The sequence below is a fragment of the Emys orbicularis genome, chromosome 18, assembly GCF_028017835.1.
Source record: "Emys orbicularis isolate rEmyOrb1 chromosome 18, rEmyOrb1.hap1, whole genome shotgun sequence".
NCBI lineage: Eukaryota > Metazoa > Chordata > Testudines > Emydidae > Emys > Emys orbicularis.
The window spans coordinates 2,539,953-2,684,131 of NC_088700.1; the positions used below are offsets into that span (position 1 = coordinate 2,539,953).

Consider the following 144,179-nt stretch of genomic DNA (forward strand, 5'->3'; position numbering starts at 1 on the left):
GGTCCAGCCCTTGTAAGCCCAGGTTTCCAATGCAGCTCGGAGCTGGAAATACCAAGTCTACCAGGCTGGGTCCCACAGACTCGGGTGCGGTGTGCAGTGCAGAGATGCCTGTAGAGGAAAGAGGCCTGGCTATATGGACCCAGCCCAGGGTAGCTCCCTGCAGCCTTTTCCCCAAGCTCTGCCCCAACCCAGTGCTAAGTGGCTGGAGCAGTTTGGTGCTGCCGCCTCTTCCCCCCCTGGAATGAGTCCGCCAGGGCACGTCCCTCAGGCTCAGTCCAGGAGCCCGGCTGCATCACACAGTGTGTTTGGAAGCACAGATTGCAGCCCCCAGGGCTCTGCCAGATGAGGGATAGAGGACGCACGGCAGGGCCGGCCAGCCACCCCTCTACCGGCCCGGCACACAGCTAGTCGCGTTACAACCGCACTGTGACTTTACCTTGGCCAGTTCAGCACGCGGGAGCTGGCGCCATCTAACCTGCCGATCCCAGCCCAGCTGGACCCTGAGCGGAGGCCGGGCCTGGAGCCCAGCGCCTCTCTGGTAGCTCATACGTAACAGACACACTAGACATGATCGACGGGGCCGTTATGGCCCAGTGTGTCGAGACCTTCACTCCCAGGGACTCCCCTGTTCACGGACCATTGACTCAACAGACCATAATGGCTCCATCTATCGGGGTCAATATGGGCGCCTTTGACACATGACAGACAATAATTGCTCCTGCTTAGAGACTTTTTAGTTCATGGATCATTGACCTGATGGGCCGTAACAGCTCTGAAGGAGGCTGCAAACGCGCTGTACACCCCTGTGCTTAAACACCCTTAGGAAAGAACGGCTGGGTCGAGTCCCGGCATGCGCACACCCCAACACACGTCCAGGCCTGGTCACCCTCTGACAGGAGAATCACCAGGAACAGCTTCTGTTTCTCGGCCTCTTTGGAAGCGAGGTTATTAGAGCAAAAAGTGCCAACGCTGAGGAGCCGACCCTTCCTCCTCCCCCCCCCCGCCCCAGCCCCCAGAGCCGCTCGCCGGTAAAGATCCTCAGAGATGTCCCTCCTTGGCAGCCGCGTGGAGGGCGTTGCTGTAGCACAGACAAGGCCAGCATCTCTCTCCAATGGCAACTAATGTGCCACGGCTTTAGCCACTCAGGCCCACAGCTCCCTACAGCCCCAGGCTTCCGCCTCTGGGCCCCACCCTCCATCCAGACAGCTGCTGTAGGGCACAGGAGTCAGGCCCTGCTCCTCTCACCTGCCATGGAGCTGGGAGCTCTGGGCTGAGGCCAGCTACCTTGAAGCAGCCTGTCTAGAGCCTGGCGGGGCTGGACGATGGGGCTCGGGTGAAGCCACGCAGGGCAGCTGGATAGTTTCACTCCACAGTCAGAGACGCCCAAGTTCCACCCAGAGGAGGAGACATTGGAGGGTAGAACCACAGGAGCAGGAAGTGCTCCCATCAGGGGAAGACCACAAGCCCCTGTGACCCAGGCTGGAGGTGGGAGCAGGACACCAAAGCAGGGCCAGAGGCCTGGGGCTCCATGGGAAACTGAGGGACTGAGTGTGGAAGTTACATCGTTAAACGGGGACACAACTTTCCTCAGCACCATGGGGAAGGCAGAAGATAGATGCATCGGGATGCACCAAGGGCCTGCCACTGCTTGTCGGGGGCTTATTCTTCAGTGTCTTTAACCCTAAGAAAAGCTTTTTCTTGTCCTCTATGTGCAGGGACTGAGGTGAGCTGAGCTGGCCTGTCAGCGGCAACACGTCAACCCAGGTGGGGCCATGACAGGGTAACAAGCCTTGTGGATGGGGGGGAAGCGGTAGACGTGGTATATCTTGACTTTAGTAAAGCTTTTGATACTGTCTCGCATGACCTGCTCATAAACAAACTAGGGAAATGCAACTTAGATGGAGCTACTATAAGGTGGGTGCAAAAGTGATTGGAAAACCGTTCCCAGAGAGTAGTTATCAGTGGTTCACAGTCAAGCTGGAAGGACATAACGAGTGGGATCCCGCAGGGATTGGTTCTGGGTCCGGTTCTGTTCAATATCTTCATCAATGATTTAGACAATGGCATAGAGAGTACACTTATAAAGTTTGTAGACAATACCAAGCTGGGAGGGGTTGCAAGTGCTCTGGAGGACAGGATTAAAATTCAAAATGATCTGGACAAACTGGAGAAATGGTCTGAAGTAAATAGGATGAAATTCAATAAGGATAAATGCAAAGTTCTCCACTTAGGAAGGATCAATCAGTTGCACACATACAAATTGGGAAATGACTGCCTAGGAAGGAGTACTGCGGAAAGGGATCTGGGGTTCATAGTGGACCACAAGCTAAATATGAGTCAACAGTGTAACATTGTTGCAAAAAAAGCAAACATCATTCTGGGAAGTATTAGCAAGAATGTTGTAAGCAAGACACGAGAAGTCATTCTTCCACTCTACTCTGCGCTGATTAGGCCTCAACTGGAGTATAGTGTCCAGGTCTGGGCACCACATTTCAGGAAAGATGTGGACAAATTGGAGAAAGGCCAGAGAAGAGCAACAAAAAAGATTAAAGGTCTAGAAAACATGACCTATGAGGGAAGATTAAAAAAATTAGGTTTGTTTAATCTGCAGAAGAGAAGACTGAGAGGGGACATGATAACAGTTTTCAAGTATGTAAAAGGTTGTTACAAGGAGGAGGGAGAAGAATTGTTATTCTTAACCTCTGAGAATAGGAGAAGCAGCAATGGGCTTAAATTGCAGCAAGGGCGGTTTAGGTTGGCCATTAGGAAAAACTGTCAGGGTGGTTAAGCACTGGAATAAATTGCCCAGGGAGGTTGTGGAATCGCCATCATTGGAGATTTTTAGGAGCAGGTTGGACAAACACCTGTCAGGGATGGTCTAGATAACACTTAATCCTGCCAGGAGTGCAGAGGACTGAACTAGACACCTCTCGAGGTCCCTTCCAGTCCTACCATTCTGTGAGCTCTGCCCACGGGGAAATCACTGCTCCCGAGATGGTGCGGAGCTGAGCAATGTCCCAGCCAGCAGCATGGGCCCCGAGAACAGAGAGGGGAGAGAGGAGAGGATGGGCACAGTCGTGAAAGAGAAGGGGAAGGAAAGAAAGACGATGGGATCAAGAGGAAGAAGAGGTGAGTGTCAGAGCAGAGACATCCCTTTGTGTGAGGAGACTTGTCCCAAGCGGGCAGTGCTGGGACAGTGGGGAGCCGGGCTGCAGGGAGCAGTGTGCTTGGAGCCACAGCCAATCACCCCAGCAGAGTGAGGCTCACCAGTGAAATGAGTCTGTTAGCCCCAACCTCATGACTATTTATCAACGTTGCAAAGGGTGGGCTTTGCAGGTCTAGCTCAGGAGCAGGGGCAGAACTGCCTGGGATACCCCGGGCTGGAATTGCAGGGGATGGGGGCTACAGGTTGGGCCTGAGGGGCACCAGCAGGGCTGTGTGTGAGGGAGCCCAGGGCTGTAGGTTGGGACAGAGCTGTGGAGTGTGGGGAGCCCAGGGCCCAGAGTAGCAGGGGGGTTTTGCTTCAGGATGGAGGGGCAAAGGTGGGGAGTGGGGACCATGATTCGGATAGCAGGGAGGCTGCAGGTCAGGACTGAGGGACTGCTGGTTACGCAGAGCTAACTCTGCCCAGGAGAGGAATTAAACAGAACGTTATTGCCTGTCCCGGAGAGCGCAGACAAAGGGGCCGCCTGCGCTCAGACTGGGGCCATGCAGTTCAGCGGGGGCAGAGTTTCTGGGACTCTTGCTTGAGCGTGACACCTCTGAGCAGATTCGCTCCCAACTCCGTTTCACGCCCGCCGCCTGTTTAATGCTGCTGTTCTGGAAGCCGTACAGGGGTCAAGCAGCCCTGTTCCCAGCCTGGCAGATACAGTAGACTGCCCAGCATGCGCTCTGCCGCTGCAGCTGCATAAGCCATAGGGAACAAGTCATTAATGACAGAGCTCATTATTAGGCCAGCAGGTAACATTCCACAGGGCCAGGGTGAAAAATAGTGATCTCCAAACCGCCTCCTCTTTCCGCCAGCTGAAAAGCCACGATTAATATTAGCATCTGTTGAGCCCCACACGGCACAAACTTTAGCCAAGGAGGGGGAACAAGGGGGACTCGAGAACAAAGCCTCAAAGATCCAGCCCACTCTATACCCCGCCCCAGCACTTGGACTCCCGACAAGCTGCATTCATGAGGCCTCCTCAGTAATTCCCTGCCTGTGGACCGGTGCCTGCACTGGTGCCAGGCAGTGACAGCCCTAGTGAGCAAGGAGAGACAGAGACTCCAGCAGTTTGCTTTTGTGCAGTTCCTGACTCTGAAGTGCAAACCTGGGAACAGGCTGTTTTCTGATGTTCTAAGAGCCTCAGGGGTTCAAAGGGCAACAGGACTGGGTGACCCAGTGAATGGGGCACTGGGCTGATCCCTCTGGAAACCCAAGCTCCTCTCTGGGGTGAGGATGTGCTGAGCAGTAAGTTCAGTGTGTACTCCGCTGAGTTCAGTGGAGATTTCTGCCAGTCACAGAACCACCACAGATTTGACCGTCTCTGCCCAAGCAGGGGCAGGTGCTGCAGTCAGGCCTGAGGTGTACTGGCAGAGCTATGGGGGGAACCATATTGGGGGCTGTGGGGGAGACCCCCCCGTCTCTGGCTGGGTCTGATGCCAGGTAGTCTCTCTTCCAACAGCACCAGCTTCACACACAATTTAAACTATACACTATGAAAAATCCAAGGGAATAGCCTCCCCAGCAGAAACCACCAGCTGGCCCAGCACGTCCTGCTCGCCCCTCGGGAAAGGAAGCCGGCTGCAGAATAAACTGCTCCTGACCCCGTGGCCAGAACGAAGGGCCTGGCTATTTCCCAGACACATGCTGGGGAGGGGCAGACTCAGCCCTCCGAGCAGCCAGGACTCTTCTCTGGGTGTGTCGGCTCCTGCTGCCCCGGTTGTCAGGGAATCTTCAGAGGCTTAGCTGCCATTGCTCAGAGTGTCCATGAAAGGGGAGCCGGTGAGTGAAACACAGAGAGACGCTCTCAGGAAACAGGCAGGTCTGAGCTCCAGTGCATGCAACCTGCTGTCTGCACTGGGCTCTGTCTAACCGAGTGAGGACCCGGTTTCTGCTGCACCCAGGACTGTGCTGAGGGTGAGGCTGGGCTCCATGTGGAATGAGAACTAAGCTGGTCTGAAGTGACGTCTGCAGGCACACGAGGGCCTCTCCTCGGCCTTTCGTTCTAGCTCTAGGCGGGATCACAAACCTTCTAACCAAAGGCCTCCCAGCAGCTTTTTCTTTAACCTTCCTTTTCTTTTTAACCTGATGCATTCAACTCTCATTCAAATGAGCTCCTCCCGGGCCTGGCAGTCAGGTGAACCGAATGCGGTGTAACCCTGGCAGTCTGCTCAGAATCACAGGCAATGGGAGAATGGAGGCAAGGAAGGGCAAGCCCAGCCTTTGCGCAGGACTCTGATAGAAGCACTATGGGAGCCATCGATAACCAGCATTCCCTGGCTACAGGCCTCTTGGATCAGGACACCCTGCACGCAGGACTGTCCCGTGAAATTCCTCGCACGTGCTGGATGCAGCACTCTCGGGAAAGGCACTCAACTCCCACGGTCTGGAGGCTGAAAATCTCTCTGATGCGAACTTCCAGGTATATGATTTAATGAAAGGCACAATAAGAAGTGAAACAATTAGAATTTCTGCCTCATTATCATGGTAATCTTATCAGTCGGATAATGAGGTATTAATGGAGATTTAATGTGCCTCTCATAACAGAATCCCTTGGAGAAAACACATAAGGAAATTGCTGTAAATCCACTTAATGATGGAAAGGTCCCCAAACACCATATTCCAAAGGATGAAAAATGCTGGATGCAAATGAGCGAGAATCAAGGTCAATAACACTGCAGGGACTGAGCTAATGGTGGGCCTGGATACAGATAATAAAAATTGCATGTTGCTTTTTAAACCTCAGCCTTTGTTGTTTTCAAGTGTGCATTTCAGCTAATGAACTAACAGAACTGAACGGGGTGAATTGTGTGTTTTAGAAATGACTGAAAAACCCTGCCTGAGCTGGTCTGTCCAGGCGGGACGGACTCTCACCCTCCCACCGTCTGATGGGAGTCAGGAATCGCTGGTCCAGGCAGCTAGTGAGGAAAGAGGCCTTTGCAGCCAACATGACACCAAAGGGCAGGTGCAGCCCAAGGAAGAGCAAGGCAGGGTCATCCACCAGCCAGGGGAGGGCGAGCGGGAGACTCAGCGGCCCAAGGTGGTGTCTAAAGGCCCAGGGTCACTCCAAGCATGGCTTCCTCTCCAGTCAGAAATGGTGCAGGGCAAGGAGCTTCTCCGGCCAGCAGCACCCTGGCAGCAGACGTGGAGGAGCTGAGTCCACTCCTGCAGGCTGGGGTCTTTGTGCCAATGCAGCAGAGGAAGCCGCAGGCCTTGATGCTCTAATGACTCTGAGCCTCCCCTTTGCACCGACTATCTGGGGTCTGCAGGTGCTTTGCACCTATCAGTTACTCGCAGGAATCTGAGCCCCAGTCCTCTGCTCTAGCTGCTACTGATGCAGCTCTGCCGGAATGGCTCTGCACTGCGCCATGCCGGGGGTGCCCCCTTGGTCCCGACACACCTTCCACTTTGGGACCCACTGGGCCTTCAGTGACCACAATCAGCCCCTGAGCTACACTCCCTGGGCATGGGCAGCCCACAGGTGCCTCCCTTTCCCTGCTCTTTCCAGGCCTCAGCGAGTGTCACTCAACGCACAGCAGAGCAGGGGCCCAGGAGCTGGCCACGAGGTTTGCAGCCCGGCAGGTGTCAGTGAAATATGGCTGCCCCGCCACAAGGCATGGGTTGGGTTTCTTGTTAATGGAAATGGCTGGGAATAGAAACCCCTCCCCCCCCCCCACAACTCCAACTTCTTACCTTGCCAAGGGGGGCAGGGCTCAGGCTCCCAGGTTCCTGCAGGTGGGCTCCTTAGCGCCTCTGACCAAGACCCAGGTGCTGCTTGGGACAGAGGAGGTTTTCCTGTGGTGGAAATGCCCAGCATGGGGCCCAACAGACAGACTCAGGGTGATCAGGGCCGTCTTGCTTGCACCTGGGGGCTAGCAACACAGCAGAGGGAGGGGAGGACAGGTGGAGGACACCACAGGCCAGGCAGCCTCCCCACACCGTTAGAAGCTGCTAGACTCAACCTCTTGACAGTACAGGCCTGGACAAAGGTCAGTGACCATCACTAACAGCCTGGCAGCTGACCCAGTGCTGGTGCTTTAGATCCCACAGCTGCTGCCTCTCCCTCCTCGTCCCCTTGTCTGAGATGGGGGATCGAGTGACCCCCCTCATAGGAGAGGGGCTTCAGGCCCAGGGGTGGGGGCTGATGTTGCCTCTCCCTGGGGCAGTAGCTGGAGCTGGCACGTCCCACCATAACGTTTCTGCAGCTGCAGATTGCAGCATCTGTTGGGCCGGTGCCTGGCTTTATCAGTCACAGATTTTCAAGGAATCGTCTCCCCATTTATCTTCATCATGGCTCCAACCTGCAGCGTGTGGTGGCCATGGGCTGCCAGCACGCCACCCACCACGGGCCCCTGGCCTCTCGCTTATCTGTTCTCTCCTGTTTACAGCAACATTCACATGCCGGTGGAGGAGCTGCCTATCCTCACAGCCTGTCACAGGCCCCGTCTCCACAGCCCCCTTCTGCTGGCAGCGTGCGCTACCCCCCCGCCCTCAGGTGCTCCGGCTGTGCTGGGATGGTCCCTCGGGTTGCTGCACGTGCCCGGGTTGTCTATCTCCTGAGGCTCTCCTCAGGCCAGGCCCTCTCGGCCACACCGTCTAGGATGTGCTTGGCTCTGGCCCAGCCCCGTGCAAGTGTGTACGTGGGAGTAACGAAGGTCCTGTTCCCTGAATGCCTGCAGAGCTCTCCTGGGGTGTCTGAGGAAGGTGCAGAGCTGTCACTGCATGAACTTGGACCAGCCCCACGCCGCCCAAGGGCCAGGCAGGAAGGGTGGCCGCAGGGTGCCTGTCGCATGCTGCAGGCTGCTGTCTGACCGGTGCCCCCAGTGGCACTTCCCTGGGCCCCTCCTGGCCCGACCGAGGACCTCGCGCTCTGTCCAGGCTCCCAGGGGACCCTCCCTAGCATAGTGTCAGTGCAGGTGGCATCTGGCCAGAGAGCTGGGCTCCCGTGCAGCCCCTCCCATGGGGAGCATGGGGGCATTCGCCCACTGGTGGCAGAACAGCCTCCTTGGGGAACTCTGCCCTAGCCGTCTTTGGAAAGTATCGTCAGACCTTCCGGAGCCTCTTGGATACAGTTAGCAGCTGGACAGAAGAGTGGGAAGCCAGCCCCCTGCGTCCAGCCAGCTCTCCCTAGGGCACCAGCAACTGCTCTGCAATCAGGCATTGCACGCCTCACGCTGCTGGGGTGGGCATCCTGGAACCTCGCGGGCTGCAGGAGGAGGGGGAGCGGGCGGGTTTTCATTGCACCGTTCCTGCATTCTCAGCTCTCCGATAAGTCATGGCGACAGCTAGAAGCTTTGAGCCTTGCAGGGGGACGGGGGGGCAGTCAGAGATTGTGGGACAAATGCATTCGCCGGATGCTTCTGCTAGAACGGTCTCTGGAGGGAGCTGGGTGGGTGATGCTCCTCTGCGGACCAGGAGGCTAGTGGCTCAGCTGTTATCAGCCAGGCAGGGGCTCGGGCTAGTGCCTAGTGGGAGCTGCCAGGGGCCCTAGGGGGCGGAAGGGCCTTGGGGGATGTGCATGGGGCTCTCAGCCACTAGGTGTCACCCTTGGAAAGGGAACGAGAGAAGCCGGGCTTGGGCCTGGGCCTGGGCCTGCAGCCATGTGCTGCCTGCCAGCATCTCCCCTCCCCCGCCCAGTCAGGCAGGTGTAACCTCTGCAAACGATGCTCTCGATGCTCTCGTGGTGGGTGCAGGGCGCCCCTCTCTGCTCCAGTCCCCTCCTCGCCTGGGGCCAGGGGCTGTGCGGCAGGGCAGTGCCAGGCAGCACGGCGCTGAATGGGCCAGTGCCTGGCAGGCCAGGCCTTGTCTCACTGCACTGCCTGGCGTGGCGCTGGCCGGGCTCTGGAGCCGGGGGACAGAGGCAGGGCTGGTGCAAGTCACTTACCGGCAGTTGTCCAGCCACCCGAGGGGTGAAAAGGTCGGCGGCAGCTCCCCTTCCGGCTGGGAGTCACACATACCCACAGGCTGCAGCGTCACCGGGCCGGAGAGGCCAGCTCACATGGAGAACATGGCGCGGCTCTGCCAGCAATATGGGTAAGTGCCCCCTGCCTCCTCCAGGGCTCTAGGGGGGGCTCGGCCCCTTGGTCTGCAAGGCAGGTGGTAGCTCAGTGCCATGGGGACACCCACAGGGAGGGCTGGCATCACAGTGCCCTTTCCATGCCCACCCAGCTTCCCTCGCTCTCCAGAGCATGCTGAGGTGAAGGACCCTGCCCTGGACCAAGACAGGAGCTTCTGTGGCAAACTCCTGCCTGAAGCTAATGCCAGTGGCAGCGGGGGGGGGGGGGGATGCTCACATGCACCCCCTCGTAAGCACACACAAAGCCAGGAAACATGCCTGTATTTTTCCTCCCACCCACGTGGCTCCTCTCGCTGCTCCGTCAGCCTGTTACTTGGCTGTAAAGGTTTGTTTCCAGGTTAGGGAGGAAACCCAGATATGCTGTGCATATAGCAGAAGCCAGTGGAACACTATTCAGGGGCCAGAGAAACCAGCTAAGAACTGGAGCTGGGAGGGGAGCGTTGTTTAAGGGATCCGAGCAGTGGGGACTGGGCGTCAGGGCTCCTGGACTGCATTCTTGGCTTTGGGAGGAGGGTGGGGTCTAGTGGATTAAAGCAGGGATGACTGGATTCCTGCAGCTTGGTCACAAGCCTCAGTTTTCTGCCCTGTAAAATGTCTATAAGAATCCTTCTCTACTGCTCTGGTGTCTGGGAGGGTGAGTTCATGCTTGGGGGTCCTCAGCGGAAAAGCAAGAGGGCAACAAAGCTATGTCCAGCGACAGCTGTGTCGTAGGCCCGGGTGCCAGTCTCTGCTGGTCTCAGGAGCTGTCTATTGCAGGATCCCCCTCTGGGTGGCACCTGTCCTGGAGCAAGCAGCAACAATGAAGTGTGATAAGAGCAGGAGGCACAAGGCATACAGACTCATCCGCAGGCGGCTGGTGAGAGCAAAGGAGGTGGTGAAGGAGCCCAGCCTTTCGCTTCAGGCTCCCCTCAAAGAGAGGGGCCTTGGGAGCGAAGGGGAGGCTAATGGGTAAACCTGGCTCTAGTGTTACATTGAGTCCATGGGATGTGTGGGGCGCAAGGGACTTCCAGGGAGCTGCGAAGCACTGCAGAGCTGCATGGACAGCGGGGTTGCAGTAACGTCAAGGCAGCTTGCACTAGATCTTAATCCACAGCCCCGGTGCTAGAGGAGCCGTGAACCTCTTCCCCGGGGACGCTCTGCAGCCTTACGCTGCAGTGATTTCCATGACCTACATGTGGTGCCAGAGTTCATGGCAAAGAGGCATGTGATGGGCCCTTTTCACATCTGCTCTGGGGAGGAAATGGTTGTGTACAATGTGCCCATTTTGTAGCATTGTCCAGTGTAACCTGTCTGCTTGGATTTAAAGTGGGAAGGAAGAATAGGCCTGGAGAAAACAAAGTATCCAACTTACATTTACCCAAAGGAGCTGAAGAACTTAATGAGATCTGCCTTCCCAGCAGGGGTCTGCGACTATCCCGACCCAGACCACGGCAAGGTACTTGACAGGAGAGCCCTTGGCAGCCTCTCTGAGGTCACAGCATTAGAGAGGGTTAATGATCACAGAAACGGAAGTGTCATCTCACATTTCTGTGCTTGGGGCAGGAGGCAGAGAGCTAATAGACCAGGGATGGAGAGTAAAAAAACCCTGCTTCTCATGCCTGCATCGGTCCCAGCTCCCAAATCAGGCAGGGAGGGACATCATCCTGTACCTGTACTAATAATTTTCTGCCTGCACAGCCAATTATTGCAGATGCCTGTGATGAGAAAGCACAGTGGCCACTCAGAGCAGGGGCTGAGGACGAATCTGTCTCGCAGTTTCTTGCAACAATCCAGGCCTGGCTCTCCTTAGAGTGGAATTAACACCCTGGCAATTCTAGGCTGTCCATCCTGGCAGTCCGCGTGCCTCTGCTCTGCAGCTGCAACAGGCAGGACCAGGCCTGTCAATTGCTTGGGGCGGGACTTGGCTCCCCACAGCAACCAGTGGGCTCCTAGTCCCTTGCTTTCCCTGAGCGACAGAGCTCAGGCCATCCATAGAATCCCAGTTTGGCTCCAGAGTGAATCTCTTTCTCCTCTTCTTCGGGGTAAGGGGACTTTGCACCCCAGGCAGAAGCAAACATGCCCCTCCCTTGCAGCCGAGGTAGGCAAGGCAGCTGCCTTTTCAGTATCTCTGAGAAGCCTTTCCTCCAGAGCACGTGGGCTCTGCTCAGGATCCTCCCTCTCCTCCAGAGGGGCATGCCAGCCACGGCTCTGGGCAGTTCAGCTCCATGAGGCCTGATCCTGGCTCCTAAAGCTGCAGAGCAGAAAGCTCCATTCTGGGAACCGTGAGCCTGGCTGCAAGAGACCAGCATCCCAGCACGAAGACTCCCCGCCGGCCTGGCTCCCATCCTTTGCTCTGTGGTAGCATTGAGGGCCCCTGCTCGTGCTTACACGGGACAAGGGGGCTTTGTGATTCTCCCCACTGCCCTGCCCAGCTAAACCATCAGCGTCTAAGGGCCAGAGTCTCACTAGTGTAAGGCGGTGCAGTTCACCCAGTCCCATGGAGCCATGCAGCGTTGGTGTGGTTGTCGGTCCCCGGATATTAGAGAGACAGGGTGGAGATGGTGTAGTATCTTTCGAGCTATACCGAGCTCTTCCTGAAGCTTTATCTTCCTGAAGAAGAGTTCGGGGTAGCTCGAGAGCTTGTCTCTCTCCCCAAGAGACGTTGGTGCAGTAGAAGAGGTTACACCTCCCCCACCTTGTCTCTCTCCCCCAGAGCCGTGAATTACAGCAGCTGGGGATCTGGCCCGGACCAAGGGCACCCTTTGGTGTGTCAGAACCATGGTGTGGGACTTGTCCGCAGGGGGGGGTGTGCGTGTGTGTGGGGGGGGATGGGTCTACCGCTCACGCAGTGGGCTGTAACTATGTGCATCATCCTGTTTGAAGGTGGTACATGTGACGCTCGAAGACCTGCACCTGCTCGACCACCCCGAGGCAGGGAGCGCGCAGCCCTGTCTGCAATAGAACCACCTCAGGCAGCAGAGCATTTACCGGAACAGGATGGAATGAGGCAGCGGCGAGAGACACAGTTAATCTCACCCTGCCCGGGAGTGACGTACATAGAGCTCCAGCTACGCCCCTCCCCCAAAACAGTCCTCCCAGCTCACCCCAGTACAGCCAAGTCTCACTGGCAGGTCTCGAGCTCTCGCCCCACGAGCCCACCCTATGAGCAAACACACCTTTGTACCCACCTGCAGCCACCCCACTTTCCCCAAAGGGCAAACTGCTGAGTTAGTTCCCATTTCTCTTACCTGTCACTATGGCCCGGGCTTGATCTTCCACCCAGCTGCTATTCCCCTAGCGAGATCTCCTGCCAGAGGAAACCAGCACAACTTGGGTCTTTCACTCCACCCTGGAAAGAGAGGTTCTTGACTGTGCCCAAAAGGTTTTGCAGATAAGTGACAAGAGAAGAGCTGCGTGGAGGTGGAGGTGAATGCTTTTCCAGCAGCCCCAAGCCCAGGGAGCAGAATAGCCTCAATAGATGTACAGTAAACCCTTTCCACTGACACAGGAGGTGAGGTAGGTCTGAGGGAGAGCCTTAAGCTGTGAACACTCACTTCCACTGTCCTGGTCTAGGAATTGCTCTCAGGGGTGTGAAAAGTCCGCTGCCCTGAAAGACGTAGTTATAGTGACCTCACCCCCAGTGTAGTCAGTGCTAGGTCACTAGAATAAATCTTCTGTTGACCTAGCTACTGCCTCTCAGAGATGGATTACCGACGCTGATGAGAGAAGCCCTCCCTGTGGCATAGGTAGCACCCAAGTAGTGCATCCATTGCCAGCTGTTAGTCACTGAGTGACCATGGGCAAGTCATTTCACCCTTCTGTGTTTGTTTCCTCAACCACAATTAACTGACAGAAGTGGTTCATGCTTTGAGAGCCTTGTATGAAAAATGCTGGAGAAATGCAGTGCTAAGTATTCCCTACTCATTTCTGTTCTGACAGGAGGATGTGTTGTGAATTTCATTTTTGTTAATAAAGGCTTTATGAAACCAGATCCCTTACTGAGGCTGCTGTAAGTGGACAAAATGTGAACAAAATTAACTCCTGCTGAACTGTCTTTGCAGAAGCACATTTAAGCGAAGGACTTCACTTTTGACGTTAAATTATATTGCTGGGAAAATGTTCTCTGAAATGGACTGAAACACAGATGGTTTTCTCCTAACCCTATCGTGACTGTGCATGTTGAAAGAAGCTTTTCAGTTAAAAATATACATTATGTATAACAGCTTAATTTTACATATTGCTGCTTTTGAACAGATCAAAGTGGAATGAGGCCAGATGGACTGAGGGGAAAAAAAAACAATTACTACTAAACTTTTACATTCAGCCAAGGTAGATGCTGTTCAAACACTAGACAAGAGAGGTCATTGGATGGTATTGAATTGCTTTCCCATCCCAAAATACTACCATGTACATGTTTTCATTTGCAAACCACAGCACTGTCTCATGATCCGTAAGAGCTGCAGGATTCTTGCTGTATAAGATCTGCTGTTGGGCTGTTGCCAAATTTATTCCACTCTGCTAGCCAAATTAAATGGAGGACAGAGCCTAGCAAAGTCTACCCTTTAACTGCCAGATAATGTTAAATGAGATTACTAGTAGATTAACCTGTTTAAAATAGTCTGTCCATTCATCTTTTAGGCAGCAGCATGTTAATCTGAACCATTTGTTATGGTCTTCAGTTTTCAATAGGAGACTTTTTTTAAAAAGGGAAGAAAAACTTAAGTAACTTTAGTGCTATGGACTTGACAGCCATGGTGAATGAACTCTTCTATCCACGGATCAGGTACAGTACAGGCAGCAAGCCACAGAGCTCTTCCTCCAGTGTCCTGCCCAGGTTATAGAGCCCTGTCCTGGAGCCACCACCTGCACAGGGCTAGAAATGACTTCACTACAAACGTAGCTGATCTTTTGCTCCATGTTGAGACTGGCAACAGGGCCAATTAGCTTCAGTAGTGATGGTGGACTTTGTGAGACTTGGACTGCAATACTGTGCTCAGGACTGTACAAACAGTAATGCAGAAATCTGTCCATCACACTGCAGTGCAAGTCCCCAAACTCATTTCCCACATGCCACCAACTGGCCACTTGGTAACTACCATCACTATTAACCAGTGCCCTAGAAGTGGAAAGCTCCTTATCCTGTCACTGGGGCCTTGTTTCCTTTCTGCTCTTCCCCACACCACATCCTTTGAGCTGTATGTACATGTGCATAGATGGGAGGAGTCTACAGATGCAACATGTCAGAACAGTGCTGAACTGAAAACAAAGTGCAAAAATTAGTGGAAACAAAGTTGTATATATTACAATAAAATAAGCTGGCTTCAGTGCCATTGGTGAATATACAGAACATGACATGAATGTTACAATGCAGAGACGTGAAACCCAGTCACAGTTAAACTGCTCTCCTTTTTAATCAGTTTTTACAGAATGATATAATACATTAATAATCACAGTAGAGACAAGATGGGTTTCCTGTATACAAGATTGTGCAAGCTCATTAATTTAAAATGTTAAAGGCTTTACCAGTTTCAAGAGAGGCAGTACAAAGCTTTTAAATAGAGGTGAAGCACAATTAAAGGTACAGAACACACAATAGTAACTCAGCAATTAATTCTCAAGTAGTACAGGCTCAACCAAGCTATCAGCTGTTACCCAAATGAAAGGAGTACTTTCCCCTTCCTACAGTCCACTATTTTTTCTGCTGCTCCAGGTTCTCCTGCCACACAGCTAGCCTAAGACAACAAGGAGTCTGGTGGCACCTTAAAGACTAACATTTATTTGGGCATCCGAAGAAGTGAGGTTTTTACCCACGAAAGCTTATGCCCAAATAAATCTGTTAGTCTTTAAGGTGCCACCAGACTCCTTGTTGTCTTTGTCGATACAGACTAACACGGCTACCCCGATACTTGACAGCTAGCCTAAGGCTGCTTTATATATATAAAAAAATATATATATATGCCACATAAATTACTAGACTTTAGACAAATATGCTTCACTTTCATGCAGCTTTGAGAAGCGGGACTGCTCTTGACTGCTTCCCCTTTCTTAGTCTACTAATTTCCCTCTACAAACTATTCAGCATTAACATAGCAACGAAATCGCAAATTTCTGCTAGAATTTGGCTTAATAGAACATCAACATTTTCAAACTAAATCTGATCCAACACTCGGTGCTCACCACAAACTCACCTACAGTAAAGAGGATTGTGTTTGTGGCTTCTTCCTAAAATTTATGGCAGTTACATTCAGTATTTGGTAGTACCAAAAAAAAAAAAAAAAAAAAAAAAAAAAAGGCCATCCATTGCAATTCTTCTTGAAGAACAAGCTTTAAAAAGAAAAATCAGGGGTTAGAAGTAAAAGGGGATTCCCCTGCAGATGAAAGAGCCAAGCCTCTTCCCTCCTGCTCCCCATCCCAAGAAAGGAAAATAAATGCCTTCGTAACATGTATGTGCCCAATCATATGAAATCACAGACAGGTGAGTACTCCTTACTCCTACAGGCAGCACCCTGAACTTCAATAATTGGACCTTGAGTCTGCATATATGATCTGCTATTAATAACCTCCACTCCGCACCTCCCAAAACATTTTTCAGTTCACTGTTAAGTGGCTGAAGTAATTCTAACAGCAAGCACTGAAGTTCTGAGTACTGATTCAATGCAATGTGTGTGCATGGCTGGCTGGAGCCTTTTGGCAAAACAGTTCTTTTACTGTTTGGTCCTTAATGTGCTTTCCATCTTTATTTTCTTACTATTGCACAACAGAAAACGTAAAGTCATCTTCCTGTACATATAATTTAACATTTTAAAACAAAATCAGGACACCAGGAAAAAATAGACACACACATTACAATAAGATTCCTAATTCTTTGGAAAGCCTAATTCTTTTACTACATTTATAACAGTGTATAAAAGGCTTTTATAGCAGGTTAAAAAAGAAGCAAAGGACCATCCTGCTGTGAAGATTCTTGCCTATATTGGGGCTTATACAAATATTTACCATTTTTAAAATAATTTTATTTAAAAAATTGTTCAAGTTCTTCAGTAACTTTTCTATACAGAAAAGCAGCGAAGTGATACAAATGTGAAGAAAATGGTTTTTGCCAGGAGAAAAAACTTTCCAGTAAAGAGAATAAATCCTGAAGACCTGATCAAGCTGATCACAGAATCATAGATCAACTCCTTTGTGTCCAGACTGCTCATAATAAAAAGGTAAAATGCATGATAATCATTGACTATCATTTGCTCCCCCTTAGAGAGCTTTGGGCCAAATGTTAAATATAAGAAAACAGTTTAGAATAAGACAGGTTTTAGAGACCAAATATTCTCCGTCACTAAAACCAAAAATTGCAGAATTAAGGGTACGTCAGTAGTTTGATATCAACGCAGCAAATTCTCAGTGATAATTTAACACAACAGAACACTTCTGAATTGTGGCATAACAAATGTACGTTGCTTTTAGATGCAATTCTGGCTCTCTCTTAAAGGGCAGTATTGTGCTTCGCTGCTGAATGTTATTGGTTAGGGCTGTGAATGCAATACATTAGCACCAAAAAACCATGACGGCTAAACAACTAGAGTATTACAATGCCATTCAGACTCAAGATCACAGTAAAGCAGACTACAGCAACTCCATTGCTACTAGAAAGTATTGCTGTACCCTGTAAGTCTATAATAGCGGAGAAAGACTATAAACAAAACTTAAAAAAAAAAAAAACATCTCACTTGATTCCCCATGATTTATTTAACATGATAAAAATGATATATTGAATTATACATAAATGATTAAGTCCTTGAAAACAAAGGTTTCTTTCACTGAATTATGCCTAGATGGGTAACACAATCACATCTCAATCACTTAATACTGTACATAGATTGTTCTAATTTCAGTTAATGACTCTCAGAAGTAATAGTTACTTAGATTTTTATGGATTCCCTTTTTAAACAGCTCACGTGGCTTCTAACATGTGGTATGTTGGCCTTTTCAAGGACACAAAAAAATCTTCAACCCATTTTTAAGCAGTGTTTAGAAATATAAACTGTTCTTCTATTTAAAGAAGGGATGCAGATTATGTCATTTCTTTTACCGCTCAAAGCCAGCACATCTGGCTCACCTCACTGCCAGCAAAGTGATATGCACTGGGAGGAAGAGGAGAGAGCGAGGAGTAATGCCAGCATCAAGGGGTTAAGCAGTGTGCCTTTTACAAAACAAATTGATCGCCATCAATTGATAGATCTACAAGAACAAAGGCCAGTGACCACTCACAGGCATATAAGAAATGGCTTGGGCCAGCTCTGGGAACTCTATTATTTTGCTGGTCAAGGAAGTGCACCTGCTCTTCTCATAATTGTCAGTTTCAAATGGGAGAGGGGTGAGAGACATTTGCAAAGATTCCCTGAACTGATTTCATGATGTGTTTTATAAAGGACAACGTGGTACTTTAAAATATTTTATATGAATAGTAAAACCTGCACTGCTAGAGAAGACGATACAAAGAACACATAGTAAAAAAACATTCACTGAAACCCCTGGCATGTGTATTTAATGTGAATAATCAAAATATATATTACAGTTTCAGGTTCTGTAAGGAATTCTGTTTGGGGTTTGTACAGTATACACAGTATTTCAGATGAAAAATATTACAATAAGGTATATACTATTCCTTTTTATATTAGAACTTCTCTATTGAAACTTACAGCCCCTCTCCGCTATAAATCCAAACTATTTATTTAAAATGCTCTAATTCCCGAGCCAAAAATTTTAAACTTTCGAGTGAGAGCCCTGTGAATTGTAAATTCCAGTTTCAGAAAGTTCTGTAAACTTTATTAAATTTTAATAAATATTTAGGTTTGCCCTTTTTAAACTTATCCTATTGAGGAAGTCATCTCATTACCCAATACAGTATGTCACAACCTGCTGTAGGAGAGAGAAACTGCTTGTTTGCTGGTTGGAAGGATAATGAGTCCAAAGATGACTGCGGTTTATTAAATATTATATAATATATTTACATTGTCCCCAGGTTTTAATTTTACCATAGGTGAAGTACAATTTATAATTATGTCAACTGCTACAAACTTTCAGTGCAGCTGGTGTTTTCTTACAAAAGGTGTATTAAGCTAGAAAGGTTCTTAAAAGTGCTTGCCATGATCTTTTTGGTTGGAAACAAAGAAAATGAATGAATTTACATCAACAGAAGTCTAGGGGAAAAATAGCGTGTGTGAAAGGGGCAGTGACAGCAGAGTTTCCTAAACGATTTTGAGAATCCACAATACCTGAAAAATGTGGTCCCTTTTTCCCGTGCTAATCCCTAAAGGGGGAAAAGATGCAACCAAAACAGAGAGGAAAGAAAACCTGTTAAATTAGTTCATCTGATTAGTAAAATTTTTTTTTTTAAACGCTTCCACTCTGTACAATATTATACAAGGAAAGTATTTCTTCAGCCTTTGAAACAGTCGATATACATTCTTACAGGCTCTTTGCTGCTAACAGTCTGTCTACATAGGTGCCCTTTTGGGTCACTTACGATCATCAATGGTTTTAATAAATTCAACTGCTGCTGTGAACTGCATCCACCAATAAGATTCTTCTCCAGTTAAACAGTTAGCATAGAAGCTACTAATGTACTGAACAGTGGACAACAAGCAGGGTGGGTTTGCCTGGGGGTGAAAAAGAAAAGGTACATGCCACAATTAAGTTTGAGACCGACTTTTTAAAGAGAAGTGTTACAAATATAATAGAACAGAAATGGAATGTTATGTATATAAGCACCCCTCAGCCTAGGTTTTGAATATTACATACTGGTAGGGCAGTGACTGTGCAGACAAATACAGACACCATTCCACACACAGAAGCAGCTCCTTGAGCACCGTATGCAAGAACTGGCTTTGCTAAGGAGGAATGCTGGCCAACGCACTAAGGTTAACACTTATTCTCTCCAGAAAGAGTCCCAGGATCTTTAAAATTCCCTCCAGTCACCTGTGACTTCCACTGGTACAAAGGACTATGATTTTATCAGCTCACACAGGAGAGAGCAGCTTCCAATCCCTAGTTCTTTTGAGTCAGCAAATGCCTGTAAGTCAGAGTTCTAATGAGGAACCTGGCCTTAGGCAAGGCTGTTCTCAGTACCAACTGAGCCACAGGCAAATGCTGAGGCACAGCACTCCAGCTGATTGACTCCCAGATTTGCATATAATCAGAACAATGTCCCATCTGTGACTAACTTTCTGGTTCAAGTTGTGCAATAGAGATGAAGTCTGCACTTTAAATCAGATAGACAGTCAATAGAATGCATAACATCTCTTCAGAGGATTTGATGGTTTACCACAAGAATTAAAGGAAACATACCTATATCTATCTATAAAGTATCTCTGTTCTCTGCTAGAAGTCTCACCTTTATCAGAACAAACACCAAAACAGGAACAAAGTCATCTGCCCCAGGGACTGAATCTTCATTGGCCAAACTCAGCAGGTTCATGATGGTTGAACACATTCGCAGAATACACTGCACTTTGTCCCGTGGGGTTTTGTAAGCGCTGATTGTGCGGATTTCGGACTGTGCAGATGGCCATGGTGCCTCCCGGAGATACACCTAAAGAGAAGAAAAACATTTCCAATTCCAAGTCCAAGCGATTAAGGATCTTCTGCAGTGCACTCTAATATTGGAGACTTAAAGGTGGGAGCAGCACACCGAGGAATGGGAAATTAAGGGACAAAATCGATACAGTACACCTCATCAGGAAGCCTCCCTCATTCTGTGTATAAACAACACTGAAGGGAAGTAATATTAATGGTGCGATTAGCACACAATCAGCTTGTTCTTTTATTGATTTTCCCCAAGACAGTATTTCAGAAGAAGACCGAGACATAAGGTTCTAGCTTCCATATAAAATGATTTACTGACCCTCACCTGTTCAGAGGTGCAGACCAAGAACTGAACTGGAAGCCAGGAATGCATGCGTTCTAGACCTGCCTCTGACATGGACTTTTTCCTGTGATACTGGACTACTCACTTAACCTCATTTTGTTTCCATCTCCCTACCTGTATTATAGGGATAATAAGTTCCTTCCTCCCTCCTGCATGGGGGCGCTGTGAGGATTTACTGTTGTAAAGCAATTTGAGGAAGAAACATGCTGCATAAAGGGTGAAGTATTATCCAGGTTAAAAACCATTATGCTAGGACTAGTTGCTGAAATCCTGTGCCGTCGCACAGATATAATTCTTAAAGTCATGTGTGTAAAAAAGCTGAAAATAGCTGAGAACTAAAAAATTAGATGGTAACAAAACGCAAGTCCCAGTGATGATTGGAGCTGGTGATATTCTAAACAAAATTAGCTCTCACCCATGTGTAGCTATTTCCATTGCTTCACACTGACTCAACAGACATTCTAGGCTTCAGAGTGGACGGTTGGACTTGATATCTGTCCATCAGGGATTGCTTGGGAATAATAGAATTATCCCTGCCTCGATGCGGGAATATAGATTACTAGAAGTACTTTCCAACCTAGGTAATACTACAAGATTTCAGTTTACCTGGTGAATATAAACCACAACAATGAGGTACACGAGTCTTGAGCCCTTTAGCTAAGCCACCTCTTTTTAATAAAAAAGGTGTTTTTACAGAGTTACTGCTCGTCAGTTCAGGTGGGCTGGATATTGTTAGTGGCATTTTTTTAAATGAAGGACCCTCCATATTAGTTTACCATTTGTCACTTGTGCACTGACTAATATTAAATACACCTTCAAACTTGTGTTTCATCAGTGGAGTATAACAAACAGTGTCACCCAAGGACAAGGAGTAAATTGTACAGCTACGTCACCTGCTTTAGGAAGAGAAGTGCTATTATTTCCTCTAATTTTAAATACAAAAATAGAGGGAAGAAGCAGTTGTTACCTCTGGTATCTGAAGTGCTCGGTGGTTTGCAGTCACTACCTTAGACAACCTTTGGATATGCTCATGAAGGACCCTGAAAAAGAGGGGCAACAAAAGTGAAGTGAGAAAAGGAGAGAGCCGGCCACCTCAAGAGACCAAATGTAGTTTTCATAGAAGAGGCAAAACCCCGTTTTGGATTTCCCAGGCAATAAGACGAGTTTATAAATTAGACCTATCTGAACAATACACTGCAGACATAAGAGTGAGCAACTGGAACACCATGTACAAATAGTAACCATGATCACTAACAGCGGGATTTGTCTTATGGTACACCAAATCCAATACCATGCTGGCTGCAGCGGTCAAAAACCTGGTGCCCTAAGGAAGATGAAAGACCCAGGAGGCACATGGCCAACTGCACTAAAACTGTAAATGGAGGGTGTGTGCCCTTAAGAAGGTTTTAATTATCCACCGTGGAACACAAAACTACAGGGTTTATCATCTAGTTCCTACATCATACAGTTAGGATTATTTTCCTCTTGTTTTAGTAGCTTGCTGCGACTGCAGATCTTTGCATAGGATGCTAAAGTAAAAACCTAAAATAGTTTCTCTCTCTCATACAGAAAACCTATTTAATGTAAACAATTAATTAAGGCAAGGCAAAGCAAAGAGGTTGTGTGGTAAGGCTGGCTTATCTGCCTAGGCACTCAAGTTTGTTTCCTGGAAAGAGCAGTGCTTCTTTCTCTACACACTGCGAGATAACTCAGGTACATCTAATCTTGTTCACTTACTGGTCACGCAAAATGTCTCCATCCTGATTAGGGTAGAATGAGAGTTTGAAAATACGATTCATCACACTGCGTTCAATGGCAAGCTGTGCATCCTGGAGCTGCTCTTCACTGGCATTTTGCCAGATGACATCCTGGGCCATGGCCCCATATAAAAACTGAAGAAAGTCTTCTACTTGGGCTGTTTTATCGTCTGCTGCAGTGAGTTTCTGGAAATCTGAATACAAAGCGAAAGGAGGAAATTCAACTAAAAAGGCAAATGAAAGCAGTTTCTATGGCACTTCCAGAAAGTGGTCAATGGTGGTAAGGGTTCTTGTTTGTAGCTTTGTGGGTGTGGGGTTGGTGACGGAGTATGGGGAGGAACATGGTCATTCTGATGAAGAAATTAGAAAAAAGTAGAGGATACATTTTGCAGACTGTGTGGTCTAAGCACTCTGCTTGGCACTGCACTACTCACTTCATTTGACGCCGTTTGCAAGTTACCTAATTCTCATGACTCACCCCTTCTCCCCCAAACACAGATACTTTTCTGCCTCCCTCACTGGGCACTAGGAAGAGGAAATGTACTAAGTGTAATTACTGTAAATGTCACCAATAGGGACCAATATCATTAAGGCTGCCAGACATCATCACTAGGAAGGGAGGAGATTAAGAAAGCCCATGTGTACCATTTTCCAGTCTTGTATTTGATTAAATGTGCATTGTTGCTATAGTCATATTAATGTAACAAAACATATACTAAAATACAGGGCGTGCAATGCAGCCAGGGTAATGCAATGGGTAACAGGACCACTGGCCATCTCTCTTGGTTCCTCCCACTTAGGAAGCACAGCTATCAATTCCACCTCCCTGCAGCCAGTTACTAGTTCTTCTCTCCGGCCTAGCAGCTCAGACATTCTTTCAGGACCAAATTTCTCCTTTCTGCCCAGTGACAATGTTTATGAAGCTGCTGCACAGCAAAGCCCAAAACCATGGAGTGACTGTGCACTGCTTGTTTCCTCTAAGTTTCTCTGCTTGGATTACTTTCAGATTCTGTATATGGATAGATTTTTAAAAGCAGTTATTTTAAGGCAGTAGTTCTCTAGACTGAGGTACCCTGTGCCAAGATGAATCCCATGTATAAGCATAATACAGCTTTCCAAACACCAACTGTTCCCTGTATCCTCTGAGACACAGTCAGACTTGGTTTCAACCAGTAAACAAATCTATTCTAGGAGTCTAACTTGAGGCACAGTCTATTTATTTTTAAAATACTGAACACAAAAAGGTACAGATGACCCACACTCTACATTAAATTACCTTGAATGAATTCCCTTATCTTTTTTTCTTTGCTTTCCAGAAGTAACCTCACACAAACTGTGGTGAAATATCTGTTGGCCACTTCCTTATCACGTAATACCCTCTGCAGGAGCCTTTCCAGATGGGCTTGTGTGGTCTGCAGACCTTGGCGACATCGAGTTAAATAAGCAATATATGGAGCCCTTTTCCTAAAATTAAAAATGCTTTTCTCATTAGGGATTCCACAATAAAGACAGAAGTAGGACACTCGCTACCTAAACCTGGTTACAGAAAGGCATGAGAGGAGTCTTCAACTCTCCTAGGTTTTATAGAATAACAAGTCCTGAATTCAAGCTATTGTACAACCTTCTGTTTAGTGCCTCAGCCTATGCAGTAAGACACAACTATCCAAATTCCAATGGTGGCTCGCTGACTCCACAGCCCCCCCACTCCAAGTGAGAGACTGCAGCAGAATCGAAATGCAGGTCTCCTGTGTGCCACTGCAGAGCAGCACCCTCAGACTGGCCTAACAACACTTTCTTACTGGAGCGTGTTACTAGTTGGGCTGATTTAAGATTCAAGCCTTTTATGGTTCATTCCCAGAAAGGAGAGAGAATTTTAGCATTTGGTGGGAAAGTGGAGATGTGAAAAGTTGTCTTTTGCTAAGCCAAGTTGGACACTTCCAATCTGCTAATGGATAAAAACCTGCACATGGCAACTGCTTAATAATGATACACAAAACAAATTACCTATAATCCTCTGCAATGGAAGCCAGTAGCTTTCGACATGTTCGGTTATCAAAGCGGCTTACACAGCGCATTGTCTCCTGCAGTTGGGCCATCAAATTCTTATCTTGTAGGTTAATAGCTTCAGCTAACTGAACTTTCAGGAAGCACACAATTTCATTATCTGACCAAAAACATGACAGAATTAGTATTACTGCCTACATGGTTTTTCCCACAGACAGAAAACAGGTGAAAGAGTGCTTTTATCCGAGAGAGCTGCATGGAAAAGCTGGTGCACATAATACTTTCAAACCATTACACTGATGTATGTTAAGCAATATCCACCACTCGTGTTATTTTGATATTCATTTGCCACAATTATTTAAGAAGGGCCTTTAAATGCCCTAGATAAGGGATAAATAAAGGAAAATCTGAAAGTAAAAAACTTAGAACTGAACATACATATATTACATACATGTGCAGTACGCACACTTTCCTTAAGCAAAAAGCTGAGTTAATCTGAAAAGACACTAACTCATCTAGTGCATCCTCTCTCAATTTCCTACAGTTTCTCTGCAGCTCCATTTTATAAATGTTTTAACAGGAGGCTATTCCCTGGGATACTCAGGTTCTGCCTACACTACGTTACAGCACAACTTTGCCAAAGTACCTGGTTACAACACACTGGAAACTGGGATTTGTCAGGTTGTCCCATGCGTGGGAGAAGCATGGAAGAAAATATGAAGATGAGGGTAGGAGTAGGAAAAACAACGTCAAATAGAGAAATGTGGGTTTGTACATGTAAGAGGATTTACCATCAGGGTCGGTGTGATCTGGTAGGCCATTTCTTGTCGAATGGGTCAACATTGGGAAGGCAATGGAATCTGCTGAACAAAGAGCCAGTCTCAGTTTCTTCTTTGCATCCCTAAAGAGAACAAGTGTTATTTTCTCTAAATACAGCGTTGCTTAAAACACACTTGCAATGACAAGTATTTACATCTTTAAAAATCTCTTAGAAACTTTTTAATGCAATCTTAACAGACTCAGACGGTAAAGATTTAATATTTTCAAATAGTGCCAACAGCATTGATGCTTTTGACAATACGCCACTTAGTTCAGCTCTTCAAACAAAATGCTCCCGTTTAACACTTAGCTTTTGAAAAGGTATCTTTCAGTAAGTACTGGAATGCAACTTCATGAAACTTAGTCCAGACCTTGGTTCTTTCGGAATCTTTACCAACTAAAATTAATGACATCTTTTCAATGAATTTCATGCTCGTGAAAGGTGTCCAGCTTAGCAACCCTGAAGGCTGACATTCTCTATCCATAACAGGCACAGCATACAGACCTCATCACGCTGCTTCGACAATGTTCCTCAACACTGATCTGGAGCGGCCTCCCAGAATGCTCGGACTATGAACACTAATCTTTGGCCTTTCCACTGGGACAGTCAAGGTTGCTAATAATTGGCCAAGTGAAGTGAGGCCCTACATTCAACTCACGGGCATTTCTGTTTGTCTGTAACCAGTAACTTTTGAACACTGCATTCAATCAATTCCCGAATTTCAGGAAACGGTCTAGATATTAATGGACAGAATCTTACTGATTTTGGCAAAAGATGGACAACTAGAGAAGCCTGATTTTCACAAAATCAGGCCCACACAATGCCCATTTGGTGCTGCAGGCAGAAGAATCTCTCTAGTGCTACTGCTGCCTAGAGATATCACACGCAACAGCTCTCTCTCATTGGGTGTACAGCTTGGCCTACATAAGCAACAGAGCATTTTCAGTTCCAAAGTGCCAGAGACGTTTGTACCAAAACTGCAGAACTGTATTGGAAAAGCTGAAGCTGGCACATAAGAAAACAGTCCCTGCCCCAAAGAACTTACAATACAGGATGCCCTAATTATGTAGGCACAAGTCCACAAATAACTGGACCGATACCAAACACTCATGTAGTCTACTGAAGAGATATTGATAGTAACTGAAAGTAGTTACTATTAAGCAGGGCTGAATTCAAAGCAATGAACTAGAAGCCATAGATACAATATCCCGGTACCAACCCCCTGAGCAATCAAGTCACCTTGTGTATTTATTAGCTAGTGCATAATATTTAAACATCTCTACATCAACCCTATACTATTTTAGACATGCAGCCCAGATGTCTGGGATCTTCATTAGGGAATTACCTTTCAGTGCTTTCTCCCAACACAAACTATAAATATCTTAATTCCTTTAGCAAACACGAATCCACATGAATGTATACAATTATGGGAGGGTTTTTTTTAAGTGTCAATCCTAAATGGTATATGCACAGAGACAGATGGAACCAACTGCTTCACTCCAAAGTTATACAGGCTCATTAAAATAAGTATGAGACCCTTTAACACAGGAGGTTTAAATGCTGGAACAAACTGGAGGTAGAACAAAAAGGAGAAACCTAGAATGGAGTAAAGCTGAATAAAACAGATGATAGGTGAAAAAGGGCATACAGCTACATATGCTTGTAACGTGATATAGCAGCAAAAAGCCAATGCAACTTTGGACTGCATTTGTGGAGGCATCACATCATGGGAAAGGGGTGTAGGTCCTTCTCTATACAGCTGTGGTGCAACTGCACCTGGGCAGGTGTATTCAGTTCTTGGGCCCCTAATTTCCAAAGAGACAGGAGGAAGTTTGGCAGAGAGCAACAGAAATGATCAGGGAGCTGGAAAGAAGGACAAAGAAGAGACCCAGAAAGAGAGAGAAATTATTTGGCATACTAAAAAGTATGAGTGGGAGGAAAAGAGTGGGACTAAGCAGAGGGAAATATAGGTGGAACATCAGGAAAAACTTCTTGAGAGTGTGTACGAACAGCCTGAAAAATACACTCAGTAGAAGTGGTGGATATCCTATCATTTAACTACATATTTTAAACTACACTGGACAAAATATCTGGAAGTCTACAGTAAGAAACAATACTACTGGTCCCCAGGAGAATAATTCTTTTCCACTATTAAAATTTAGGATACCTACAGTATATATCATGATTTCTCTGCAGATCAACCACATGGCTTCAGCTTTTGTCTTAATCCAACACCAAAATCAAAGTTACACACACAAAGATTACGTTTACCTGTAAGAGAAAGCAGAGTCTTGCGGCTGTGCTACTTGACTTGCAGAATCTGGGAGGTCATCAGCTGACATATTCTGCAGGGCTTCATCACGTGGAGAGTCGTGTATACTCTCACCATCTCCAATTATCTCTAAGCAAACATTCCAACAGAGAATTCATAGAAAGGAACTTGACTGTCTAGTACTATATTGTTTGTTTGCTTTTTCTCATTTTTAATTTCCAAGAAGCTTTTTTAATTATATGGAAAAGAAACCTAGGTCAATCCATCCATCAAAAAAATAAATAAATAGAATTTTAAAGTAAATTTAAAAAGATTCAAAATATGCAATGTACAATTTGCTTTTAAAAGGAACTGTATAATTCTGTTTTAGGTCTCAATTTCCTTTTATTGTTTTCCAATTCTTCTAAAAAAAATTGCTAATATGAGATGCATAAACTAATGAGATGCATAAACTAACAACACTGAGAAATCCCAATTGATTCAATCAAGGAGTTCTGGCCTTGGAGATTATTGTTTAGCTCCCACTATCAGCGCGGATGCAATTATAAATTAAACAAAGAGAAACCTCCTTGTTCCTTGCACTAGAGAGAGTGTTAATATAGTTCAGATGTTAGTACTATCATTTGACTAGAATATTTAAGGGGTGTTCAACTTTATCACCAAGAGGTTTTCTGCTGCCCATTTTTTAATGTTGTGGTGGTAGCACTGCAAAAGTTCTTACCTGCACTTTCATAATTTACTATAGCTCCTTCACTTGGGCTGGTTCGCTTAATAGCATTCCTATATTTGTCCAGGATATCCTCTGCAGCCTGTGCCTGTGCACTTAGTCTGGGATTGGGATCATCTGAACAATGAGGAAAATATAACAGGAATTAGCTCCAGGTGGTGCTGAGTTCAATGCTAAGTGCAAACAACACTGCATAACAAGTTTAAAACTCATTCAGTCTTCAGGGCAGGTACTGACTAACCACAATAACCTCCTCAGTTAGGAAGCTAATTTTTAATATTCAAAATTTTCTCTATACACTAGTATATACATTCCTGTAAAAGGTAACGTTTTGGCTGTCCCAGGAGAGCATTTGGGATGCATACGCTTAGTAAAGGCGCTGCAAGGGCAATATACAAACCTTGAAGTGTTGAGAATCTCTCAGACACAAAGTCATCTTTGTCTTTTTCTTGTTTTTCTTTTTTTCTAAATGGTATAGGAGCTGGAAATTACAGAAAGTCTGTATAAGACACATTATACATGGAGACAATAAAGCATGGAATTACAAACTACATTTAGAAACTGTAAGAAACAGTAAGTTTAACATCAAATAAAGTCTCCATGAAGGGTATTTAGATGTGTAAGAAACTGCAAAGGTGACGTCTGAAGCTTCTCAGTAACACAAGTCCTCTTTAAATACAAAAGTTAATGATACCCAAGCCTGTGGGGTGAAACAGGCAGCCTATTGTGATCATATTACAAATTATGTCCTTAACAGCTACTAAGCTAAGCCAGACAATCAGCACCTCCAAAAAGCCTTGAAGCACAGTGCCTTCTGAATTCAGTATTTTCATTTACTGGATTAGGAATTGAAACTGGCTAGCTTCACAAATTTACTCTAGACATAAGTCCACAGATCCAGAGTTATGCACTGATTATAGTGATGTCAGCTGTTTCTGGAAACTACTTCCAATTAATGGTTCCTGATAAAAGTCACAATCCACTGTGCAATACTAAAATACGTAGAAAAACAAAATATTTTTATACAACTGAATTTAAGTCCAATTCATCTAAGAAGAGTTCCCCCTCTGCAAACTGGGGACAATACTGTTCTATTTTCACACGGGTGTTGTGACATTTAACATTTAGATAATACCTCACATATGCAAAGTCTTAAATTCTAGAGATTATCTTTTAGACTGAACGTATACCTAATCTCCTTTACTTCTAAAATGGTACCAATACCCATAAATTCAAAGACTCTTTTGTGAGCTACTGGCCAGATTTCATCATTTACAAGACCTCTGACTCTGTACTACCTGATTTTGTTAAGTAATTAGCATAACAATCTCAGATTAAAACAATATAGAAAGGGCAGATAGTACTGTGAGCCTGGACTGGTTGCAACCTTCATGTAGTCAACTATTCAGACTGACCATTTAATATATGATGTCACAGTAACTGGAGAGTTAGTCACAGAAGTTTTCCTATCAAAGTGCAGATTTATTGAAAGCAATGTAAAGCATTTCTAAAGGCGCCAAGAACGTGTAAACGTGAGACTCTGTTACCTTTGGGCATGGCAGAAACGAAACGCTTTCTCCACCAGGGTTTGTTCCTGTCAGATTTCTCATCATCACTATCTTTTCGTTCCTCAATCTATAGGGAAAGTGATGTTTTGTAAAATGGAAGACTGAAAAATATTTTCTTGATTACCAGTAACAGATCATATCACATTACCTGCAAAACAGCACTACAACAAAGTAAAATAACCTGCTCTTGAAAGTTTAAGTCCTCCCTTGGAGGGGTGTTTGTAAGTTTGAGTGTAACCATTTGTTCTGGAGTAAAAGTTGGTGTACAACAATCCAAGAAAATCTCTCAAAAAAAGGCAATGTTTGTTTTCATTATGTTGACGCATTTACCACTACAAGACTTTATGGTTAGAGATTCATTTTGGGGGTCCTACGACTAAAGCATGTCACAAATTGAAAAAGGGACCTTGTCTATTTGGGCCATTCACCACATCTTAAGCTTTGACTTTTATAAGTCATACTACACGCCGCCTTTCAGAAGGTGCCAGAATTGCACTAGGCTTCCCTAGTTAATATATTTAATGCTAACAACACTAGACACACATTTCTACTCAAAAATGACATGTGAGAAAAAGAACAAAGATACAAAATCAGTTCAGCTTCACAACGGATGTCTTACCTCTCCTCTAGAGGAGTCTTTACTGGGGGATGACGAAGAGGACTGAGGTGCAGGCACTGAAGCAGCTACCCCAATGTTGGGTGTTTGTGTAGGAAGCTCCCTTTCTTCATTACCAGGCCGCCTGTTCCAGCCAGGGTCACTCATAGGTCTCCGAACTGATGACACTATGTCAGAGCTCCTGCTGCGGACCAGCCTTTCTGGGTAGGAATGCCTTTGTTTGAACGCCTCCAAATCAGTTGGGATTAAGATGTGGGAGCCAAAATTTGGTAATCTGGCCTCATTACCTCCCATAGCTCCTTCCAAGATTGGGGGATCTGGCGGCGGATGAGCGGGTCTTGCATAGTGCACTTTAGGCCTAACCACTGCTGATACACCTGAAGCAATGAAATATTACATCATTGAACCAAACATTAGGATTATACCGTGGTGGTTATGTGTGTACATGCATTTCTCAAATTCCCCAACTAAAATGGACAGCAGCCTTTGTTGTACAGTAACTCCTCACTTAAAGTCGTCCCTGTTAACGTTGTTTTGTTGTTACGTTGCTGATCAATTAGAGAACATGCTCATTTAAAGTTGTGCAATGCTCCCTTATAACATTGTTTGGCAGCTGCCTGCTTTGTCCACTGCTTGCAGGAAAAGCAGCCCGTTGCACCTAGCTGGTGGGGGGCGCTTGAAACCAGGGTGGATCGGCAGCCCCCCTATCAGCTCCCCGCTCCCCTAAGTTCCCTGTGCAGCAGCCTCCCTGCAGGCTATCAATTGCCGGCAGTTCAGCTGTCCCTCCCCCCACTGCCATGTGCTGCTCCTGCCCTCTGCCTTACAGCTGCTCCCGGGAGCCTCCTGCTTGCTGTGCAGGAGTGGGAGAGAGGGGGGCTAATGTCAGGGTGTCTCCCTCCCCCCCTGTTCCTGTCCGCCACTTACCCCATCCATAGAACAGGGGGGAGATACAACAGGGCTCAGGATGGAGGGAGCTTGCTGGCCGCAGCTGCTCTCTCAACTTCCTGATATATTTAAAAATGCAATGTACTCAGAGTGGGGCCAGCGTACTTAAAGGGACAATGCTTCACACACACACACACACACACACACACACACACACACACACACACACACACAGTGTGTGTCTCTGTCTGCCATGCTGTCTCCCCTCCCTCCATTTGTGCTGCCTTGTAGAGCGTGAGGCTACATTAACAACGTGTTAACCCTTGAGGGCTCAGCCGAGTGCTAGTTCATCATTTAGCGGTAAGGCATTCCCTGAGAAATATCCCACCCTCTTCCACCCTCTAACTTCACCACCTCAACCAAGCTTCACAATCATCATTGCTATGTACAGTATTAAATTGTTTGTTTAAATTTTAAACTTTAAAACTTATAACTTAAATATAAATAATTTCCCTGGAACCTAACTCCCCCCTATTTACATTAATTCTTACGGGGAAATTGGATTCGCTTAACATCATTTAGCTTAAAGTTGCATTTTTCAGGAACATAACTACAACGTTAAGCGAGGAGTTACTGTATTGATCTTAAAAACAAGAATAGCTCATTCTTTACAATTTACCTTCGTGTGATGACAAAGGGTCAAACAATGCAAGCAAAGAGTCCGACTGAGAAGGGGGAGAAGTCAACTGACTGGCTCCTGAAACAATACAGAAAGTGGGTCTGCATGTGCCATGCACTATTCACTGCTTCTTAGCTAGAGTGCTGCACAATACAAATGCATTCACAGAGCTTATGAAACAGGCAGCATTTAGATCCTTTTACTATGTTAATAAGTGCTTAACACACTTCAAGATGGACTGACAGGAAGGCACCTGAAAGCACTCACAGGACTAAACAGTCAAATTATTATAAAAACTGTAAAAAAAAAAAAAAAAACCCACCACACAGAGCACAGTGAGTCTCAAGTGCAAAAGAGCAGTCAACCTAACTTGGTAGAATTAGATAGAATAAAGACTTAGATCTCAGACTCTGCAGTATTTCATCACCTCCTCTTTCTATTCATAAGCATAAACACATCTGCTGAACAAATATGGAGAGAATGATTGTAAGCGGTTTCTCAAAGACCAGAAAATATATTTTCTAAATTGAAGTGAACTTTTCTTCTATGCAGCGTTTACCCCACTTATTCTTGCTGGGATGTACAGTGTTAAAAGGTTTTACAGTCAGAAGTTTAACAATTCCTGATGAGCTTTCATCTAAGACGCAGTTTATTTTTCACTTACTATCCAAGGGCTTTACTTACCATGAGCTGTTTCATCCATATCAGGACTTGTCACTGAATCTTTCCCTCCAAAGTCAGAGCTACACTCAGACCTAAGGTCCTCGATCTTATTAGGAATATCCTCAGAGGTTGCACTAATACCTTACAAATAACAAAAGAAGGATCTGTGAGGGTCTTTGAGACAAAAAGGACACAGAAATCAAAAACATTAAACTTTTTTGTGACAGCTGCAATGAGCTGGGGTGTTCTTGCTGCCAACTCCCTAACACTGAATTCAAGAGAAATGGCAGCTTGGCATTCTGAGAGCCATGACTTTAGAATCTGTCCTGGTATAAGGTTTTGTAACCTTTGGGTTCCATCTGTTTATTCCGCTATTTAATATACGCGCATATATATATATATATATATATATATATGCATGCTTTGATGCTATGACTGGCAATATAAAGGACCTTAAGACAGACAAATAATTTGCACAAATCTATGACAGGAAATGTAAGTAAGATGCAGAGACAGAGACTACAGAGGTATGCTACACAAAATGGGATGAAGAGAAGCTGAAGGCAGGTGTCCATAGTGAGATGTAAGGAAATATTAGGTGATTTCTTAGATTCAAACACCCTATTGCAAGTCTCTGCTTCTGAACAACAGATTCTTTGGATTTCACTCTATTTTTAGTAGGATGAAGAGCATGGTACTACTGCTCTGGAAATCAGAGTATGAGCACCAGACAAAAAAAGTCCTTTTATGGATGAGAATAAATATGATGAAACTAAGCACATGGCAAAACATACTGGTTACCATCTAATAAAGCAAAACTTGTTCCTGAAAATAAAAACACACCTGACACGACGCTGAGGCCTGGTGTACTGGGACGAGAACTGACCTCCCTCACATCTGTGTCATCAGAGGTGCTGCCCAGCCCAGAACAGCTTTCCAGCTCCTGCAGTCTTTCCTCCTGCTTTAGGTCTGGGGCCTCTAAATAGGAAATGGTGTGCATGCATTACTGCCTGATGTTATAGTCTCTTACAATTCACATGCAAAAAGATGGTGTAGGGATTTAGATTAATGTAAAGAGAGTCTAGCTAACTTTGTGAAATGTACTCTGAAATGGCAACAAATAATTTGAGCTATTTCAGCCAATTCTACTTTGCTGTACTGCAGGCAAGACAATGCAGATAGTCCTTTATATCTGTAGGGGCATTTTGCTACATCTATTTTTACTCTAACAAAAATCAAAATTTGAATTATTGAGTTTCCTAGCCAGAGACTATGGAATGATATATTAAATGCTCATGAAAACATTGAGAGTATGTAAAAATTCTGCCTAGAAAGATTCCCATAGTTCTACGGTGCTCCTTTTATTCTTAGTTTTTCCAGAACACTGCAAACAGTCACCACGCCATGCTAGATCTGCTCTCACATTATAATTTAGTCTTCTGTCCATCCTGGTACGGTTGATGGAGTCACAAAGCTTAGCCCCTCCTGTGCATTAGAAAACTTTGTGCACTGCACCTAACTCACCCAAACGAATTAAAAACAAGACATACACCACAGCACATCTGCCATCCTCCTAGTCATTGCTCATCATACACCCTTTCCCCACCTCACAGCATGCTACCCAGCCAAAGGGAATGGCTACAAACCGGCTTATTTTGTGCCGCCTGAGTGCTATACGGGTATTTGTATTCACAGTATGTCAATCTTAAAGACTTCCATAATTCTCATAGTTTTATTTTGGAATAATAAGAAATCATCTTTGTTTGAAAAAGGACCACTCTGATTATTACCTGCCCTCTGAAATAGCTTGTGGTCTTTGGGCAGGTAATATTCCCTCTCAAAGTGATGGTTTCAAGTGAAGCACTTATCCAAAAATATTTATGAAATAATGCTTTGCAGTTCATGTCAAAGACCAAACTAAAGATGAGTTGCAGGATTCTGACCTGAATCACTTGGCAATACCTCCACACTCCAAGCTTCACTGGTGGTTTCGGATATGGTTGACCCTGTGCAGGGGTCCAGCAGCACAGATCCTGAACCTGGCAAACACAGCAAGCTGCCAAGCATGTTCTCTGCAGCTGCACCTGCACAACCAAGAGGGAAGAAAGGATCAGGTAGGAAAGATGAGAGGATTCTGGTAAGACAGACACCATAAACTGGGTGTCCAGTATTAAGTAATTATAAAAGACACACAACATCTACGGGGGGGAACAACAGAAGAAAGTACCCATAACAAAGGCAGGACAGATGTCTAAAGTTTTCCTACAAAGAAACTTAGATTTAACAACACATTTATTTCATAGCTACACAGAGACTGAATGAGAGCTCATTCAGGGGGGAACGATAGCTCCGTGGTTCGAGCATTGGCCTGCTAAACCCAGGGTTGTGAGTTCAATCTTTGAGGGGGCCATCTGGGGATTTAGTTGGGGATTGGTCCTGCTTTGAGCAGGGAGTTGGATTAGATGACCTCCTGAGGTCCCTTCCAACCCTACTAATCTATGATTAAAAGCCTCGTTGCTTTGCAGCAAGCTTAAAGTAGTTTTCATGTTGGATGTGCTGTCAGTTACCTGCAATTTCTTGCAAACGGTCTTCATCAATATTTGGATCAAAGTCACTGCCCAAGACATCTGTGCTCCAGGTCTCACTCACAGTTTCTGATATGTCCCTATCATCAGTCAATCCCATCATATCACGAATTTCAAATTTACGGAGCTTGTCATCAAGATTATCCTGAGTCGTAGCTATGTAAAAATAAAAGGTCTCTCAAAAATTCTTCAATATGCTATAGGACAGGAAACTAATTCTGTCAAGTAAAATGCAGTTTTAAATAACTAGGATCTGTACAGCACTTTAATAATAATCACAATAATTTGTATATTCAAATAGATGCAATGTGACAACATTCTTTACTCATATTTGAGAAACACTAGAGATTTACTTATGAGAGAAGGTTTAAAAATTGTATATATTTGCCAAACATAGAGCTATCATAACTGTCTACAACTATGAATGACAGACATCAAGGAGTGAGTAAATTATGGTGAAAACTGACTGGAAGGGAGATTAGTTTGTGGAAGGGAAGAGGTTGAATTCCTATCAGTTGGAACACTTTGCTCTCTCCAGTTAAAGTGTCGGTAACTACAAAAATATCTACGGTCTAACATTTCCAATTGCTACAATTCAAATCATCCTTTTCCCTCTTGAAGAGGAAGGCATCATAAAACAAAAATTTAAAAATATTTTATTATAGTGACTAAGATTTCAAAATACAATACAAGGTCAATGTTCTAAGAATGATGTTAACATAGTTTTAGTGGACAGCAATAGCTTGCTAATGAAAAAATAAATGAAAATGTGAGATATTCAAAAAAGTATGAAAGTAATTAAACGATGTAGAAAGCCCCTTTATTCATCTCAGACATACCCAATTTAGAGATTCAAAACTGATGGACTTAGAGAAATTGTAACAGTCTACTCGCTTTGAACTGTGTATCTGCACCTACCTTGTTCATGTTCTAACAGCTGCAGGGCTTCAACACCATTGCTCCCAGAAGGCCCTGCACCAAGCTCTGACACAGACTCTCCTTCTAAATCCAAAGAGGACACAGAATTGGAGCGATTTGAAGGACCTGATGAAAATTGATTTTCCTGTTAGATTTGTTCAGATCAGACTATTTGTTTTCCAAACTCGTAGCATAAACAGTACAAGATGCAACTTACTAGCAAGACTGCAAAAAAATGAGCTGAAGCCTGTCATTTTCAATACAAATTAGCAATTTATGTGAAATACTGAACTGAGGAACTCAAAAATTCTTCTCAATATGGTGAACTATTTAGAAAGTGTGTTAAATACCAACATCTCAATTATCTTGTAGAAATGGAAACTGGAACACTTAGCACTCCAGTAATTAACACTTTACAACATTAACTAATCTTCAGATACCTTGCCACACATGGTTAGCACATCAATATTAGTGTACTAGCTTTTAGCCAAAATTCAAATACAAACTTTTGTAATTATTAGTTTTTTCTCTAATAACTTGATTTTGTTTATCTTGAAAAACAAGAAGGAGAGAAAAAACTAATCATGGAAAGTTAAATAAAATAACATATATTACCTGGAACATTTGAACGGCTTGTAGAAGCCTATTCAATATCCCAGGGAAACCCCTCTTTGCTGTGTGTGATACTCATATAAAAGAGCTGTTGTTCTAGGCTCCTAACATTTTGGCATACAAAAAAATTGATGAAAATAAGATCAAAAGTCAGTATGTGAACTAGAAATTTACGGACAATTTAGATTGCAGTTAAGCCAATAACGTGCACCAAGTTGAAAATCCTTTTATCAACTACAGTCATGTTTTGTTCAAACATGAAGGCAGGCTTTCAGGGGAAAATGAGACAGCCTTTGCAAAGACAGATATGATATGCTGTATATAACAGAAGCTTCTTTTAGAATTAAAATCTGACACACAAAACTTTTTGAATACTTAAGTAACCCTTCACCTTCAGATATTCCTTCCAGATTATCACTGCAGAGGGAAAAGCGCAAGGTTTTATCAGGTTTACCGTGGAGTTTGGTTTCATCAACAGGGACATCTCCTTGTCCTCCATCGGCAAGCTGCATGTTTAAGACCTATGGGGGGAAAAAAATCAACATGTTTAAATTGACCCAGAAAAATAAATTAATTTTATTTACAAATCAGTCTAACAACTGAAACCAGATTTTTTCCCAACTTTTCTAGATCTTTAATGGCATAGTCAATATCTAACATCTCACATTTGAGGAAAGGTCATTTGAATCAATACTGAGCACATTTCTGCAAAGTAACAGCCTAGTGAGATTTTAAAAGAGCCAAGATTTAGACATGCAGTATATCATGAAAATGGAACCTCAACTGACTTTTTACTCTAATGGCACCTTAATATCACATAGCAATCGATAATTACAGCACTCCAAGAGGAGGGAATCTGAACTATTGGGCAAGACACTAAGGAAGTATGTTGTCCTCTTATTCAAAGGACACATTATGCCAACAGCTGCAGATGGATAACGTAATACTTGGATATTCAGCCTTTACAAGCTCTGATATGGCAGCTCAGGTTTGCTCCCAAGCAATGTATCATGAAGTAACATCTCCACAGGCTTGGCATAATTAACTCTTCATGATTTATTATGCTGCAGTAGTTAAGTCTGTTTCATCACTTTCATTCTAAATACTACGTTTCAAGAGTTTATAACTTGGGCATGCACAGTAACTTCAGTATACAAAAGTTTCTAGAGGATTAGCATAAGACTTAATATGCTTGAAAAGCACAGAACAAACCAGTTCCTTTGGAGACACTAAAATCTCTTGGATCTATGAATCAGAAGGTTTTACCCTACTAAGAAAGACGAGGCATGTCTCTGCACAGAATGACAAGGCAGGGATGGCTTAATGAAGGTGGTGTTTATCTGCTTTCAAAATCCAACTGCAGACATCACACGTTTACCTGGCAGCAGAGAGACACCAAAGCCATATAAAACACAATACTTTCTTTACAGTTGTCCTCCAAGGCTTCTTCAGAGTCATTAAAATTGACCAGGTGTCACCTTATTCACACAGCAACAGAGGGTCCTGTGGCACCTTTAAGACTAACAGAAGTATTGGGAGCATAAGCTTTCGTGGGTAAGAACCTCACTTCTTCAGATGCAAGTAATGGAAATCTCCAGAGGCAGGTATAAATCAGTATGGAGATAACGAGGTTAGTTCAATCAGGGAGGGTGAGGTGCTCTGCTAGCAGTTGAGGTGTGAACACCAAGGGAGGAGAAACTGCTTCTGTAGTTGGACAGCCATTCACAGTCTTTGTTTAATCCTGATCTGATGGTGTCAAATTTGCAAATGAACTGGAGCTCAGCAGTTTCTCTTTGGAGTCTGGTCCTGAAGTTTTTTTGCTGTAAGATGGCTACCTTTACATCTGCTATTGTGTGGCCAGGGAGGTTGAAGTGTTCTCCTACAGGTTTTTGTATATTGCCATTCCTGATATCTGACTTGTTTCACCAGCAACCACGCACCGCACCATAACAACTCTAACTCAGGAACCAACCCTTGCAACAAACCTCGATGCCAACTCTGCCCGCATATCTACACCAGCAACACCATCACAGGACCTAACCAGATCAGCTACAACATCACCGGCTCATTCACCTGCACGTCCACCAATGTTATATATGCCATCATATGCCAGCAATGCCCCTCTGCTATGTACATTGGCCAAACTGGACAGTCACTACGCAAGAGGATAAATGGACACAAGGGAGGGATAGCTCAGTGGTTTGAGCATTGGCCTGCTAAACCCAGGGTTGTGAGTTCAATCCTTGAGGGGGCCATTTAGGGAGCTGGGGCAAAAATCTGTCTGGGGATTGGTCCTGCTTTGAGCAGGGGGTTGGACCAAATGACCTTCTGAGGTCCCTTCCAACTCTGATATTCTGTGATTCTGTATTACTGAAATCTGGTGGGATGTACCACACTATTGGAATGTTAAAATCAATGGTTATAACCTATTTAGGAAGGATCGAGTAGGCAAAAAGGGAGAGGGAGCGGCATTTTATGTCAAAAATGGCATTACCTGTTTCCGAGTCACAGATAACTCGGAAGAAAGTGATGTTGAATGATTATGGACCAATGTCCTAAGAGATAAAGCATAAGATGGGGTATTAGTTGGTGTCTGCTACAGACCACCAAATCACACTAGGGAACAGGATGACGGCCTCCTTACGTGCCTATCTATAAATTGTAGGCAAAAAAACGTGTATGATCAGGGGGGATTTCAATTTGAGTGTCATATGCTGAAGGTCTCATGCTGCCAGTACTAAAACATCCTTGGAAATTCTAAACATTATAGATGACAATTTCTTAACTTAAAAAGTATTGCATCCAAGACATGGGAATTCTTTATTAGATCTTGTCTTAACAGATAAAGAGGACGTGACCACAGAACTAAAATTAATGGTAGCTTCGAGACAAGTGATCATTCCTTGATCACATTTATAATGTGCAGAATAAAGTCCAGACCAGCAATATATATACTTGGTGCTTTACTCGGGCCAAATTACAAAGCTGAAAACAATTACGAGCCAAATCAGCTGGGAGGAAGAATTTAATCAGAAAAGTGTGAATGATAATTGGGAACCATTTAAGAACATCTTACTGGACGCCCAAAAACTCACAATTAAGGAAGAACACCACACTAGTTAAAAAAGTGACCTTGTTCAGAGGGGAAGTGAAGGCGGCTATAAAAAAAAAAAAAATAATAATAATAATAATAATAATATATAACCAATGGAAGGAAAGGGAAGTTGACAGAAATTAATATACATCAGAAGTTAGAATTGTAAAAAACTGATAAGGGAAGTAAAGGAACCCAAGAATAAATATATGGCAAACAGCATTAAGGACAATAAGGAGTATTTAAAACATATTAGGAACAAAAAGAATCCTGACAAAGGTATTGGTCCATTACTAGATAGAAATGGTAGAATCATCAATAGTAATGCAAAAAAACAGACAAGATAGTTTAATAAATATTTCTGTTCTTTATTTGGTGAAAAAACAGATGATATAGTCTCATCCAGGGCTTTAGAGCGGAGCCCGGAGCTGGAGCCCGGAGCAGCTCTGGAGCAGAGGAGCTGCAGGTTTTTGCCCGGAGCTGGAGCGGAGCCGGAGCACAGCTCTAAAGCCGTGGTCTCATCATATGGTCATGATACCACTCCTTCCATTCCACTAGTATCTCTGCAGGATGTTAAACAGAAGCTACTAAAGTTAGACATTTTTAAATCAGCAAGTCCAGATAATTCTTTGATGCAAGAATTTTGAAAGAGCTGGCTGAGGAGCTTGCTGGACCATTAATGATGATTTTCAATATGTCCTGAAACCTCCCCAGTTCTCCAAAGGGCCGTAAGATAGGTAATGTTGTGCCAATTTTTAAAAAAAATAAACAGGATGACCTGGGCAATTACAGGCCTGCCAGCCAGACACTGATCCTAGTCTCAATTGAGACTTAAAGGAGGGCAATGTAATTAATGCAAGTCAACATGGGTTCATGGAAAATAGATTGTGTCAAACTAATTGGATATCTTTTTTTGATGAATTTACAAATCTGGTTGATAAAAGTAATAGTGTTGAAGTAATATACTTAGACTTCTGAAAGGTGTTTGACTTGGCACCCCACAACATTTTAATAAAAAACTAGAACGATATATGGCACATGTTAAATGGATTAAAAATGGCTAAGTGACAGATCTCAAAATGTAACTGTAAACTGGGAATTTTCATTGAGAGGCTGTGTTTCCAGTGGGGTCCTGTAGGGATCAGTTCTTGGCCTTACGCTATTTAACATTTTTATCAATGACCCGGAAGAAAACATAAACCCATCACTGATAAAGTTTGCAGATGACACAAAAATTGTCGGAGTGGTAAATAATGAAGATAGGTACTGAGTCAGATTATCTGGATTGCTTGGTAAACTGGGTGCATGAAAACAATATGTGTTTTAAAACAGCTAAATGTAAATGTATACATCTAGAAACAAAGGATGTAGGCCATACTTACAAAACGGGGGACTATCCTGGGAAGCAGAGACGGAAAAAAGATTTGGGGGTCATGGTGGATAATCAGCTGAATATGAGCTCCAATGTGATGCTGTGAGCAAAAGAGCTAATGTGATCCTGGGATGGATAAACAGGGGAATCTTGATTAGGAAGACAGAGGTTATTTTACCTCTGTATTTGGCACTGGTGTGACTGCTGCTGGAATACTGTGTCAAGTTCTGGTGCTCACAATTCAAGGATGGTGATAAATTGGAGAGGGTTCAGAGAAGAGCCATGAGAAGGATTACAGGGTTAGAAAATATGCCTTATAGCGATGGCCTCAAAGAGAGCAATCTATTTAGATTAACACAGCCAAGGTTAAAGGTTTACTTGATTACAATCTCTAAATATCTATATGCAGAACAAATATTTAAAAATGGGCTCTTCAATCTAGCCGAGAAAGATATAACATGATCTAGTGGCTAGATGTTGAAACTAGACAAATTCAGACTGAAAACAAGGCATAAAATTTTTCACAGTAAGAGTAATTAACCATTGGAACAATTTACCAAGGGGTGTACATGCTCCATCACTGGCAATTTTAAAACCAAGATCAGATGTTATTCTAAAATGTTCTAGGAATTATTTTGAGGAAGTTCTATGGCCTGTATACAGGATGTCAATCTACATCACAATGGCCCCTTCTGGCCTTGGAATCTGAATGGAAGGCTCTGGCATACCCACCTACCTGTTTAATCTGGATGCTGTATTAATCATTACAAATAGAAATCAGTTGTGGTTTGGAGAATATTTGCAACACCTAAATACAGCGAAACAAATAAAGGGTTTTAGCCCTAATTCTCCAATTTAAACCTTGTCTTAGTTTGTCACAAACTTAGTATTATTTCATGGTCTGAATATACATTCTTCATTTCTCAAAGCATGTGATTTATATTTGACACCTTGTTCATACCTCATTTTCTGACATCATCCCCGGAGTAAGCTGCGGACCTGTTCCCAAAGAAATAACCAGTACTTCTTCTGGCTGAACTTCCTGTATAGAATCCTGGGAGGATCCTTCATGGTCTCCATGCTGGTCCACTGGAATATTTGATCTATTTCTGCTACGGGTAGCTAATGATGCATGTTAAAATACAGAGTGTTATGAAGGTTTTCAATATTTAAACTCTCAGAGTATCTACAAATGCTATACAAATACACAAGTGTGATGTTAGCGCATGCATATCAAAGAATGGGCAAAATGCAAAGTACAATTTACAACTTTCTGGAAAGGTGGAAATTGATACTGGGGATGTGCAAAACTGACACTGGGGCTATGTAATTATTTAAATATTGCACTACTGTGAAAATATCAGACTTGTAGCATAGTGGCTTAAGAAGCATATAATGTACCATGCTTCTCCATTAACCCCCAGATATTCCTGCCCGAGATGGGCAGGACAGCTTTCCCTTTAGGTTCTCTGCACACATTCTTCCTTTGCAAGAGAGACTCCCCTCTACTTCTGTACCATTGCAAAAACAGAGCACCACCACAAAGGCACTTTAGTTCCCATGTTTAAAATACCTTTTAAGTAGTGGTGGGTTTTTTTCCTACAAACTGCAGTCATGCCAACCTCACAGCCTCATGACCTAAAGGCACCTTACATTGATAAGAGATCTCCATTGCATTAAATAATAGGAAAATGCTCATCAAAAAGCACCAGGAGATCAAGACAAACAAATGAAGAACACCTGGAAAAGCAATTTTTTGCATTTGTGCAATGAACCATTTATGGGTTCTGCCTGGGCCCTTGCTGAATTCAACAAGCATGGAAACTTAAAGACCCTATTGTTACCAGCTAGAAGGGCATCAAGCTTCTTATGGCTAAGAAGTCTGTTCAGAAACAATGTAGAGCAGTGGTCCCCAACCTTTCTGTTGCAAATAGCACATTCATGTTCCCAGAAGAGTGTGGCGGGCTCCGGACGACCAGCCGCCGAAAAGCGGTGACATCGAGAAGCGCCGCCACCGAAATGCCGCTGAGAACAGCGGCATTTCGGTGGCAACACTTCTTGGCGTTGCTGCTTCTCGCGGCATTTCGGCGGCTGGTTGTCCTTCTCAGTAGGCGGGCTCACATAAATGTCCCGGCGGGCACACTGCATTGGGGACCACTGATGTAGAGGATAGATATGGGGGCGGGGGGGGTGGGGGAGGAGAAAGATGAAGTGGAGAGAGATTTTTTTTTTTTTTTTTTTTTTAAACTTGAATGTCTAAGAAACAGCTCCCCATTTAAAATTCTAATCTCCAAGACCTCTGACAAGATTGATTATTTAATGCTATGCACTAGGCCAGTGGTTCTCAAATTTTTGTTCTGGTGACCCCTTTCACATAGCACGCCTCTGAGTGCGACCCCCCCCTTATAAATTAAAAACACTTTTTATATATTTAACACCATAATAAATGTTGGAGGCAAAGCGGGGTTTGGGGTGGAGGCTGACAGCTCACAACCCCCCACCTAATAACCTCACAACCCCCTGAGGGGTCCTGACCCCCAGTTTGAGAACCCCTGCACTAGGCCATGAAGTAACTATTAGATTACAAATTAAGCTTTTTGGGGCATCATCTGCTACTACATGTTTGTATAGTGCCTAAAGCCCAGATCCTTAATAAGAACTGTTAGAGCACTACTTTAATAAGAACGGCCATACTGGGTCAGATCAAAGGTCCATTTAGCCCAGTATCCGGTTTTCCGATAGTGGCCAATGCCAGGTGCCCCAGAGGGAATGAACAGAACAGATAATCATCAAGTGATCCATCCCCTGTTGCCCATTCCCAGCTTCTGCCAAACGGAGGCTAGGGACACCATATAAATAAATAAAGCGTATCCCTTTAGCATTCACCAGCAAACTCTCTGGACTACACCCAGACATCAGTGACAGTTACTCAACATATGTTAGCTGGTGCCCATCCCGGAATGCCTGCAAGAATAGGCAAAGAATTCATAGGAGACACACAACTCTCACTGTAAGGGAAGGCACACAGGCAGCAATTCAGACAGTGCTGTTTAGAGCAGCTACCTGAACTCTTACTTAAAAACAAACCAACAAATAAAACTTTCTAGCCAAATGTACAGCACTACAAAAGAATTAAGGCCCTGCATCCCATGAGTTGCTGAGCACTTTCCAATACAGTCAACAGAAGCAAGAGGCACACAGCCCCTTGCACGACTAGGTTCTAAAGCAGCATTACTGAAGGCTTTCAATGTTTTGTAGAGTAAACCTTTTATTAGGGCGTTTAAAACAGTTTTGGACTTTATTGGGCAAGTCCTTTTCAGTGTACACTAGATGGAATGTGTCAAACACTTATAAGCAAAAGCTGGTAAGCCCTTATTCTTTTTACCTCTTGGGCATGCTAATTTATAATTTTTGTGATGGCATAAAGAAAATGGAAAATGCCACTCTAAGCCTGGCCTAGGATGGTTCTACCCTGTTCAGAGCAGGTGCTGGTAACAGAAATAAGTCATTCAGAACAGTGGTATGCCACACCTTGCACTGGAGAGCCACTCAGCAAGAAGAACTGCAGGAAGTCACACACAAAAAATCACAAACCGGAAGACCCGATGTTACATCATCAGGAACTGACAAACACATGGCAAAGCAAAATCATAACACCATCCTGATTACTTTGTGGTTCTCTAACTCCTTTTAATATAATCTTCTCTTCCTCTCCCCATTCTGGACACCTTGGAGAAAGAGTCAAGGACCTGAAGTTCCTTATCTTATCTAGGGGCTGGCAGCATGGCATCAATTTCCTCAGTTGAAACATGGGAGCTGAGGCCAAATGTGCAACTTGAGAGTTAAATTTTTACCTTCAATTATCATGCATCAAAGGGAGAGTAGGCTTTTTAGGTTACTACATTTTTCTAGCTATTTACATAGGAATTGGCCTTCGTAATGGAACAAACAAAGAAGCCTGGCACAAAGCAAATTAAAGACAAGCATGAGAAGCATGGTTTTATGAAGTGAATAGAAGTTTTGCATAGATGAAGAAGGGAAAGAGTCCATTACCCACCAAATGGGGTTACTAGATTAATGTGAGCTGAGAGATTGGTGGTAGAAGTATCCCAGGCAGTAATGGCTGCCAACTGTTGTCCTGGGTTTCGACAGCATTAAACAGAAACAAAATCAAGCCTTTGAACAACAAAAATATTTTAAACTGTAAAATAAATACAAACAAGTTGTTACTTCACTAATGTAAACTTAGAATAGCAGTTGTGCACAGAGAGGTAAGGATAACTCATGGTACCAAAATGAGGTTTTAGTAATTGCTACCTTTAATTTACTATTTTAAGTATAAATATTTTTGCCCTATGTTACAGATAAATACCAAACTCTTTTTCTACTGAATACCAATATTCCAATCATATAAGTAAACACTAGAACAGAGTGCAATACTTTAGGATCTAGAGGAAAAATGTGTCACATTTTGAGATGGGATATTTTTGAGCTGAAAAGGTATAAGATCATGAAATTCTATGCTTCAGAAGAGAATGCGCTACATTACATCAGTAGCCAGATTTAAGACAGCATAATTACAAGGCAATCTCCCCTCTTACACTGCTTAGCACTTTTTTAGCATTATCTTCAATGGATCCCCCTTCCTCCCATTTTCCATACTGGTGTTGCCAAATGTCTGCACCCTGACTTTCTTCCCCACTCCACTCTCATCGCTTGAGTGATCATCTCCACTCTCATCACCTCCACGGTGATGATTTAAATCTACCTCCCCATGCCTAACCTCTCCCCAACTGACCAGATTCCCATCTCTTCCTGTCTCTCCAGCATTTTATTGCAAAGACTCTGCCACTTCTCTAAATATTGCAAAACCTGAACATCCGTCTTTCCTTCTACTTTCTCCTCATATTCAAACCCTCTCTGTATCAATGTTGACAACTGCACTATCCTCACCACCACTCATTCTCTCCTATCCACTGGCCTGCACCATTTCACTAACATATGCTGATTAGATTATATTAAGTCTACATTACATGCGAACTAGGAACCCTACAACTTCATTTACTATATGAATACGCTAAAATTCAGTCTGGTCTAAGAGGTGTAAGTAGGAGTAAAGGAAAAATTACACTATGAATTGGAACTATTAGATTATCGAATATTCTTCCAAGGAAAGTGGTGGAAACATCATTTGGGAAATTTCAAACTTGACTAGACAAGGTACTAGAAGAAAAATATGGTAAAAGTACAGTCCTGCTAGAGTGGTTACACCAGAAAGATGATCCAACAGATATTTTCATTACATAAAGTCTGATTCAATGACAACTATGCTACACACAAACACACACACAGTGGAAGTGGTGTGAAGAAAACTTAAGCATATCCTACAAGAGGACTGAAGAAATGCTGAAGAAGTGTATGCAGGGTGCAGGAAAGCCTATGAACAAAAAGATTTTGCAGTAAGAATTTCTCTCAATCTTCCTCACCTATAGGCAGTCGATTTTTTTTGTTAGCTGGGGTAGTTGCAGGGGAGAGTTGTGGGGTATTGTAAGGAGTCATTTCAAGGCTGCTACTTTTCCCGGGTTTGTTCTGGGGTAAGTTTGCCAACAAGTTTTCCAGAGCCATCCGATCTTCCTTCAGTTGGTCACTTGACATTACATTTCGCATAAAACCAACCTACAAAATTAGAGAGTTTGTATAATTAGGAAGGGAGCATGAAGCTACGTATTAACCTACTACACCCACTTATCTCTCTCTCCTGCAAGTATGTGCAGGAAAATATTACTCCTATTGAAGAACCAGGATATTACCAGATTAATAAGTTGGCTGTATGTCATATAAACCACAGTCCTACTCAACCCTTCTAGAAGGTTAACTGAGGACATCGGAGGGGTTTCCACAGCACGCCCACTAATAACAACATCCAGGAAAGCAGCCACACAGCTCTGCAAGGAGAAGACATAGGTTTTTTCAGTGAATGGTTTCAAATTTTAGAGCTACAGAAGAACACAAAGGTACAAGAGGTATATACATAATTTACATGGGAATATCAGTTTTGCTGCTTCTTATATGTATAGCAAATCAAACATCTTTTAGCCAATGAAGAGTAAGTACAAAATTATGCAAAAAATTTAGTTCCCTTCACTCCATATCTGCATTTGAAAGTCTCACTTGTTTAAATAGATTCTGTAGTCCTCAATATTTAAGTACAGTTTTAAAAATGCTGTTATGCAATGGCACTAGATGACTTAAACTAGCTCACAGTAATGAACTTGTATTTAAATTGTTCCTTCCTCAGGAACCAGCTGAGCATAGTTTACAAGTGAAACAAAATTATAGGGGACAGGGATAGGCAAGTAAGGGAACTGTCAATTTAAAAGTCACATCTGGCTCAATGTTTACCTAGGTTTCATTACAAGTAGCAAGAGAGATTGAAAGAAATGAGCAAAAAAGTTTGTTAGTTTGCTTTTTGCATTTGACAGCACATTGCGTATAGTTAGTTTCACTGTTTCCTCCGTAGAGTCAGTTCCCCTATTGTGTGTGCATCCTTCATACATTAAGAAAGGAGAGTAAACAATTTACTAAAAAGGGTGGGGGGTGAGGAGGAAGAGAGAGGAAATGAGGCAAAAAATTGACAGGAAGATCCATGGGCAGGTGTGCAATTTTTTCTTTTAATTGACTACATGGTGTCCCCTTAAATGAAAAGTAGTTTATGCTAAATTCAGCAGAGAAAATTATAAAAAAAAAAATCACTTCGTATCTGTTTTAGAAAGTGCCATATTTTGACGTTTTGTTAATGTTGTCATTTAAGCAACAAGGTAGTGTGCGTCTAGTAGTCAGGAAGCATGACTCCAAGTTCTATTCCCAGCTCTGACCCTGACTGTATGTGACCATACAGATGTCACTTAACCTGTACCTCAGTTTGCCTACCCATAAATTAGATGTACTGCTCACCTACCTCATAAGAGGGCTGTGAAGCTTATTTGTTTGTGAAGTGCTTTGAGATTCTCAGATGAGAGGGGCTACAGAAAGGCAAAGTGTCAAATATGTACAGATGTACTGTTTTGTGACTCTTACTTTGTCGAATTTGCCAAGGTTGCTCTTCATGTGCGGATCTCCCTCTTCAGAACCTGTCATTGCCAACTGCTGCAAAAGTCTCCCGACCTAAAATGGAAAAAGAACACTTTGGGCAAATATTTCAGAAACCATAACAGAACAACAAGATAGATCATAATACAGGAATCAAATGAGAAAGCTCTTCCATTTTAAACTACTATTTTTAATTTACATATAAACTTTCCCAGAGTTACTTTTGGGGCTAAAATTTCTCATACTTGTTCTTAGGCCCAAAGTAAAATGTTCTATGTGGAAATACACTCAGTCCTGCCATGAGTGCAGGAGACTAGACTAGATGATCTCTCGAGGTCCCTTTCAATCCTATGATTGTATGAAAGTTTCACTAAAAGCTATTTGTGTTATCTAAACAGGAAGAGTATTTTCTTCTATTAAGAAAACTGTGTACTTTTTTTTGCTCCCAACTCAAAGGCTGCTTTGTTTTAATTCCATCTTTCATTCAATGAACAAATGTATAATAGTACCTTATTTGAAATTATTTCATTATTTGTAAAAGAAATCCTAGCCAGTTGTTTGAATATTGCATGCGAAGCCGTTATTTTCCATATGTTTTTAAGCCTATGCTGGAGTATTAGGCTCTGATTCTTCACAGCAAATATGGAAGGGATGAGGGTTGAACCTAGAGGTCTTAGACCTGAAGATTTTTAAAGGCCATGTAAATTTTGCTAGACACACATGGAAAGAACACAAACCTCTGACTCAGTTTGTACACTGCTTAACATCTTTTTCCTGAAAAATAACCCTCCATAACCTGTCACCAAGAGGCTTATAAAATTGTGAGTCCTATAAAAATATACAAAAAATGATATCACAGGTGTATAAGTGATCCCTTGTTTTACAGCAGCATCTAAAGAACCCAGTCAGGAATAAGGCCCCCTTCTGCTATGCATTGTGCAAACAGTAAAACACTCTCCCTGCTCTACAAAACTTACTGAAATGAATTTCATCAGTCAGTATATCAGTTACACTTACATACACTGATGCCATGTTTTGCCTCATGTACAAGGAACATGCAGTAGTTTTTTAGTCAAATGGGTGCTATTTAATACCACTAATGAATATTAAGTTCCCAAAACATTTGCACAAAGACAATAAATTCTGTCACCTGAAGGCATATTCTAAAGTGTTAATACAGCGAGTAGTTGCCCAATAAGCAACATGGTGTACATCCATTCAGAGGACAAAAGAGACAGACATTTAGCAGAAGTGCTAAATGACTTTGTTTCAATTTTCACCAAAAAGTTTAGTAGCAATTGGACATCTAACGTAGTGAATGCCAGTGAAGATTAGGTAGGATCAGAGGCTAAAATAGGGAAAGAACAAGTTAAAAATGACTTAGACAAGTTAGATGTCTTCAAGTCACCAGGGCCTAATGAAATACATCTTAGAATACTCACGGAGCTGTCTGAAGGGATATCTGAGCCATTAGCAATTATCTTTGAAAAGTCATGGAAGATGGGAGAGATTCCAGAGGACTGGAAAAAGGCAAATATAGTGCCAAGCTAAAAAGGGGGAATAAAGACAACCCGGGGAATTACAGACCAGTCAGCTTAACTTCAGTACCCAGAAAGATAATTAAGCAAATAATCAAGCAAGCAATTTGCAGACACCTAGAAGGTGATAAGTAACAGTCAGCATGGATTTGTCAAGAACAAATCATGTCAAACTAACCTAATAGCTTTCTTTGACAGGGTAACAAGCCTTGTGGATGGGGGGAAAGTGGTAGATGTGGTATATCTTGACTTTAAGTAAGGCTTCTGATACTGTCTCGCATGACCTTCTCATAACCAAAGTAGGGAAACACAACCTAGATGGAGCTACTATAAGGGTGGGTGCATAACTGGTTGGAAAACCATTCCCAGAGGGTAGTTATCAGGGGTTCACAGTGAAGCTGGAAGGGCATATCGAGTGGGGTCGCACAGGGATCAGTTCTGGGTCTAGTTCTGTTCAATATTTTCATCAATGATTTAGATAATGGCATAGAGAGTACACTTATAAAGTTGCAGACAATACCAAGCTGAGAGGGGTTGCAAGTGCTTTGGAGGATAGGATTAAAATTCAAAATGATCTGGACAAATTGGAGAAACTGTCTGAAGTAAATCAGATGAAGTTCAATAAGGACAAATGCAAAGTACTCCTCTTAGAAGGAACTATCAGTTGCACACAACAAAATGGGAAATGACTGCCTAAGAAAGAGTACTGTGGAAAAGGATCTGGGGGTCATAGTGGATAACAAGTTAAATATGAGTCAACAGTGTTGATTGTTGCAAAACCGGGGTGTGGGGGGTGCAAATAATATTCTGGGATGTATTACCAGGAGTGTTGTAAGCAAGATGTGAGAAGTAATTCTTCCGCTCTACTCTGCACTGATACAGCTTCAACTGGAGTATTGTGTCCAGTTCTGGGTGCCATATTTTGGGAAATATGTGGACAAATTAGAGAGTACAGAGAACAACAACAAAAAAGATTAAAGGTCTAGAAAACATGACCTATGAGAAGAGATTGAATAGGACAAGAAGCAGTGGTCTTAAAATGCAGAAAGGGCTGTTTAGGTTAGACATTAGGAAAACTTCCTAACTGTCAGGGTAGTTAAGCACTGAAATAAATTGTCTAGGGATGTTGTGGAATCTCTATCATTGGAGATTTTAAAGAGCCCGTTAGACAAACACCTGTCAGGGATGTTCTAGATAAGACTTAGTCCTGCCTGGAATAGAGGGGACTGGACTAGAAGACCTCTCGAGGTCCCTTCCAGTCCTACAGTTGTATGAAATTCTATTATTTCAGTTAGTGCAGATTAGCAAAAAATACAAATATGCTAGCAAAAGTGGAAGGGTATTAAAATTCACAAGCGCTGCTAGACCAGTCTTACAAATATTTATACTTTACAGCTCTCACCCTTATAAAAGCAGGTGTATTGCCTTTTAAAGCAGAGTTTAGATGTTTGCTATATATTTCTCAACTTCAACAGCGGCAATCAAAAACATCAATAAATGTCTTTTAAAACTCAACATTTTAAAACAAATGGGTATTCAAGCTTTAAAATTTGCCTCTTCAGAATCATAATAGCAGAAATATTTTTATATCAGTATTCATCATCTTATCCCTAGTAAAACCAGTAAAAATACTTTAACAATAGCCCCAATAAATGCTTAGAAGATCTCAGATATGAGGATAGGTTGCAAAGGACTGTAGAGGATTTTTTAAACTAAGGTTTGGAGGAAAGCTGACAGGTGTGAAGCAGAACGTAGTTCAGGCAGAAAAATCCCTTTGGAATGAATTTATTAAAGGGGGATCTCTATGTCCTAGTAAAGACAATAGGAAAGAATTTGGTAAAGTATAGACAGGAGCTAGTAAGGAACAGTCAAATGCAAAACAGCCCCATTTAAATACAAAATGTACAAGTGTTTATATACAACTGCTAGATATCTAAATACAAAGATGGATGAACTACAATACCTGGTATTAAATGAGGATATTGATATAAATAGGCATCACAAAAACTTAGTGGAAGGAGGATAACTGATGGGACATGGTAATACCCGGATTCAAAATATACAGGAATGACAGTAGGTCATACCGATGGGGCACTCTATGTGAAAGAAAGCACAGAGTCAAAGTAAAAATCTTAAATGAATAACACTGCCCCATAGAATTTCTCTGGATAGAAATTCCATGGTTGAACAATAAGTGTATAGCTGTAGGAATATACTACCAACCACCTGATCAGGATGGTGATGGTGATTGTGAAATGCTCAGGGAGAGGCTACAAAGAGGCTATAAAGGCAGAAAACACAATAATAATGGGGGATTTCAATTATTCTCATATTGACATGGTACATGTCACCTCAGGAAGGAATGGAGAGAAAAATTTCTAGACACCAAGGAGTAGCTTGTCCTGGTACCTACAAGGGGAGAGGCAAGTCTTGATTTAGTCGTAAGTGGAGAATAGGATATGGACAGCAGTTAAATATAGTTGAACTGCTCAATAATAGAGACCATAACGTAGTTAAATTTAACATCCTTGTAGAGGAAAAAATGCCAAATAACCCCACCACAGTCGAATTTAACTTCAAAAAGGGGAACTGTACAATAATGAGGAAGTTAGTTAAACAGAAATTAAAAGGAACAGTCACAAGGGTGAAACACCGGCAAACTACAGGGAGACTATTTAAAAACACCATAATAGGAGGCTCAAACAAAACGTATACCCCAAATTTGAAAAACAAAGAACAGAACAGTAATAACAAAAAATGCCACCATAGCTAAATAGTGAAGTAAAAAGAAATAAGAGGCAAAAAACGTATCCTTTAAAAATTGGAAGTCAAATCCTAGTGAGGAAAATAGAAAGGAGCATAGACTCTGGCAAGTCAATTATAAAGCAGGCCACGAAAGAATATGAAGAGCAACTAACTCAAGACACAAAAACTGACAACAAAAAAAGTTAACTACATCAGAAGTAGGAAGCCTGCCAAAACAATCAGTAGGGCCACTGTATGATTGAAGTGCTAAAAGAGCGCTCCAGGAAGACAAGGCTGTTGCAGCAAAGCTAATTAATTCTTTGCATTGTCTTAACTGCAGAGGATATGGGGGAGATCCCCACACACAAGCCATTCTTTTCAGGTAACAAATCTGAGGAACTGTCCCAGATTCAGGTGTCAATAGAGGAGGCTGGAACAAACAGATGAATACCATCTGGTCCTGGTGACTTATTACTATTAATTTTATCAAAGAGTTCTGAAGGAAGTCCAATACGAAATTGAAGAACTACTAACTGTAGTACATAACTCATTGCTTAAAATCAGCCTCTGTACCAGATGACTGGCGGGTAGCTAACGTAACATCAATTTTTTAAAAAGCTCCAGAGGCAATCCTGGCAATTACAGGCCAATAAGCCTAACTTCAGTACCAGGCAAACTGCTTGAAACTATAGTAAAGAACAGAATTATCAGACACATGCAGGAGCTTTGGAGCTGTGCTCCAGCTCCGCTCCAGCTCCAGGCAAAAACCTGCAGCTCCACTGCTCCGGAGCTGCTCTGTGCTCCAGCTCCGGGCTCCGCTCCAAAGCCCTGGACACATGGATGCTTTTGTAAAGGGAAATCATGCCTCACCATTCTATTAGAACAACCAGACGGGGTCAACAAGCATGTGGACAAGGGGGATCCAGCTGATAAGCATACTTGGACTTTGAGAAAGCCTTTGATAATATCCCTCACCAAAAGCTCTTAATCAAACTAAGTAGTTATGGAATAAGAGGGAATGGTTCTCTCATGGATCAGTAAGTCATTAAAAGATAGGAAACACAGGGTAGGAAAAAACAGTCAGTTTTCACAATAGTGTGAAGTAAATAGTGGGGTCCCCCAGGGATCTGTACTGGGACCTATACTGCGGAAAAGGAGGTGAATCATGGGGTTGCAAAATTTGCAAATGATACAAAATTACTCAAGATAGTTAAGTCCAAAGCCGATTGTGAAGAATTACAAAGGGATCTCACAAAACTGGGTGCCTGGGCAACAAAATAGCAGATGAAACTCGATGTTGCTAAGTGAAAAGTAATGCACACAGGAAAAAATAATCCCAACTATACATTAAAATGATGGGGTCTAAATTAGCTGTTACCACTCAAGAAAGATCTTGGAGTCATCATGGATAGTTCTCTGAAAACATCCACTCAGTGTGCAGCGCCATTAAAAAACAAACAAACAAACAAACAAACAATGTTAGGAAATGTAAGACAGATAATAGATCCTATAAATCCATGGTACGCCCATACCTTTAATACCAGGTGCAGTTCTAGTCGCCCCATCTCAAAAAACATACTAGAATTGTGAAAAGTACTGAGCAGGGCAACCAAAATGACTGGGGTATCCAACATCTTCCAGATTGTTCAATTTAGAAAAGAAACAACCGAGAGGGAATATAGTAGAGGTCTATAAAATTGCGAAAGGCATGGAGAAAGTGAACAGGGAAGTGTTTTATTTACACCTTCACAGAACACAAGAATTAGGGGTCACGTGATGAAATTAATAGGCAGCAGGTTTAAAACAAACAAAAGGAAGTATTTCTTCACACAACACACAGTCAACATATGGAACTCATTGCCATGGGATGCTCTGAAGGCTAAAAGTACAGTAATTCCCCACTTAACGTTGTAGTTATGTTCCTGAAAAATGCTACTTTAAGCAAAATGATGTTAAGTGAATCCAATTTCCCCATAAGAATTAATGTAGGGGGGGGGGGGGGGGGGGGTTTAGGTTCCAGGGAAATTTTGCTTGGTTGAGATGGTGGAATATTTCCCAGGGAATGCCTTACTGCTAAATGATGAACTAGCACTCGTCTGAGCCCACAAGGGTTAACACGTTGTTAATGTAGCCTCACACTCTACAAGGCAGCAGGAATGGAGGGAGGAGAAACAGCATGGCAGAGAGAGACAGAGTGAGTGAGTGAGAGACCATGTGTGTGTGAGACACACGCACTGCCCCTTTAAGTACGCTGACCCCACTCTAAGTACTCTACCTTTTTAAGTAGATCAGCAAGTTGAGACAGCAGCTGCTGCCAGCATGCTCCCTCAGTCCTGAGCCCTGTCATGTCCCACCCGCTCTGTGAAGATGGGGGGCAGGAGCGGGCGGACACCCTGACATTAGCACCCCTCTTCTCCCCCCCTCCCCCGCCCTCGCACAGCAAGCAGGAGACTCCCGGGACCAGCTCCAAGGCAGAGGGCAGGAGCAGCACACGGCAGTGGGGGGAGGGACAGCTGAACTGCCCGGCAACTGATAGCCTGCTGGGTGGCTTAAAAAAAGAATGAGACAAATTAATGGAGAATAGGTCCATCAATGGCTATTAGCCAAGATGGTCAGGGACACAACTCTATGCTCCTGGTGTCCCTAAACCTCCAACTGCTAAAAGCTAGGACTGGATGACAGAATACATCATTCAAAATTGCCCTGTTCATTCCCTCTCAAGCTTCTGTCATTGGACACTGATGGAAGACAAAATACTGGGCTAGATGGACCACTGGTCTGACCCAGTACGGCCGTTCTTATCTGGTCTCATTTGTTTAGAGTAACATAAAAAAGGAAGTCATACCTGCATCAGATTAAATCTTGCCACCTCGTTTATTGGGGCATCGGAAATTATTCCATACTGTTCTGGGTTGACAACTGCAGGACAAATGAAACATGCAAGCAGAAGATCCGTGCACATTGCTCGCACCTCCCCACCCTCCAGCCGGTCTACACAGGAGAGTGTTTTGTACATTTGTGATAAAATCCATCTCAAGCTGTGCGGAAAGCAGTATGTGTTCTGCTTGAGATAACCAATGAATTTGTTCACCAAAGCCACTAACTTAGCCTCATTGGAATCCACCATTTCTTGGACTTTTTGTTTGAATCTTTCAGTGCCTTTCTCCCCAAAGAGTTTTTCCTGTTGTGCGGGAGAGAACCTCTCGATCAATTTGTTTGCATCTGTTTCTAGGTGGTCTTCATCTTCCACCAGCAGCTGCATGATTGGCTCATGCAATGTTGCAGTGAGGAAGAGTTTTGCAGAAAAGAGTCCTTCAGAAAAAAGTTTGAATAAAATGCTGAATGCACAGGTGCCTCTCCTCAAAAGCCGTCTGGGATTGTCGCTTTCCTTTAGTTCGAATTCTATCAAGTAACGCAAAACTTGAAGGAGGTAGCTCTCATCTTCCTGCATGATGCAATTGCCATAGATGGAGGTAAAGACTGTGTAAATAACACTGTGTGTGTTGTCCTGGTTGAGTTTCTCTCCAGCAACCAGAGAGGAAGCAATAAGCCTAGGGTTCTCTCTCAACCTGTTGAGGAATTCTCCATAAGCAGTCTCTTGAAATCCCAACTGCTTGTACCCATCAACGAACTGTGTGTCCTCCAAGACTTTGGCATGCTGGCAGCATTCAGCAGGAGAAGCTTCGGCACTTCAGAGAAAAAACAGTGAAATAATTCAATTATTTGTAACAGGGCTGTCAAACGATTAAAAAATTAATTGCGATCAATCACAAGATAAAAAAAGTCCCGATTAATTGTAGTTTTAATCATACTGTTAAACAATAATAGAATAGAATACCATTTGTTTAAATATTTTTGGATGTTTTCTGTATTTTCAAATATACTGATTTAAATTACAATACAGAATACAAAGTGTACAGTGCTCACTTTGTATTATTTTTTATTACAAATATTTGTGTGTGTGTGTTGGGGGAGCACTGTCTCTTTAAACGGAGCACTCAGAAACTTTAATGCTTTTTTCAGCCAGCAGCAGTTGCTGTTGGCAGCACTCACTCCTGAGCCAGCAGCAGACAGGCTCTCCCTGATCCCCCACCTCAGCTCAGTGGCGACTGGGTACACGGGCAGGAGGAGGGGGATACCCCAACATAGGCCCTTCTCCCCCACTTTGTGCAGCAGACAGGAGGCAGGCTCCCGGTCCGGAGCAGGTTGGCCAAGAGCAGCAGTGTAGCACAGGTATCCCTGTCCCAGAGGCATATAGCAGCTTCCCCCCTCCCCCCTAACCCCTTCCAGCACAGCGCCCTGGGCGGTAGCCTCCCTTGCACACCCCTAAGGCCGGGCTCTTCTCTCCTCCTCCCCCGGAAGGTGTTTAACCAGCTCTCCCAAATTGCCCACAGTCTCTTCTCCCTGTCCGCCTTCTGCCCACTGGCACAGGCAATGCCTGCCTACCTCCCCGCCACCACCGCATCCCATCTCCAGAGACGTAAGATTAAGGCTCATTTAAAAAAATAACATGTTAATTTGTTTTGAGTTAATTGCATGCGGTAACTGCGATTAATCGACAGCCCTAATTTTTAATAGACAATTAAATCTAAAAGCAGCAGCATTCTGAATCTATTACCAGGAGCTCTAGACCAATGGTTTTCAAACTTTTTTCTGGGGACCCAACTGAAGAAAACTGTTGATGCCCGCGACCCAACGGAGCTGGGGATGAGGGGCTTGGAGTGTGGGAGGGGGCTCCAGGCTGGGGCAGGGGGTTGGGGTGCAGGAGGGGATCAGGGCTCTGGGCTGGGAGTGCAGGCTCTGGGGTAGGGCCAGGGATGAGGGTTTTGGGGTGCAGCAGGGGCTCCGGGGTGGGGCAGGGTGCAGGAGGGGGTCAGGGCTCTGGGGGTGCAGGCTCGGGATGAGGGGCTTGGGGTACAGGAAGGGGTTCTGGGGGGGCGCTCACGGCTGGGGCAGGGGATTGGGGCGCGAGGTTACCTCTGGCGGCTCCCGGTCAGCGGCACAGCTGGGGTGCAGATGCAGGCTTCCGGCCTGTCCTGGCACCATAGACCACACTGCGCCTGAAGCGGTCAGCAGCAGGTCCGGTTCCTACGCAGAGGGTGCGCAAGCGACTCCGCACGGCTCTCGCCCGCAGGCACCGCGCCCCTCCCTCCCCCCCAGCTCCCATTGGCTGGTAACTGGCCAGTGGGAGTTTGGAGCCAGTGCTTGGGGCGGGGGCAGCGCACGGAGCCCCGTGGCCCTCCCACCTAGAAGCCGTACCTGCTGCTGGCCGCTTCCAGGGCGCAGCGCGGTGTTGGAACAGGTAGGCACTAGCCTGCCTTAGCTGGGCAGCACCACCAAAGGGACTTTTAACGTCCCATTCAGCTGTGCTGACCAGAGCGACCCAGTGCCTTACATGCCGCAACCCAGTACTGAGTTGCGACCCGAACTTTGAAAAATGCTGCTCTAGACAATAGAGTAAAAAATACACTGCAAGAATTTTTCCTTTTAAAAAAAAAAAGATAGCAGTTAACATCTACAATCTTTATTGTAAGTTTAAAAAAAAAAATGTGAACATTAGTCAATGTATGAGCTTCATTACAACAACAAATTTGAGTGTTTAATAATAAAAACATAATTTCTTACTATGAACTACCAATCAGAAGAGATGCAACATATACACACACACACAAAGGTCAAAAATAAATAAATAAATTGTTTTTTTAAAAGGTAGAGTGTTTGAACTACCAGTAGTCACATCATATTTAAGAGCAAAACTGACAACTCAGACTTCCTGTTTTAGAATAATTTTTAGAATGGTTTTATAGCCATTAAAATTTTATCATTAGAATCACCTGCTGTGCTCAATATACAGTATGAAAAGAATCACGGAATTCTTTTAATTCACAAGAGTTCAGGAGTTCAATTTCCCACAGAGCATTTATCACCTTGTTATGATAAGTCTGTCCAAGTTAATCCTTTGCTGCTTGGAAATCCACGCTGTGTGGTACAGTTTCTCAGCTGTCTTCAATACATCTGCATTTAATCTCTGAATAAGTTGCTTTTCTGAGTTTACATAGAGTCGTTCCTGCTTGAGGTGATGAGCCAGAGTGTGAATATCCAGCTTCACCATCTTTGAGGGTGAGAGGACTACACAGTACTCACTGCAAAAGGAAAAATACAGGAAGAATTTCACATTATATAGAGCTGCTATTTTTTAAAACTCCAACAGACAAAAAGAATTTGAATACTGAAAAGTTATCAAAAACTTCTTGATAACATTTAAGAACCAGTGATAATTGTAAGTTTATGACTTACTGTATTTACAGTACCTACCTATCTTTGATCCCTATTTTCCTCATGGATCCCTACTTTCTTCCTGGACTGTATTTTCTAAATGGACAACGAACCTAATTCTCAGTTACTGAAGGACAATCTCCACTCATTGATATATTTTGCTTTCCACAACCAAATCTCTGTACAACTTTTCATGAGGGATGTACCTGAGTACTCGGATTCTAATATCTAAACTGTATTGTTAAATCTATTCACCTCAATTTGGGTTATTGCTGATTATGTACTCTATGTATCATATGACTTTAAAAACAAACTTTGTATTTGTGGACAATCTAAACACTATACCCAGATGTACAGACACTCTTTTCTGAACCTATGTATTCTATAATTTTTTTAACATTAGCTTTTAATAAAAATTTTAAATCTAGCCCCACCTCCCAAACCCCAGGCAACATCCCTAGTTATTGGGCCATCCTTCATCACTGTAAAACACTTCAAATTGATAATGTCATCTTCAAAATTTCTCACATGCACTTGGAGGGTTCAGTGACATCATATTGGCCAGTTCCACATACATTAAAGCTGCCCTCAGCTCTGGTAACTTAAACGTTACTCTAATTTCACTAATAACGGTAAAGCTCCCCCCAAAGTGCCACACTGGGGTGAGGGGAGGTGGGGGAGGGAGAACACCCTCAGGATTACCCTTCTAATTTCTAATGGTGGAGGCCAGCATGATGACACTCAGACTCAGGGAGGTAGAAAGGGGAAAGGAGTCCCATTTTGACATATTATATGGTCAGGTCAGTGCTCAGTGAGCAAAGGAGTACATGTGAATAAGATTTATCAGAACACATACTAAGCTATGCTGCAGTTTAAAATAAGTGTTTGGGTCTAGTAGCCCCATGACCGACAGAAATTCCTGCTTTTATGTGAAATAAAGAGGATTCTGTCTTCTACACTATTCAATTTGCCTTTTCTGCTAAAGAGACTCTCATAACTAGCACCACCCATACATAAACATGCACAGAATGCATTGCTATTCAATAGCAGAACTCATTCAACAATGTCTCCTCGAACATCCCAACTCACAGGAATGTACTTGCGGGCCATGATCCAGAAATTCTCTAAATGACAAAACAAACTGAAGAAACCTCAGTTGGAAAGGAAATCTGCACAGTCCATTACAGTACAACAGCAGCTAAGTATTTAGTGAACAACTTATTTGCTTCTTAATGGCTAAATAAACCAAAAAAGTATCATAGTATTTAAAATCTTTCATTATGTTAGAAATTTAAAGGGGGGGAGGGGTAGCTCAGTGGTTTGAGCATTGGCCTGCTAAACCCAGGGTTGTGAGTTCAATCCTTGAGGGGGCCACTTGGGGATCTGGGGCAAAATCAGTACTTGGTCCTGCTAGTGAAGGCAGGGGGCTGGACTCGATGACCTTTCAAGGTCCCTTCCAGTTCTAGGAGATGGGATAACTCCATTAATTAAAAATGAAGGTTGGTAAGAAGTGTTTGCCAAATATGTACCTATATGATGATATAATCAGATATTGCAATATTAATCAGATGCAACTTGATTTAAAGGTGTGATCTTTGCACCTGTTAACTAACATGTCCTAACTATCCAATTAAAACGTCTAGATAGATAAGGCATACTGCCATTGACATGTGATAAAATGGTCAAGTTATTCAAAAGAAATTTCCCTTTTTCCTCTATTTATTTAAATTAAGATGTTAAAGAATCATTTGTGAAAACCATATTAACATGGACAATATAATTTGTGTAAGCACAATTACAGAGAAGAAAATTGAGCAGCCATTAACCTCACCTGATTTCTTACAAAGAAAATTACCTTAGCTGACCCCTCATTTCCTCACCATCAGATGTAGCCCTTCTTGAGTGTTAGTATGGTAGGAAGAATTATGACCAGCTCCACCACCCTGTATATGTTAGAGCACCCGAATACTATGGTGATGGGTACTTAAATACAATAATAAATGGAATGCCTATCTGTTCCCTATCAGCTCTAGCACCTTCAGTGAAGCCTGATCTCGCAATGCTACTTGCTCCCACACTCGGGGAACGCGAGTATGATTTATGATTTGCAGGCATATCACTCTCCTCTTTGTACTCCTTTAAAGATCTTTCCAGCCACACCAGGCACTAAACCACAGGATCCTTTCCAAATTATATTTATTAGCTTCCCTAACTGGGCACAGAATTTTTAAAAGAAACCCTGATGGTTCAAGAGCATGGGTCACCAACAACTACTACCCAAGTTCCCTCACCTATGGTTCAACTTGACAAGCAAAACCCTATCATCCAAAGGAAGATAAGCCATAAATAGCTGTCATATATAATCTTTATATATAGAAATGTCGGAACACCTCAACTTACAAAGCATTTTCTAAGCTTGCAAAGGAGACTCAGAGTATCCTTAACAAAAATCAATCCAAAGGCTGTAGTTCATGCTGAGATCATCTCTCTACTTGAAGGTGATATTAAACCAAAAGAACGAGGAGTCCGGTGGCACCTTAAAGACTAAGATTTATTTGGGCATAAGCTTTTGTGGGTTAAAAAAACATTTCTTCAGATGCATCTGAAGAAGTGGGGTTTTTTACCCACGAAAGCTTATGCCAATATAAATTTGTTAGTCTTTAAGGTGCCACCGGACTCCTCGTTGTTTTTGTGGATACAGACTAACACGGCTACCCCTCTGATATATTAAACCAAAAAAAGACTCCAAGAAGAATACATAGTACCTTTACAAAAAGTTTTAAAGGTGACTGCCTCATTAAACCAATGGAGAAGTTCTATTAAAGTGACAGAACTGTGCCAGCAACATAAGGTTTCTAACAAATGATTTCTTGCAACAAATTATTCTTACAATAAAAATCAAGAAATAGATTATAAATACCTATGTTAAAGCAACTTCCAGGTGACCAGAAAAAAAGATGTATATAGTGACATACGTCATTGTATTCCTCCGTTTTTACAAGGTATTGCAGCACATGGATCTAAAACAAGGTAGCTATAACATACAAATTTTGATATATATAACCACATCAGGATGAGTTAAAGAGCTGCCTACGTACTTTTATGGCCCTCATCTCTACAGTACCCAGGCACCATGGCGTAGAATTATTAATTCATTTTAACTCATTCTGGATGAGAGACAATGCACTGTGTACGTTTTGAGGGAAGGCAAGTTCCTAGTTTTGCAAAGTTCCCCTATTATAGATGACATTTTATAATTAACCTGCATCTGATGAGTTTCAGATCCCTAAAGTAAAATTACATCTCAAATACTTGCATAGGGTTTCACAAAGTCTCTGTTTTTAATAGTGAAAACAATCTCTTGTTGAGCTTGTACATTTCAACCTTGCACATGCATTACAAAAGGCTTTTTTGTTCAAAGGGGACTGTACAGCAAGAGTGTGTGTGTGCACGTGTGTGCGCACGCATTAAAGAATAAGGAACATTTTCATTAGATTTTACAAATTGTTATTAGGGAGAAGTTTTACTTTGCAAAGGCAACCTCTTTCACAATGGCAACTGAAATACAGGAAGACTATTCAATGCTTTTCACCACCAATTAATAGTTGGTATAATTTAAAAACGGGGCTGGTATGCTTTTACTTAGTATTAAAGACTGTAGGATAAAGAGATCCATTTGAAAGTTGCATTTTCAATTATGTAAAGACATACTATTTGGAACCTGGAGTAGGTCAAAACACTTTTAAAATGTTTTTTTATTAAACTGAACATTTTTGCTATATTATTTGGAAAGCTATTCATTATTCTAAGGACTTAATTTGCTCACCTTTTGAATAAGAGTTTTATTTTTGTGACTAAAACATAAGATTTTTTTATATGATAAAATCCCTGCAGTTAGATTTAGTAGTTGGAGGCAATAATGCAAATTCAGCTTTGGTAAGAAGGAAGCCAGCTATTTCTTCACACGCTCCTCTTGTTTGCTAGTCATAACATTACCTTCAACTGTGGAGGAAATGAGAAAGTATAACCAGAAAGTTATTTATGAAGAAAAGACTGCCAATGATAGCTCTCTAAAAAGCTAAAAGATCAGTGCACTCATCTTTCCTTCACAAAACTGTACTGAAAAAAAAAAATATCCCTAAACTAGCTTTAGAAAGGTGAGTCAGGATTTCAAAGCAGTTAAATAACTTTAAGGCAACTCTGAGAATTTGCATACAATACAAAAATCTTCTGACAGTCCTAGATTCCTGGGATCCCTTGATATAGAACAGAGGACCTACTTGGAGTTCAAAGTGACAACAGCATTTTAATTAACTCAAGCACAAGGCGAGCTGGAGTTCCGACTGACTATTTAACCACATTTTCTCCAGAAACATACCTGGCCAAATTTAGTGCCAACTTGATTTCCTGAACTGGATGCAAGTCAGCACAGAATTTGGCCCAGAGTGTCTGAAAGCTGAAGCAGACAGCAAGATGGGAGTGTAAATTCTTTGGAAAATAAACAGCAAAAATATAGGAAACAAATAATATTTTGGACTTAAGGCCAAATTCCAATTATTCACTCTGGAATTGCATGGCACACAGGAAGGCAGAATTTGGACCCAGAATGCTTTCAAGGGCAAGAGCTTTCAAACATACTTTCCATAAAAGACAGACAGCATATTTCCAACCCCACTAGCTTAGTTATGAGGCAGGAAAAGAAAGCATTTACCAAAGTTCATTGTCCACAGCTTGAAAGCCAGGACTGCAAGTTAATCAATATGAAACAGGTCATATTAACTTATTTATTTGGTTGGGGGGGAGGGGTGAAGGAGTGAGGTGGATACTTCAGCAAACAGGAAAATTTATCTCCTCCTTTCTTTATCCTCCTGCACCCTCAGGTGCATAGGATTTCTACCAGTTTCCACTATTTATTTTGGTCTTGTGCTGGTCAGTCAGGCTTCTAAGTGCCATATTCATGGCTCCGGCTTCTTTTTCTACTGTTCTACATAATGTTTCTCTAGATTGCCCGCTTTTTCTTTCCAGTGGTGTCCATATTATCACTTAATATTTCATTCTGGCTCATACATTCATGACTTATTAAACTAAATTCCAATTTCAAGATCAACTTCTGACCTAAGTTACACCTGATGTACAGTACCATTTGAAGACACTGGAGTTCTATAGGTAAAACCCAGGCAGAATATAGCCTTAAGAATCTTTATCACTTATTATGATGGATGTGCCTGAAAGAACTCAGCTTGACTTTCAACTCCTAAACTGAGTTTTCAGGGTTGACAGTTAAAAAAAAAAAAATTACATATAAACAGAACAAGTGAGAAGAACACAATCATTTTTAGAGACACTTTTGAGACTATAACTAAAGTTTGAATTCAAAAGAGATTTTAATACTTAGCACTTAAGTAGGGCTTTTCATCTTCAAGGAATGTCACAAATATCAAATAAAATTACTTCCGAGGAGATTGGATAGTAAAGAATTATAATTTTACAGACTGGAAAAACAGAGAGAGGTAAAGTTGTTTGCCCAATACTACAAGGATGAGTCAGTAGCAGAGCTCAGTTTATGATACGCCAGACTCAGACCAGGCCTCACTTCTCCCCACACCCTCATTCACTAATCTAGAAATTCCAAAAACCTGATCAGCAAGCCAGGAAGGGAAAAACTTGCTTCATCCCAAATTCATAAACAATGCTGGGAAGTAGCTTTAAATTCATTAGTCTTATCTTCCTTGCTTGGGAAAATCAAGAGGCATTACCTTGAGTTAGCTAACTTGAGGTAAAATCCTAATGAAGATAAAGCACTTCGCAGATTTTACACACAGCAGGTGAAGTTAGTCTTTTAACTTAACCTGCTAATCTGTGTAAAAAGTGTGTGTGTGTGTATGTATATCTATCTATCTATCTATCTATATATATATATATAGACAGCGATGCAGTGGCATCACCATTAAAGCTATATATATACACACACACACACACACACACACACACATAAAAACGGTCTTATCTTCATTTAGTTTTCACCTCAAGTTAGCTCACTTACATTAACATTTCTTTTCCCAGTAAAAACCAGGCCAACAAGATCAGCCAACAAAAGTCTTTCAGATAATAGCTACTGCCTTCTCAGAGGGCTTGTTTAACACTGGAGTTTTAAACTGGATCCAATCTAGTTAATCCAGTTTGTCCCTTGTAGACTGCAAGCTCCTTCCACTCTTGCAGCACTTCTTGGGGAAATGTCCTGGTGAATAACTTCTGAGCATCTCTCACTGGTCTGCCCTTTGTCTTTTTGAATAAGATCATTCTCTCCTCCTAGTCACCAGCCTCTGTGTAACATCGAGAATGAGGATAGCCCAAAGGAGATTACTATCCAGCTCACCTTCCATAACCTCTGCCCTTTACAGCTCCAATGCCATAGAAGCATCTCCAGCACACAAACCACAAAAACAAACCTGGAACATAGCTCCAAACACCCCACCCCAAACAGCTTGAAAGCAGATATGATAGACAAAGCCAAATCTACCTACTACCCTTTATACATGCAGATCACTTCCCATTCTTTGGAGGAAGCTCAAAGAGATAAAGCCACATATACATACTGAGGGGAAAAAAAGCTACCATGACTTGTCTGGGATACGAACAAGTGACTCTTTCCATCTCCTACTCCCACAACCACAATGCCTGCAGCAGCCAGACCATCAAGGCCTGGGCCTCTATTTACTTCCAGTAGGCTGGCCAACCTGAAGGGGAGAAAAAGCAAAGCTCAGGATGAGATGTTTGTAGAACTCCTGGCACAGTCACAGAGGAAAGCCAGGCTAGTGAGATGTGGAGGCTGCAAACAAGGAATGCAGCTCTCCTAGGAGATTGTGGCAGTGGCCAAAGACAGCGATGCAGTGGCATCACCATGACAAAGCAGAGCATGGAAAAAGACAGAAATGCAGAGGCAACTCATAGATGTTATCCTGAGCCAGAATGCCCTCCTGGAAAACATGCGCCTGCTAGGCCAGCAGTCCCTTAACTTGGGATCCGGTCATGTCCTTCTGGCCCTGGACAATGCTGGCTACTGGGACAAGCAGCAACTCCTAACCTGCAGCAATGCTCCCAGCGGTTCCCATTCACCTCTCAGCTGCAAGCTCTAGACCAGTGGTTATCAACCTACGGCCTGCTAGTGGCCCAATAAGCCCACAGCTGCAGCTCACGTGACATCCTCAGGGCCATACAAGTAGTATATATATTGTGTGGATGCGGCCCACAAGATGCATATGCGACCCACAACGGTCAATAGTGTCTACAGCAGTGGTTCTCAACCTAAGAACACTTGCACTTGTGTCCAGCTCTTTTGAGCCTTGCAATGCCCATGAGAATTTTGAGCCACGACACTCAATCCCAGAACCCATGCGGACAAGAACCACCAGCAACAAGGTGTATACTCGTCTTTAACTTTATGCACCCCCCCCTCCAACGCTCCAAATTGTTGTATTTGAAATGTCCTTACTATTGCACTTCGAGTTTTGTTTGCCCCGTTGCAGTAGTTAAAAGTTTGTGTGCATCTAGTTACTTAAGATTAGTTAAAGGCATTTCCAAATACAGATATTTTTCCATTGGTTTCATTAAAACTTTGTTTTTTATTGTTATTTCCTAATAAAACAGTTTACAATGCATCCATTATGAGAAATCATTGATTTTAACACAGAAAATCCTTTAAATAAAGCTGAACATTCATAGGCTTTTACAAAAGCACATAGGGAATGTTAAACGTCAATCACCCATACAAAATACCCCCGTGCTCAAAATGTCTGCATCCCAACACCCATCTACCCCCACATGGGCAACATGTTCAGGCATAAGATTCAAAACACAAACAAGAGGCATCCCAGACAGCATTTCCCTGGGTGTTTGCGTTCTCCGTGGGATGTCTTGCTGGCTGCTTGAACCTTTGAGCAAGTCTCTGGACCTCAGCCTCCCACCCATCAGCAAGGCTTTCCCCATCCCCCTCACAAATATTATGCAAAACAACATGCAGTTAGAATGGCTGAACCATTTTTTTCTTCTGCTTCCAAACTATATCCTAAACAAACATCATCTGCCTTTCAATGATCACACGCACACTCAACTACTCCGGCAATAGTTAAAATATTTCTTCCTTCCATCCAAGCAGCCTAAGCCTGGCTAACGAAGCCATACAATCAGGGCATAAGCTTGGTTCTGTTGTTCGAAGAGACCCACCTCCACACCATTAATGCCCACAGTGCTCCCGAGGGCAAACGGTCCTTTCTTCATCATTTAAATAGCACTGAGTTCTGAAAGATGCTAGCATCATGGACCCTCTCAGGCCAACCGGCATTTGTGACTAGAAACCTGCCACAGGGATGCCCCAGTCCTTGGAGCACCAGGGGCAAATATCCTTTTTGGATTATAAATTCTGTGCCCTCGTAGGGGGAAGGAAAGGGGAATGATGGCACATGGCTTCCATCAATTGCCCCCAATATAGTTTGGGAACTCCGTATGTGCCAATCCATCAATAATCTCCTGAGCATTACACAGCTTCAGGACCCGATGAGAGAGCACCTTAATAATGGTATAGGAGATCTGCATGAGAATGCCCCCAACAGCTGATCTCCCAAAGCCACACTGATTGGCTACAGACTGGTACATTTAGGGTGGCCAGCTTCCAGACAGCAATGGCAACCCAATTCTCCACAAGTATGGGACACCACGTGTTGGTGTGCTATCACTGAAGCTCCAGGGTCAGATCTGCACAGATCTCACAAAAGGTAGCCCTCTCCATTCTGAAGTTCTCTCACCACTGCTGATTGTCCCAGCTCTGCAGAATGATCCTTTCCTGACAATCTACACTGGTTTCCCAGGACCAGAAACAGCGCTGAACACTGTGTAAATGATCCAGGAGCCATTCCTCTTGTTCCAACAGCTCAGCAGCCTCCTGTTCTTTTCCCTCATCCTGCTGCCACCCATGCACAGTATCCTCCTCCTGCTGCTACCATAGAACATCCTCCTGCTTCTGCATCATCTGCTCCAAGGGGTGACAGGCGAAGTCCAATGCTGAATTCATCCAGCTCTGAATGCTGTAACACAGACCAAGCATTCTTTGTGTACTCATGCTTGTCACCATACCAGCAGCTTTTTGGGTCCATGCTGACTGACAACAATTCAAAAATGGCATGAGCCAGTCCAGAAAGGAAGTATGGGGTGAAGACGGAGAGAAAGGATTTTTATTTTAAAAAAAGTGAACCCACCTGGCTTCCCACAATTCCCAGTGAAAACAATTCCAGGATGCACACTGCTGAGCAAGGAAGCAAAGGACCAAGGGATACTCCTGGAGAATGCTATGCTATGTTCACATGATGCAAACTGAAAATGGAACAGGTGTTCCATGTGCATACTATTGGTGCGACTTGCATACTGAGAGTCACCTGACATGCATCAGAAAAGCTTCAGACTAACCCCCTTGTGGAGATTCACTCTCAGAACTCAAGTAAATCATCTGACATACTGCAGCAAATATGACTTGGGAGATTTGGATTTGAAGATACGAATTCAAACTTTGCCAGCCATGGTCCTATAGGTGATCTTGTAGAAGTTTTTCTTGTGTGGCTAGAAAGAAGATTCAATATACTTAACCCCGGAATCAGTCTGCTTTCTTACTTGTAGGATCATCATTGGTGGCTATGGAGAGGATTTGGATGGGAAGTTTATTACTGAAGTAAGGCTTTACAAGTGACATTGGTGCATTTATATATTCATTTGAAAATACAGGACAGGCTTCGGTTAGAGACAATTTAGAGTTAATTCTGATTATCAGAATAAAAGCACAGCATGTTTGTACTCCAAGAAGGCTCCACAAAGGAGTGACTCAATATCAGGTGATGCTCAGAATCCAAATTAATACTCCCACACACATTTTTAATATCTTGACACATGAGTGCAGTATATCTAAAAATAAGTTGACAAGTTAGAGTGCCACAACATGGCAGAACATATCAGGTTACCTCAATATAATCTTTTAAAGTGTATTATGCTGTCAAGAGGGAAAAAAAAGTTATTTATAAATATACAAAAATTGTAGTTTCCCTAACATCCTACATTCATCAGCAGATGTCTGCATCAGTTGTATTATACCCATCAAATCAAGAGACAGAACATCTAGGCACAGAATAGTTGAGAGGTTCTCCATTGTCATGCAGCTTTTTAAGCTATTACTATTGTGAACTTCAATACTAAAACAATATAAACTTTGAATAATGACACTTATGAGCATCTGTATTGATAAATACTCTAGCCCAGGGGTGGGCAAACTACGGCCCATGGGCTCTAGCATTATGATTCCTGAAATGAACATGCAAAAAGTATCTGTCTCTTTGTGGTGGAAATTCAAACACAATAAAAGACCATTCAAGGTAGAGATGCGTGAGACTCAGGGCTTGGCTACACTTACATTTTATAGCGCTCTAACTTGCTGGCTCAAGGAGGTGAAAAATCACCCCCCTGAGCGCAGCAAGTCAGAGCGCTTTAAAGCGCTAGTGTAGACAGGCTCCGAGCGCTCGGAGCTAAACCCCTCGTGGAGGTGGATTACCAGTAGCGCTGGGAGAGCTTTCTCCCAGCGCTCGCATGCAACCACACTCGCACTTCAGAGCGCTGCTGCGGGAGCGCTCCCACGACAGTGTTTCCAGTGTAGCCATGCCCTAAGGGCTAGTCTACACTAGAATCGCTACAGTGGTGTAGCTGTACCGACGTAGCTGCGCCGCTGTAGCGCTCCCAGTGCAGACGCTCTATTCCGATGGGAGAGAGCTCTCCCGTCATCGCTCCAAGCGGCAGTAGCTATGTCGCTGGGAAAGCTTCTGCCGCCAACAAAGCGCTGTCCACCCTGGTGCTTAGGTTGGTATAACTCATGTCGCTTGGGGGTAGCTTTTCCACACCCCTAAGTGACTTGAGTTATATCAAAGTAAGCACTAGTGTGTACAAGCCTTAAGCTGTGAACCGGTGAGTCGGTTGCCAGTCACTACAACTGTGTTGACAAAAAGTTTTAATTCATTTGGGTTTTCACATGGTGCAGTCAATCTTATTTCATCTAGAAAACAGAATCAGAAGCTTTTATGGTTTTATAGTCCTCCATAAATTAAGCTGATTGGCCTGCTAACGACTGCTATTGAACTCAGCCTCTGGAAAAAGCACTGCACCAATGAGAGGCACTGCTCCCACTCACCAGTTTTCGACAATGCTTCTCAAGTCATGTGGAAGTCTGGAGTAACAGGGCAAACTGACTGGAAACTAAAGAGGAAGACTCAGGGCTTATCTACACTGGCAATTTACAGCGCTGCATCTTTCTCGCTCGGGGTGTGAAAAAACACCCCCCCACCCCCCAAGGGCAGCAAGTTTCAGCGCTGTAAAGCACCAGTGTAGACAGTGCACCAGCGCTGGTAGCTACACCACTCGTGGAGGTGGTTTTTTTAGAACGCTGGGAGAGCTCTCTCCCAGCGCTCTGCCACGACCACACAAGCCACGTTAAAGCACTGCCGTGGCACCGCTTTAGCATTGCCACTGTAGATTAGCCCTAAGGTATAGCTTGTGAACCTTGGCTCTGGTCTACATTACAGAGTTAGGTCGACACAAGGCAGCTTACGTCAACCTAAGGAAGTCTTCACACTTAAATTTTGCTCCCGCTGATGTAACTGCCCTGCTACTCTGATGTTATAATTCCACCTCCACGAGTGGCATACAGTCAAGGTCGACGTAGTTAGGTCAACACAGTGTCAGTGTAAACACTGCATTGCTTCCACAGACTGTTACTGGCCTTCAGGAGCCATCCCACAATGTCCCACACTGACAGTACAATCAATGCAAACGCTGCTGGTGAGGAAGCACATCGCCGACCCAAGGAGCGAAGTGTAGACAGGCCAAGCGATGTAATTACTGCAGCGACTGTATGCCAGCATAAGGTAGGTCGACTTAATTTTGTAGTATAGACATGTCCTTATGAAAGTAAAGGAATGCATCTGATAGGTATGGCATGTTGGAAGGCTTCAAACTACTGCATAAAGAAATGTTACTAAATTCTGTAAGTGACCAAAATAACCAACTCCAATTCAGCAAAAAGAGAAGCACATGAATAACAATGTCAATAAATGACTGTGCTCAGTCTCACTGCTCTAAATACAAATATTAGGAATACAGCCTGCTCTGAAACACCCAGTGTGATGTTTCACTCCATATTCTTTATGAAAATATGCTTATGAAATGAATACGACATAACTGATATATACTTTATGCAAGATGGCTCATGTGAGATATAATTGGAAAGGTTAGGATTTACTGAATGTGATTATCCAATGTGTGTGCCTGTACCATTTCTGTATCTGAAGTTAGGAATATTGACTATGTATCTGTATTTCAAATGTGTTACGTTGGGTGTCACCCCCCAACTAGCCCTTCAGGTACAACAATGGAAAATCCAGACAGGGCTAATGGCCCATTAGCAAAGACAATGGACGTGAAAGAGCGTAGTCTTCCGGTGGACGCTCCAGACAGCCTACGAGTAACGGCTGCCACAGCCCTGCAGAGACATGGGTCTGAGTCACCTGGTACTAGACCCACCCCTTGGAATGCCAGTATTCTTCCACTGGGAGACAAAGAGTTCCCGCCATACACAAGAGCTATATAAGGCAGGGGAGTGACATCATCATGGCTCTCCTTTGCCTCCCCACCCAAAGAGACACTGAAAAACACCTGGAAGCAAGAACTGAACTGAGGGGAGAAAGGTTGAACCCAAGCTGAGCAGGTGTCCAGTCTGCAAGTGGAAATACCTGAAGGCTCAAGCTGCAGGCCAGTGTAGCTGCCTTTCAAGACTTTCTGTAATCTACCTGTGACAATATTTAGGGTGAGAAATTACTATTTGTAACCAATTTCTTTAGTGAAACAAGCTTAGTATGTGTGTTTTGTTTTATTTTATTTGCTTAGTAATCTGCTTTGTTCCGTTTGCTATCTCTTTAACCACTTAAAATTCACCGTTTGTCGTTAATAAATTTATTTCTTGTTTATAATATAAACTCCATTTGAGCAATTCATAATGGGGGGGGGGGGGGTAAAGCGGCTATGCATACCTTCCTCCACATTGAGGGAGGGGGCGGATTTCATAATATACCTTTGGGTCTGCACTCCAAGGGAGGTGGACACCTGACTGCTGGGGTAAGTCCCTTAAGCTGAGGCTTCCCAGAGCTGATCTCAGTGTCTGACTCATTCTGCAGTTGGGTGTGGCCCTGCCGGTGTGTATGCTGGAGGAGGCATAATAGCCTGGCTCAGCAAGACAGGTAAAAAGGGTGCCCTGGCTGGCAGAACAGGCAGGTTCAGTGATATCCCAGCACATCAGGTGGCACCTTAAGGAGTCCAACCCGTCACACCCAGCTACTTGGAAAAAGAGACAAATCAAGTAAGAAGGGAGGAACTTTATTTATCTAAAGAAATCATGATGAGCAAACAATTGTATGTGCTGTAGCCTTCCTGTACTGCAGAGCAGTTCAATTCACTCCAGCATTCAGGACAAGAATTTTAAAGAATGTTCTTATTAACTACTATGGAATACAAAAAGTCATAATTGCCCAACTGTGTTAGCTTGTAAGTGCTCATGAAATCACCTTATGGTCCCAGACAAAGAACTTATCAACTTGAAGAGGTGAAAGATTATTTACAGTTGTCCAAGTCCAGGTCTACACTACCGCGGTAGTTCGACGGCTGGCAATCGAACTTCCGGGTTCGATTTATCGCGTCTGGTCTGGACGCGATAAATCGATCCCGGAAGTGCTCGCCGTCGACTGCGGTACTCCAGCTCGGCGAGAGGAGTACCGCGGAGTCGACGGGGAGCCTGCCTGCCGCGTGTGGACCGCGTCTGAACCGCGGTAAGTTCGAACTAAGGTATGTCGACTTCAGCTACGTTATTCACGTAGCTGAAGTTGCGTACCTTAGTTCGAATTTGGGGGTTAGTGTAGACCAGGCCCAAAGGACAAAGGTTTATAAAATCCAGATATTTAAATCACTTCTGTGACAAACAGAAGTTTAAATTCCATGTGGCTGCAGAAACAATAGAATTTAAGCGAGTACCTGGATTTTTCATATTAAATTCCTGCTCTCTCTGTAATTTCAACGTAGATACGCTGAAATGGTTTTTTGGTATTGCAGCTGTAAATTATTATGAGGCTGCTTAAACACTACTAAAAAAGAATGACAAGCCACAAAAATGTACTGTAATACAATGATTAATGTTAATAATATACAACACATCATGATGCTCTTGGATAGCATGAGCTGAAATGTTTTGACATACCTGTCTGACATGACATTTGACAACTGTTGTCACAACATAGCACAACATAAGAAAAAGGGGATATGGTGCTTAGATACCAAGGTGATAAATGCCTTAGAAATACCTAGGACAGACAGATAAAAAGCAATAAAATCCTAAAAACCACTATACTGAATTAGATGACTGAAAATTTAACTAATGCTTAATACAAAATACATGTCTGATTTTGTATTGCAATGTAAAGAAACCACCAGCTCTATAAAATACTTATGTGCTTCACTAAAAAAAGCATTCAACAAAATTGATAAGGATTATTTACCAAAGTGGTAAAGATCATTAGTAAGTTTTATTTTTTCTTTTCTTCTCACTTGGAACATTTCTTGCTTCAGGTTATTTTTTTAGCATGGCACTCACACAGGATTCAGCTTCCATAGCAAGTTTGGACAGGTCAAATCTAGGCAGGGCAAACCAAGACAAAATTGGAACCATTCTGTCAAACTGAAAAATATCTCCTAAGCAAGCTTGCTTGGTTTCCCTGCTAACTTGTCCCATATCAAAACATAAAATGTTGTTTCCTGTCTCATTAACATTTACAGTAACAGCTAAAAAGCAACAGAATTTGGATTTAAATAAATGGCATGTGTCTCAAAGAGCTAGCTAAAAAGTTAAAAGCTGAAAATTTCACTTGTAAATAAAAGATAGCTAAATAAATTATATGAACTGAGTTCTAAACTTTAAAAACCAGCATCTCAAACTTTCAAACCTCAACTTTAATAGTAGACTAACCCAACTTTGCATTATAAATTTACTTGTGCCCGCTGGCTGCACTGCAACACTGAATGTATTGTCTATTCAACAGGATTACTATTCCTGGGCACAATTTAGCACAACTGGAGTGGGAAGGAAGATTAGCCAACACAACTAGTATCAGAATATAGTGGTGTTTGTAATCAAGTGTGTCCACATTAGTGTGATGAAACAAAAAGATTTTTTATTTTTTTTTTAAATCTGGTGACCTTTTGCATACATTTCCTATAGGCAAAAAGGCAAATGTCTTCCTCCTTTACTAACCACACAGTGTAACAAATTTTTAGTTTAGTTTCATCACCCTACCTCAGGAGTTACTTTAAAAAAAAAAAAAAAAAAAAAAAAAAACCACGAGAACAACATATCTATCTAAACAATGTTTTAAAATCCAGATAGCATATTTTCTTTAACAGAAGACTAAATGTCTATACATGGTGCTTAGATGTGAATGTATCTCCAGGGTTTTTCCTACAGAATAGATGCTTTGTTTTTCCAAAGTATTGTCTTCGGTGGAAGCCTCAACCCATCTTGAAATCTAGGATAATACACCTCTACCCCGATATAATGCTGTCCTCGGGAGCCGAGATATCTTACCGCATTATAGGTGAAACCGCGTTATATCGAACTTGCTTTGATCCGCCGGAGTGCGCAGCCCCCCCCCCCGGAGCACTGCTTTACCGCGATATCCGAATTCGTGTTATATCGGGTCGTGTTATATCGGGGTAGAGGTGTAATGATTTATAGTTTAAAGTAGGAGGTGGGATTTTTTTTGTGTGGGGTAGGAAGTCCCTTAATTTTCAGGATCCCTTTACAGAGTACATCGATCATTTGATGGACGGACTTATGCAGTGTCTAAAGATATGTCTACACTGCACACCATTTACGGCGGCATGTAAAGTACATACACTGTTAGCTCCCCTATGAAGGGGATAAAGACCAGTGCAGAGAGTGAGGCACTGCTTGGGCAAATAAAGGTATGCCTGAAGCCTGTGGGTATATATCCTACATGATTCTCTGCAGCCCAAGCAGCACCTCCCACATCTACACTATTTTTAACAGCTGCCTCCAGTTGATGGAGCCTTTCATTGACATGGGTAGCTACACTCTCCAGTGTGGATGCAACTTGCTTTTCATTGCTGCATGATTCTACACTAACCCTACCCACTGCTGACACTGATGGGCAGTGTAGACATAGCCATTTTTCAGATGACTCATTTTGTGCTGCAAAAAATAAATAGTGGAGGTATTACTAGAAAATGATCATTCACCCAATAGCTTGAACATTCTTACTTAAGGCATTGTCTCTCTTCTTATGCCATCCTACCACACTTGCAACAGCAGATATGCACAAGTTGGAATCCCTTGGATTTAAGAGAAAGGAGGCTGGCAAAAGGTTGTTCTCCATGAGCAGCTTGCAACCTCCTCTCCCTGGTCCAAAGCATCCCAGGTCTGTTGACCACCAGGGCACACTGCAAAGCATATCTATTTGCCAAGACCTTTGGAGTAAGAGGAACTTGATAGGGGTTGAGGATGGTGTGATGGTTGGGAGTTCAGGGTTATCAGTTGCTAGCATTATTTGCCTCTAATTTATGTCAAACACACCTACTGTTTTAAGAATGGCATCTTTTTATATTTTATAAATTTAAATAAATATTGATATGATTACCAATAAGACTCACTGCAATTGCTATCTCTCTCTCATTTACAGATGTAAAGCCCTGTACTCGGATCTTAGTCCCAAAGTACATTGTAGCACAGTTCCAATTTATTTTCTATCATCTCAGCTTCAAAGAAAGTCAGCTTTGAAAGTCTGTGGAAATGCTGTCATCACACACAACTACGTAGTTGTGGGGAATTAGTCCCTCGCTACAACCATTTTTTTTTTTTTTTACTTATTAATAAATAAATAGTATCTGCGAAATGTAAACAAACAGCATGAAGGCTTTCGGTTTGATAACACTTAAAAACAGATAAACTTAAGATTGTCTATATTTACAAGAGAGGACCCAAACTTTCAGACTCCACAATTGCTAGCTTAATCGCAGAAGATCACTTTCACCTACTCAAAAAACCAAAAACAATAAAAGAATAAAAACCCCACCCCAAAACTACATTTGTAAAGATGCCATTTTCACAGGTTACAGTACTTAAACTTACAGAGAAAAACAAAAGTTCACAAGAAATATTTGACAAGGGGAAGCCAGGTGAACTTTTAGACCAGAGGGGGGCAAACTACGGCCCACGGGCCACATCCGGCGCACAGGACCCTTCCCTCTGGCCCCCGAGCTCCTGCCAGGGAGCGGGGTCAGGACAGGCTTGCGGAGGAGCCAACCCAACTCCCTGGCAGCGTGGTGAGCAGGGCGGAGGTTAGCCCCTGGCCACTCCTCTTCTGCTCCCCTCCCTTGCAGTCACAGTTCCCCCAGTGCCTGGGCAGCATGGCTGCAGCTCCGGCCGGGCTGCCAGACCTGGTGCTCTGGGTGGCGTGGTCAGAGGGAGTTTCGGGGGCGAGGAGGGAGAGGGAGAGGCGAGGAGCAGGGGGGCGGTCAAGGGGCCTGGGCAGAGCAAGCTTGGCCCTTGTCCCCAGCAGCCAACCCCAGACAAGGAGCAAGCCCTGCCTGACTGCCAGGGAGAGCAGCCAAACGAGCAGGGGAAACGCACAGGGAAAGGACCGAGCCCCCTTTTGCCCCCCCCACAGGTAACATGGGGCGAGGAGAGTTGGGAGGGTTGGATAGGGGGACGGTCAAGGGGTGGGGAGCAGATGAGGTTGGATAGGGGATGGGTGTCCCGGGGGGATGGTTGGGGGCAGAGAGCAGGGATGTTTGGATAGGATGCGGCAGTCATCGGGGGCAGTCAGGGGTGGGGAGTGGGGGGGGGGGGGTTGGATGGAGGTTCCGGGGGGCTGGATAGGGGGAAAGGGCCAGGCCACGCCTCACTGTTTGGGGAGGCATAGCCTCTCCTGGCCTTCCCTACCATTCCCTCCATACAATTTCTGTACCCGATGTGGCCCTAGGGCCAAAAAGTTTGCCCACCCCTGTTTTAGACAAACATTACAAAACTCTGTTTACTTAAACCACATCAAACTTTATAACTCTGTGAATACCACATACCACATTTAAATTTTTCATGACATAAGCAAAAACAAAAAAAACACTACAATTGTCTGTGTCTTAAGTAATAACAAAGACAACAGATGCTAAAAATGGCCCATTAATAAAGGGTCAGCAATATCTTCCTTGCTAATATATTTCTAATGTGTATACATGATTATATTTTTAGAACATTTTACTAAGTGACACTCTCCCCCAAAAATATAAGAGATTGGGAGGTTCTTAAAGTTATTAAGCAAAGAAGGGCTTATTTCACATTAGCAGGATTCAGCATCTGCTGGAAAGAGAAACTATATTTATAGACAATCTCTTTAAAAGTGTGTATTTGCAAATAGGCTGTATACCACAAAATGTTAAAATCATTTTTCATATTAGGAAGGTTGTTTTCATGTCATGCAAATTTAGGGCCCTATCCTGTAAGCTGTTGTGCATGGGTGGCCCCACTGAAGTCAGTGTGGGTCTCTGAGCACTGGGGTCTGCTCACGTGGAACAGCATGCAGGATCACTGTGAATTAATGTGACTATATCCTCAGACACACCCAATAAAAGTGATCTATTTTCCCAGCAACACTGTGAAGATTAACCCCCTGTAACGGGGTTGTCACCCACCGCAAGTGCCCCCTTCTGGTTGGGCGTCTGCGTTCTTTAGTGCTGGTGACCCCTTTGGGTGCTTCTCATGCGGGTTTGTCAGTGACACAGCGCTCTGGCTGAGTCACACTGTCTGCATATTAACCAGCACAAACCCCTTCTGGGTATACGGTCCACTGGGGCCAATCTCAGTACCCCTCTGGTGGTGTCTCTCTCTCTCTCTAGCCCTCCCTGGGCGTTGGTCTTTAAGTAGTCCAGCCCTGGTATTGGGCTGTACCGCCAGGGCTTCCTCCCTGGAGACACTATCTTCCAGCAGCCCCCACCAGGCTCAGTTCTTACTCATTCCTAGCAACCAGCCAGAGCTCCCCCTGTCTCTGCTAGCAAACTGTCAGTGGCCCTGCGGCTCTTCCAGGCTGCCAGGCCTGCAGTTCTTTCTTCTCCAAGTAGCAACTGACTACTGCTCTGCAACTCCTTTTAGATGGCCCTCCTGGGCCCTGACTGGCTGCTTCCTCTGCAGCCACTCTACCCTGCTTGGAGGACCTCTCCACTGCTCCTTCCCTGGGATGGATGTGGCAGAACCCTGAGGCCTCCAGCAGGGGCCTTTGGGCCTAGTCCACCCCATCACACACCCCTTCAGGAGTTTTGTATTGCATTTTGAGAACTGCAAGTAAAGGGTGATTTAAAATATCCAATTAGGCTGAAATACTTAAGGACTATGAAATAGGAAAATAAAAGTATTGTGACAGCCTTGTACAGTAGAAACTGGATCTAAGTATTAAAAATGTTGAATCGTGAGATCTTCTTGAAGAAGTTTGTAACTAGGAACAGGAAGATGTACAAATGAGTACCATCCTGCAGTCCTACCAAGATGCAGGGCAAAAAGCAGGGAGATCTTAAGTGGGCAAAGTTTCTTTAAGAAAGCATTCAGTGAGAGACAAGTTCTGATGGCAGGCTTCAAATTAAAATTAGTAAGAAAGCCCGTAGCTATATAAAGAGGTACAGGTCTGAATCAGGAGTCCCCTTTAAGGAGACTGGTGCAGGCAGGCTGGCTAGACAGACAGGCAGTTGTCACAGTCCTATTAAAGAAGATGCAGATAAAGGGGAGGGTCAGATTATCACGCTTTGTCTACACTGGACTTTTGTCAGTAAAACTTTTGTCGTTCAGGGGTGTGGAAAAAAACAAAACAAAACAAAAACAAAAAACAACACACACACCACACCCCTCCCCCAAACGACAAAAGTTTTACAGAAGAAAAGCACCAGTGTTAACAACAAGGGGGATGGATAGCTCAGTGGTTTGAGCATTGGCCTGCTAAACCCAGGGTTGTGAGTTCAATCCTTGAGGGGGCCACTTAGGGATCTGGGCAAAATCAGTACTTGGTCCTGCTAGTGAAGGCAGGGGGCTGGATTCGATTCGATGACCAAGGTCCCTTCCAGCTCTAAGAGATGGGATATCTCCATTAATTTATTTTATTTATTTAATTTAACAGTACTTTGTCAGCAGCAGAGCTCTCTCCTGTCGACAAAGAGAGCCTACACTGTGCACCTGTGGCATGGCTGTAACATAACCATGGTCTGATCCAGTATGGCCAAAGGTCCATCTAGCCTAGTATCCTGTCTTCCGACAGTGGCCAATACCAGGTGCCCAGGAGGGAATGAACAGAACTGGTAAACATCAAGTGATCCAACCCCTGTCACCCATTCCCAGCTTCTGCCAAACAGAGGTTAGGGATACTATCCCTGTCCATCCTGGACAATAGCCATTGATGGACCTATCCTCCATGAACTGATCTAGTGTCTTGGCCTTCACAACATCCTCTGGCAAAGTTTCCTGTGCGTTGTGTGAAAAAATACTTTTTTGTTTGTTTTAAATCTGCTGCCTATTAATTTCATTTGGTGACCCCTAGTTCTTGTGTTATGAGAAGGCATAAATAACACTTCCTTATTTACTGTCTCCACATCAGTCATGATTTTATAGACCTCTATCATATCCCCCTTAGTCATCTCTTTTCCAAGCTGAAAAGTCCCAGTTTTATTAATCTCTCCTCATATGGCAGCAGTTCCATGCCCCCCAATCATTTTTGTTGCCCTTTTTTGAACCTTTTCCCAATATATCTTTTTTGAGATGGGGCAACCACATTTGCACACAGTATTCAAGATGTGAGCGTACCATGGATTTATATAGAGGCAATATGATATTTTCTGTCTTATTATCTGTCCCTTTCTTAATGATTCCCAACATTCTGTTCGCTTTTTTGTCTGCCCCTGCACATTGAGTGGATGTTTTTCAGAGAACTATCCACAATGACTCCAAGATCTCTTTCTTGAGTGGTAACAGCTAATTTAGACCCCATCATTTAGCTGTGTCGCTAAGAGGTGCGTAGTGTAGACATAGCCTCAGACTCCATCAAAATACGACTGGGCAGTCTTTTCCCACGGTACTTTTTGACAATAACGCATATATGACACATGAGCTTGATATCTAGCACATTCGTACAGTTAGAAGAAATCACGGGGTCATTGTTAGAGAGCCATGCCTCATAGAAAACTTTGAAAAACATGCTATTTGAAACAAATTTGTGTGTCTGTCCCACTCTAAGAATTAAGATGGCTGTCTTAAGAATTCACCTATTTATTTCCTATCTGAAGTCTCTAGAAATGATTGGTACTATAACCAAAGATGAAGTGAAAACTAATTTCAATTAGGGAACAGAAAAACTCTCAGGACATTGCCATATTTTCATACAAAGAAACTAATAAAAAGAGCAAATAAAAGAATGAAAATGGGATGTGTAAACAGATGCCTAGACAGAATATTTTAAAGTTCTCTGTGAAGTAACAGCAGTTTACAATGTACAAGTCTCTTTTCGAAGACTCCTGCCCAACTTCTTACCTAGTATACTGAGGTTCACTCTCAAAACTTACTGGCTTATGTATGGCAACATACATAAGCCAGTAAGTGAACACTTCAATCTCCCTGGTCATTCTATTACAGATTTAAAAGTCACTATCATTGAACAAAAAAACTTCAGAAACAGACTTCAAAGAGAAACAGCAGAACTAAAATTCATTTGCAAATTTAACATCATTAATCTGGGCTTGAATAGGGACTGGGAGTGGCTGGCTCATTACAGAAGCAGCTTTTCCTCTCCTGGAATTGACACCTCCTCATCTATTATTGGGAGTGGACCACATCCACCCTGATTGAATTGGCCCTGTCAACACTGGTTCTCCACTTGCGAAGTAACTCCCTGCTCTCCATGTGTCAGTTTATAATGCCTGCATCTGTAACTTTCACTCTATGCATCTGAAGAAGTGAGGTTTTTACCCACAAAAGCTTATGCCCAAATAAATCTGTTAGTCTTTAAGGTGCCACCAGACTCCTTGTTGTTTTTGTAGATACAGACTAACACGGCTACCCCGATACTTGACTCTCAAAACTTTCATACTTGTCCCATAATTAATTCATTCCCTATCATCTTCAGATTGTCTCTTTTACACATGGCAGGCCAGTTTTAGCCTTCAAGAAGAAAAAGTGACCAACCCGTTAGTAAACAAAGGATCATATGTTCAGTTATAAAGATAAGCAATTTTTACAGTGGCGTTTTCCTTAATGCCATAAAAGCTGGTCCTATAAAGAAGAACTCAATATCATGACTTAGCAAAGAAAAAAGCATTCAATTTGAGCAGATACATTCCAGCAGTAACCAAGAGGTGGGAAGGTCAGAATGCTCTTCCATGTAAAGCTTTTTAATCTATGAATACATCCAAAACTTCTACAATAAAAGCTACCCAAATTGATTCTAAAACACCTTGGTACTGTCACAGTGACTTAGCTCAGACAGGGCTCTGGTCCTGCAGTACTTCTCTTTGGAATGTCATGGGAGGAAAAGACTCATTAATACTTCAATGACTGCAGTTTGCTAAATATTGACATGCCAGGTAACAATGGCTCCTGGGAAGGCAAGAAGGCAAATGGGACCGTGAATGGTTCTGCACCACAAATGCTGAATGTTTTTCAGAGCTACATTCATCTGTCTAGAAACAAAAGTAGCTACTAAGATTCAATTTAACATACGTCACAATAAACACATTGTTATCATTTCTGGTTTTCCGTCCCTCTTTTTCCCAGGTCTATACCCGTCCTCCCAGTAGCCCCAGGGCACTACTTGTCAAGAAAATCTGGCTCGTGCTCCAGTTTTCTCTTTGCTCTCCCACTCCTCTCTCCAGCATCCCTGGCACTGCTCTGAAGGGAGTGTAAGTTGCTTTGCCATTGTTCATTTCTCCCTCTCTCCCCCCCCCCCCGGCCCCCAGCCCAGGAATCCCGAGTGGGCCAGCAGGCTGGTTATGGGTCTGCGCTGAGAGCACCAGACAGGCACCCCTGGGCTCTGGTCCCAGCTCCCCCACTAACTCCCTGCATGACCTTGGGCACTTGGTCTCTGCCCACTGCCCGCGCGTGCCAGGGGGGGACCCACACCCCCTGCTCGCGCCGGCTGCAGGCTCCGTGGGGCAGGGGCTGCCCGGCCCAGCGGGGCCCTGGCACCGCCCCAGCAGCAGGCCGCCCGCGAGCCCAGGGAGTGGCGGGGAAGAGCGGGCAGAGGCCCCGCGGCCCCCGGCGCCGCCCCAGCAGGGGGCGCGAGGACTCGGCCTCCGGCCCCTGGGCTCCCCCGGCCGGGCCCCGCGGCGCGCGCTCCTCGCACGCGCCAGGCTCCGGCGGCAGCGCCGGGCCGGAGCCAGCAGCCGCCGGAGGAGGGAGCACGTCGGGGAGGGGAGGGGGCCCAACCTATGCATGTGGCGCCGTCGCTCTCCGTCTCCAGCCGCCGCCGCTCCACCGAGACCCCGCGGCTGCTTGCGTCTTTCTCCCTCAGCGAGAACGAACAGGCCCGTCACTGCGCATGCGGCGTGGGGCGCCAGGCCTTCTGGGAGATGTAGTTCCAGGAGGAGAGAGATGGGCGGGGGTCCGGACATGGAAAGAGGAGGCGAGAGAAAAGGAACATCTAGGTCTGCCTTTGGGAGCAATGGGAACAGAAATAGCAGACAGCTGCTACCAGCTCAGAAACGGACTGTCATACATGGAGGGAGGCCTGACACAGAACCCCACTTTGCCTTAGCCCACAGGCACGGGTAGGCAGGGTAGTCAGACTGTCTACACTGTATTTCTGCTTGTAATGCTTTGTATTATTGTATTGCATGGGGTGTAGATGCTGGGCCTGCCAAGTGTACTAAACTAAATAAAGCTCTTGCTTGCATAAGGAGCATTTATTATGTTACTTTTATTGTTTATTCATATTAGCACCTAGGGGCAAGGGCTCCTTTGTGCTAGTCAGTGTGCCCCCATTTAGAAAAAGGACAGCCCTTGTCCCAAAGAGCTTGCAATCTAAGTGTAAAACTACAGAAAACAGGTGAGTAAAATGCACTGGCGTGGGAAGCTCAAGGGAACAAATTGTATTGGTCAGCATCAAAAACAATGTTCAATGGCAAACCATGTACTTAACCACGATTGATTTTTTTTGTAGATACCACAAAAGAAGAGAGTTGTTTTAGTCAAATTTGCACCCTTCTGACAAATGCCTCATAAACATGCCTGCCTGAGACATGTATCTTTGTATCTGATACTATTCTGATTTTGTAAACATCAGTTCAGGATTTCAATTTCAACTTTTTATTGGACTCCTCATAAGTGTAATTAAATATAAAGACTGGGTATCTCAAATGAGATCAGAAATGTATGAAGTAAAAACAGCAAAAGAAGCTGTAAGTCAGCCAACAAGGACAACACCCTGCTCAACTAACAACACTGTCTCAGGATGAAATTGTCCTCAAGTAAGCTTTGAATGCTAGAGCTGAATTTGGTACAGTTCCTATGTTTGGCAGAAGTGTGACATCTTGTTCTCTAATATAGATTTGTAAAGAGAAAAACTCTGGAATTTTTAGAATTCAATTTTGAACATTTTTTCTTTTTGTAAGTAAGAATGCCTGTTCACATCAGAGCTACATAAATGCATACTTGGATCAGACTGATAACACCACACACCAGCGTCCCTGGACTGACCAGAAACACTGAGAGGAAACCAACTGATCTCTAACAGTTGATGGTGGGTCCATCCCACCATCAACCTCAGCCTAGACCAATCCACACAAGCGGTCCATTTCCTGGACACTACTGTGCTAATAAGCGATGGTCACATAAATACCACCCTATACCGGAAACCTACTGACCGCTACACTTACCTACATGCCTCCAGCTTCCATCCAGGACACACCACACGATCCATTGTCTACAGCCAAGCTCTAAGATATAACCGCATTTGCTCCAATCCCTCAGATAGAGACAAGCACCTACAAGAGCTCTATCAAGCATTCTTAAAACTACAATACCCACCTGCTGAAGTGAAAAAACAGATTGACAGAGCCAGACGAGTACCCAGAAGTCACCTCCTACAAGACAGGGCCAACAAAGAAAATAACAGAACACCACTAGCTGTCACCTTCAGCCCCCAACTAAAACCTCTCCAGCGCATCATCAGAGATCTACAACCTATCCTGAAAGATGATCCTTTACTCTCACAGATCTTGGGAGACAGACCTGTCCTCGCTTACAGACAACCCCCCAACCTAAAGCAAATACTCACCAGCAACCACACATCACTGAACAAAAACACTGACCCAGGAACCTATCCTTGTAACAAAGCCCGATGCCAACTCTGTCCACATATCTATTCAAGTGACATCATCATAGGGCCTAATCACATCAGCCATACCATCAGGGGCTCGTTCACCTGCACATCTACCAATGTGATATATGCCATCATGTGCCAGCAATGCCCCTCTGCCATGTACATTGGCCAAACCGGACAGTCTCTACGCAAAAGAATTAATGGACACAAATCTGACATCAGGAATCATAATACTCAAAAACCAGTGGGAGAACACTTTAACCTGTCTGGCCATTCTATGACAGACCTGCCGGTGGCTATCTTAAAACAGAAAAACTTCAAAAACAGACTCCAACGAGAGACTGCTGAGCTGGAATTGATATGCAAACTAGACACAATTAACTCAGGATTAAATAAAGACTGGGAATGGCTGAGCCATTACAAACATTGAATCTATCTCCCCTTGTAAGTATTTTCACACTTGCTTCTTATCAAACTGTCTGTACTGAGCTATCTTGATTATCACTTCAAAAGTTGTTGTTTTTTTCTCTTACTTAATTGGCCTCTCAGAGTTGGTAAGACAACTCCCACCTGTTCATGCTCTCTGTATGTGTGTATATATATCTCCTCAATATATGTTTCACTCTATATGCATCCGAAGAAGTGGGTTGTAGCCCACGAAAGCTTATGCTCTAATAAATTTGTTAGTCTCTAAGATGCCACAAGTACTCCTGTTCTTTTAGAAGAGTCTTTGACCTCTTTCAACAGTTAAGAAGCCACAGATCAATTGCACATTTGTGAAAATGGTTTTCTGGCTTAAGGAGGCGTGTCAGAGAAGCAGATGTCATGCCAAGATTATACCTGGCACTGAACAGTTTCAGTAGGCTATGTTTTGGCTAGTTCTTACCCTGTAATTATACTGAATCAGACTTCCTGAGTAATTCCTAAGTAATAAGATAATATGTCTTACTATGTATGACACTTGTAGTAGCAGGACATTTTACCAACCATCAGTACAAGCTATTGCTCAGGATATACCAAGTCAAGCAACAAACTATGTTTACATACAAGAAGTAAAACACTAAACTCCAGTTGTTTGTATGCAAAAATAGCCATGCTACTGTTCTGTTACTTATTGCAGCCTACAAATAGATCAGTTTATCTGGAAATTGGAAAATGTGAAGAGTAGCTGAAACTACAAGAAAAAAATGGAGTTTACACATTAAGCCCATTATGGATCTTACATATACAAATTTTGCATTTTACCTTTTTATTCGTATAAAAATAATTATTGACTTAAAGCAATTCTCCCTTCAATTTCTAACTGAGGGTGGTATCTAGACACTATTTACATAATTGAAATTCATAATGAATCATGTTTGAAGTAGGACCTAACTGCTTCACTTCCCTCCTCTCTTAGCCACTGGTGACTGTTATCCAGGAGACTGTTGCTGCGCTCTCCCATTGCTTCAGGATTGGAGAAAAGCCTGTGCAAAGAGACGAGTCATGCATTGTTATCTAAATATATAAAGGCTTTGTCTCATCCTGATTTCTACTTTAGGAAACTCCACAGGCTATATGTTGTGATTCCCATCTCTGATTGTTTTACTATGGGAGACTGCCCTGGTCAATCTAGCTGTCACAGCAGAGAACAGAGGGAGAGTCTCTGAGATAGTTTGGACTTACCCCATCAAAGGCTTTAAAGATCAAAACTAACATCTTAGGACTTCAGGACTATGCACTACTTTGTGACTTTGCCCTCAAAATCCTTTCTCATTCCTACTGTCAGCTTCATCTTCTCCAAATTTAACTTGACCCACCTGTCTCATCTGGTTTCCAGTTTCTTTCACACACAGTGGTTTGGGGCAGAGGCCCTGAGATTTGGCCATGAAGATATCACTAGAGGTCCTGGTGAGAGCAGTTTCAGTGTGGTGGAGAGGATCAAACCCAGATTGGAAAGGATCCAGGATGGAAGTGGAAGAAAGGAATGTTAGATGGTGAACTGGGAGGAGCTGGGAAGAAGGAAGCTGGGGCAGTATTTGGGGAGGCTGGTGGGTGGGGTCAGGGGTGCTTGTTTTAGGATGGAGACGCTATGGTGTGCTTGCGTTCTGCGTGAGGATGAGGACCATAAAGACAGAGCGAGATTAAGGATGAGATTGGAGGTAAAGGAAATGATGATGAGCTGAAGTGGGATAGCAGGCAAAAGACTATAGTGTTGGTGATTGTAGAGAAAGAGAAGGGTAATAACAGGAAGAAGGAGAGACAAGGTACATGATGGTGGAGGTAGTCCATCTTCTCTTTAAAAAGTAGGCAAGATTTGGTATGGAGGAGGCAGAGATAAAGGAGGATTTGAGGAGGGAATCAAAGGTGGTGCATAGGCAGCTGGAATTATGTAGTCAAGGAGAATGGAGAAGTAGTGTGGCTTGACCAAGAAGATGAAAGAACTGAAAGAGGATAACTTTGCAGTGAAGAAAGTCCACATGATCATGGATCTTTATCCAGAAGCATTCAGCAGAGTGGGAGAAGGAGCAAAGAAAGAGGATGGGGAGGGAAAGTTATCCAATTAGGATGGATTCTGAAATAGGAGAGGGGGCAGAGAAGTGGAGGGTGGTGGAAAGAGTGGAGTGGATGGATTCAGTGACTGAGTCAGTAAAGAGGGGCGTGGGAAAGGGTGTTTTACAGCCTTTCATTTTTTATTATTTTACATTTCAGTGGTTGCTAAATTTTATGCATCTCCAGAGAATATAAATCTGTGATTACCAAGTCTCCAGGGGGAATGAAATTTCACCAATGACCTGTCTTTTTTTGATTAACCACTATTTGGATAATATCCTCTAATATCCTGGGACCGACAGAGCTACAACTACACTGTATATTTGGATAACAGACATTTTACTAAGATGCAGAGTTGTCAAGCTAGGGTAAGTGATGTAGAGCACAGAAACAGCATCTTCAGTTCAGGTAAGCAAGTGGCATGGACTGGAGTAGTTTAAATCTTGACATATAGTAAAGTGCAAGATTTAGGCCAGTCAGATCACATGACTGATGATGTTTGAAGTCACTGTTCCTGTAGCTGTATGCTTTGTGTCTTTTCATCCAATACCTTCCCATTTCTCAAGATGCAGTCTGATTTGGAAAAAGAACAGGAGTACTGTGGCACCTTAGAGACTAACAAATTTATTAGAGCATAAGCTTTCGTGGGCTACAGCCCACTTCTTTGGATGCATATAGAATGGAACATATATTGAGGAGATATATATACACACATACAGAGAGCATGAACAGGTGGGAGTTGTCTTACCAACTCTGTGAGGCCAATTAAGTATGTGGAAAAAAAACTTTTGAAGTGATAATCAAGATAGCCCAGTACAGACAGTTTGATAAGAAGTGTGAGAATACTTACAAGGGGAGATAGATTCAATGTTTGTAATGGCTCAGCCATTCCCAGTCCTTATTCAATCCTAAGTTGATTGTATCTAGTTTGCAATTCCAGCTCAGCAGTCTCTCGTTGGAGTCTGTTTTTGAAGTTTTTCTGTTGTAAGATAGCCACCCGCAGGTCTGTCATTGAATGACCAGACAGGTTAAAGTGTTCTCCCACTGGTTTTTGAGTATTATGATTCCTGATGTCAGATTTGTGTCCATTAATTCTTTTGCTTAGAGACTGTCCGGTTTGGCCAATATACATGGCAGAGGGGCATTGCTGGCACATGATGGCATATATCACATTGGTAGATGTGCAGGTGAACGAGCCCGATGGTGTGGCTGATGTGATTAGGTCCTATGATGATGTCACTTGAATAGATATGTGGACAGAGTTGGCATCAGGCTTTGTTACAAGGACAGGTTCCTGGGTCAGTGTTTTTGTTCAGTGATGTGTGGTTGCTGGTGAGTATTTGCTTTAGGTTGGGGGGGTTGTCTGTAAGCGAGGACAGGTCTGTTTCCCAAGATCTGTGAGAGTGAGGGATCATCTTTCAGGATAGGTTGTAGATCTTTGATGATGCGCTGGAGAGGTTTTAGTTGGGGGCTGAAGATGACAGCTAGTGGTGTTCTGTTATTTTCTTTGTTGGGCCTGTCTTGTAGGAGGTGACTTCTGGGTACTCGTCTGGCTCTGTCAATCTGTTTGTTAGTCAATCAATTTGTTAGTCTCTAAGGTGCCACAAGTACTCCTGTTCTTTTTGCGGATACAGACTAACACGGCTGCTACTTTGAAGTCTGATTTAGATATGTTTAAATAAATTATAACTGCTCAGCTTCTGATAGCTTGAGTCTAAAGACCCATCACACCAAGAACTAGTTATTCCTTCCCCATTTGAAGGAGTTGAGGATATGGAAACTTGTCCTATTATAACTGAATCCAAGACTAACAGCCCACCTTGTGGCGACTGAGAGTAAAAAATATTTTTGAACTCAATCACATACTGCAACTGCATAGCTTGTGCTTCCTCTGACACATATCCCCTCACCTCCAAATCAGTGGGTTTATAGTCCCTCTCCCTCCCCAACTGTGATGATTTTTAAATGGCACCAATAACACTTTCTTTATATAGCACCTGCTAACCTGCCTATTCTGAACACTGTCTCCCTGTCTTCTATTTTTTGAGGCATCTGAGTTGTAGAAGCTACTAGAATCTTGAAAGGCAACTTGTCTCTGAGCTGAGGGAAAAGTCCAGTGGAGAAATCTCCCTGATTTGAAGTGACTATCTAATGAGGATAGCAAACCTTCAGTGTTTATTGTGAACTGGCTTTATCACATATGTCTATTAAATATAAACAACTATGTGAAAAATCACTCATTCATTATACATTATATTTCTGCTTTCAACTACCTTGCTCACAGCTTCTGCAGAGTTCACTTCTATAGATTATGCAATTTAGATAACTAGCATCATTCTCTATAATGCCTCTAGATAATCTCTTGCACTTCTATAGTGCCTTTCCTCCCACAGTACTTTACAAACAGGTGGTATATCCTGCCCTAAGGAGTCAGAGCCACACCGGGGATAGGATGGAGTGGTACTGTATATGGAATGTGATCCAGAGCAGAGCAGGGCAGGATTGCTCAGTGCAGCCACCTCTAGGATGGAACAAAGCAGTTGATTAACAGTTAACAGCTAGGTTACACAACAGTTTAGGATAGGAAATTAATAATAATCATACTATCATAGTAATTATGTTACTTAGCCCTTCTTTAGAACCTTTCAACTCAAAGAACTTTACAGACATTAATTTAGCTTCACAACTACCCTGTGAGATAGAGAAGTATTATCAACATTTAACAGATAAGGAAACTGAGGCACAGAAAGATTAAATAATTTGCTAAAGGTCACAAAGTGAGTTAGTTGCAGAGCTAGGAATAGAACCCAGAGCTCCTGACTCTCAACCAACACCCTGACAATCCTCACTGATGAAGGAGAATCTTGTATCCAATTGACACAGCAGGGAGAATTCAGTGTGGTGGAATGTAATTACTCGCACAAAATGTTATCAGGACAGCAGGTTTAACACATTTACTCTTCTGAAAAATGCTAAAGTATTTGTAATAACCAAATGTTGTCAGTAACTCTATTTAATTTCTCATTTACATTTGGAAGCTCTAGAAATAATAATAAATTAATTAATAATGCTACCTAACACTAAGAACATTCCATTCCAGGACCTCAAACCTTTTTACAAATATTAGTGTGGTATCCTCTAGCATCATGATTGAGCATTGGGGTCAGTACTGATTGAGGGAGAAAAGCTTTTACTGAATCACCAGCACCATGTTCCTGCAGCAACAGAGTTATCCTTGGAGATTTCCCTTCCAAGCAACCTTTCATGATGTAATATGAAAAATGTGCCTATCTACCACCTCCAAAGCTCTATCCACCAGTCTTTTTGTGAATCATCACACCCTAACTCCTTCAGGCCTCCTTCTCTGATCAAATGAATCTTTAAAAAAACGGTATTAGTTTTTAATAACGTTTTAGAAACAATGATGATAAATGTGGCAAATTGAAATATGCCCAATAATGGCAGTCAAGCAAAAACATACAGCATATTACACACTGTTAAGGTTGGGTACAATAGAGTCAGCTGCCACCTTATATTCCAAAAAGAAACCCAGAACATTTGCTACTATTATGAGATTGCTTCCTCTAGAGCTAAACAAACATCAATAAATATGTTCTCAGCTCGGAAGAGAAAAACATTCCCCTTATATACACAAGTTTTGCTGAGGAGAAATAGAGTATCCAGACTACATCCAACTCCCAGGAAGCATAGGTATATGCCAGGAGAGAGTCCTCTTCTGAAGATTAAGGACAGTACTTGAATCAGTAACTTAAGGTCCCTTAAAAGAAGGAAATTATATAACAATACTGTGTCAACACAAAGTAGAAATAACGGCAAAGAAAAAATAAATAAAGTGCATATATATATAAACTACCCAAATCCTCCAAAGTCAAAGACTGTATAATGCAGTGGTGGGCAACCTGTGGCCCGCGGACCAAACGCGGCCTGTCAGGGTAATCCGCTGGCGAGCTGCAAGACAGTTTGTTTACATTGATCGTCCGCAGGCATGGCTGCCCGCAGCTCCCAGTGGCCGCAGTTTGCCATACCAGGCCAATGGGAGCTGCAGAAAGCGGTGGCCAGCCTGCGCTGCTTCTCGCAGCTCCCAAAGGCCGGGAACGGCGAACCGCGGCCACTGGGAGCTGTGGGCGGCCATGCCAGCGGACGGTCAATGTAAACAAACTGTCTCGCGACCTGCCAGCAGATTACCCTGATGGGCTGCGTGCAGCCCACAGGCTGCAGGTTGCCCACCACTGGTATAATGTAAAGGTTAAAAGAAGATATTTGAAAAAAGGTGAGTGGGGAAATAAAAATGGCAGTGACTTACACATGTAGGGAGTAGGGACAGCACAACATACTGTAGTTTTGGCCTCTTTGTCTCTCCTGATGGTCTCCTGGCACTGTTTGAACCTGTGTAGTTCACTTAATGGTGTTAAGCAGTTGTTCTCAAACTGTGGGTCGGGACTCCAAAGTGGGTCTTGACCCTGTTTTAATGGGGTTGCCAGGGCTGCTGTTAGACTTTTTGGGCTCTGGAGCTGAAGCCAAAGCCCGAGCCCCACCGCCTGGGGCAGCCCAAGGGCTTCAGCCCTGGGTGGCGGGGCTCAGGTTACAGGCCCCCTGCCTGGGGCTGCAACCTTGAGCTTCAGCTTTGGCCCCTCCGCCTGGGGTGATGGGACTTGGGCGGGCTCAGGCTTCGGTCCCCCTCCTGGGGTCATGTAGTAATTTTTGGGTCGCAGTGCAATGAAGTTTGAGAACCCTTGGTGTTAAGAAAGCTGTCCACTTAAGCAGAGTGCAGCTCATGCAACAATAACCAGTCTTGATATAGCGTTTTTATGTTTAGAACACTGTACAAACATTCTCTTTGTATAAATCTAATCTATCTGTATATGTACTTAGATGGCTTCCTGCACTGTGAGCGCTTCTCCGTTATTTTTTTTTAAATATAACAACAATCTCTCTCTTCTTTAACTTGTGGGAATAGCTTCTTTAGTATGTATTTTTGGATTTTTTCTTGTGTGTGTGAGAAACAGAGAGAGAGAGAGAATGTTGAATGTCCGTGTAAAGAATTTATTAAGGGAAAGATAAATGGAAGAAATGAGTTTTGTATTTAGTCTAGTCTCAGTCCAGCTCCTCTGAAAGGTTTGTCTCCTCACAAGTCAACGGTTTAATTGTTCTAAAATGTTGCTTTCTTGGGCATTGTTTGCTTGGGTCTTCAACACAACTACAGGAGAAAGACAAACAATATCAGAAAATGTGATTGTAAAACTGCAAAAATTGACAGGAGGACTTGAGAATCGGTACAATACCTGAAACTTCTTTTAACTTAGGTTTCCAAACTGATTAGGTTCCAAGCTTAATGCCTTTTAAAGGATGCATAACAGTTTTCATTCTAGCTTTTTATTTTGTCACTTTTAACTTCCTGAAAACTTTCTTCTTTCAGCTGAAACTTGCCAGACATAGATTTTGCCTGAAGGTGATTTTGTTTAAAGTTTAGCTACATATATAGATTAGATAGGAGGGCACAAAAATCTACTCTATTGGTAGTTCAGGGGTAATTTAGGGGAGTTAAATGTGTAGTGACAGTTTATTTTATGATTAACTATTGAATTTCCACCTAACTTGTGATAGCTTGAGGCTGATGTAATGCGAAGGAGTGAGTGAGATTTGTGTCAGGATGTGGTGGTGCAATAACAAGCCATTGTGACTCAATAACAAAGCCTAAAAAGTGCCAAACCTAATAGGAAGGACCTGTTCATTTTCCAATTTGAACGGGGCAGCAAAAACCAAAAGGGTGTGATTATATCAGCAAACAGACCTCTTTTTTCTGTTCAGAAAGACCTGAAGATGAGAATTAAAACCCAGTTCTTGACAAGTTAATGCTTATAAGGCAGTTTTACATGGAAATGGAGGGTTTTGTTTTACGCTATGTCAGTCTACAATGCAGATAACACACTGACACCTGACTCTCTCTAACTTTCTCTATGGGACGCATACAATAACATCAGAGAATTTGTGTTGTGACATAATGTGCATGGACACATCATATCACCCCATCCTAGCTCCCACGGGGGTAGTCACGTTGCTCTGCTGTGCCTTCCGTGCAGGGCTTCTCGTCATGGCCTGCATGAGGGATGTCATGCTGTCACCAGTCGTGGCCTCTGTGCGGGACGTCACGCCGTCCTCTGGCCCATCGAGGCCCTTGTGTGGGGAGCGTCAGGCCGTCCCCTGCTCCGTTGAGGCTGCCATGTGGGGAGGTCACACAGTCTCCAGGCCCACCGTGACCCCTCAGTGGGACGTCACGCCGTCCTCTGGCCCATCAAGGCCCCTGTGTGGGGAGCGTCAGGCCGTCCCCTGCTCCGTTGAGGCTGCCATGTGGGGAGGTCACACAGTCTCCAGGCCCGCCGTGACCCCTCAGTGGGACGTCACGCCGTCCTCTGGCCCATCGAGGCCCCTGTGGGGGGAGCGTCACAGTGCCCCAGGCCCCGCGTGGCAGTGGGGACAGGAGCTGTGACCCCGGGGCCGTTCGCTCCTTGGTCTCTCCTGGCAACCCCTCGCCCCCATTTCCCCCGTTCCCGACTCCCTCCCCAGGGGCTGGTAACCATCGAAACTTCCAGAATGGACCGGCGCCGCCTCTCTCTTCCTGCAGCGTGACGACTGCTCCCAGCCAATGGGTTCACTCCGCTTGACTGTCCCTTCGAAGCTGATTGGTCCGCGACACGGGTAAAACGGGCCAATGGAACGATGACGGAGGGGTGCGACGCCATACGTCATTGCGGAGAGCTTGATCTCCGCCAATCAAGAGTGGCCAGCTTAGTCGGCGCCAACCAATGGAAAGGTTCCAGCGCGGGTTCCGCAGCCAATAGCTGGCCTCCACGAAGCCGTGAGGGAGGGTATATAAGGGTAGGCGGCCGGGGCGGCCTAGGCATAGCGACGGCAGTAGCGAGCGGAGCGGGTGTGTGCGAGGCGCGGTGACGGTGAGTGGGGCGTGCGGCCTAGTGCGTGGGGCTGGGGGCCCGGCCGATGGAGTGCCCCTGCCTCCCGGCGCGGCGCGGCGGGCCTGCGTCCGGCGCGGCGCTGAGCCGCTCTCCTCTCCCTTGCGCTCCGCAGGTTCCCGGTTCAGCATGAGGCGGGCGCTGCTGGTGCTGCTGCTGCTGGGCAGCGTGCGCGGCGAGGAGGACGACAAGAAGGAGGACGTGGGCACCGTGGTGGGCATTGACCTGGGCACCACGTACTCATGGTGCGTAGAGCGGGGGCGTCGCTGCCCGGCCGCGTCCCCGCGTCCCTCCCTCCTTGCGGCCCCGCGGGGCCGGGGCCGGGCCGGCCCGTCTCACCCTGCCTTGCTTTTCACAGCGTCGGCGTCTTTAAGAACGGCCGCGTGGAAATCATCGCGAATGACCAGGGCAACCGGATCACGCCGTCCTACGTGGCGTTCACCCCCGAGGGGGAGCGGCTCATAGGCGACGCGGCGAAGAACCAGCTCACCTCGAACCCCGAGAACACCGTGTTTGATGCCAAACGCCTGATTGGCCGCACGTGGAACGATCCGTCGGTGCAGCAGGATATCAAATACCTGCCGTTCAAGGTACTGCGGAGTCCCACTTCAGTGCCGAACCTGGCCCAGGCCACGTTGGTTTGGGGGAAGTGACCTGTGGGCTCAGATGCTATGTTGAAGCTCTATGGGACTGAGGTGTGATTAGGGTCTGCTGTGTCACAGATGCAGACTATGGCACAATAGGTCTTGTGGGTCTTAGACCCACACTCCAATAGGTGACTTACGTTTTCATTGTATCTTCCCCTTATTCATAATTGCAAAATGAATTCTCTTGGACATCCAAAAATCATTAATTGCTCTCCAATAAACCCTGTAACTTTTTTACTCACTGGGGAGGGTGATTAGGATGGAAACAGTTACCATCATTCACATATTCTGTCCCATAACTGGAGTACTGTAGTTCAGTATGCTAAATATCTTGCCTTGAATCAAAATGAAATGTATAGGTTGTGGGAATGGAACTGACATGTAATATCCATGTACCTAATTGTAATCAATGTGGGTTCTTGACATAAAATATTACTGGAGAGAACATCTGTCTTCTGCTCTTATCTCTTTTTTGACTTTTGAGTAGTGAGCATTGTTCAGGTTTCAGTTCTCTTCAAAGATTTAAAACGACTAGAAATATATTTTTTCTTCAAACTGAAGTGTTCTTGTCCTTGTAGGTTGTTGAAAAGAAGACCAAGCCATATATACAAGTTGATGTTGGTGGTGGACAGACAAAGACATTTGCTCCAGAAGAAATTTCTGCTATGGTTTTGACAAAGATGAAGGAAACTGCTGAGGCCTACTTAGGAAAGAAGGTAGGTTAACATAACAAATGGTCAACTGTGACATCTTGTAGAAGCAGCAGCTTTCCAGAATGATAAAGTGGCAGGTGATGAAAATCTCTCAAGCTGCAGACCAAAGTTTGAATCTTAATTTCTACCCAGTTTGGCTGGGAGCACTTGCAGATGTGAAGATGAGCTCAGACAGGACCCCCTGAACTTTGCTTAATTCTGTTATTGTCTGGGCCCTCTAGAGGTAGCCTTAAAGGAAGCCATTCTTCACCTGGAAGGTGAGAAGGCACTCTCCAGGCAGTGGCAATCCCTCTAACACTTTGAAATTGTCAAGTTTTCAGCTGCTTTCTTGCTGCTGGTTATTGAAGTTGTTACATTAATCTTCATCCTGCTCCTCTAGGTTACCCATGCTGTTGTCACTGTCCCAGCTTATTTCAATGATGCTCAGCGTCAAGCTACAAAGGATGCTGGTACCATTGCTGGATTGAATGTAATGAGAATAATCAATGAACCGTAAGTAGTTTAACTGTTCTACAGATGTCTTGCTGTACTAGGCCTTGTGAGTTCTCTAACTACTATTTCTTCAAAACAGTACTGCTGCTGCCATTGCTTATGGACTGGATAAGCGGGAGGGTGAGAAGAACATCCTTGTATTTGATCTAGGCGGTGGAACCTTTGATGTGTCCCTCCTCACAATTGATAATGGTGTCTTTGAAGTTGTGGCTACAAATGGAGATACTCACTTGGGTGGAGAGGACTTTGACCAACGTGTTATGGAACACTTTATCAAGTTATACAAGAAGAAAACTGGAAAAGATGTTAGGAAGGACAATAGATCTGTACAGAAGCTACGGCGGGAAGTAGAGAAAGCAAAGCGAGCTTTGTCCTCTCAGCATCAGGCTAGAATTGAAATAGAGTCCTTCTTCGAAGGAGAGGACTTCTCTGAGACACTGACTCGGGCAAAGTTTGAAGAACTGAATATGGTTAGTATTTGAAGCTACAGTTACAGTTGCTTTGAGGTAAATCAGTGGCTGGAGTTACTTGCATGTTTAGTATGTTCAGCTATTGCTTATACTGAATTAAATTTACAAAACACATTAAATGTAACTCTGCTATGAAGCAATAACTCCCCAGTTCACATGGGAGTAGGGCAAGTCTCTTGCCTTAGTTTCTCTTCCCAAGGACAGATGGTAAACTCACATCTGGCTGGAGTCAGTACTTGGTGTGTGTTTTGGCTTGCTCATGGTCATTTGTTGAGACCACACTTTGTCAAGATATATTTCTCCAGCATAGGTGAGAAAGTGCCTTACCTTACTATTGTAACTACTTGTGTTTTTAGGATCTGTTCCGTTCCACCATGAAGCCTGTGCAGAAAGTTCTAGAAGATTCTGACCTGAAGAAATCAGACATTGATGAGATTGTACTTGTGGGTGGCTCTACTCGAATCCCCAAGATACAACAGCTTGTTAAAGAGTTCTTCAATGGCAAAGAGCCTTCTCGTGGCATCAATCCAGATGAGGCTGTTGCTTATGGTGCCGCTGTTCAGGCTGGTGTCCTTTCGGGTGACCAAGATACTGGTAGGTGCAAAACTAAACTAGTAGCTTGCCAAATGTTTACACCTTTACCACAAGTATTGGAGCAGGTTTTTGTAAGCCTGGTACATGATTTCTGTTCTCAACTTGGAAGCTAAATTCTAGTTAACATTGTCACTAGGAACAGTCTATACTTGCCGTGCTTTCATAAGGGTACAGTAACCATGGGCCCTTGTAACTTCTAGTATAACAACTTGGGGTGAATCTCTAACTGTGAATAGGATTAAAGCTAGAAAAATGTCTTTTAGGTGACCTGGTGCTACTTGACGTGTGTCCTCTGACACTTGGCATTGAAACTGTTGGGGGTGTTATGACCAAGCTCATCCCAAGAAATACTGTTGTCCCCACCAAGAAATCACAGATTTTCTCCACAGCTTCTGATAACCAGCCAACTGTAACAATCAAGGTCTATGAAGGTAAGTGTCCTGTATCACTGAACTAAAATAGGATGTATCCTGTACACATTTGTCTTGTGAAAACTTTTTAAAAGCCTTACTAAGTTAGACATGGAGCAATAAATGACCATGCCTCAAAAGAAAGGTCATGTCAGAATTCCTCATTATAGCCCTTGAGAAGAGAACTCCTCTAGTGGGGAGACCTTGGTAACAGACCAATTCAAAAGGCTACTTGTAGCATCTTCAAAAATACTTGTGTTCTAGTAAGAGTGCTTGATTGGATTTGTCCAGAGTTCCTCTCCTCCCTTTTTCATGAGGGCTCTAATCATGTGGTCTCTAGAGGGAGAAGTCTAAATCGCCCCCATTCAGTTTAAAAGACTGATATTGCAAAGGCTTTTTACTACAAACCTGGGTGGCTCAGTATTCCACTTTACTGTTACAGGCAAAGGAACATGCTGCTCCAGGCAACTAAATAAAGCCAAAATTGAACACTTAGCCTACTCCCAAACAAGTAGTGTTTTATCTGGTCATCATTCAAAGATTCAAGTGTCCCCAAATTTTAGCTGGGCTTTCACCCCCCTTAAAGTGAAACAAAAATACAGGTTCAAAACCCAAGGTTAGCCATGTCAAACCACATGTAACCCCCCCCCTTTAGATACAGGTACAAACTAAAACTTTTACCTCTGTAGGTGAACGTCCTCTCACCAAGGATAACCATCTTCTGGGTACTTTTGACTTGACTGGAATCCCTCCTGCTCCTCGTGGTGTTCCACAGATCGAAGTTACTTTTGAGATAGATGTGAATGGAATCCTCCGTGTTACAGCGGAAGATAAGGGCACAGGAAATAAAAACAAGATCACAATTACCAATGACCAGAACCGTCTGACACCAGAGGAGATTGAGAGGATGGTTAATGATGCTGAGAAGTTTGCAGAGGAAGACAAAAAGCTTAAAGAACGTATTGATACCAGAAATGAGCTGGAAAGCTATGCTTATTCCCTGAAGAATCAGATTGGGGACAAAGAGAAACTAGGTGGCAAACTCTCATCTGAAGATAAGGAAACAATTGAGAAGGCAGTAGAGGAAAAGATTGAATGGCTTGAAAGCCACCAAGATGCTGAAATTGAAGATTTCAAAGCTAAAAAGAAGGAACTGGAGGAGGTTGTCCAGCCAATTGTTAGCAAGCTTTATGGAAGTGCGGGACCTCCTCCTGAAGAGGAAGCAGGAGAGAAGGATGAACTGTAAATCTTGGGATCTCTGAATGTTACCTTGTAAATACTGGACTCAGGAACTCTTCTGTTAAGATAATATTGAACTCTAATCTGGAATGTAATTGGAATCTTCACTTCTGAGTGGAGATGGAAATGTTAGCCCAAAGTGGCTGTTTACTGCTTTTCATTAGCAGTTGCTTGATGTCTGTGGGGAGGTGGGAGGGAAAGGGTAGTGGGGTGGGACTGTAAAATGAGTTGGGGTTTAGAAGTGTTCATGTGGAAAACATCCTAACTGGTCATGTGCATTGTGTGTAGAACTTTTTTCTACCCAAGTGACCACAATAAATTTGTTACTTACACTGGATCTAGCTTAACTTCTTATTTCCTGGCATGTCTGCTTAGACTACCAAACTCACTGGGTGCAGTTCACTTCCTTAAAATGCTCTTTTCAACTAAAGTTCTGTTCATGCTGCAAATAGTCCCACAAGCACTTCAGTGTAAGCATTTAACCTGAAGTGCTGCTAGTAGCTGGACAGCTGTCATGCCTAACTTGCTAGGAAAAAGGACCTACCTCCCTTAAGGTTCAGTGAGCAGTTAAAGTCCAAATCAGTGCTTCTCTAGGTAACCAAGGGGTGAGAGGACCAAGTCAGCCTCAAGAAGGCTGGATGATTTTTACTACAACTAATAAGATTAGTGCCTACAGCTCACTCAAGTTTAGCTTCCCTGAAGCACATTAAAGCACCCATAGGTACAAAGTACTTTTGGCAGGGGTGCTGTGTACCTAGCCAGCTGGTCCTTTTCCTCCCATTAGCAGGAAAGGGGGCTACTATGGATCAGCATAGCTGTTGTGTTCAGCTGAACAGATCAACTGAAAGGTATAGTTGAACAATTGGCTGCACTTGTGATTCAGCAATACTAAACTAAGCCAAACTTGGTCTCCTAGAGAGAGACACAATAGTACAATACAAAACATACATGCCTTCTGAGAACTACTTGTTTTGGCATATTCTCCTTAAGTTGTGCTTCAGTATGCATTTCTGCTAGTATTTATAGTATGGTTTTACAAAACTCTACCACATTACTAAAATCCAACCCACCTGTTTGTAAGGCTTAATGTGCTTTGTTCTGTACTTAGATATCACATTCCAAACCTGTTGTATGTAGAGGTATATCCCAGTCTGTGATAAACATACTGTTCATGTATCTTGGCTTTAACAGGATTTCTATTTTCTAATGCCAAAGCTGATTTCTAACTTTCAAAGTGGTGAGATGACACTCCCAGTGTCCTTTGACTTGGTAGCCTCTTAAGAGCTATTGGATGTGTGCAGCTTTGAGGCACAGAAATGTGACTATAGTGTATGGTGTAGCAGAGGCTTAGCAAACAGTATAGTGTAGGAAATACCTGGCTGAACCATGCAGCTAATTATCATGCACTCCTAGGCTCTCTGGCAGTACTGATTTAGCTCCAGTGTTCTGTATGGCACTTACCAGGAATTAGTTTCCTTACCCACAGCTTGCATTCTAAAAGCCCAATCCTACAAATGTCACACTGAAAGCAGTGGTATGACTTGAATAGAAAGTTATTAGGCCCAGATAAGACAGGAAAATGTTTTATATGCATTGTTTTCAGCTGGGCAGAGAGACTATTTAAAGATGCAGAAGTACTGCACTAAAAAGCAATCTCATTCTACACTACAGGGATTTTCCTCTTTAAGTGTGAGTACTTCAATGGAATAACCTCCTCCATTACCGTGAAAAGGCTGTATGTAGCTTTTACTAGATCCTGAGTTTTTGATGTCCCAGTCACATACCCTCTTATTTCCACACTAAACTCCATTCAACTGAACAACCACTTCTTGGCCTTTAACACACTAAGAGGGTAAGTCAAACCTGGACACAGTACTGTAAAATAAGGTATGGTTACTTTCTTCAGCATAATGCCATATTTATAATCCCTTAATGCATCCAGTTCCTTTATTTGCTGAACCATGAGGAAAAAGCTTCATGTGTAATGAACTTGCCTTCCCCCTTCATTCACTTGACAGCCACATGAACTATTTGGGGCAATGCATAGTACCTCTGATTCAGAATAAATTTTTTATTTGCCATCACTGTCCAATTATGTTAACTAATATTTCCACTTCACTATCCATTTCCTAGTAGTATTAAAATGTCCCACCTTCCATAGACCTAGCAACCACTCATAGCTGAATAGCAGAATGGGCTTTGCCAAGTTTCACTTTAACATTGATCTTTAAGACTAAGTTACAGGGAGAAAGCCACCAAAAATGGATTTCACAGAGGACAGATCTCAGCCCCTATTACTAGTTTACAATTTCATCTTTGGCTTATCTAGGAATACACTTCAATTTTTTTAAATGACAAACCTTCCTTGTCCTTGCAGTTAACTTTTAAGATACTAAATGAAAGGCTCACTGGCATAAGAATTAAATTTGGAATAATTAAACCCACCCACTAGTTTTAAACCTCAGCAGCATAAATATAATTGAGCAGTAGGTAAAAATAAGGTAACTGCCTATATGGATACTGTGCCCATCACTAGTATCAAGTTAAATCCAGGACCTTTACACTTCAGTATTGTGAGAGGATTGTAGCTACCCAGTGGTCACACCTGAGGGGAGCATGTGTAGGGGCTTATCTACACAGCCAATTTTAATGCTAGTTATACCACTGGAACACCCTTATGTTTTTTTTCCAAGTTTAATTTATACAGTAGAACCTCAGTTACAAACTGATCTGTCAACCACACCTCCTTTGGAACCAGAAGTACTCAATCACACACCAGCAGAGATCAAAAAATAAAAGCAAATACAGTACTCTTAAAATGTACAATAAAAGGAAAGCATTTTTCTTTTGCATAGTAAAGTTTCAAAGCTGTATTAAGTTAATGTACAGTTGTAAACTTTTGAAAGAATAATTTTGTGCAGAGTTAAACAACCTCCATTCCTGAGATGTTCATAACTGAGGTTCTACTGTATACTACTTCCAAACTGATAAGAAAAAGTGGAATAAGAGGCAAGCTAGGGATTAGACCAATATAGCAAGAGAGTTTTAACCATGCTGACATATTTATGCCAAACTTTCTCCATGGAGACCAGTTCTGAGAAATTAGAGATGGAGAGGACTTGCTAACCAGAAGGCTGCTATGGAAAGGTTACCTCAAACAGATGAAATTTAGTTTTTCCTTCAAAGCACATTCCATCAGCTCAACTTGATCACAAGGCAGATTCCAGAGCCAGCCACCTGGGCTTCAGCTCCACTCTTGCCAATAGCAAAATATGCATTAAATCTATCCTCTGAAGGAGACTATAAAAGGTAGCTGTACACATTTCTGGAGTTTGTGACCCTTTAAGGTGAAGGACATTACATACATGTAAATATACACAGCAGCCCAGGAAGGCAAAGTAATAAATAGAGTCATCTATAACAAGAGAATTTTAATAAATAAGATTTTCTTAGCACAACACTCAGTTCATGCCAGAATTTAATTTCTTGGCGTGATCTTGTCAGTTATAAACACTGAAAAAAGAATTAGATTTATACAAGTGGACAGTTTGAGTACTCTGGTTTTATTACTTAATCAGATTCACAATACAGTCCCTGTGAATCTCCCCTTGAGTATCCATCCCACCAAATATTAAAAACAAATACATCAATTTGTCTTCTGTGCAGTCTTTTCCTATTTGTTTTTTCTGATCGGAGCCCCCCTCATCACTGACTGTTTCAGTTGCTTCCTTCCCGATTGTATTTCTGCTGGTTACAGCTGAATCTCTGTTCTTAACATTGACACATACTTGCCATGGAACGATGCACATGGAATGGTCCAACCTTCCAGGGGGCAAAGGAGAATCAAATTCTAATAGCGTCCATTGTTGGTTTTCTGCAGTTCAAAAAAGACATAAAACTCACTGTGAAATCAGTTTGAAATTCACAAAATTGGAAAGAAGAACAAGGATAGTGGCATCATCAAATTATGGACTAGTCTGCAATGTTATAACCCCCTAAAAAAAAGAGGGTGGGGTGGGGAGGTCGTGCTGATTAACCATCACATTATACCAGTGTAGAATTGGAGTAATGCCACTGATTTCAATAGACACACACTGGTGTAAAGTTGTGGTAACCAAGAAGGGAATTGGGTTTGGAGTTTCCAGGGAAGATGTAATAATAATTCCTATGATAAAAATATATTTTTCATACAGTAATTAAGGGTAAAAACCTTTGTAGAATTTTATGAAAAAAAACTTCCCACCTATGTGATATTTATACATTGTATCCAGTGCCCCAGTTGGGTCCATTCCACCAAAAATGTACAGATGGTCTCCAAAGGCAGCAGCTGAGTGGGCTGCCCGTCCTCCTGGGACATCACCAGCAGCTGGTAACTTTTCCCATCTCATATCATCTATGGGCAGAAAAATAAATCAGTGGCTACATTGTATAGAATGAAATAAACGGCTATTTATTAGCATTAAAAGGCCAATAGTTGGGCAGGGTCTGAAATCCTCTGAATCAGCCCCATCTTTGAGTTTGCTTTTGTTTTAAAGCAGTCACACTTGGGCTTTGCTTGTAAGAGCTCAGGCTAGTAACAAGACTGCTGTTCTTTTGGATATGAACAACAATTGCAGGTACTTAGCACTTTCCTGCATCAGAGGTACTGTCCTTCTGGGGAGGTGGCATTGGTGGAAGCACAAAGATTTTCCTTTTATGGGGATGTGCTAGATTTCTTCTTTCCATTGCATGGGAGTTTCTGGTGGTACCAACAACCAGCAGGAGTACACTTGGTTGAGGATGTTCTCCCTCCCATATATAATAGGGGAGCAACTATAGTAGAACCTCGGAGTTACGAACTGACCGGTCAACCATGCATCTCATTTGGAACTGGAAGTACGCAATTAGGCAGAAGCAGAGATTTTTAAAAAAGCAAATACTGTACAGTACTGTGTTAAATGTAAACTACTAAAAAAATAAAGGGAAAATTTAAAAGAGACTTGACAAGGTAAGGAAACTTTTTCTGTGCTTGTTTCATTTAAATTAAGATGATTAAAAGCAGCATATTTCTTCTGCATAGTAAAGTTTCAAAGCTGTATTAAGTCAATGTTGTAAACTTTTGAAAGAACAACCATAACGTTTTGTTCAGAGTTATGAACAAGTTCCAGTCTCGAGGTGTTGGTAACTCTGAGGTTCTACTTGTATAGAACATCAATAGAATGGATAGAGCTTTCACTGCCATTCTGACTCATGAGAGTGCCTTACACAGTAAAGACAGAGCATTGTTTTAATTAATATTTACAGAATATGCTACTGTAGCCATTTATGAAAGAAACATGGAGTGCCAGTCTTTCAGATACTTTGTGGTAATTAATCACTGTCAAGCAGTTTTTCAGCAGTCAAAAGAACCCCAACAGCAACATACATTCAGCTCTTGGATACGTCAAATAGTAATTATCTCCATAGCCATATTACAGAAATGCCCATATTTCTCAGCTTGTAACCAGCAGTTGGCTTTGACAGAGGGGAGGCCCTGCACACACACTTTTGCATTGTCACCACCGATCCCAGTCCATTAGACCTGTAGACAAATCTCTCATTGAAGCCAATAGGATTTCTGCCTGCTTAAGAACTGAGGATCAGCATGACAAATAACAAAAGCAACATGCCCCAGCACCAACCAGCCACCCTGGAGCATATTTACTGCACCTTTCCAATAGTTATTTTAGTGGTTCTGTAAGAGATGGTCTCTCTCAAAGCAGACCACATCACACTACTTATTAATGCAGCTATAGCTACTTTATATACTTACTTGTATCAATGCAGAACAGATCATTGTAAAATTTATCACCAGATAACCCACCATGTATGAAAATCTTGGTCCCAACTGCAACCACCACATGGCCATGCCGAGGTGAGGGAGGATTACCATGTACTTCTGGCTGCGACCAAGTCAAAGTGGCTAGAAATGGGAATACATATGATTATGTGGTGCATTGTTGGAGTTCTGTAAAGACATTAAACCAGAAACACTTGTCTAGGGATCTCTAGACCAAGTCTGACAAGATGATTTTTAAATCAATAACAAAAGCCTCAAGCGTTTAGTTTCTGGGATTGTTGCAAAAGGCAATTCAAATACATACTCAGCAAAGAAATGCAGCTATTTGTACATCTCATCTAGAAGTAATTACACACTGTTGGTGTAGTAGAAAAAAATCATTGTTCTTGCTCTACATATTGTCCTTTCATAGTGAAGTGAGCAGCATATGTTCCCACTTCTGAAAGAGAATGGCTACTAGCAGCAAATTGTAGTAGAAGTTGGAGGATTCTGACAATACACCTCAATCCCTTCCCGCAATGCCAATGATACTTTCCTCTGAAGATACTACCCAGTTCCCCAGTGACTGTGTGGTGTTGATAAGCTTCAGGTAGGGTGTACAGCTCATCCATCTAATTTAAACCTGTAGCCAAAAACCAGTGTCTAATAATACACTATACCACTTTACCTAATTCTTTATGTATTATTTGCATTTCCAGGCCTTTATTCATCTCTGTGCCACACAAGCTTTCAGTCCAAGTTGACAATAAATCATTTAACTCAGTGTAACAAAATATTAGTTATTTAGAGGTACCTGTGTCAAACACGTGAAGTTGTGGATCTTTAACGGGCTCTGCTCCTTTATCTCCCCCTCCAAGAACATAAAGCCGGTCTCCTATAGCCGCTGATGACGTGTGGAATGTCCTAGGGAGTGGTTGAGTCCCAGTCACTTTAGGACTTTCCCAGATTCCTGTTTCTAATTAAAAGATGAAATGATAATTATTCACAAATAAATAACAAGAAGTTACCTTATTCATATGAATTCTTCAGAGCTGAGATTGACTTGACTAGGGAGTTATTAAACACACAAAACAGTGACAGGGAAAAAAAAAAAGTCAAAAGTGGCAAAAAATGACTTTTGGGAAATGAGTGAAAAATCCAAGTTGCAAGTGAAAGGTTGGTCAGCTGCATGTTTCTAATTCAGGTTTGTTTACACCACCTGACAAAGAGCTATGTCCATTCTACATTAGCCACATAGGATTTTGTGGAATGTATTTGTATGCTGAAATCAAATATGGTTCCCAGGATTTCCCACTAATGCTACAGAGCTCCTGTATTTATTCCACACCTAGAGATTTTTACAGGGAATCGGTCATTACCTAAGTTGAGACTTTTAAAAAACGCTCTTTACAAGCAATATATATGCAGCACCACTGAAATGCTGTCACCTGGGTAGTGGAGGACAACAGACAGGTAAAAAACAGGCACATAAGACAACAGAGAAGGGAGAGTAATTTTTGGTTAACAACTCCAGGGCAAACGCCTAGTTTCTTAAGAATCTTTAATATCCATACAGAGCAGACCACACTACCTCTCATTCAAATGGCCCACACACATTGAACTGCATGGTGGGCTGATACGGCTCTGGTAGGACCCATTCATTCGGCACAAAAATGCTCCTGTTAATGCCAAGCATGGGATTCGTTGCTGTGAAGCACTAGTGTCCAGTGCATTCCCTGCGGCAAGGAACCTGAGGGTCACACTGCAAAAGTCACCACAGCATTTTAGAAAGTCGTAGATTTGATTCTACCTCGTCTTTAACGCTCCTAGGAGGAGATAGAGGAAATCGTTTGCCTGTAAATACAGCTTTTGAAGTTGTAACCTGTACTTTACAAATCTAACAAAGTAATTCAAACAGTTTCTCACATGGATAACAGGTGCATATCCAATTGTCCAACAAAGAAAGAGAGAAGGCTGGGATAGGTAGATTCTACCACACACTTACCTAGATTCAGCACTTGAACACAGTTTCTATTTCCAGACTGGTCAGCCCCTCCAAACACCCAGAGGCTAGTGGGGCTGCTTGTGGGAATGAAGGTGGCATGTTCATATCGAGGCAACAGGCCCACCCAACCAGGCATTGCCCACTGGTGTCTATCTGCAATGGAGGGAGTAAGTGCAGAGTTCCATTTGCAACAACACTGGTGTTTCCAGTACTGCTACAGTTACCTTAGGCTGACTGAGGCATAGTGTAATCCATGAACAAATTTCAGCTAAATACAAATGCTACTTGAGGACAATCAGACATAGATAGATGGCTGATGGCCACCTCCTCAAGGGGTAAGTCTCAGGGCAGTTAGTCCTTTCAATATAAGACAACATAATTCAACTGAGATGAGCTACTTTAGTCTATCAACACTGCCCCTTGATGTTAGCCCATATTCTAATTTTGACAAGTGTGGAGTCTAATACTTGAAAGTGTCCCCATAAACACACTCCAGCACAGAAGCATGCGACAGATCACCCAATATCTTTCTTAGGTCACCCCTCCCACCCCCCAACAAAATGACTATGGATGTCCATAGCTCAGGACACAGACATGAGATTCAAGTCCAGAATATAAAGAAACTTGAAACCCTATTTCCTTCTAGGCTCTGATCCTTCAATGACATCCTCAGCCATATTCAGACCCATGTGGCTGCAGGATTGGGTCCTTCATCCATCTGGACAGGTTGTAACACTCAAGACTAAGGCTTGGTCTACACTACATCCTTACTTTAATAGAACTACATCGCTCAGGGGTATTAAAAATCCACACCCCAGAGCAATGTTGTAATGCCGACCGTCGCCTCAGGTGTAGACAGTGCTACGTGAGTGGGCAAGCTTTTCCTGCCGACATAGTTACCGCCTCTCGCAGAGGTGAAGTTATTAAGCAGATGGGAGAGCTGTCCCCATTGGCTTAGACTGAGCATCTTCACCAGACGCGGTGCAGGTGTGCTGATGTAAATTTGTAGTGTAGACCTGCTGTAAGAAGCTGTGTCACTGTTTCTAGGCCTTATCATCACAGTTTTTGCTGTCCCATTGAGGTATTTGCATGGATCTGGCCTGACCTCCCCAAACACAGTGAAGATTGAACAGACTTTTTGGTTTCCAAGGCCAGACAGCGTAACAGGCAACAAAACTGCTAAACACTTCCTGTTCTTACCCAGATCTATGATGTGGGCATCGGAGAAGCTGCCATTGGGGTCTGCTCCCCCGACGATGACCACTTTGCCTTTCCCAGCGGTTGGAACTGGAGGCAAATATAAGCAGTTATGGCCAACGCGTGCACTAGGGCTTTCTCCAAGGGGGACAAGTGTGTACCTAGAATAGGGAAATATAGGCATGAATCAGGCCTGGCGTGCACACAAAGGTTTGGGGAGGGAAGGACAGGGATATTTGTAGTGCCTTCAATGGGGAAGTGCTGTGCCAGAGAAGAAGGGTGTAAACCACTCCTGGAACAGGGAAATGAGGGGAAAAGTGAAAGTTTAGAATACAGATTAAGTGAAAAGATTGTGCCATTTATTGATGGGAAGAATGTAAAAAACATCCCCCACATTCTAATATGAACCCCATATAGTCATCAAAGAAGCTGGTGCTTTATTGGGCTTTAATAGGGGAATTTGATGCCAATCTAACAAATGATAGCCATGGTGGGGGGACTGAGGATGAATGGGGAATGTTGGGGTGCACTGACCATGTGGCCCTTTGGGGGACAGCTCCAGGCTCCAGAACCGGCAGCAGCTTCGGCCTCATGAATCTTGAGCAGAGGAAGGCAAAGCCAGAGTCATGGAAATCCCCCTAGAGTCTCTCTCCCTGCAGGCCCCCCAAGCCCCTCCAGCGCCTGCGGTGAAATCCCCCCCCCGAGACCCCCAAACTCCTCCAGCGCCTGTGGGGAAATCCCCCCCCGAGACCCCCAAAACCCCTCCAGTACCTGCGGGGAAATCCCCCCCCGAGACCCCCAAAACCCCTCCAGTACCTGCGGGGAAATCCCCCCCAGTGCCTGCGGGGAAATCCCCCCGAGGTCCCCCTCCCCCAGTGCCTGCGGGGAAATCCCCCCGGAGTCCCTCCCCCGCAAGCAGGACCGGTCCCGTCCCATCGTCTCCACAAGGTCGCTGATCGCGCGGCCCCACGCGGGTGCCCGGCCCTGCCTAGGCGGAGGAGCGGACGCGCCGGCGGGCTGGAGGACCAGGCGACCCGCTGGGCACTGCCCGGCTCCAGTCCCGGCCCGTTCGGCCCCCGGGGACAGCGCAGCCAGGCCCCGGCCCAGCCGCCCCCGCTCACCGCCGCTGCCCCCGGGGGGCGGAGAACCCGCGAGCTGGGAGAAGTGACCGCGCCTCGCGGGCTGCCCCGGCTACAGCGCCCGGCCCGGGCCCTCACTCCCCTCCGCCTGCTCCGCCCCGCCCCGCGGGCCCGAGCCTCGCTCGGCGGGGCGGGGTCAAGCCTCTCTCCTCGCCGCCCACCTCGAATATGGAGGGGCCCACAAAGACTACACTGCCCAGCATGCACCGCAGCCCGGGCAGCCATGGCTCCCAGCATGCTTTGCGCAGCGCGCCAAGGGCTGACGCAGAGCGCGCTGGGAGGTGAGGCGGATGCACCCCCCTGGTGGAGGTCTGTGGGGGGCGCCTTCGTTTCCTGTCCCTGGGTAGAACGGACTGACTGAGTTCCGGCTTCCTCCCCGAGCGGAGGGGGCACCCCGGAAGTTCCCCTCGTTTCCGGCTTGTGGCCGCGGCAGAGGGGCTTTATCGCCCCCGGAAGTTGCCGGCCCCCCACAGCTGCTCTGCTAAGATGGCGCCTCTGGACCTGGATAAGTACGTTGAGATTGCGCGGCTCTGCAAGTACCTGCCCGAGAACGACCTCAAGGTGAGGGGCGGCGTCCCGGGGCCGGGGCGGGCGGGCGGAAGGTAGCGGGAGAGAGCCGGGGTGGCGGCTTGGCCCCCTGCCGAGCGCAGACCAGGCTCCGGGCGCTGGGGCCCCTCCGCACTGGGGTGCGGCAGCAGCGCTGTTCCCGGCCTGTGCTCGCTCCCCTGGCGCCGGCAGCGGCCTGGCCTGGGAGAAGCGGAGACAGGTAGGTGCGAGCGGTCCCCGAACAGCGAGTGGCTGTTCGGTCAGGCACCCTGCCCGGAGGTCCCTTCTAGAAACAGGTTTGTTGCTAAGGTAGCCCGGCCTGTTTCTGTAGTCAGCTCTTCAGGGCTGGGACGTTGTCTGCAACCTTGTGCATAATGCCAGACCTGTAGCACAGGCCAATGCAGGCTATTCTGCAGATTGCTTTGACTAGGTACAAGCTGGAAGAAATATCCTTGTCTCAGTGTGGTTCTAGTCTGAAAAGTGACTGGCCTCTTCTAATGCTGCAGACCTCATACTATTGTACCTTAGAGAGAGAAGCTAGTGTAAACTAATCTCTCTTATTGGGCCAACTTTGGTGAAAGAGACCAGCTTTTGTGTTACTGAGCTCTTTTTCCAGTGTGGAAAGATCCTCAGAGCGTAGTCTACACTAGAATCACCACAGGGGCATAGCTGTGCCATTGTGAAGACGCTCTATGTCAGTGGGGGAGCTGGCATAAGAAAACCACACTGCCACTTACAGTCTAATTGATACCCCGAGTGACATAAGTTATACCAACAGAAGTGGTAGTGTGTACAAGCCCAGAGTGTCTCCGCTAAATAGGAAGTTGGAACAGCTTGTTTAACATAAGTAGTTCTTACACATTGTGAGACCATTAAAAGAGAAGTGGTCCATTAACCATTGTATATGGAGAGTCATGCAACAATAAATGTGGTACTCTGCTTCTATGACTCAGTGGAGTCAATGTGCCTGAGTATGTGAGTAGGATTCTATTCTTTTTTGTACATTATCAATGGAATTGTTTTCTAAGTTCCAGTGAGCTGTATCTATGTACCCGCAGTGAAGAACATGGGGTTGCACAGGTGTAACTGAGACCTTAGTTATTGATGAATGAGAAGGACAGAATTCAGTTTGAGTCTTTCATCCCAGGATAAGTTTTTAGGGTTTGCAGTTGGAAATTAACTCTTTTCCTTGAAAACTGAGCATATCTAATACAGAAATCATTGATACAATAAACATGAAATAACCACAGTGGTAATCTGTTTAATTTTTTAGAGCAAAACTGCAATTTAATGTAGCATTTAAATAATGTAAATTACACTGATTCTGTGAACTGTTGCTCTGAGCCTCATTGAGACTATAGTTAAACTGTATGAGTCTGTAGTGGCGCTTTAAAACATTAATTCAAGTGTAACCAAACTTTCTCACACGTTTATCATCCCAAGTCATGTCAGCATGGTTTCTCGTTGATGTCTAGAGAATTTGGTAACTGAATAAATCCTAAAGCAAATAATTTAGTTCATTAGTTTATAAATCTGTTAATACTTGATATTACAATGCACAAAACCCACAGGCTGATCAGTGTAAACTTTTTCTCTGTAGCGCTTATGTGATTATGTGTGTGACCTACTGCTGGAAGAGTCAAATGTGCAGCCAGTATCTACACCAGTTACAGTTTGTGGAGATATACATGGACAGGTAAAATGGCATGAATACTTGCATGTTCTACCCCTAGAGAGCAAGCAGAGTCTGTCACTTGCAAACATTTCTATAAAGCTTGATGGTGAATATAAATATATGGTTGGGGAAGCATAGTTCAGGGAAGCAGAACCATCTGCTGAATGTTCAGTAATTTGCAATATTTTGTATGCGCTGCTTTTGTGCAGTGGAAGAAAAACATACTGTTTTTAACTTTCCCTGAGTGTGCTTTTGGGAAGTCAGCCTCACAGATTAAGAAGCATTGCTGAATTATCCTCACTTACTTAAACTGCAATTGTTGAGCTGTTCAATGTAAATAGGGGCCTCATCCTAGAAGGAGGGAACTCCATTTGAAGTTGATGGGTGTTATGCATACAAAGGGCTTGCACACTGTAAAGCTGCTCTGGTGAAGTTTCAGCAGTTTAAATGTGGCTTTTTAACACCAAGTGGATGAATGGGAAATCTGTCCGTTGAGGCCATAATTGTTCAGCTGAACTTTTTCAGACCTACTTTTATCTTGTTCTTGAAAATAAGGATTACTTCTCTCTAAACCTAGATAAATTCCAATGAATTGTGCTAACACACTCTTAACTAACAATGATAACAGAACCCTTAATATGGACAAACTCTTTTTTGCAGTTTTATGACTTATGTGAACTGTTCAGAACTGGAGGTCAGGTTCCTGACACAAACTACATATTTATGGTATGTACATATTAGATGTTAGTTGGTCATTCAAAAAAAGTGTATGGAAAGCACTTCTACAATTACACTGTTGATTTAAAACAAATTTCAGACTTCTTTGGTTTTAGTTTCCATTTTAACTCTCTTGCTTGTAAACATATTTTCCGCTCCCAAATTTACTCTCTTTCACTTGGTTAATGTGCGTGGCTTTTATTTTGTCTACCTAAAATTTGAAATAGGTAATGCTGGTTCACATGAAAGGAAATGCATTTTATAGCCTGCTATCTAAAAGCTCTAGCTTACATTGGCAGTAGAAGGGAAGTAGAATATTTGAGTGGCTAATAAAGGAACTCCTGAAATGTTTCTTGGATGAATGGGAACATAAGAATCACAGAAGTAATGCTTCAGTTTTAAATGTGAAATTTCAAATATCCATTTAAATGTTTTTTGTTTTTTAAATATGTTTTCAGAATTCAAATAGCAATGGTGCTACGATGCCTCGTGGTGTTGGGCCTCTTTACGAATTGAGGAATTAGAAATAGATATGTTAGTGTGCACTTCTGAAACCATTTTTCCATTTATTATGTAAAAATATTTTTAATTTGCAGGGTGACTTTGTAGACAGAGGTTACTATAGTCTTGAGACTTTCACCTACCTTCTTGCACTAAAAGCTAAATGGCCTGATCGTATCACACTCTTGCGAGGGAATCATGAGAGCAGGCAGATAACACAAGTATATGGATTTTATGGTAAGTCTTTATAAACTATTTCTGAATTGTGGTTAACTAACCTAAAAATGCAGTGAACTGATTCTCTGTCCTTTCTTTGGTAAATTTGATTTTGAATACAATGTGTATAGCTTTTCTAGAGGCCAAGTGGATCATGAAATAGGATTCATCAGAGAAATAAGCCAATCTGAATGTATACACTGTCAAATAGTGAAGTAATGTAGCATAGTATGGGGAACAGTAATTATAGTCTTGAAAAGGACTATGCTCTAATCTACTGGGTAGAGTTCTATTTCCACGTCTGTCACTGACTTGCAGTAAGACCATAGGTCTTCACCTCTATGCCTCAGACTTCCTTATCCCAATTTCACAGATAAGAGCTTAATATGGGAGTTGAGGTTTAATATTTGAAGTGCTTTGGGATTGTCTGAAAAGTGCTGTAGAAAAACAAAATATAGAGAATTCTCTCTTTATGGCTTAGGACATAATAGGTTTTAATTCTAATTATACCAACTTGGTAACAAAGATGGCTTATCTGGTAAGTCACTGCTGGTGCAGTAGATGAGGCAATATTAGTGAATGAACACAAGATTAGTATTAGGCAATAACACAAATAATATAAACTGAGGGAGTGGGTTTGCCTGAAAGCTTTGGAACTACAATTAAGTTATGACAAGACCTGAGGAAATCTTTCAAGGATCTAATAGTTGCCTCACAAAATATGTACTCAAAAATGGACTTGATTTTGGATCCCTCTGGAAATGAGGAGAAATGGGTATAAATCTTGATATCTTAATCCATTATGCCTAAGGAATCCTTGCTTGCTAGGTCTGATTTATCCAGATCTATTAGAACCTAGTTACTTACGACTACATTGAGGAGGCTCTGTCCTCTTTGACCCAAAAATGTATTGCATGGTTTGGTTCTGCCTGTATAGATAGGGCCATGCTGTGCCACTGTGACTGCTTTAGGGGCAGTAGCTAGCAGAGCCTATTTGTGAGGGCTTTTCTTTGTGTCTCACAGTACAATCTTCAGCAACTCAAATGTGGAAATAACTTCTTTATTTAAAAAAACCCCCTAAGATTTGTCTGTTCAGTTTCCTTAGTGGCCTGATGGGGGTATTAGTTCCTATAGCACAATTTGGACCAGGTTGATTTCTAAACCAAACAAAGTAACTGTAGCTCTCTTCCTCTCCTTTGGTAAGAGCATCTTCAGAAGCATCTGTCTTATTTAATCATCCCAGTAGCATCTGACTTATTTTCATACCACAAGAATTGAACCAAGGACTTGTTCATGGTGAACTAAATTGAGATTTGAGTTGTGGGGGGCGTGAAGACGCTTTTTATGGAGGCAGCACCTTTAGTCACATTCAGATGGGAGGAAACCTGTGCCAAAATATTGCTTGAATATGCAAGAAATGAGAAAACCACTGCCAGTGGAGTGGACAGATGGCCATAAGAAAAATCCTTTCTCATTGTATTACAGTCAGTGTTCCTATGTGGTGGCCCAGCATATTTCTTTGCTCATCTAGTTATTGAGATTTCAAGTTCTAGGGTAAATATTTGAGGGTTTTTTCCTTAACAGAATTGGGGGGGAAATGTCAAACAATAAAATGGTTTCTCTATTTAACAGATGAGTGCCAAACCAAATACGGAAATGCAAATGCTTGGAGATACTGTACCAAAGTCTTTGATATGCTCACAGTAGCAGCTGTAAGTTTTAAACTCACTTTAAAAACATAAAGCAGATTATTTTGCATCATTGTTTCACTAGGCACATGTCTAAGAGGCCTTTGTCACATAGTGTCTAGAGACAAACTGAAATGAAAAGTAAAAATATTCCAGGCTTCACACATGAATCCTGGACTAGTGGGTGGGGGAGAAGTAGACATGATGTATCGTGACTTTTAGAAAGTATTTTTATACACTTCTGCATGACATTCTCATAAGCAGACTAGGGAAATATGGTCTAGATGAAATTACTATAAGGTGGGTACACAACTGGTTGAAAGACTGTACTCAGAGTAGTTATCAATGGTTTGGTATCGGGGGGGCGGGGAGGAGGATCTAGAGTGGTCCTGCAGGGAGTCTGTCCTGGGTCCAGTACTAGTCAATATTTTCATTACTGACTTGAATAATAGAGGGAAGCGTGTGCTTCTACAACTTGCAGATGACACCAAGCTGGGATAGGGTACAAGCAACTGGAGGATAGGATTAGAATTCAAAATGATCTTGATAAATTGTTGAATTGGTCTGAATTCAACAAGATGAAATTCAATAAAGACAAGTGCAAGTACTCAAAGGAAAAAGTGAAACACAGACCTACAAAATGGGGAATAATTGGCTAGGCAGTCATACTGTTGAAAAGGATTTGGGGGTTATAGTGGATCGCAAATTGAATGAGTCAGCATAAGAACAGCCATACTGGGTCAAACCAAAGGTCCACCTAGCCCAGTATCCTGTATTCTGACAATGGCCAATACCAGGTGCCCCCACGGGAATGAACAGAACAGATAATCAAGTGATCCCTGTCGCCCATTCCCAGCTTCTGGCAAATAGGCTAGAGACACCATCCTTGTCCATCCTGGCTAATAGCCATTCATGGACCTATCCTCCATGAACTTACCTAGTTATAGTCTTGGCCTTCCCAACCTCCTCTGGCAAAGAGTTCCACAGATTGACTGTTTTGTGTGGGGAAATTTTTTTTTTTCTTTTGTTTATTTCAAACCTGCTACCTATTAATTTCATTTGGTGACCCCCTAGTTCTTGTGTTATGAGAAGGCATAAATAACACTTCCTTATTTATTTTTTCCACACCAGTCATGATCTTATAGACCATTATCAATGTGACACAGTTGTGAAAAAGGCTATTGCACCCCAGAATTATATTAACAGGAGTGTCATATGTAAGATACAGGAGGTATTGTCCTGTTCTGCTTGGCACTGGTGAGGCCTCACCTGGAGTTCTGACTAGTTCTGGGCACCACGTTTTAAGAAAAATGTGGAGAAACTGGAGAGTCCAGAGGAGAGCAGCAAAAACAATAAAAGGCTTAGAAAACCTGACCCATCAGGAAGGGCTTAAAAAAACCCCCAGGAATGTTTCTTCTTGAGAAAAGAAGATTGAAAGGGGACATAAGCCTTCAATTCTGTTAAGGGCTGTTATAAGGAGGATGGTGATCAACTGTTCTCCATGTCCATTGAAGGTAGGACAAGAAGTATTGGGGGTTAATTTGCAACAAGGAAGATTTAGGTTAGATATTAGAGAAAACGTCCTAATTTTGAGGATAGTTAAGCACTGGAATAGGCTTCCAATGGAAGCTGTAGAATCAGTGTCACTGGAGGATTTTAAGAATGTTAGTCAACACCTATCAGGGATGGTCTAGGTAGGCTTAGTCCTGGGTGGATGGACTAGATGACCTCTCGAGGTTCCTTCCAGCCCTACATTTCTATGATTCTATTCTTTCTCTCAGTTAATAGATGAGCAGATTCTCTGTGTACATGGTGGCCTATCTCCTGACATCAAGACACTGGATCAAATTCGAACCATTGAACGCAATCAAGAAATTCCTCACAAAGGAGCCTTTTGTGACCTTGTCTGGTCTGATCCAGAGGATGTTGATACCTGGGCAATTAGTCCCCGAGGAGCAGGTTGGCTGTTTGGTGCAAAGGTCACAAATGAGGTAAAATCATCATAATAGATAATGTAAAATTATTGAGGAACCAAATTAACTAAAACATTGCTTAGCTTTAAGTTTGATGCTCTAATGCAGGGGTAGGCAACCTGCGGCATGCGAACTGAGTTTCAGCGGCACTCACACTGCCCGGGTCCTGGCCACTGGTCCGGGGGGCTCTGCATTTTAATTTAATTTTAAATGAAGTTTCTTAAACATTTTAAAAACCTTATTTACCTGACATACAACAATAGTTTAGATATATATTATAGACTTATAGAAAGAGACCTTCTAAAAATGTTAAAATGTATTACTGGCACGCAAAACCTTAAATTAGAGTGAATAAATGAAGACTCGGCACACCACTTCTGAAAGGTTGCCGACCCCTGCTCTAATGGCACAACAGAAATAACATTGTGTGGTTTGATGACTATGCACAGTGCAATCGTTTTACAAGGGAGACCAGTAGAGTAAGCTGGGATGGTTGCTTTTAATACTAATCCATAATAAAAGGTCTCAAGATAATCTTAGTAACAAGCCATTTCAACTTCTACAACAACCTGCACATCTGCCACTGTTTTGTTTGTGAACTCCCTATTTTGTTCTTGTGGTGAGATGGTGATCAATCTTTCTAGCGGGTGGTTATCCTAGTACAGGAGGTGATTGGCTTTGGGAGAATACTTGGATGGAAACATTTTTCATTTCTCTTTCTCACCAAAGTTCCCACATTAGTCTTCCATTGAACAAAAGCTTCAGTAACTCTGGGAATACCCATTCACTAAAACATGTCAACCTTTTTCAGATTATTGAAATACCAGAACTAGTAGTGTCTGATTTGTAGTATAACCTGGCCTTTGGAGCTGTTGTAGTGTCATAATCCAAAAAGCCTGAACATATTACATGTTGTATGAGCCTTAAAAATATGCAAATAGAGGTGGTGCTTGTGTAGCCATTTTACTTATTTGGGTTGATGGCACTCAACTTGTTTTGGGGAGAAAAAAAAAATAATCTCCCTGTCCATTTATGGCACCACTGGTTGTGTTAACACATTCTTGACTGGTTGACTAGTTTCTAAGCTTCTGACGGACTAGATTTTCTGCTGTGAAAGAGAACAACTATCTCAATTTGGTAGGTCTCAGGAGTTAGAGGCAAAAGCCAGGGGTCTGAAATGAATGGTATTTCATCTGCAGTTAAACTCAGTGGTGATTCCTGTAGAAGGCTTTTGTCTGCAGGTTTACCCAGCAGACCTCTTCTCCTTGAATAAAATACTGAAATCTTGAGACACAGCAATGTTCTAAGTAGTAAAGAGCTGTTATGTACTAAGCATATGTAACTATTTACTGTAAATATTTATATATATATTTTTAAATTACAGTTTGTTCATATCAACAACTTAAAACTCATCTGCAGAGCACATCAGCTAGTGCACGAAGGCTATAAATTCATGTTTGATGAGAAGTTGGTAACAGTATGGTCTGCTCCAAATTATTGTTACCGTTGTGGAAATATTGCATCAATCATGGTCTTTAAAGATGTAAATACAAGAGAACCAAAGTTATTCCGTGCAGTTCCAGACTCAGAACGCGTAATTCCTCCTAGAACAACTACACCGTATTTCCTTTGAGATCTTTTCCCATCCTGCTGTTTCCCCATTTCCTTGTACTATCCCTCTATACTTTTTATTGAGCACTTTGCTGCTGAAATGCTGCCTCTTGCCTTTTTTATTTTTAAATTATCTAAATGTATTGTGTATTATGGTGTCTGTAGCAGTGTCTTGATTTCCTCCCCCCCCACATGCCCTCCCTCATTTGAGAATGCTTGTGAAATGTCTTTGACATTTATTTATCCTGCTGCATGTAGTTCTTGCATATGTCTGTTTTTAGGTTAAACATTTTCCCTTTACAAAAAAAAATCATAATACATTGGAACTATTTTGGCCCCATTATATCATTCTACTTTTTGTTTGGTAAGTTTTAAGAAATTTCAGCAGCAAAGTTATTACCTAGTGTGCACGATGGGACTGTAAATGCGTTGTGTTGTGTACACATGTCTGAGATGTAAAATTGAATCGTCCTTGTTAGATCTTGTTTTAAGTGAATATAAAAGTGGTCTAAAGGGCTGTCTCTTCCTTTCCCCCCACCTTTTTTTTAGGATTCCAATAAAAATACAAAAAACTGCTACAGCTATTGAATTTGTACATTATAATAATTGTTCTGATTTTTCAGATACCTTGTATTTTTAATAAAGTCATATCTTAAATAAAACCCACCTCTAGGTTAAATATTGCAAATAAAAATCCTACTTTGTTGATGTGAGCATGTCTTTTTTTTTTCCTACTCACTAAGAACTACTTAACCCTTTGGCTATCAAGTATAGAACTGACCTTAGTTTTAACAATAGTGTTTTTTGGAAGCAATCTTTAAGAGAGTGGTTCTCTTCTGAAAAGTGGCTGTGTAGAAATGACATGATTCATTACATCTGCTCCTTGTGTGTATATATAAGTCATTTACTCACTAAAATAAGTTACTGCTTGTCATTCCTGTTAGTAGTTGCAGAGTCAATACAGCTGCAGGAGACTTGAGCTTGGTCCAGTTCTTGCTTGCAAATCAACAAAATTGTTAAACCATGTTCTGACTGTAATATCTTAGGCTATTTCTGGATATAACACCAATCTTGACTTGTAGATGGCTGGAAGGTGGAGGGATATTTGTAAACCAAGTGGATTTGATGTAGAAGTCAATGAGAAACAGAAGTCCACAAATCAACTTTTACAGTTACTTATCAGAGAATCAAACTGTTTGTGCTTAAAATACCTAATCACATATCAAAATTTTGGTAAAAGCCTCTGTAGTAAAATTGTAGTGTTAAATATCTGTAATTGTGTCAGCACAGATTCGACAGGTGGAAAGTGATACACAGTTGGCAGTAGATAACCTGGTACCTACCAAAGAAAACTTGAGATTTTATTTTAATGTAGTAGACATTTAATTCTTGAGTGCAAGTAAAAACATTTCTGAATCCAAGACTTGTGTCTTGAAACAAACAACCAATCTGCCCATTTTTTGGGTAAGTGATTTTAAAAAAAAATCACCACTGGGGCTGTTGTGTCTGCATAACATGTCCAGGCAGCACCAATGGGTTCTGTTGCATTCTTATTCTGTTTAGTTTCTATATTAAAGACTAATAGCATCTCTAATGACTCTAGTTAACAATTTAACTGGGATTTAGCAATCTGTGATTTCCCTTTTACTTCAACTACTTTCTTAACATTCCAGAAATATTCTGGTGAAGCCAGTCAATAAAGCACTTTAGTTTTTTAATGTAGTTTTGAACATCCAATAAATTATTTTCATAGGATAAAACTTTCTGGCAATGTAATAAAAGTTAAACTGCTTTCTATTACATTTTCTGTTTTTTGACTTCATGTAAAATGAAGAGCAAGATACTAATTTATGACTAGATCTGGCAAAGAGCACTGAGCAGAGAGACTCATTGGCCTCCTATTGACTTCACCGCTGGTACAGCGACACACAAGTGCAGTTTTTACTGGGATCTGGACCTTGATTTTTTTTTTTTTAAATTTTAAATGGTATAAACAAATAGGAGAAGCACACTCACTTCTCTGCAGACATTTTTGAGCTCTATTTGGTCAACAGCTGAAATATCCATGTCTTGAACCCTGGAATAATTTGGTAGTGGGGAGCAGGATTTTTGTTTTACAAGAATGTGAATCTAATTCCTAATGTAATTGTGGAACACTGGAAATTCCTTTAATTCTTATGTGATTAAAATAATTCACTTCATTTACTTCAAAACTCCTCTTGCAGCAATTCTTCCATTTTATCTTACATTGTGTATTTAATTACTGTCTTTAATGCTTTTGAGGTGTACAGATTACCTACGTAATATCAAAAACCCTTTAACTCCCCTCTCATGCTATATAGCATATTTTGATGTTGTTTCAGTGGTGGATGTTCCCCCTCCTCTTCCCCCTTCATGATACTAACCTTGTTTTTGTGTCTGGTTGAAGGACACCTGTTGATGAAAATCCAATATAGCAATAGAAAATGTTACACGTGACAATGTGCTTATTTATTTTAAATAAACTCCAGCAAGCTGTTTAGCATCAATATTAAAACTACTGACTTCCTACCTTTGTGAATTGTAGTATTATAAACAAAGAGGCTATCTCATCCCTGTCAATTATAATTGAATATTATATTATGGAGGAAAAGCAATCCTGAACTATGTAGTTCTATGCATTAGTTTAATTGGTGGGGTAGAGAATAAATCAAATAGTCTGACCTGTTATAAACTAATTTGGGGATAGTAAGGCATTCTCTATATCAAACATCTGTATTGTCACATAATAGGATTAACCCTACCAAAATATTTGGTTGCCTTTTTCTATCAAGGAACTTAAGTGTTTCTAAGCCTAATGAATCAAGTTTTATAGTTCCTTTCTGAGGTAGGGAAATATCCCCATTTTTAGATGGAGGAAGGGGTTGTAACAGGCATAAAGAAACTAAATGACAACTGAAGTTGTACTAAATCTGATAGAGCTGGAAATACAAATATGTTCACTTGGGTATCACTAGACAATCTTTCCCTTTTAATGATCCACTCCACTAGTATGGAGCAGCCATTCAACCTGGAACTTTGCTCCTAGATCAACCCCTCAGAATTTTGTAGTGCCCAACCTCTAACAGTATTTCTGTAAACTCAGCTTGGTGGAAGGAAGTGGTGGTGTGATTATTCAAGGCGCCACCACACTGTCCTAGCACTTGTGTAGTATCATACTAACCAATCCATTAATCTAGTAGATACACTTCATTTACAGCAGGTTCTTTTTTATTGTGCAGTAGTTGCATTAAAATCACAGCTTTCAAATCTTGATTAAAATAGTACTGACTGGTAGCTGCTCTTATTTCCCTGCAGTGTCCAACTATGCCTTTTCTATTACAAAAAAAAAGTTTGCATGAAAAAATGTTGGAAAAACAATTCATCTTGATTGCATTGATAAATGTTATCCCTTAGACTGACATGAACTTAACTGTTCCCTCGTAGCTCCAAAAGACATCTTATTCTCCTCTCAAGAACTGATACTCCTGGGAGAATTCTGTGCAACTGTATGTGCACAGAATTCATATCCCCTGCAGCTTTCTTTGCTTCTCTGCAGAAAAATGACTTTCTGATGGGGAAGTTGCAAGAATGGTCATGCACTGCTCCCCAGCAGTGCGAGTGCATTGTTTTGCGTGCCAGGAGCAGCTAGTGGAGAGGTAAATCACTGGGGGTGGAGCTGGGGCTGCCCCAGCCAGTGGCTCCTAGCCTAGGCTAGGCTGCTAGTCCTGGCTGGGCTGGGGAGGACAGGACTTCTTCTTCCCCTGCAAGGAGCAGCCAGGGCTGGGTCAGACCCAACCCCAGAAACCTCTCTGATTGCAGGAAGCTCTGCATCATCCCCCCACTTCCTGCCCCTATTGCTCCTCAGCTGTGGGGAGGAAGGGACCAGTGTACAGAGAGCTGCTCACCCATCCTCCCAACCCCCACGCATCTGGACCCACCTCATAGCCAGATCACCCTACCAAGCCTCACCTGCTGCACCCAGAACCTGAACACACACCTTAACAAGCCTCACTCTCTGCATCTGGAGTCCCACTGCAGCCAGACCCCCACAACAAGCCCCACCTCCCTGCATCTGGACCCCACCCCTGCACTGAGACCACCCCCCACACTCAACCCCCCACCCCAACAAACCTCACCCCACCTGCACCTGGATCACCCTGACTAGCTCACCACACCCAGATCCCCACCCAACCAGCCCCTGGACCCCTCCTGCTGAGCATTCCACAACCAGACCCCCCCAGCTGAGCCCCAACCACATTCACCTGGACTTCCCTGCAGAGTCACATTATGTCTGCACCCCTGTTCATCCAGATCCTCCTGTGATGTTGTACTCTATATGATTTTATGAAAAGATGCTAATGAGTTTAAATATGATTTAACTAGAATATGCTTCATGCAAAAGGTCTCTTGTAAGGTATCATTACAAAGCTTATAATCTACTGAGTGTGGTCATCCTATTTGTATAAATGTATCACTCTTGTATATGAAACTAGAAATATGAAATATAATTCTGAGGGCCTATTGTAATTATGCAAAGTGTGGGCCATTAATGGTGGTTTGGAATCTTGATGACTCCCATTAACCAGGACAATTGTCTGCAGATGGCTCTGTTTTACTTGTAAGTCTCCCTGTATACAAGTGTGCTGGCAAGTGGGTAATGAAGTCTTACAGTGACATGTGATCATGTCACCTGAACTGGAATCCATCTTTAACCTGGTGCTTTTCCATTGAGAAGGAGGGGGTGGGAACCCAGAGAGGGACAAAGGATTCCCGCCTTATGCAAAAGATATACAAATGGGTGGAACAGAACAAAGGGAGCAGCCATCATGAGGAATCCCCTAGCTACCACCTGAGCTGGAACAAGGGCTGTACCAGGGGAAAGGACTGTGCCCAGACTAGGAAGGTGTCCAGTCTGTGAAAGAGACTTATTGAAACATCTCTCAGGGTAAGATTTTATCTGTACTCAGTTGTATTACTGAATTAGTCTTAGATTAGCATGTCTTATTTTATTTCACCTGGTAATTCACTTTGTTCTATCTGCTACTACTTGGAACCATTTAAATCCTACTTTCTGTATTTAATAAAATCACTTTTTACTTGTTAATTAACTCTGAGTATGTATTAATATGGGGGGGGGCAAACAGCTGTGCATATCTCTCTATCAGTGTTATAGAGGGCAAACAATTTATGAGTTTGCCCTGTATAAGCTTTATACAGGGTAAAATGGATTTATTTGGGGTTTGGACCCCATTGGAAGTTGGACATCTGAGTGTTAAAGACAGGAACATTTCTGTAAATTGCTTTCAGTTAAGCCTACAGCTGTTAGAGGATGTGGTTCAGACCCTGGGTCTGGGTTTGCACCAGGCTAGCGGGCCTGGCTCCAACCAGGCAGGGCACTGAAGTGGCAGGAAAGCAGGGGCAGAAGTAGTCTTGGCACATCAGTTGGCCATTCCCAAGGGGGTTTCTGTGAGCCAACCTGTCACACCTCCCCCCACCAAGCTGCCCACACCCAGATTGCCCCACACAGAACCCTATCACCCCACACCTGGATCTCCCCACACTAAGCCCCTTCACACTTGGATCCTGCTGGGCTGAACCTGCCTGCCTACATCTAGTATGCTTGGCATAGAGGGGCAGGGCCCCAGGGTGTTTCTGGGACAGGCCTGGTCCTTGTGCTGTGTCTGGGTTGGGTACAACTTTAGCGCTGAGTCTAGATCTAGATTGGCGGGGGGCGGGGGGGCACAAGGTGATCTCACACCTCTGTAGTCAGTGGCCTGTACTCCCCATTGCCATGCTGGAGCCTTTGCATTTATTTATTGACAAATAAAATTCGCAGATTTTATTTTTTGGCACAGAATTCCCTCAGGACTCATAAGAAGCAAACTGAAATGCTTGAAAGGAGGGGTGTGGAGGAGCTTTACTGGAACTGAATCTAAGCAATGGGGAACAGCATGTAATTTCTTAATGCATAATTCTAGCTGTAGGAAATCAGACATCCTCCTTCCACATCTTAATATGAAATGCTGGTTCATGAGATGGTTGAACCTAGTATCGTAACTTTAAGAGGAGGAGGGGAGTAAAAATAATTTGTCATGCATGTAAAATATTGGGTATGTGGACCTGGTATGTAAGGAGCTGGGCTACCCTAGTCCTAGATTTATTATGGTTTAGAACAGGGGTTTTCAACCTTTTTCTTTCTGAGCCTCCCATCTACTGCCAACGTGATCTAAAAACACCACAGCCCACCTGTGCCACAACTGTTTTTCTGCATATAAAAGCCAGGGCCTACATTAGCGATAGCAAGCAGGGCAATTGCTCCATGCCATAGAGGGCCCCATGAAGCCAAGCTGCTCAGGCTTTGGCTTCAGCCATAGGCACTGACTCTGGGTGCTCCGGGGCTGAAGCACCCACAGGGAAAAATTAGTGGGTGCTCTGCATCCACTGGCAGCCCAGCTCCCCTCCCCCGCTGAGCATGCCGCATCCGCACTCCTCTGCCTATCTCCCAGTGCTTCCCAGCCATTTGGCAGCGTTAGCACGCTTGGGGGGGGGATGGCACTTGGGGGAAGTGGTGGGGCCGGGGCAGGGATTTGGGGAAGGAGTTGGAATAGTGGCAGGGAGGGGTCGGAGTTGGGATGGGGACTTTGGGGGCGGGTCCTCATGGAAGATGTGGAGTGGGGGCGGGGCCGAGCACCTATGAGAAACAGGGGAAGTCAGCGCCTATGGCTTCAGCCCTTGGTGGTGGGGCTTAAGGCAGTGTGGCTTCATCTTTCTGCCCTTGGGCCCCAGCGAGTCCAATGCCAGCCCTGCTTGGTGGAGCCCCTGAAACCTGCTCATGGGTCCCCCAGGGCCCCTGGTTGAGAACTGCTGATTTAGAACAAAGCGACAGCACTCACCTCCTTACAGCAGCTTTTAGCCAACTTCTCCTTCGGTTGATGACAAGAAGGCTAAGGTCTGGAGTTCTCTGTGGCTGTGCAATGCACTGCACCCAGCCAAGCCTTGACCTCACTCCTCTGGGCACTTCTCTACCAGTTGCAACTGCAGGAGCGGTGGGGAGGCCTAGCTCCGGGCTGCCCCAGGGCCAGGTAGCTGCTTGCCCCAGTTGCCTGTGTTTATAGGCAGGGCTCTGGTGCTGGGGGCTACACAGCTCCCAGAGTGGGGCAAACAGCACCTGCTTCTGGTAGGCTTGCCAACCCTCCAGGAGCCTCCAGCAATTAAAGTTTAATCTTCAATTAAAGATTGTCAAGTAATGAAACCTCCAGGAACACAAAACTGAGAAATCCCCTCTGGGGCCCCCTCCCTGACAGGCCCCGCATGGAGCTGGCGGGGCGAGCCCTCCCCAGCGTCCCTGCCCCTCCCCCCGTCCGCTCAGCCCCGCCTCCCCAGAGTCCCTGCCCCTCCCCCACGCCCGCTGTGCCCCGCCTCCCCAGAGTCCCCGCCCCTCCCCCGTCCGCTCAGCCCCGCCTCCCCAGAGTCCCTGCCTCTCCCCCACGCCCGCTGTGCCCCGCCTCCCCAGAGTCCCCGCCCCTCCCCCGGCCGCTCAGCCCCGCCTCCCCGGAGTCCCTGCCCCTCCCCCACGCCCGCTGTGCCCCGCCTCCCCAGAGTCCCCGCCCCTCCCCCGGCCGCTCAGCCCCGCCTCCCCAGAGTCCCTGCCCCTCCCCCACGCCCGCTGTGCCCCGCCTCCCCAGAGTCCCCGCCCCTCCCCCGACCGCTCAGCCCCGCCTCCCCAGAGTCCCTGCCCCTCCCCCACGCCCGCTGTGCCCCGCCTCCCCAGAGTCCCCGCCCCTCCCCCGACCGCTCAGCCCCGCCTCCCCAGAGTCCCTGCCCCTCCCCCACGCCCGCTGTGCCCCGCCTCCCCGGAGTCCCTGCCCCTCCCCCACGCCCGCTGTGCCCCGCCTCCCCAGAGTCCCCGCCCCTCCCCCGGCCGCTCAGCCCCGCCTCCCCAGAGTCCCTGCCCCTCCCCCACGCCCGCTGTGCCCCGCCTCCCCGGAGTCCCTGCCCCTCCCCCACGCTCGCCCAGCCCCGCCTCCCCGGAGTCCCTGCCCCTCTCTCGCTCGCCCAGCCCCGCCTCCCCGAGGCCCTGCCAGTCTCGCCTCACAGCCAAACTCCGCCTCCGTCCTTCCCGCTCCTCCACGGGGGGGCGGGGTTTCCGGTTCCGCCCCTTCCCGGAAGCGGCGCGCGGGGCTCGCGGACGCTCGAGGCTGTGAGGCGAAGCTCAGCGCGGCGGCCTCTCCGCCGGCATGGCCCGGAACACGCTCTCCTCGCGCTTCCGCCGCTTGGACATCGACGAGTACGACGAGAACAAGTTCGTGGAGGAGCCGGACGAGGCGGCGGCGGCGGCCGAGCCGGACCCGGTTCCCGAGGTGGAGGCGCTGCTGAGGCAATATCCTTCTGGGGAGCCCTGGGCCCGGCGCCGCGCCCGGCGGGGAGAGCCGCGCCGGGCGGCCCCACAGGCTGCAGGGCCCCGCTTCCTGGGAGTGGGGCGCCGGGCCCAGTCTGCGGGGGGCTGCTCTTGTGGAGGCGCGCTCCGCGCTGCGGGGGAGGGGGCGGGCGGTGTCCGCGCGGGAGCGGAGCGAGCCATGTGCGGGGCTGCTCCAGGCCGGCGGTTTGACAACACCTGTCTCTGCAGAGCTAGTGCAGGAAATGGGGTTTCACGGGATGTTGCCTGTCTCGCTGAATCTAATCAGCGCGAGGCCGTTGTGGTCTGTGCTGACTTGCTGCTGCTAGCTAGGGCTAGAAAGCTGTTCAGCCTCTTAGTCTGGAGTGTGACACTGCATCTGTTACAGCAATGTCCCAGGGGAGCCCCCGGGGAGGGTGCAGAGAACAAGCTGGTGAAGGGGCGACCGGACAGAGATTCAATGTTCCTTTTTTTTGTAGTTGCAAAGAAAACTGTAAACCCATCCAAAGTGTAATCCAAGCAGTGATGTCTGCCTGAGGTTGCAGAAAGCCTGAAACAATAGCTCTGATGTGTGAACTGAAGCATTCCTTTCACTGGGTACTACTCATTTGACGCTGGTGATACTTTAAAAGTCAATATTATTAGCTGTTACTTTGCTCAGAAAAGCATGTATTAGAACGTGTATCATGTTATGAAGATTTACTGTTACTCTGAGGGGGATTTTCAAAGGAACACTTGGCAGAAAGCCATCTAACTCCCAGTTGACTTTCAATAAGTATAGGATGCCCAACTACCATTTGTACTGTTGAAAATCTCTCCTTTAGCAACAGTTTATATTGCATATGTCTTTTAACACCACACAGTCCATGGTTGCAGTGTGGGCATTATTGCCTTTATAGCCTTAAAAGGGGTGGGGGTCTCATCTTTCAAAATTTAGCGTGAAACATGCATTTCCCAAAGTGCTTTGTAAATTTAGTCATGAATATAAATTTGGTGAGATTTAGTAGCTGTGCACGACTGAAAATACCTATAATTGGAGAAGTGTTAAAAGTATAATTTTTGATCTGTTCTGAGGTATTCCTTAATGCTCCTAGGTATGACTCATTTACATAGTTCCCTTATAACATCTGTTTAAAGCTAAAAATGCTTGGCTCCCCAAAATGTTATCTTAACCCATCTCTCCTTTTTTTAATCTTTGCCTTTTTGCTGTCCAGTTTCATGAGTTCTAATTTCCATCGCACTTTCTGTTTACAAGAAATAATTATTTTGCTCATCTTTATATGATACAGTTTGCAAAATTGAAAACTCCACTTGGCTGATAAAGAAAAGAAAGCAGCAAACATGGGAAATGAAAGCAAGCCCCAGACTATGCTTTAACTTTGATTAAGATTGGTATCTCTTTGCCTGTGGAATTCTAACCAGATCCTGAAATCTGAAATAACCTGATTTATAGTTGCGGGTACTAGCTTTGCATATTGCAACACCAACAATTCTGTCATTTTTAGCAGTTTATGAAAGGGGATTATGTGAGATCTGATCTCAATTTTTGTAGCAGTTGGTTGTAATTCATAGTTTATAGAAACATTGGAAGCAAATTAAGTTACCTAATTAGGGGTTGCAGACAGAAGTGGACAGAGAGCCTTATATAGAAGGAGAATGTTCCATTGCCTCATCCCATTTCTGAAATAATTTTTCAAGTAGGACAGTGTGTTTTGAAGTGAGTTAATTGAGCCAAACTGATGTAAATGTGCTTAAAATAACTCTGCCACCAGCCCCACTGGGACCTAACCCAGATTATTCCTTTTATTAAGGTTCCTGTTCAGAAGATGAAAGCAAGGAGGCTCCTTGACACAATATGTTTTTAAAATGAAGCCTACAACAAGTGTAGGGGGGGAGAGAGAGCAGGATGGCCTCTGACTGGGAGGAGAAATAGTAGTTTTAGTTTGTCTGCGCATCTTAGAAAATACCAGTTGGAGTTGTGCAGATCTTTTTTCACAGTGTAACCTAGAGTAAAGTGCTTGATAGCCTGGGAGGCTTATGTCTTCCACCCACAGGCTTGCACCCATCACTAATATATATCAATAGTGACTGCTTTACCCATGTGGAGATGACAAAGTTCATTCTCCCCATTCACTGCTTGGATTCTCTGCTCAAACTGTTAAAAGATGATAATTGTGGTGGTTTCTGTGATGTGGGACTTCTCTCCATTAGGGGGCTGGACTAAGCCCCACCAAATCATTTCAGATTGGTCTGAACAGCCATCAGACCTGGGCTGGATTCTAGTCTGTCATCTAAAGATGCCAGGATCTGTATCTCATTACCAATCCTCTGAGCTATCTTGTATCCATATTATGTAGTTAAGATTCTGTCACTGTAAAAATTAAATTAGGCAGCAGGCCAATAAACTATTCTACGTTGTATAATTTGATTAGTAACTAGTTGCAGTATGTGCTGATCTCTTTATATTGATCAGAATTCTTCCTGAGTGGCAGCTGTCACTTGGGCTGCTCTTCCTCACCAAATAAGATCGTTCATGAAGTCCTCCAAGATGCACTTTTCTATCTGAACAAGTGTTGGGAATGACTGAATTAACTATTTTATGGCAGCATTATTTCTTAAACCCAAATATGAAGTTGGGGGTAACACAGGACTGGCATGTATTTCAGAGAGGGGCTCTGCTATTAATTAAGGAAGTAGATTAGTTCATTAACATCCTGCTGTTACTTGTATTTATAAGCATGATAGAAATGAATAGCAAATTATTTGAGTTTTCCAGTTATAGTTGCCAGTATACCAAGTTACTTTTTAGGTGACTTGTCCCCCTGGATGCCATCCTTGTTACTTGGCATCCCTGGAACTGAGCAAATGAGAATGTTGGGTTGTAAGGTCAGATGGTTCCATAGCTCAGTTTGAATAACTGAGAACAAGGCTTTGCTGATTTGCAAAGTTTTAAGTTTTGTGTGGTGAATGAGGAGGTTTCTGTTTTTATAACAGTGAAGTCTTGTCGGCTTTAGTTTAACTGACAAAGGATTTCCTGTCACCTCAGATGTGAACTATTGCTTTAAAAATTATAAGTGAAGAGGAAATTGACCTTGAAGCAAAATGAGCACTTGTTTGCAATCCTTCATGCTGTGCTGTCGGGCTTTAACAATCTTACTCTTGCGGTGTAGTTTCAGGGCTTGGGATCACAAAGTTAATTAAAATCATTGGGAACATAAATCTGGTGCTGATTTCTTTGGTATCTTTTATTCGTTTTTAAATTTATATTTAATTGCCTGATACTTGCGACTGTTCTTACTGTACAGTATAGAATTCCCTAAACTACCTAGCTCCATTACCACAATTTGACTTATGTAGAAAAGATAACATCTCTTTATTGGCAAAGCTCAGGTTTCCATACTCTCCTCCTGTGGGAGGATAAACTTTTTAATGCTGTTTCCTGAGATTCTCTACTGCATTTCAGTATCTTTTCCTGTGCATCTATAGCTACGCTTAGGATTTGCAGGAGACCGGATTGGATGCCTCCCAGATGAGGTATGCATGCATTCCCTTTCATAAATAGATCTGTGTAATCTGAATCTTTCCCATGCTGTCAAATATTGCTTAGGATACAACCAAGGCTCTACTATCTCTGTCTAACCTGGGCTGCTTCTTGCATGTCTTCTATGTTGTTAAATCCCATAATTTTCTCTCTACATACTGTTCAATGGAGGGATTCTTTTGGTTGACTCCTTAATGTTTCTTGAGTTGCCCATAGCAGATGCTCAGGCTTCATTCTTAACACATGTTCGATATTTTCTTCTTCTTCTATGGTTAACTTTGTAGATAAGGAGTAGTTCAACTCTGATTAATCTTGGCATTTGTAATAAATTCATTCCATTTAATATTTAGTATTTTCCTGGGGCATTTGTTTTCAAAGGCATTTAGATATTTGTCTGTAGCTTTGGTGGATTTCCTGCCTCCAGAACCATATGCAAGGTAAAAATGACATTTGAGTTGAAGTTGTAGTTTGGTTTTGAAAAGACTAAATCTTGTTTAAGCTGGTAAATGCAGCTGCCATCTTGCCAATTTATGACATTTTCTTCTGGATATCCCCAGTGGACGTGTTTTTATTTTTACAGCTAATCTAACATGGCTTCCTTCTGGACACGGAGCTCTTACCCACCTACTTTGTGAATTCTAGCTTTAGGAGCTGTGGAAATCTTGCATGCCCTTTCTCAGCAAAACCCTATTGAAAGAATTGGGAATGCTTTCTGACTGAAGACAGGATAAGACCCTTTTTAGATTATGTGCGTGTGTGTTCAGGTTACATGGACCCTGAACTCCATAACGCTATTTTGGAATTTCAGTGTCTACACAGTATCCACTGTGCTCTTTCTAAGTAATGTAATTTCTGTGGCAAGCTGGGATATCTCTGAGTTCATGGTGATGCTCAGCCATTATTGTGTACAGTATGGATAGTACTTAGAAACAGTGGTAAGAGTAAAGATCTGTTGACCGTGAACTGAGTTTCCTTTTGATGTGTACACTTTGACACTCTACTTTGCTACTACAACGTCTTTTGGAAATCAAGTATTTTCTATTACAAAGCAAATTGTGGTGATCTTTAGAATACTCAAAAGGCTATTCACAATAGTCTTAGCTATATTAAAAATGAGGGATATGACAGCCTTATCAGAAGGTGTGGTATGTTGCTACAGTTGATCCTTGCTTCCTGTTTCCACTATCTCGAGTTAGGTGTGTTGGAATATCCAATGCTCTGAACTGTCCTTTATAGAATGCTTATTAATCATCTTTAAGAATATCTAAACAATTTGGGTCCTTGACTTGCTGTGCTGCACAGGTGATATGCTCCAAGCTTTCCACACAGCCTTAAGAAATTCTCCCTTGAACACGAAGAACCAAGCAATAAAGGTAAATGGAGCCTCTGGGTTTCTAATTGTGTGACTGTTAGTTCACCTTAGGTGCCGACACACTGATCCTTATAGACCCGGCTATGGAGTATTAGTACACTTTAAAATAACATTTCTCTGAAAATATAAATAGCTGATCATTAATAACCTATTATGTGAACCACTTGTAAAATGTATATGCTGTATATTTGTACTTAGACACCCTTGATTAGTAACTGCTTCTGTTCAGTGGCTGGACCTTTACTATGCAAACTCTAGGAGAAGAATATTAGAAGCTATCCAATATATGTGGCTTCTCCACCTTGGTGCACACACCTGGCTGGATGGAGTGGGATAGCAAGTTTATGCTAGGGCATAGCAAGTGGGAGAAACTTGCTGCTAAGATACTTACAAGTCTGGTCCACTGACCCACCAAATCCCATCATGTTTTCTCAGAAGGAAACACTGACCCTTTTCAATCCTTAATGTTTAAAGAAGTTGGTTCTTAAATGCTCCTAAACTACTGAAATTTAAAATGGTAAAACTAAAGCCTGATGGTTCACAAACTGACATAGCCTTTTATATCCAGCTGACAGTTCCATTGCATGTTATCTGTTAGGCAGAAGTCATTAGCTGAGTAAATGTGCATTTTGGATACAGTTAAGATTTTGCTGTTTTTGCTCTTTGGGGCAATAGGTTCTGATGTCATTTTACTTCTCTTGTCGTTGCAGGAACGGGCCCAGGGAGTGGTGCTTAAGGTCCTGACATCCTTTAAAAGCAGTGAGATAGAACAGGCAGTAAACTCGTTAGACAGAAATGGTATTGACTTGTTAATGAAGTACGTTTATAAAGGATTTGAAAAGCCAACAGAAAATAGCAGTGCAATATTACTTCAATGGCATGAAAAGGTATGTCTCTCTTTCAGTGCTGCCTACACATGAAGTCACAGTTCAGTAGGATCATTGGTGGAAATCTTCTGAGTTTCTAAATGCTCTGTGTAACAGTACCTATGCAGAATCATACAATATAATTGTGGTCAGTGGAGGTGCTGGAGGAGGAATCTGATGACAGGGCTACACTGTTTGGGAATTCATTTCCCTACTGGTCTGCCAGAGCTTGGATTCATTAACTCTTAGTAGGCTTCAAAGTCCATCTTTTCTTGCAGCCATTTAGGAAGGTTGGGAGTCCATGGAAGGAGGAATAAGGTGGAAGTATTATGATGTAGTTGGGTAGAGTGGTGTATTTTTCTTTGTGGTAGAATCTACCAACTAGGAACTTGTAAATGGAGACTTGATTATTCAAAGTATTAGCCTGGGAAAGTGATTTTTCTAATCCGGTGTCTATGTAGTGCGAGGTGCATAGGCCTCTGGATATGTGCTAGAGAAATACACACCTGCCAGAGCTTTCACCTGTCATACTCCCATAAATTGGCATCTGGATGTACAAGACTGAGCAGTGATCGTTGCACAATTCTAACTTGCAAGAGAAACTCTTGTGAAGTCTTGCAACTGAAAAGCTCCTACTTGGATCCACACTCCACCTTAGAGTTCAAGTGTGGAATGACTGCTCTGACGTGTACTATCCTGAGGCAAAGATCCCCTATGGAATGGCTGTTCTGTGATCCTACAAGGGTGTGGTGAGGGCCTTGCTGCCAACAGACTGTTTTGACACTTTCCTTCCTGCCACCCCTGGGTAGGGTGCATGTTTGAGCAGGCATAGGTCTGTATGGAATGATTGTTCAGCCCCTCTCCCAAGGGTAGAGTGTAGGTCTGAGTGTGGAACAACTGTCTTGAAAAGTCTATTTAAAGGAAGGAATCTCTTTAAATTCAGGGTACATCTACAACCGCACAAGGGATGTGTTCAGACCTTGAAGGCTTTGCCTTTTGGGCATGGACACACACATTTGCTGATGCCAACTCAGCAGTGATACTTCGTAACTGCACTGAAGACTTCTGCAGCTGCCACTTGCTTTGCAGAATGTCATTTCAAATGTGGGGGTGGGAGGAGATGCTGTCATGAGAACATGTCAAAGAACATATTTCTGCTTGCTTTTTGTTTCCAATGAAAATGATGGTTTCTGGCTATTCTGGATTGGTGGCCCATGGTGTATGAAATTACCCGGCATACTGCCTTGGCTGGGGAACTGTTACCACGCAGAGTATGCAGCCAAATGTAAAAACAGCCTACACATATCACCAGACTTTGAAAGGAACGAGGCAGTTCTGAAGTAGAGTTGGCCCTGTTTCCAAACTGAAGCTTTGCTTGCATTCTACTTTATGGTACTACTGGTATGAAGAGTTATTCATTCATGGTGAGAGGAGTCGTCATCTGTCTAGTCCTTTGAGATCTAGCACTCCCTTTCAGTACCTTTTACATTCGTGCCAGCCCAGCTTTAGCAATAGATATAGAAACCATTCTCAGTTGTGACTTGGTTGCAAGTGGGTAAAAACTTATGAATTCTTACACACCCAGCTTGTGCATTACACACAGGCTCTCCCACACCTCTCTTAGATAGATGCCTCAATTATAACATTGCACTTTGTAAGAGCAGCAGATGTTTGACACTAGTACTCCCTGCTCCAGGTTCTTAGGTTGTAATACTTCATAGGCTGCATTTTTATTGCCTCTGTCAATTTAGTCTGCTTGTAAGTTTATCTGCTAGTCTTAATTACATACATATATAGTTGTTTCTCCCAATCACTAGTATATCTACCTTTTAGATCCTAATGTAGGTACATTTTGGTTTATTGTTTGTACACAGGATATGGAACTTAGGCCTGGTCTACACTAACCCCCCCAATTCGAACTAAGGTACGCAACTTCAGCTACGTGAATAACGTAGCTGAAGTCGACATACCTTAGTTCGAACTTACTGCGGTCCAGACGCGGCAGGCAGGCTCCCCCGTCGACTCCGCGTACTCCTCGCGCCGAGCAGGATTACCGGAGTGGACGGCGAGCACTTCTGGGTTCGATTTATCGCGTCTTGTCTGGATGCGATAAATCGAACCCAGAAGTTCGATTGCCTGCCGCCGAACCAGCGCGTAAGTATAGACAAGCCCTTAGCCTAAAAACAAAAGAACCTTGTTTCCAGTCAGAACTATGGCAGGTGACAGATTCTGTAGTTGTGGTAATGTCATACAAAGTTTTATTAATATCTCCAGTGGAATTGGTGATAGACTCTAGGACAGAGAACAAAGCTTTCTGCACCATCCCCTTAAATTTGAATGGTTTACAGGATGTCACTAGGTTACTGTCTGACAGTAATGTCTCCCTTAAGTGTCCTTGGGCTCTCTGATAATACAATAGCTTGTCTTACAGAACCAGGCCGCCTCAGATACTTGAGTACCTCGCAGTCTTCATTCTACCTATCACAACACTCTTGTGAAGAGTGAGATTATTATCCCCATAGTACAGATGGGGGAACTGAGGCATAGAGACTAAAGATTTGCCCAAGGTCCTGAAGGAAGTCGGGGCAGATTTGGGAATTGAATCCAGGTCAAAAATCCCAGTTTAGCACCCTAACCACTAGCTCATCTCTCCTTGGTGATTTGGGGATTAAGTTGTACCAGGGCCTAAAGAGTATAAACATAAGGCTTGTTACCACCAGAAGTTAAATTGTTCTGTAAGGTCACAACTGCAGGAGGTACCGGCACAGACTTTAGGTGAAAGCTTAATGTAACTTAAACAGTTCTATTAGGGTTAAATAATTTCCTGTTTCTATTAATGTTGTTCTTAAGAAGTTGGGATAAACTGTCCAGTAATATGTTCCCAATGTTTGGCTTTAGAGTATCTTTTCCAAAAATGGCCGCAGTTGCTGCTGACCCATTAGAATGTTCAACTCTTGAACCAGTAGCATAATGCCAAACTGTTATGCTTCCTTGGTAACACTAATACTAGATCCTGTGGGCATATTTCCTTTCTAGTGTGTCTGAAAGTGAGATTCCACAAAACGAAAACTGCTGTTTCTGCTTCATGTTCATTTGCAGATTTGTTACCCTATCATTTTCAGAAGAATTAACTTAAACAGTAATGTTAATTCCAGCACCTATTAAGGAACCTTTTTTAAACAACTACTTCAAAGGTTTAAGAGCAAGAAAATGTAAAGTAAGAAGTAAATGCTTAAATAGTGAATAATGTCTGAATTTCAGGAGCTCTAGCAACAGATGGAAAAGTGAACTATATACTGCTTGGTGTTACAATTAAGTACAGAAATGAGGTTAGCTAATATCTGCTGTTATGTTTGAGATGCCTTGTGTGTGTGTAATATCTATCTCCTTTTCCCACCCTCACAGGCACTAGCGGTAGGTGGACTAGGTTCCATAGTAAGAGTTCTTACAGCAAGAAAGACTGTTTAAAAGACTATTACCTTGAACCAAGATGAACAGTTTTGGACTCAGAAGAAAGAATTAGCTGAAGTGACACTGGTCCATCTTTCTAGACATTGCAATCTACTGAAACTTTGGAAACCTCTTGAATGCTTCTAATTGTAAAGGTTGGGGGAAAGAGTAAATATTCCTGTGTTTTCTGACTATCAAATATAGGAGCTGAGACATTCTGATCCCTTGTTTAAAGGTAAAGCAGAAGGCAGAAATTCTGCTCTCATTACTGTAAGGGGAGAGGTAATTAAATCGTGTGTGTATTGCTTATTTAAAAGAAGAGGTGCTGTGGCTTCAGTAGACACAATTGACTGGTTTCTGGGTGGGGGGGGAATGTTTATTTGAAAGGGGACTTTGTACATACAATCACAGGACTAGCTGGACTACTGGTTTGGTTTCATTGTAAAGTGCCTGCTGCATCAATAAAGCTCTTGGACTGTAAGAGTCAAATAACTTAATTTTACAATTTAGATAAACTGCCCTTGATTCAAAGGCAAATTGGTACTGAAATAGTCCTGGTGTAGGATCCCACCTCCACATAGTATTGTGCTCTTGTTTACATCTACACCACCTTGACTGTCTCTAAAGGACATGCTTTAAAGTAGGGCACTTTTTCTTAAATGGATGGAATGAGCACCTCTAACTGCACCTTTGCCTCACTCTGTGTTTACTTGAATGTTTTCTTTCTAGCCCTGATTTAATTTGTATGTATAAACAGAGGATTAAGTTAAGTGCCAAATATAATATATGGTGTTGTTAAGGGTATCGAAGGGAGGGCTCCGTTTCTCTTCATGTCAGCTGAGCAAGGAACTACTTCAAAGCTTCATGTGTAACTAATGCTGTTATGGAAAATGCGTCCTTGCCTTTTATGCAGTTAAGTACAGTGAGTGCTTGCTCATCGTCTGAATAGGAGCTCTCTGATATGTTAATCTTTAAACAGAAGTACATTCACCCCCTTTGAAGTGGACCTTTTCTGAATAGTGTCCTGCTAATAAACGATCAGCACATATTTAATGTACAAAGCTGTGTAGTCATCTGTGTGAGAGAAGATCCTGGCATGTTGTGTTAATGCTATGGATCATATAGCACCAGTCAAAAGCAGGGGAGTGTAGTTTAGCTTCAGGTAAACAAACAAACAAACTTGAAACTCAGTGCAGCACTGCAGTTATCTTTAGAAAAACCTCTGGCAGACAGAAGACCAGAACTAGTACTGCATGGACAGTATCTGTTACTCTAGTAATGGGTCCTGCTGTGTGATTAAAAATTAAACTTAGCCTATAAAGTGGCTGGGTTCTTTAACTACAAACATCTTATGTAGATCCTGCTTTCTCTGAGGACTAGGACTTAAGATGCAGGGGGTTAAGGTTGGAGGAACTTGTCACATGAAAGCACCTGGAACAAAGGCTTTAGGGTAAGTTATCAGTGCACAACATGCTGTCTTCTGGGTAAAGATCTCCCTCTCCCACCCCTCTTAAGGGTATCTGAACTTAAGAAATGAGAGCTTGAAGGCTCAGCTCATGGGTTCTATGTACTGAAGACGCATTACAGCACTGCTTCAAGAACCACCCGTAGCTCCGGGAAGATGGCTTTTTAATCAGGTAGTTTTCAGGCTAAAGAAGCCATGCAGGAATGAAAGGGTACTTGATTGTAACTACAGGGCAGCAGTTGAACTTGGGCTTTATAAATGGACCTCACAACCTTCAGTGAAATTTGGTCTCCTGCAGTAGGTGTTAACCCTGTGCATCAAGTGAGGGGAGGGTGTCAGAGATACTAGCCACAGAAGGTAGGAAAAGAAAAAGCACGCACTTACCCTTGATAAGAAAGTAGGGTTCATGAGTTAAGTATAACAGTTCTCCCCGCCCCAGAGGTCAGTTAGCTCCTTTACATGTTAACTACCTGGTGCATTGACACTAGAATACCATGGAGCTAGCCCAATAAGATGATTAGAAGGAAGTCCAGAGTTTTAATCAAAAATATTGCACCACAAATTAGTTCAATTGTTTCAGAGTTCTATAATACAATCTATATTTACAACACAAAAGGAATAGATTAAAATCCACAGGCAGCTATTCATAGAAAGGATTATATATACACCCCAGGAGCTTTTATAGAAGGAAAAGTACATTAATTGTTAATATATACATCATAGATTATTCTTGCTGTGATAGTTAAAGAAAATTCAACACAGGAAAACTAACTCATGGTAAATTAAGGACCTTTAGGATCAAATTGAAGTTATGCTATTCAACAGATACTGTAAGTTTCTCTAGCATACAGCTCACCTTGTTCCCTTTACCCTGATCCCCTAACCAGGATCAGGGTAAAGGGAACTGCTTTCCTTCATGTTAAACAGCAACCCATAGCAGATTAAGGAACAACTCAAACCAGCTTCTAAACAAGTCCTTGGGCAGCCTGCTGGTAGTCACTGGTGGACAAGAACAGTAGGCTAGGCATCACCGTACTGGAACTTAGCTGCCCTAGATCCACTGTCATCAAGAGACATTAGCAAGGGTCTCTATTGCAATTGAGAATGTCTGAATTCCTTTGATATCTTATGGAAAGGTGCCATTCATCCTAAAGTAATTTTTATAATCACAGTAAAATGAACGCTTTAGCTCTAAGCACACACAGGCATAGCCCTCATTACTCCATTTGGAGAGGGAAGAATAATGGATGAAAGTTTCTGCCCCTTAAGATTCATTAAATTTTCTAATGTGAAAGCACATTACCCCAGTTAACTTACAATAACATACAAATGTAAAGGCAGCCCTTGAGCCCCTCCATTGAGAGTAATGTTGTAGATGAAGCTAAAGCCATTAAAGGTGTTTACTTAGGTATAAGGACAGAGCCTGTTTACTGAAAATCTTGTTGCTATTCTTCCCCAATAGAAGGGTAACGTGATTCATTCAACTCCTTTTAACATTACTCCTACTAGCACAGGCCAACTCCTACACCCTCAGTAAGGTTAAAATACTAGTGACTCTTTATGGTAAGACATTCATAAGCATTTGGTCTAAAATTCTCTTATGTATATGTTGAATTTTCATTAACAAGATGTATTTGATAAAAATACTGTTATTCAGCAAGAGCCTTTGTGCAACTTGCTGCCTGTTTAAGTTCTATATTTTCTATGTAGTTTTTATAAACACTTCAGTTTTTTTTTTAAACAAAGCCAGACAAATTGCTGCTTCCCATTTTTAAGGTAGTTTGTGGTTAGTGACTAAGGGCAAAATTCTACTCCAGCTCTGTATGGCAGATCAGGGCTTAGTCTGTCCTTCCTCTCCAGGGAAGTTCATAGTATTCAAGCCACAATCTGCTGCGTACAAGCTGAATTCTGCCTTTACATTAAAAAGACTAACATGCTCCAACTAAAGAATAGTATGACAGGAAAGAGCTAATAAGCCCACTACCTTAAAATCAAAGCAAATTTAGTTGCAGGTAAATGTAAAGTCTGAAACAGATCCAGTCAATACTGCTTTAGAGGGAAGCAGATGTTAGTTATAAAAGTCTGCTGCTAGCAAACTTGTAAAGAAAAAAAAATCAAAGGTATTATACTGACGTTCTTTGCCCTTTGTATCACTAAGATTTTTTTCCTTTCAATAAGAACTCTGGAACTCTTCTTTTAATTATGTTTACAATAAACTGAAATTCAGCTTTAAAAAGTATTTAAAATGGTTTACTACCTCTCTTCCCAACACTAACAACCTATGATACAGACTAGTACATTCGTTTAAAAGGCGACTGAGTATTAGGTACTATAATTAAGACCATTTTAAATATTAATTTTTTCTTTAAGAAAAGTTAAAATCAGACAACTATAAAGTTGTGCTCTCTCTCTGAAAATTAAATAAATGTCATCTGTGCAGTTTTCATGACCGCAGGCCAGGATATATGCACTGTAAAATTTACACAGTGATATGAACAAATGCTAACAAGTTAGGTCAGTATAACAAGGCAAGACTTTGTTTTTGGTTATACCCCTTGTTCGTGTTCTCCAAAAAGCTTTTAGAATGGTCAGGAATTGAACACAGGACCACCAGCAAACACCCCTTCATTGCCATCTGTGCCCAATGAGAAAGGGAAGCTTTACAGTATGTACCTAGAGGTATGGACCTTTAGTATTTCATGACAAATGTAAAATGTCAAAATCCTGAACCGCCACTAATGTTTAGTGAAATTAATATAACCCTTTGATGCCAAGACACGGGATTTATGAGCATAAGGAGATAGCTGTTAGCTGTGTAACAGGCCATTGAGACAGAGTCCCTGAATCCACCCCAGAGAGAAAATTTCAATTTGCAGTGAAGGATGCTGCTTGTACAGTATATCTTTGTAAACAATTAGTCAAAATTCTTGTACAAAATACTGCAATGACAGTGATTAAGACACACCTGAACTAGTGTGTAAAGAGTCCTTTTCACAGAAAAAAAGAGGCTAGATGCTGATTGCCCATTTTCCAGTTCCCTTAAGACCATGCTGTCCTGGGATTCGAGATGGATGGCCGGATACTGCCTTTGGGAGATGGCTTTGACCCAAACCACGACATCTGGCATGGGAAAGCACAACACACATTAACCTAGACTCTTTTTAAATCATGAGGATTTAACAAGGGACATCAGCCCATGGGGGCCCCCATGATTTGGTAAAAAAAAAGCAAGCATTTATACAACAAGCAACAGAAAAGTATTTGCGTACCACACACCTCAGAACTAAGAATCAAATTGAAACTGGTTTCACTGATTTTCATTGTCTAAACAGCACATATTCCTTCTGCTTTCATAAGTTTAGCTGATTATGTATAACAGGATTATTTGTTTACATTATTTCAACTGAATGTTCCTTTAACTTCATACAGTTTAATTTGTAATCACAGAACCCTGATTAAAGTCAAATGTAAAATACCCACTGTGAAACAGTACCCCGTATCCCTCTTGTATACTCAGATATCTAGTCTGAACATGGGTAACTTAACTCTGTTGATCCAAGTAGGAAGAGACAATGACAGAACAGTGGGCTTGGGGTAACACCACCTAGCCCTTTACAAACATCCATTAGAATCTCCCTTATGCCCCCTGTGAGAATTCTCATTTTACATAATGGGAAACAAGCAGAAACAGGTTATGCGACTTCCATGGTCACACAGCAAATCAGTGGCAAAGGCAAGAGTAGAACGCAAGAATTCTGACTCTGCTCCCTGCTCTGAAGCACTTCCTCTGGGAGCCAGGATTAGAACTAAGGAGCTACTAGCTTCCTACCCAATACTGAGTCCACTAGCCCACACTGCTGCCCTTAGTACTTTTCTGGTGCATGGGAAAGTTGTCCTGTACTTGCCTTTGCTGTCTTATACATCACTTCCAGCAACACTACAGAGAAGAATTTATCATTGTGAGCAGAAATGGAGTGAGTATGAATCACGAATAACCATGTAATGCAAAGTGCAGCTCGCTATGCCCTTGGGTACAGCAGCCAGTGATCACTACCACATAAGAAAAAGAGCAGAGACTAAAATAAACAGAGATTAAAGAGCACAAATCATCTGTGGGGTGGTAGTGGGTCATTATTAAATGAGATTCAGGCACAAAACAGGAAGCTGACTGGGGCTCGGCTGATAGAAAATAAAAATGACAATGGTCAGCAAGAGGATGAAATGGCAAACTACTCAAAAGGTATGTTCTTGTTTAATCAACATGTAATTTATCTGCTCTAAACATGTTTAAATGTTTGTAAACACACTGGTCTGCTAATTGCATGAAAACAGCGATTGTCAGATACAGAACCTAAAATTTGGGAAATATGTTGCTGAACATATTGTGCTGGGACATTTTGTGCTGGGACATCTAGGAGAGGACACAAATAAAAACAAATCTTACCTTGTATTCCAACGTTTCTTTGAGCATATTTTCTTCCTCTTGTGAAAAGTTAAGTAACACGGACACAGCTTTAATTAGGTGGAATGCCTGAAATAAAAACAGAGTTGTTGACATTTTGCAAGACTCCCAGCGCTTTAGGTCCACTCTGGGATTATGGGGTAGCACTGAGGATCTGTGCAGGTTTGGTATGAAGCCTCTGTATCCTATCCCATTCACAGGTGTGGATTGTGTCAGCTCACTTCCTGTGTGTTTGGCAGGTCGCTTTTCTTGATTCTCCAGTCTCTGTTGTGGTTTGCATAGTTTGGGGGAAGCACTTAATTTACCTGGTTTATTTGAATGAAGAATGCACTTGGTTCCCATGGTAACCCTGAGTAGTTCCTAGGATTAACCAGGCTGGTGTATAGGCAGGATGGAGACATACAATATCCTAATGCATCTTTAGTGTTGAGTGTCTGTTCAAACCCTCTACTAATATTTTAAATGGATGAATCTTACCAGGACACCAGGATGCAGCTAGTGCTTCAAACACTAAAGCAGTTAAACAACACTGCAGTTGCAGATCTCTTTCTAGATCTTAATAACAGTTGGAGTTTTTGTTTATTAGTAAGCATGAGTGAGTCAAACTTAGATGTGAGAACAAGTCTTTACCTCAGCTTCCCGGCAGGACATGAACTTTAGTACAACATGTTTAAGGTATTCAAAGTTGATCTCCCGTGAATCGTTTAAATCAGAGTTGTTTGTGACAGTCATTGCAGCATTAGGCACTTCAGAATTTGGTTTCTCACGTACTTCAGGGATCTCGTTGTCAGGCCTTATTTTCTGAAAAGGAAAAACTGCATTTTATACTTCAAAGTGGTATGAATTTAGTCCTGGAGGAAGGTGCTATCCTGATAGCACTGGAGACTGAAGTCCTCTATCCACAGGACAGGTATAGCCAGGCAGGAACACGCAAGCAAAAGCTTCTCCCCACCTTACCCTGAAAGAGCCACTTGTAGGGAGAAGATGGTGATTGTCTCCACATCCATTAGATCCTTGGTCCCTCTACCCAGACTGCCAGCACAGACGCTACTAATGGTGTCTACATCACACAAACCACTTCTGGAACTGGACCTAAGCCAACGAGTGTTGCCTCTAACCTGAGCAGGATTCGCATTGGTATTGTAGAGGGGAAGGCTCTGTATCCCATCTAGGGTGACCAGATGTCCCGATTTTATAGGGACAGTCCTGATTTTTGGGTCTTTTTCTTATATAGGCTCCTATTACCCCCCACCCCCGTCCCGATTTTTCACACTTGCTGTCTGGTCACCCTAATCCCATCATCAACTCCAGAGCCATCCAAGCCTAACAAAAGGACGTTTAAAAACTTTCAAGGCGGGTATGTTACAAAATTTAATAAAAATGACTTGGATGACTGCACCAAGTGGTCTAATGCTGATCGAGACAGGGCTCACCATTCCATCCCCTCTATCTAGGATTGCAGGGGAGAGTCTTTCCCAAAGATGGACACCACTAAGGCTGTGAGATTGACCTGCAAAGGCAGCTAAATAGCAATTAAATCTCAATGCTTCCCTCTCCAAGGAGAAGCCTCAGGGAATCCTGAGTCACCCTGGAGCCAGGTCTTTTATAACCCACAGTAACTATCAAGCAAAAGAAAAAACCAAGATGTGCCCAAACCCTGTTCTGCCTCCTTTTATTCACTGTGAAGTGAGAGCAAGGAAGAGTCTATGAAGAAATACATCATCTCTTGTTTTCTAGTGCAGGTTTCCAGAGATGAACAAAGTAACCCTAGATTACCGCAAAGTGCAGTGAACCAACCCTCAGCCCTTACATCAGAGGAGCTGCAGTGACCTGGCCACACCAGCTCTGGCTGCTATCTTGGATTTCCCCTAGGGGCAAAAGAAGAGATCAGGGCTGGCATCATTATGTACTTGTGCTGAAGTTCTTGACTGACAGAATTCACATCCTGATTACCACCACTTAGAGCAGCTGTGGGATTAATGAATATTTATATCCCCAGACTGGGGATTTGTTTTGCTGGGCACTCTGTAAACCTATGAAGACAGTCCCTGCCCCAAAGGGTTTACAATCCAGATGGCAGCAAGTTTTTAAGAACTGGCAGCATGAGTACCTTGTCAATGTCAGGGGGCTGGAAAGGCTAAAGACTTACCAGCTCTTTCTGCAGGGTCTTTTTGAGCTCTGCCATTCGCTGCTGTAACTGTTTTATCATCTACACACACAAGACAGAAACTGATATTAACTTAACAGCATGGAAGCTTCATATTTGAACACGCTCAGACCTGCAAGTTTCAAATGGAAAAAACCCCACAATTAAAGTTTAGCTAATGGGGCAGACATTGAACAAAGTTAATGGCTCTGGAGAAGGGTAATCTGACACGCCTGACTACTCTGCTCTTTCAGCCACACAGTGCAGCAGGAATGGGATGAGGAGACTATACTTTAATTCCTGGTGCAGATTAATGGGACAACATTATAGCGATAAAATGTGAGGTTAACAGAAAACAAAGGGAACATGGCTGCAACAAGGGGAAAGATACTGCATCAGATTCTGAATCTTTTCTGACACTGAAGCAGGATTTTCTGTTATTTATATGGCTCCATAAGACTGCAGAGAGCTCAGCTACAATGGATAACTGTGCATGCACAAGGAGATATGGAGACATGTCCTAGGCCTGGAACGATCCCCTTAAAGCCAGTGGGTCAATCCCCACTTTGAAGAGCCACTTCTTCCTTAAGGCACACACTAAATGAACATTTTTTACCCCTTATTCTAATATAAGGTAACTTCTTCCCCCAGAGATCTTGTCTTTCCAGCACTGTATTCTAGACGAATCTTTCCATGGAAGGCTCTGGCTTGACATCATATCTTGTACAACACCAAGCATATTGTCATCACTTAATAATGAGGCTTCTTAGAAGAAGCGGGTCTAAAGAAAGAAGGCAGAGCAGTGAACCATGGTGTGGGAAGCTGTTCCAGAGGTAGGAGGGGACAGGAAATCCTTTGGCAGCAGCAGGTTTTGCAGGGGGAGGGCAGGACATTAGTACCTAGGGTCACATATTACCTGTAGTTTCATGCTTTTTTGCAGGCCTGACAAATCAGGAATACAAGCCACATGAGCCAAATGGGGAAAAGCCATTTCCACTGTATTTCAGTTACCTTGTTTTTCTCAGAAATTTGCTGCTCCAAGTCTCTATTGTCTTTCTGAAGTTGAAGGATGTCTGCAGCTGCCACCTCTCCGTTTTGTTCCACCTCACTGTCTTCTGGAGGATACAAGTGCTTATTAAAGGCTCTTGCTGCTTCTAATGCCAAAACCTTCAAAGGTAAAGAGCAAAGCAAATCTCAGAGACCACAACTTTGGCAGCCAGGTGCCACTGCCCAAAGATAAAGCTCCACTGTGTTTTTAAATGGTAAGTTTGGGCAGGACAATCTCTCATTTGTGAAACTACCCGAGACAGACACCCAAAGGGACACTAGCTGTCTAATGGAGGTGCTGCTTTTCATAGGACACTTAAAAAAACCTGAAGGGGATTGGGTTCCTCTAGGCCAAGTGCACAGTGACAGATA

General features: G+C 43.4%; 6 protein-coding genes across 6 annotated transcripts in view; 3 read left to right on the forward strand and 3 right to left on the reverse strand.

The window, feature by feature from the left end:
• Window positions 1–18,420: 18,420 nt before the first annotated feature.
• GAPVD1 (GTPase activating protein and VPS9 domains 1) lies at window positions 18,421–82,124 on the reverse strand. Its single transcript, XM_065418970.1, has 26 exons — window positions 81,998–82,124; window positions 58,056–58,271; window positions 54,974–55,817; window positions 47,834–47,920; window positions 46,567–46,701; window positions 46,243–46,432; window positions 41,718–41,878; window positions 36,682–36,811; window positions 35,679–35,804; window positions 34,743–34,916; window positions 34,119–34,259; window positions 33,019–33,153; window positions 32,197–32,316; window positions 31,513–31,590; window positions 29,952–30,325; window positions 29,312–29,399; window positions 28,165–28,245; window positions 27,759–27,881; window positions 27,037–27,166; window positions 24,737–24,846; window positions 23,946–24,105; window positions 23,218–23,405; window positions 21,922–22,135; window positions 21,152–21,224; window positions 19,651–19,848; window positions 18,421–18,916 (listed from the first exon to the last, which is right to left on the reverse strand). The coding sequence occupies exons 1-26, from the start codon at window positions 82,003–82,005 to the stop codon at window positions 18,776–18,778; spliced, it is 4,425 nt and encodes a 1,474-aa protein (XP_065275042.1). The 5' UTR covers window positions 82,006–82,124; the 3' UTR covers window positions 18,421–18,775.
• An 11,216-nt stretch (window positions 82,125–93,340) lies between these two features.
• On the forward strand, window positions 93,341–98,306 carry HSPA5 (heat shock protein family A (Hsp70) member 5). The gene is made up of 9 exons (XM_065418921.1): window positions 93,341–93,394; window positions 93,528–93,657; window positions 93,771–94,002; window positions 94,638–94,775; window positions 95,152–95,264; window positions 95,344–95,734; window positions 96,091–96,328; window positions 96,592–96,759; window positions 97,428–98,306. Exons 2-9 carry the CDS (start codon window positions 93,542–93,544, stop codon window positions 97,982–97,984), a joined length of 1,953 nt encoding a protein of 650 aa, XP_065274993.1. The 5' UTR covers window positions 93,341–93,394; window positions 93,528–93,541; the 3' UTR covers window positions 97,985–98,306.
• Window positions 98,307–101,521: 3,215 nt separating this feature from the next.
• On the reverse strand, window positions 101,522–108,352 carry RABEPK (Rab9 effector protein with kelch motifs). Its single transcript, XM_065419021.1, is given in 9 exon segments — window positions 101,522–101,851; window positions 102,221–102,370; window positions 103,769–103,918; window positions 104,589–104,750; window positions 105,780–105,932; window positions 106,980–107,137; window positions 107,511–107,573; window positions 108,277–108,292; window positions 108,295–108,352. Coding segments are annotated over 9 exon segments (1,218 nt in total). The 3' UTR covers window positions 101,522–101,543.
• Window positions 108,353–108,363: 11 nt separating this feature from the next.
• On the forward strand, window positions 108,364–117,747 carry PPP6C (protein phosphatase 6 catalytic subunit). The gene is made up of 7 exons (XM_065419022.1): window positions 108,364–108,676; window positions 110,262–110,357; window positions 110,997–111,062; window positions 111,650–111,791; window positions 113,403–113,482; window positions 115,240–115,449; window positions 116,816–117,747. Exons 1-7 carry the CDS (start codon window positions 108,602–108,604, stop codon window positions 117,062–117,064), a joined length of 918 nt encoding a protein of 305 aa, XP_065275094.1. The 5' UTR covers window positions 108,364–108,601; the 3' UTR covers window positions 117,065–117,747.
• A 7,506-nt stretch (window positions 117,748–125,253) lies between these two features.
• Window positions 125,254–135,737, forward strand: ARPC5L (actin related protein 2/3 complex subunit 5 like). Its single transcript, XM_065418739.1, has 4 exons — window positions 125,254–125,443; window positions 130,300–130,372; window positions 131,082–131,258; window positions 134,643–135,737. The coding sequence occupies exons 1-4, from the start codon at window positions 125,301–125,303 to the stop codon at window positions 134,703–134,705; spliced, it is 456 nt and encodes a 151-aa protein (XP_065274811.1). The 5' UTR covers window positions 125,254–125,300; the 3' UTR covers window positions 134,706–135,737.
• A 3,033-nt stretch (window positions 135,738–138,770) lies between these two features.
• GOLGA1 (golgin A1) overlaps window positions 138,771–144,179 on the reverse strand; it is a 30,209-nt gene continuing 24,800 nt past the window's right edge. Inside the window, exons 18-22 of the mRNA XM_065418795.1 lie at window positions 143,772–143,911; window positions 142,764–142,823; window positions 141,245–141,415; window positions 140,597–140,683; window positions 138,771–139,272 (exon numbers count right to left, since the gene is read on the reverse strand). Of these exons, the coding sequence (XP_065274867.1) occupies window positions 139,192–139,272; window positions 140,597–140,683; window positions 141,245–141,415; window positions 142,764–142,823; window positions 143,772–143,911 (539 nt within the window). The 3' untranslated portion in view covers window positions 138,771–139,191. The remainder of the gene's footprint in view (window positions 139,273–140,596; window positions 140,684–141,244; window positions 141,416–142,763; window positions 142,824–143,771; window positions 143,912–144,179) is intronic.

Excerpts from the sequence above, each read along its gene's own strand:
- GAPVD1 (XM_065418970.1), bottom strand. Across the intron at positions 55,818-58,055 it reads GACAGACTTATCATAACAAG|TGCCGAAGCTTCTCCTGCTG; the intron begins GTGATAAATGCT and ends TTTTCTCTGAAG. Across the intron at positions 28,246-29,311 it reads CGTTTCTGCCATGCCCAAAG|CTCCTATACCATTTAGAAAA; the intron begins GTAACAGAGTCT and ends TGTAATTTCCAG.
- HSPA5 (XM_065418921.1), top strand. The coding sequence starts at position 93,542 with ATGAGGCGGGCGCTGCTGGTGCTGCTGCTGCTGGGCAGCGTGCGCGGC. Across the intron at positions 95,265-95,343 it reads ATGAGAATAATCAATGAACC|TACTGCTGCTGCCATTGCTT; the intron begins GTAAGTAGTTTA and ends TCTTCAAAACAG. Across the intron at positions 96,760-97,427 it reads AACAATCAAGGTCTATGAAG|GTGAACGTCCTCTCACCAAG; the intron begins GTAAGTGTCCTG and ends TTACCTCTGTAG.
- PPP6C (XM_065419022.1), top strand. The coding sequence starts at position 108,602 with ATGGCGCCTCTGGACCTGGATAAGTACGTTGAGATTGCGCGGCTCTGC. Across the intron at positions 110,358-110,996 it reads GTGGAGATATACATGGACAG|TTTTATGACTTATGTGAACT; the intron begins GTAAAATGGCAT and ends TCTTTTTTGCAG. Across the intron at positions 115,450-116,815 it reads GTGCAAAGGTCACAAATGAG|TTTGTTCATATCAACAACTT; the intron begins GTAAAATCATCA and ends TTTAAATTACAG.
- ARPC5L (XM_065418739.1), top strand. The coding sequence starts at position 125,301 with ATGGCCCGGAACACGCTCTCCTCGCGCTTCCGCCGCTTGGACATCGAC. Across the intron at positions 125,444-130,299 it reads GTGGAGGCGCTGCTGAGGCA|AGGTGATATGCTCCAAGCTT; the intron begins ATATCCTTCTGG and ends GCTGTGCTGCAC. Across the intron at positions 131,259-134,642 it reads TACTTCAATGGCATGAAAAG|GCACTAGCGGTAGGTGGACT; the intron begins GTATGTCTCTCT and ends CCACCCTCACAG.